At 40.2% G+C, this 101,522-nt stretch overlaps 1 protein-coding gene across 3 annotated transcripts; it reads right to left on the reverse strand.

The window, feature by feature from the left end:
* Positions 1-1,930: 1,930 nt before the first annotated feature.
* Positions 1,931-95,239, reverse strand: CPM (carboxypeptidase M). 3 transcript variants are annotated; one of them, XM_036865839.1, is made up of 9 exons: positions 94,232-94,259; positions 93,766-93,928; positions 52,098-52,195; positions 41,634-41,806; positions 40,061-40,245; positions 39,194-39,364; positions 35,575-35,727; positions 8,482-8,630; positions 1,931-6,202 (listed from the first exon to the last, which is right to left on the reverse strand). In XM_036865839.1, the coding sequence occupies exons 2-9, from the start codon at positions 93,923-93,925 to the stop codon at positions 5,960-5,962; spliced, it is 1,332 nt and encodes a 443-aa protein (XP_036721734.1). In that variant the 5' UTR covers positions 93,926-93,928; positions 94,232-94,259; the 3' UTR covers positions 1,931-5,959. The 3 variants fall into 3 exon arrangements, with proteins under 3 accessions (XP_036721734.1, XP_036721735.1, XP_036721736.1); XM_036865840.1 differs by lacking the exon at positions 94,232-94,259 and adding an exon at positions 94,523-95,239 and having other exon boundaries at positions 4,636-6,202; XM_036865841.1 differs by having other exon boundaries at positions 4,636-6,202; positions 94,250-94,269.
* Between the last annotated feature and the right edge of the window lie 6,283 nt (positions 95,240-101,522).

Raw genomic sequence — 101,522 nt, forward strand, 5'->3', positions numbered from 1 at the left:
ACAGTTGTAAGAATCATCCTGAAAAAATATTGTCCATGCAATAAATTACTTAAATAGCAAAAGAGAGACATTCTAAGGAAACAGTGGTCTTTAAAAGTTGATATGGTATCAGACTTGTAATAGAATTGGGAAAGCTTTTCTTAAAAACAGAACATCCCTCTGTATTAAAAAAATACTTTTTTTCACCTTTTCTCACAATCGTTCATTTTTCTTTTTTAAGAGGCATGTGAGAAGACCAGGTCTCTGTAGTTAAGCACTTTAACCACCAGGTGGAAGCACCGCATTGGGAGTTCCCGGAAGGCAACCGCCAGCTCCTAACTACTGGTAGGTAGACTCCTAACAGTAAGTACAGAATACTCCTGGAAGACAGATTGCTGGGCTAGAAAGCAAAGAAATAATGGGAGTTGTTACACATTTTGGTCCTGAAATCCTTCACTATTCACCCTTCAGGGCTTCATGAGACAAACACTGTGTAAAAATACTATGTGTTAGTGTTGAAGAACATGTTCTTGATCAATTAGGGAAAAGTTTAATTAACTGAGCTAAGTTAATAAACTGTTATTTTAAGATCTGGAAATTTCAATGAATATTTAAGAAGGTGTAGCAATTGTGTACGCTGGTGCTTCTGAAATTTGAGGTTCCATTTTTTAAATCAGTTGCTTTTCTTTCATTCTAAAAGTAGTTAGTAGAAAATTTCAAAAATGAAGTAGGAAAAAATGAAAACATACTACCAACCCAAAAGTTGACTAATCCTTTTAACAGTTTATCTTCTTTTACTTTTTTTCCCCTCTATGTCTAATAGTTTAAAATTTAGTTCATTTGTGCTTTGCTTTGGATGGTGGCGTAGGGAGTAATAAATGCTATAAGAAGCTGCAAAGTTAAGTATCAACGTCTAGGGACTTCCCTGGCGGTCCAGTGGTTAAGACTCCGCGCTTCCACTGCAGGGGGTGTGAATTCGATCCCTGGCTGGGGAACTAAGATCCCATATGCCGCGTGGTACGGCCAAAAAAATTTTTTAAAAAAGTATCAAAGTCTAGCTAAGATATACCAGGAAACTCCTGCTAAAGGCGGTCCTATATAATGAATTCTCTTTTGAAAATAGAAAAACTGGCCCCAGTTCATTTTCAAAATTGAGACATTTGTCACTTTTTAGAAATTGGTACCTGTAAATTAGTCAGTTCCTACTCAGTCTTGTCTTATTTAAACGATTATTTGTTTAGCATGTTTCAGGGGGCAGACATACACTTGAGCCCAACCTCTCCGTCCTATGACTAGAAATTCGATGTTAAGAGGTTGCATCGATGAAGGGATGAGGGTTAGGGCTGTTAGTTATCCAACTCCTAGAAGAGGCAAATTATTTATTATTCTGTGTTTCAAAAGCACTTTGAAATCAATAAAATATTATTCAAGACAAAAGACCCCTCCCTATACCAGCATTTCCCCAAATTTCTAGATATATAAGTTCAAAGAGATGGTACTAGGCTAAATTATTTAAGAAAATGGTTCCATGGCTGAGCCTGTTTGGGGAATCCATTTCCTTCCTGCTTGATTTCTCAGACCCTTTACAGTGTGCGCTGGGAATTTTCCAAAGATTGTGTGTGTGTGTGTGTGTGTGTGTTTGTGGTATGTGTTTTTTGTGTGATTTTTTGTGTGTTTTTTGGTTTTTGTGCCAGTAGGCACACTTTTCATCCATTATCTCCCCCATGGCACAAAGTAATTCGGATGGGTATATATCATATAAACTGTTGTGGAAGGACTCTCTGGGCTTTGAAGAATTATTACAATATTATTGCCTCATAAAAGGTCATTAGATTTGGTCTTTATTTGATGGCAATCAGTTCTCTCTGGTATGTGGACTTTGTACACTGGTGTAAGTATTTGTTTTCAAAGTAATGTAATGGAAAGAAACAGCATTTGTTGTTTACAGAAATATTAATTCTTTATTGACAATCAGAAATATTTTGATTTTACTGAATTCAGAGGTAGTCTTGGCCCCTGCCCAATAACACTTTTTAGTCTTAGACAATTTGTACATTTTAAGTTTTTAATTATAGTACAAAAGAAAGTCACTGAGAAAACTTATAAAATCAGCTTATGCAACATCTATAAAAGGCTATGGAGTAGTTCATATGCTGAAGTATGATAAAATAGTTTGTGAGCAATACAGTACAATATCTGCTTATCAGTGATACAATGTAAAGTCTGTAATGAAGTTAGACTGTTTCCCCAAATTTCTACTTTAGGTGCTGTGAACTTTTTTTCACTTTAACCATCATAATTTTCTCCCCTTCCCCCAAATCTAAATCTGTCATGACATAGGCATCAACTGTATTGTCACCGTGTAGAATAAGAACCAAATTTCTCAATAAGCAACTTCCCCTGTCACAGTGAGACAGTATGCTATGCTCATTTTTCTAGATTCCCTAGGAAAAGATATTTTTAATCCAGTGCCAGATATTTTTACTTTCTAAAGGTAGAGCTAGCCTCTCATACCATTTTAAGAAATATTACAAAATGCAAATTGCTTCTAGAACAAAAATGTTTGATTTCTTAGACTTTCAGAATATTGAGGCTTTTTAACATTCCTGATACATCCAACAGCTCAAGTCTGTGACAATTAAGCACCAAAATCAACACTGATAGTACCTGCAGAGACTTAACATTTCTCTAAAATGCTCCCCACCATTTAAATTCATCATGTAACATTATTTATAATTTGAGGAGGTACACGGTTAAAGCTGTGTTACTTCATGAACATTTCCTTAAAATTATTAAGTGTCATTCTAGCTAGCCAATATTTCAGGTTTCAGACCAATTCTGTTATTGGTCTCTAATAGTTATTACTGCCTCAAAATATTTATGCCTCTTGAGTGTTAATTATCCTTCCTCCACCTGGGCAGGTACCCAAAACTGGCACCAGCGTGTGGCATCTTACACCGCTGCTACTGATAGTCATAGAATCACAGTCAAGCAGAGACTTCATTTTACAGGTAAGGAAACTGAACTGTGGTGGGTTGAATCACAGGGCTCCTGCCTCCTAATTATCATTTTATTATACATGCTATCTTCTTTTTGCCTATCTTGAAAATCTTTTACTATGTTGGTTTCTCTATAAAAGGAATTACACCTGAACTTAGAACCCGGGGAGCATAATCAACAGCCTAAGAGGGCGGAGAACAGTAGGAAAGGTGTTGGGGATCTGGTCTCACTGTAGTCAGAATTCCATGGTCGTTTTTTCTCTTGAACACGTCACTTGATGAGTGGAGGGTGTAGCTGGGATTCTACCATACTAAATCCTTGCAGCAAACTTCACTTTCAAGCACAGAGCTGTCGCTGCAAAATATACCCCAAACCTGCTCTGAACTAAATTCAGGTTTGGTTTATATTTGGTTTGGAAATTTTCTAAATTGTTTTGCTTGTCTCTAAATGGTTTTAAGTTTGATTCTGATAAAATTTCTGATTTTAAAAGCATTATTTCCTTCAGAAATTTACATTAAGGCTCATGAACCAAATCAGATTTTGGTTCATGTCCCTTCAGAATTGCTATCTTAGAAAATTTAGAACTCAGAATGCCTGACTGAAAATTGTTTAGGACTTGATGGTAAATCAAGTTGAGTTTTGTATACTTTTATGTGTAATATTACCAAAATCATTTTCTGCAATATTATATTAATATATACTTTCAAGTATATAATAAATTACCACTTATTTAAATAAAAATGATCAAGATATTTAGGCTATTACCAGATTTAAAAGAGGTCTACAAATATTGCTGATATTAACATGTATGATTTTGTGCATGTAGAATAAACTTGCATGGGAATAGCTCCTAAATGCCCATGTATCTCCCTTTCATTTGTGGGTCTCAAGCAGGTACCAAGCCCAGTATAGTTTCTGTTTCCAGACCCTACAGGACTTTCAATTTAAAATAAGAGCCAAGGCAACTCACTTTCATGAGCGATACACAGCACTCAGAAACCTGCTCCCCAGAGTTGCTGGTCTGCTGTTTGGTACCCCCACCTCCCCTAATTCTTGCACATAATGTTTTAAGAGCAGCAGTTTGCTGGAGCACTTGGTTCCTTCATTCAGGTGTCACCATGTGATAGGATTTAGAATAAGTTTTTCAAACAAATTAAATAGACCCTGGTCTCAGAGACCTCACACTCTGCCAGAGAAAATCACTCATGGATATAGAAGAGCAGAGTGCAGTGCTATAAATCCCACAACAGAGGTAACCTGTTTAATTTGCAGAGCAAAGAGGGCCCCCAGGTTGGCTGGGAGGGGGTAAAGCTGAGTGGAATGGGACAATGGTCAGCAAAGGTTTCCCAGAGGAGTTGATACCTGAACTGAGGTTTTTCTTGTTTTTTTTTTTTTTTAAGGGAATCATCATTGATCTTTATATTTTACTTGTTTACTCTTTAACAGACTAGTCTTTGTTTCTGTTGGAGTTTCACGTAAGTAAGACATGTAATTTACACAGCATGTATGCCTTGGAGCCTTCACTTTGCAGAGTACATTATTACGAAGCACCTAATGAAGCATTATTTTAATATTTAATAGTCACTATCCTCTTTTTTTTATTGTGGTATAATATACATAACAACATAAAATTTACCATTTTAACCAGTTTTGAGTATACAATTCAGTGGCATTAAATACTTCACAATGTTGTACAACCATCATCACTATCTATTTCCAGAACTTTCTAATCATGACAAACAGAAACTCTGTACCCATTAAACAACCTGAACTGGGTTTTAAAGGAGGAGTGGGAAAGAAAATGTAGTGGGTCAGAATGGCATTGCAGACACAGGGGACACACAGCGTGTTATGTGTGTAGGAACTACAAGCAGTTGATTGCCGATTTTTGTTTTAAATAGACCCCTTTCTCCAGTGCTGTGTGGAGGTTGGATGTGAAGAGGAGAAAGCTGGAAGCAAGAGACCAGTAGAGCTGTTGCCGTGGTACAGGTGAGCTATGATGGCGTAAACCTGGTGGTGTTAGTAGCCATGAAGAGAGGGTAGAATCAATCAACTCATACAAATAACATCAATCTTTAGTGACTGAATAGATGGGATGGAGGAGGAGGAGGAGGTATCAAGGGTGGCTCCCAGGTTTCTAGTTTGGTGCTATCAGTAACTGAGACAGAGAATGCAGGAGGAAGAGCAGCTCTGGGGAGAGAAGTATGTTCGATTTTTCAACATGATGAGTTTGAGGTATCTATGGGTCACATCCAGGTAGATGTGTCCAGTGGGCAGTCATACCTGAGTCTGAAGCGCAGGCATTTGGGGGTCATCAGCATAACCGAAGACTGTGGCATCTGGTTGCAGAAAGGCAGGGACCCTTACCTTAATTGACCTATTATTTTGGGGCTCTGTAGACAAATTTGTCATCCCATCAGGTCCATATTTTCTTGGGCCACTGAGACGTGGTTGCCTATTTTCTCTCATATTTCCTTAGAACGTTGGCAAAACTTAATATTCCCAGTGCTATCATCATTTTTCCCTGCACTGAAAATTATATATGGCACTATCTCTTCACATATAGTACACATGGCAAGGTCTTGTATATAGTAGGTGATCAATAAATGTTCATCTTCATTGCTTATATTCAAATGGCTCTCTGTATACAAAATTACCTCCTTTTTTTTCTTGCAGGAACTTCTTTCATGCTTCTCAAGTTTAACTTCTTACAAATTTCTAAGACTACTTCAAGATTAAGTGTAAGTGAGCAGTACTTGATGGGTAGGTGTCTTCCATCATTAAGACTAAATCATTCCTTTCATTATCACCATACATTGCTTGTTGCAGGATTTGGAAACAAACAAACATTCCTCTTCTTAGGGAAGGACCGTGGAGTTTATCCAGTCAAGGTCCCACAGAGGGAGTTAGAGTTGCAGTAACCTGGCACGAGTAAGCCCTGATTCAAGGTGGTGATGGGGGTTGAGTTTCACATTTTGCTTTATTTGAACAATATGTGAAAAAGAGTCACTAAAAACAAGAACAGACTGGGCTTTGTTACAGCTGAGTGGCCTTGCAAATCTCCGTAAAGAGGAATCATTGGACATAAAGGATCTGATTCTGGGATATGATCCAACTGCGCTCTGAATGGAAGTAAAATATCCTTTTTAAGAGCACTGAAGTTCTGGGATTTTTGGGGAATAGTCACCTTTGTGAGATGTGGATTGTGTCCAGGGACTGTAACCTGAGAGGAAACAAGAAAGTTATCTGAGTGATTTCAGATGTTTTGTGGTGCCAACAGTGAAAAACACTGATATCCACCACTAAAATGCAGCCTTTATGAAACACATGTAACAACCTGCCAGGTCTCCCCGGTCTAGAAACAGCTTCAGTCCTGCTCGGTGAATGAGTTACCAAGTGCCTACTGATATGGACCACAGTTGTTAATGCTGTTGCTGAGAATTACAAAGTGAAATAAAGACAGTTCCTTTATCTGGAGATGTAAGTCAGAAGCAATAGACTGATTTCTGTCCCCATCGTTTTCATGGAGCGCAAAGGTAAAGAGTTGACTGTTTCTCTTTGTCTCAAGTCTGTACTTAATATCCTGATTCTGTGCCAATATTATTTATAAGTGGAATTTTTTTCTCAATTTATTCCATTTTCCTTGCAGCTGATCTAAGTGTATATATAAGTTATTGCTTCTTTAAAAAGCTTTGATTTTACCTGGTTTTGTCCATGAGTCTGAATCTTCAGCTAGATTTATCTTTTTGGTGGAGGAAATGATCAGGAAAATAATGACAAATGCTAAACTAACTATAGACTATTGCTACTGAGAAATGCTTTTATTATATATGGTAGAGAGGGAAAAGAATAGGGAATAACATTTACATAACCACTAATTGGCATGTATTTTAGCCATTCATTTCAGCTTCCAGAGTCTTACCTTCCGCTTTTGTCCTAGAGCTAGTAACTAAAGCCAACTTGTGCTGTGTTAGTCTAACTGGAAATGAACAATTCATAACTTTATTCTATAAATATGTGGCTTATTTTTTAAATTTTTTATTGGAGTATAGTTAATTTACAAATTGTTAGTTTCAGGTGTATAGCAAAGTGAATCTGTTATACATATACATATATCCAAGATGTGGCTTATTTATGGGATTGCATAAAAACAGTTTATTGATAGATTCACTACAAGGAAAACCCTTTTTTTCCACAGAATGAAAATGTCACAGTAAATAACAGGAAAATAAAGGGCCTTTTTAGGCAAAGATTCATAGTGAGTTGAGGTTTTTCCAGCTCTATTCATGTCCTCAGTAGGAGGAAAGATAAGCATGAGCCCCTCACTCAAAGTGCTGGGTACTTTGGCGATAACCTATGGAGCAGGGGTTTTTAATCCTACAGAGTTTTATGAACTGAAAACCATGCCCTTTATTATGTCCTGAAGATGAAACAACTACAAAGCCAGTTTTTACTACAGAATAGATGACTACCTTCTCTCAGGAGTAGCTCTATACAGAATGACTACTATGGCTGGCATTAGACCCACTAAGCAAACTAGATGAATCTTGACATTCTTAGATAAAGTCACATCACAGAGGAAGAGTCATAATCTGGCCAAATAAATCAGATACTTATTCATTTAGTTCATTCACATAAACCCACTCAGCCTCAAACTAGTCCATGCGTCCTTAGAGGAAGAAAAGCCTTAGAAACATGCATCTGAATAAAATTAAAATCTGGAATTTTACTTGCATTGATTGGAAAACTCACCATCGTTTGCTTATGAGCAGGCTGCAAAATATGTATCACTTAATATAGTGGTAAACTTTGTGGATCAAATTTTATTTGTAGTGAATTCTAAGGAACTTGTGTCACAATCAATTTTTTAATAGTAGAAGTTATGGTTCACGGAACAGATGTTAAACTGGTATTCCATGAAGCTTGGAAGAACTGTGGCTACATTTTTTTTTGTTTTTGTTTTTAAATTTTTATTGGAGTATAGTTGCTTTACAATGTTGTGTTAGTTTCTGCTGTACAACAAAATGAATCAGCTCTATGTATATAGCCCCTCCTTTTTGGATTTCCTTCCCATTTAGGACACCACAGAGCATTGAGTAGAGTTCCCTGTGCTATACAGTAGGTTCTCATTAGTTATCTATGTTATACATAGTAGTGTATATATGTTAATCCCAATCTCCCAATTCATCCCACCACCCCACATTGTTTATTTATTCTTCTTATTAATAAGGTTTGTTCCATTTTTTAATCATAAAAGGTACCACCCGAAATGGGATTTGGCTTCTATTTAAAAAATTGCCAGTTGGGGAAAAAACATGATTTTCTGAGTTTGTTCCTATTATTGCCACCCACTCACTCCCCGCTAAATGCAAGTTGGCCTTTTATTCTGTCCTGATGTATCTACTTTTGGACTTTCCAGACTTATTTTAGATTCTTTCTAGGTAAGTAAGTATTGTGAGTTCTATAATATTTTAATAACAATAGTTAGCATTGTATACTTACCTCTATTACATAGAACCCAGGCAAGAGAAGGAGGTAATACTCTCCAAATTTGTTGGTTCTATAGGGGCAGACATGTTTTCTGTCTTGGATTTCTACAGTTACATTGGGTAATGGAGTCCCATTCTGATCAAAAATTTGACCCTTTACACCTGCAAGACAAAAAAGAATTAAATGTTAATACCATATTTTATGGCATATGAAAAAAAATTCTTGTAATTATTTAAGAAAAATATGCCCAATATTTATTAGCTGTTTTGAGTTAATCGAGTATTTGAGAAGGGATGGTAAACTTTAAAAAAAATTGAGATATAATAAAAATATAACATATTAGTTTCAGGTGTACAACATAATGATTTAATATATGTATTGTGAAACAGTCACCACAATATGCCCAGTTAACATACACATTTTTTTTCTTGTGATGAAAACTTTTAAGATTTACTCTTAGCTAATTTCAAATATACAATACAGTATTTAACTATATTTACCATGCTGTACATTACATCCCCAGGACTTATTTATTTTATAACTGGAAGTTCGTACTTTTTGACTTCCTTCACCTATTTTTCCCCACCCCCTGCCTCTGGCAACTACCAATCTATTCTCTGTATCATGAGTTGGTTTTTTTTTTTTTTTTAAAGATTCCACATAATAGTGACATCATATTTGTCTTTCTCTGATTTATTGATGTTTCACTTAGTATAATGCCCTCAGTGTCTGTCCATATTGTCACAAATGGCAAGATTTCTTCTTATGGCAGAATAGTATTCCATTGTATAAATATACCCCATTTTCTTTATTCATCCATCCAATTAAGTTGCTTCTGTGTCTCGGCTATTATAAATAATGCTGCAGTGAACATGGAGGGTGCAGATATCTTTTCAAGTTAGTTTTTTCATTTCTTTTGGATAAATACCCAGAAGTAGAATTACTGGATCATATGGTAGTTCTATTTTTAATTTTTCTTAGAATCTCCATACTGTTTTCCATAGTGCTGCACCAATTTACATTCCCATCAGCAGTGCACAAGGGTTCCCTTTTCTCCACATCCTTGCCAACACTTGTTGCTTCTTGTCTTTTTTGACAATAGCCTTTCTAACAGGGGTAAGGTGATATCTCTACTTGTCTTTAACTCTTGATACTTTAATTACAATGTGTCTTAATGTGGGTCTCTTTTGGTTCATCTTATTTGGAACTCTCCAGGCTTCCTGGATCTGGATGTCTACTTCCTTCCCCAGGTTAGGGAACTTTTCAGCCATTTTTCCTTCAAATAAGTTTTATATCCCTTTTTCTCTCTCTCCTCCTTCTGGGACCCCTACAATGCAAATGTTTGTCTGTTGATGTTGTCCCATAAGTTCTTTAAGCCATCTTCACTCTTTTTCATTCTTTTTCTTTTTGCTGCTCTGATTGATTGGATGAATTCCATTGTCCTGTCTTCAGGTTCACTTATCCTTTCTTCTGCCTCATCTAGTCTGCTGTTGAACTCCTATACTGTATTTTTCAGCTCCATGACTTTTATTTGGTACTCCCTTATATTTTCTTTCTCTTTGTTGAAATTCTTACTTTGTTCATGCATAGTTCTACTGAGCTCAGTGAGCATCTTTATGACCGTTATTTTGAACTCTTTATCAGGTAAATCACCTACCTCTATTTCATTAAGCTCTTTTCTGGGGTTTTATCTTGTTCTTTCATTTGGAACATATTCCTCTGTGCTGACTCTCTGTGTTGGTTTCTATGCATTATATAAAACAACCATCTCTTCCAGTCTTGAAGGAGTGGCTTTGTGTAAGAGGTGAACTTACTGTTCAACCCTGCCCCAGCTCTGGGTTTTCTCTCAAACTTTTATGATTATCCCAGCAGCTTACTTTAGTCTTAATGGCTCCAGTAGTTGAGGGTGTGCCAAGACCTGTCAGTGTCCCAAAGGGGAGTATCTCAGTCAGCACAAAGGTTCAGGCAGATCGGAAGCCAAACCCACAGCTTCGAAAGTATACAAATATACCTCTTTCGGGGGAAGACTGGGAGATGGGTGTTTCTGTCTACTCCCTCTGCACTGAGCCCTGGGGTGACTGACAGCCAATTAAGAGCCATTTTTTTGTTTGCTTTGCTCATCTCTTTGAACTCATGAACACAAGCCCTGTTGGCCAACAGAGCCAGGCTATCAAGGGTTATGTTCTCTGGGCAGTAGCCAAAAAAGCCAAGGGGCCAGATGGGTACACAGGCTCCTTTCTTGGAGACACTGGTGATCTGGGGTAGGGCATAGGTTGAGAGTGAAGATGGTGCCCAGTGGCCTCTGATGAATGATTGTAGTCAGCCGCTAGATGTGTATTTAATTAGAATCCTGCTCCTTAGGCCATAACTATGAAGATAAACTAATAGTCTTCTTTCACAGAAAGACTGGGTTTTCAGTCTGCTGCCTCTCCACTGTGCCCTGAGTGTAGCTGGTTAAGAACTCCTTCTCTGTTTGTTTCAGTTCTGTGGGATTTATGAACACAAGACCTGCTGGCCAACAGAACCAGGAGATCAAGGGGTAGCCCCTGGGTGGCAACTGCAGAAAACAGTGCACCAGACAAGTGCACAAACTCTTCTCCAGGAGATACCAGGATCCTGGAGGGAGGTGAAGGGACAGGGCAAAGATGGCAGCCACAAGCATCCATCTTTGGAGAGTATTTCAGTTGGCTCCTAGATGTATGTTAAATTAGATGACTGCCCCTCAGACTGAAACTTTCAGACAAGCAGATACGCCTCTTTCACAGAAAGACTGGGCACTTTTCAGTCAGCTGCCTTAGCGCTGGGTCCTGGGGGGTAGCCAGGTAAGTCTTTAAGAACTTTCTCAGTTTTCTATAGCCTTGTGGGTCTCATGGATGTGAGCCCCATCATTTTCAAAGCTAGATGTTTTGAGAGCCTCCAGAAGGAACCAGCCCTGCCAACACCTGGACTTTAGCCCAGTGATACTGGTTTTGAACTTCTAACCTCCAGAACTGTACATTTAAATTCACTGTTGAGAGGAGACAAGATGGCAGAGTAGAAGGTGAGCTCACCACTTCTTATGGAAACACCAAAATCACAACTAGCTGCTGTACAACCATTGACCAAAAATGCTGAAACCTACCAAAAAAGATACCCTACATCCAGAGACAAAGAAGAAGCCACAACAAAACAGTAGGAGGGGGTGCAATCGCAATAAAATCAAATCCCATACATGCCACGTGGGTGACCCAAAAACTGGAAACAGAAGTTCTCCCATAGGAGTGAAAGTTCTGAGCCCTGTGTCAGGCTCCCCAGCCTGGGAGTCTGGCAATGGGAGGAGGAGCCCACAGAGAATCTGGCTTTGAAGGCCAGTGGGTTTTGGTCACAGGGATTCCACAGGACTGGGGGAAACAGAAACTCCATCCTTGGAGGGCACACACAGGGTCTTGTATGCACCAGGACCCAGGGGAAAAAAGCAGTGACCTCATAATAGACTGGGCCAGACTTACCTGCTAGTATTGCAGGGTCTCCTGCAGAAGCAGGGGGTGGGGGCAGCTGTGGCTCACTGTAGGGACAAGGACACTGGTGGTGGTGGTGTGGTAGTTCTGGGGAGTACTCATTGGCATGAGCCCTCTTGGAGGCTGCCGTTTTCTCACCGAGTCCTGGCCCCACTCAACAGCCTGTAGGCTCCAGTGCTGGGACGCCTCAGGCCAGATAACCAACAGGGTAGGAACACAGCCCCACCCATCAGCAGACGGGCTGCTTAATGTCTTCCTGAGCACACAGCTGCCTGATAAACACACCCCCTGACACGGCCTTGCCCACCAGAGGGACAAGACCCAGCTCCACCCACCCATGGGCAGGAACCAGTCCCTCCCACCAGGAAGCCTGCACAAGCCTCTTAAACAGTCTCATCCACTGGGGGGTGGGGGGTGACAGCAGAAGCAAGAAGAACTACAATCCTGCAGCCTGCAGAATGGAAACTGCAATCACAGAAAGTTAGACAAATTGAGATGGCAGAGAAATATGTCCCAGATGAAGGAACAAGATAAAACCCCAGAACAACAACTAAGTGAAGGGGAGACAGGCAATCTACCTGAAAAATAATTCAGAGTAATGATAGTAAAGATGATCTGAGATCTCAGAAAAAGAATGGAGGCACAGATCGAGAAGATACAAGAAATGTTTAACAAAGACCTAGAAGAACTAAAGAACAAGCAGAGATGAACAATACAATAAATGTAATGAAAAGTACACTAGAAGGAATCAATAGCAGAGTAACAGGCAGAAGAATGGATGAGTGACCTGGAAGAGAGAATGGTGGAATTCACTGCAGTGGGACAAAGAAAAAAGAAAGAAGAGAAATGAGGCCAGTCTAAGAGACCTCTGGGACAACATTAAATGCATGAACATTCTCATTATAGGGGTCCTAGAAGGAGAAGAGAGAGATAAAGGACCTGAGAAAATATCTGAAAAGATAACAGCTGAAAACTTCCTTAACATGGGAAAGGAAACAGTCGCCCAAGTCCAGGAAGCAGAGAGAGTCCCAAGCAGGATAAACCCAAGGAGGAACACACCAAGACACACAGTAATCAAACTGACAAAAAATTAAAGACAAAGAAAAAATATTAAAAGCAACAAGTGAAAAGCAACAAATAACATACAAGGGAATTCCCATAAGGTTAGCAGCTGATTTCTCAGCAGAAACTCTGCAGGCCAGAAGGGAGTGGCATGATATATTTAATGTGATGAAAGGGAATAACCTACAACCAAGAATACCCAGCAAGGCTCTCATTCAGATTCAACAGAGAAATCAAAAGCTTTACAGACAAACAAAAGCTAAGAGAATTCATCACCAACAGACCAGCTTTGCAACAAATACTAAAGGAACTTCTCTATGGTCAAAAGAAAAGGCCACAACTAGAAACAAAAAAATTACGAATGGAAAAACTCGCTGGTAAAGGCAAACATACAGTAAAGGTAGGAAATCATAGGCACAGAAATATGATATCAAACCCAGCAATTGTGAGAAGAAGAGAGCAAAATGCAGGATACAGGAAATGCATTTGAAATTAAAAGACTGGCAACTTAAAACAATCTTGTTTATATATAGACTGCTATAGCAAAACCTCATGGTAACCACAAACTGAAAATCTACAACAGAGACACACACAAAAAAGGAAAAGTCATTCAAACACAATGCTAAACTTAGTCATCAAATCACAAGAGAACAAAAGAGGAAGGGAAGAAAAAAGACCTACAAAAACAAATCCAAAACAATTAACAAAATGGCAATAAGAACATACATATCAATAATAACCTTAAACATAAACAGATCAAATGCTCCAACCAAAAGACATAGACTGGCTGAATGGATACAAAAACAAGGCCCATATATATGCTGTCTACAAGAGCACTTCAGACCTAGGGACACATTTAGACTGAAAGTGAGGGGATGTAAAAAGGCATTCCATGCAAATGGAAATCAAAAGAAAGCTCGAGTAGCAATACTCATATCAGACAAAATAGACTTTAAAATAAAGACTATTACAAGAGACAAAGAAGGACACTACATAATGATCAAGGGAGCAATCCAAGAAGAAGATATGACAATTGTAAATATATATGCACCCAACATAGGAGCACCTCAATATATAAGGCAAATACTAAAAGCCATAGAAGCAGAAATTGACAGTAACACAGTAATAGTAGGGGACTTTAACACCCCACTTTCATCAATGGACAGATCATCCAGACAGAAAATCAATAAGGAAACACAGGCCTTAAATGACACATTAGACCAGATGGACTTAATTGATGTTTATAGAGCATTCCATCCAAAAGGAGCAGAATACACATTCCTCTCAAGTGCACAAGGAACATTCTCCAGGATTGATCACATGCTGGGCCACAAAGCGAGCCTTGATAAATTTGAGAAAACTGAAATCATATCAAGCATCTTTTCCAACCACAACGTATGAGATTAGAAATCAACTAAAAAAAAAAAAAAAAAAACTGTAAAATACACGTGGGGGATATAGCCTGAACCAAGATAGCAGAGTAGAAGGACTAGCTCTCACTCCCTATTGTGAGAACACGAGAATCACAACTAGTTGCTGGACAATCATCGACAGGAAGACACTGGAACTCACCAAAAAAGATACCCCACATCCAAAGACAAAGGAGAAGCCACAATGAGACAGTAGGAGGGGTGCAATCACAGTAAAATCAAATCCCATAACTGCTGGGTGGGTGACTCACAAACTGGAGAACACTTATACCATAGAAGTCCACCCACTGGAGTGAAAGTTCTGAGCCCCACATCAGGCTTCCCAACCTGGGGGTCCGGCAACAGGAGGAGGAATTCCTAGAGAATCAGACTTTGAAGGCTAGTGGGATTTGATTGCAGGACTTCAACAGGACTGGGGGAAACAGAGACTCCACTCTTGGAGGGCACACACAAAGTAGTGTGTGCATCAGGACCCAGGGGAAGGAGCAGTGACCCCAGGGGAGACTGAACCAGACCTGCTAGTGTTGGAGGGTCTCCTGCAGAGGCAGGGGGTGGCTGTGGCTCACCGTGGGGACAGGACACTGGCAGCAGAAGTTCTGGGAAGTACTCCTTGGCGTGAGCCTTCCCAGAGTCCAGCATTAGCCCCACCAAAGAGCCCAGGTAGTCTCCAGTGTTGGGTTGCTTCAGACCAAACAACCAAGAGGGAGGGAACCCAGCCCCACCCATCAGCAATCAAGAGGATTAAAGTTTTACTGAGCTCTGCCCACCAGAGCAACAGTCAGCTCTACCCACCACCAGTCCCTCCCATCAGGAAGCTTGCACAAGCCTCTTAGATAGCCTCATCCACCAGAGGGCAGACAGCAGAAGCAAGAAGAACTACAATCCTGCAGCCTGTGGAACAAAAAACCACATTCACAGAAAGATAGACAAGATGAAAAGGCAGAGGGCCATGTACCAGATGAAGGAACAAGATAAAACCCCAGAAAAACAACTAAATGAAGTGGAGATAGGCAACCTTCCAGAAAAAGAATCCAGAATAATGAGAGTGAAGATGATCCAGGACCTCAGAAAAAAGAATGGAGGCAAAGATCGAGAGGATGCAAGAAATGTTTAACAAAGACCTAGAAGAATTAAAGAACAAACAAAAAGATGAACAATACAATAACTGAAATGGAAACTACACTAGAAGGAATCAATAGCAGAACAACTGAGGCAGAAGAACGGATAAGTGACCTGGAAGACAGAATGGTAGAATTCACTGCTGTGGAACAGACTAAAGAAAAAAGGATGAAAAGAAATGAAGACAGCCTAAGAGACCTCTGGGACAACATTAAATGCAACAACATTCGCATTATAGGGGTCCCAGAAAGAGGAGAGAGAGAGAAATGACCAGAGAAAATATTTGAAGAGATTAGAGTCGAAAACTTCCCTAACATGGGAAAGGAAATAGCCACCCAAGTCCAGGAAGTGCAGAGAGTCCCATACCCGATAAACCCAAGCAGAAACACACTGAGACACACAGTAATCAAATTGGCAAAAATTAAAGACAAAGAAAAATTATTGAAAGCAGCAAGAGAAAAACGACAAATAACATACAAGGGAACTCCCATAAGGTTAACAGTTGATTTCTCAGCAGAAACTCTACAACCCAGAAGGGAGTGGCATGATATACTTCAAGTGATGAAAGGGAAGAACCTACAACCAAGATTACTCTACCCAGCAAGGATCTCATTTAGATTTGATGGAGAAATCAAAAGCTTTACAGACAAGCAAAAGCTAAGAGAATTCAGCACCACCAAACCACCTCTACAACAAATGCTAAAGGAACTTCTCTAAGTGGGAAACACAAGAGAAGAAAAGGACCTACAAAAACAAACCCAAAACAATTAAGAAAATGGTCATAGGAACATACGTCTCGATAATTACCTTAAACGTGAATGGATTAAATGCTCCAACCAAAAGACACAGGCTTGCTGAATGGATACAAAAACAAGACCCATATATATGCTGTCTACAAGAGACCCACTTCAGACCTAGGGACACATACAGACTGAAAGTGAGGGGATGGAAAAAGATATTCCATGCAAATGGAAATCAAAAGAAAGCTGGAGTAGCAATACTCATATCAGATAAAATAGACTTTAACATAAAGAATGTTACTAGAGACAAGGAAGGACACTACATAATGATCAAGGGATCAATCCAAGAAGAAGATATAACAATTATAAATATATATGCACCCAACATAGGAGCACCTCAATACATAAGGCAACTGCTAACAGCTATAAAAGAGGAAATCGACAGTAACACAATAATAGTGGGGGACCTTAACACTTCACTTACACCAATGGACAGATCATCCAAAATGAAAATAAATAAGGAAACAGAAGCTTTAAATGACACAATAGACCAGATAGATTTAATTGATATTTATAGGACATTCCATCCAAAAACAGCAGATTACACTTTCTTCTCAAGTGCGCATGAAACATTCTCCAGGATAGATCACATCTTGGGTCACAAATCAAGCCTCAGTAAATTTAAGAAAATTGAAATCATATCCAGCATCTTTTCTGACCACAATGCTATGAGTTTAGAAATGAATTACAGGGAAAAAAACGTAAAAAACACAAACACATGGAGGCTAAACAACACGTTACTAAATAACCAAGAGATCACTGAAGAAATCAAAGAGGAAATCAAAATATACCTAGAGACAAATGAAAATGAAAACACGACGATCCAAAACCTATGGGATGCAGCAAAAGCAGTTCTAAGAGGGAAGTTTACAGCCATACAAGCCTACCTCAAGAAACAGGAAAATTCTCAAATAAACAATCTAACCTTACACCTAAAGGAACTAGAGAAAGAAGAACAAACAAAACCCAAAGTTAGCAGAAGGAAAGAAATCATCAAGATCAGAGCAGAAATAAATGAAACAGAAACAAAGAAAACAATAGCAAAGATCAATAAAACTAAAAGCTGGTTCTTTGAGAAGATAAACAAAATTGATAAACCATTAGCCAGACTCATCAAGAAAAAGAGGGAGAGGACTCAAATCAATAAAATTAGAAATGAAAAAGGAGAAGTTACGACAGACACAGCAGAAATACAAAGCATCTCTTGTATGTAGCAAGAGATTGCTACAAGAAACTCTATGCCAATAAAATGGACAACCTGGAAGAAATGGACAAATTTTTAGAAAGGTATAACCTTCCAAGACTGAAGCAGGAAGAAACAGAAAATATGAACAGACCAATCACAAGTAATGAAGTTGAAACTGTGATTAAAAATCTTCCAACAGGGGACTTCCCTGGTGGCACAGTGGTTAAGAATCCACCTGCCAATGCAGGGGACACGTGTTCGAGCCCTGGTCTGGGAAGATCCCACATGCCTCGGAGTAGCTAGGCCCATGTGCCACAACTACTGAGCCTGTGCTCTAGAGCCCACGAGCCACAGCTACTGAAGCCTGCACGCCTAGAGCCTGTGCTCTGCAACAAAAGAAGCCATCGCAATGAGAAGCCTGCACACCACAACGAAGAGTAGTCCCCCTGTTCACCGCAACTAGAGAAAGCCTGCACACAGCAATGAAGACACAAAGCAGCCAAAAATAAATAAATAAGTTAAAAAATCTTCCAACAAACCAAAGTCCAGCACCAGATGGCTTCACAGGTGAATTCTATCAAACATTTAGAGAAGAGCTAACACCCATCCTTCTCAAACTCTTCCAAAAATTGCAGAGGAAGGAACACTCCCAAACTCATTCTATGAGGCCACCATCACCCTGATACCAAAACCAGACAAAGATACTACAAAAAAGCAAATTACAGACCAATATCACTGATGAATATAGATGCAAAAATCCTCAACAAAATACTAGCAAACAGAATCCAACAACACATTAAAAGGATCATACACCATGATCAAGTGGGATTTATCCCAGGGATGCAAGGATTCTTCAATATACACAGATCAATCAATGTGATACAGCATATTAACAAATAGAAGAATAAAAACCATATGATCATCTCAATAGATGCAGAAAAAGCTTTTGACAAAATTCAACACCCATTTATGATAAAAACTCTCCAGAAAGTGGGCGTAGAGGGAACCTACCTCAACATAATAAAGGCCATATGTGACAAACCCACAACAAACATCATTCTCAATGGTGAAAAACTGAAAGCATTTCCTCTAAGATCAGGAACAAGACAAGATGTCCACTCTCACCACTATTATTCAACATAGTTTTGGAAGTCCTAGCCAGGGCAATCAGAGAAGAAAAAGAAATAAAAGGAATACAAATTGGAAAAGAAGAAGTAAAACTGTCACTGTTTGCAGATGACATGATACTATACATAGAGAATCCTAAAGATGCCACCAGAAAACTACTAGAACTAATCAATAAATTTGGTAAAGTTGCAGGATACAAAATTAATGCAAAGAAATTTGCATTCATATACACTAATGATGAAAAATCTGAAAGAGAAATTAAGGAAACACTCCCATTTACCATTGCAACAAAAAGAATAAAATACCTAGGAATAAACCTACCTAGGGAGACAAAAGACCTGTATGCAGAAAACTATAAGACACTGATGAAAGAAATTAAAGATGATACCAACAAATGGAGAGATATACCATGTTCTTGGAATGGAAGAATCAACATTGTGAAAATGACTATACTACCCAAAGCAATCTACAGATTCAATGCAATCCCTATCAAACTACCAATGGCATTTTTTTACAGAACTACAACAAAAAATCTTAAAATTTGTATGGAGACAAAAAAGACCCCGAATAGCCAAAGCAGTCTTGAGGGAAAAAACCAGAGCTGGAGGAATCAGTCTCCCTGACTTCAGACTATACTACAAAGCTACAGTAATCTACACAATATGGTACTGGCACAAAAAGAGAAACATAGATCAATGGAACAAGATAGAAAGCCCAGAGATAAACCCACATATGGTCAACTAATCTATGACAAAGGAGGCAAGGATATACAATGGAGAAAAGACAGTCTCCTCAATAAGTGGTGCTGGGAAAACTGGACAGCTACATGTAAAAGAATGAAATTAGAACACTCCCTAACACCATACACAAAAATAAACTCAAAATGGATTGGAGACCTAAATGTAAGACCAGACACTATAAAACTCTCAGAGGAAAACATAGGAAGAACACTCTTTGACATAAATCACAGCAAGATCTGTTTTGATCCACCTCCTAGAGTAATGGAAATAAACACAAAAATAAACAAATGGGACCTAATGAAACTTAAAAGCTTTTGCACAGCAAAGGAAACCATAAACAAGACGAAAAGACAACCCCCAGAATGGGAGAAAATATTTGCAAACGATCATCGGACAAAGGATTAATCTCCAAAATATATAAACAGCTCATGCAGCTCAATATTACAAAAACAAACAACCCAATCCAAAAATGGGCAGAAGAACTAAATAGACATTTCTCCAAAGAAGACATCCAGATGGCCAAGAAGGACATGAAAAGCTGCTCAACATCACTAATTATTAGAGAAATGCAAATCAAAACTACCATGAGGTATCACCTCACACCAGTTAGAATGGGCATCATCAGAAAATCTACAAACCACAAATGCTGGAGAGGGTGTGGAGGAAAGGGAACCCTCTTGCACTGTTGGTGGGAATGTAAATTGATACAGGCACTATGGAGAACAGTATGGAGGTTCCTTAAAAAACTAAAAATAGAATTACCATATGGTCCAGCAATCCCACTACTGGGCATATACCCAGAGAAAACCATAATTCAAAAAGACACATGCACCCCAATGTTCATTGCAGCACTATTTACAATAGCCAGGTCATGGAAGCAACCTAAATGCTCTTCGACAGACGAATGGATAAAGATGTGGTACGTATATACAATGGAATATTACTCAGCCGTAAAAAGGAACAAAATTGGTCATTTGTTGAGACGTGGATGGATCTAGAGACTGTCATACAGAGTGAAGTAAGTCAGAAAAACAAATATCGTATATTAACACATATATGTGGAACCTAGAAAAATGGTACAGATGAACCAGTTTGCAGGGCAGAAATTGAGACACAGATGTAGAGAACAAACGTATGTACACCAAGGGGGGAAAGTGGCGGGGGGGGGGGGGTGGCGGTGTGATGAATTGGGCGATTGGGATTGACATGTATACACTGATGTGTATAAAATTGATGACTAATAAAAAAAACAAACGATATATATGGTTTTTATACAATTTAAATAAAAACTCTGGTTTGTAAAGGAAGATTATACAGCTTTTGAGGACATGGGTTGGAATACTTTTTAAATGTAATTAATCTAAATAAGCCAGGCAGAGGAAGACAAATACTGCATAGAATCACTTATATGTGAAATCTTAAAAAAAAAAAAAGTCAAGGCTAGAAACAGAGCCGAAAAGTGGTTGCCAGGGTGGGGGGTGGGGGAAATAAGGTTGGTAACAGGGTACAGAGTTTCAGTTATAAGATGAATAAGGTCTGAGGATCTAATGAAAAACGGTGACTGTAGTGATAACACTGTATAATTGAAATTTGCTGAAAGAGTAAACTTAAATGTTCTTACCTCCCCCCAAAAGGATAAATACGTGAGGTGATGGATGTTAATGAGATGAGTGTACATTTCACAATATACACATACATCAAATCACCATGATGTACATTTTAAACGTCTTGTAATTTTATGTCAATTATACCTCAATAAAGCTGAAATAATAGGTCTAAACATGTTTTATTCATATTGTTTATACTTTTGGATTTACTTAAATTACTTGAAGCTCTCAAAACAGTCTAAGAGTTGGACCTGAAAGAACAGGTCTCCATCAGAGACCAGAAAAAATAGAACTCCTCTCAGCCATTTAGCATTTATCACCACCAGTACCTATATAGTCTTTGGTTCATTTGTTGTCTAAAGCTATGTTGCCATGGAACTACTCTTGAATATTTCTTTTGGCCTGTCAAACACACGCTATAGTTTCAGTGAAACCACGGATTCCTGCCCACCTTCCCCCTCCACTTTCAAGGAACCAAGTAGTTATTTTGGTATGAAGGTCTAAAAATCATGTTATTATGGTAGTTAAGGGTGACAAATTGGAACAATAATAGAGAAGATTAAACAACCAGAGAGTTAAAGTGAATTCAAGCAAAAATTTTTTGTCTGTGCTATTTGGATTGGGTAAATTAAAAAACCACAGGACAGTTTTTGACGTTATTATGACTGAAAGCTTGAATAGCTTTCCAGTTTTTTTACTTGTAGCTGGAATATGGTTAAGACTGAAACATACTTATTAAAATGACAGAGCAAATGGTATGGTTGTTTTAATATGTGGCTAGATAATCAACATTATGAAAGAGTTCTATTTGGCATATATTCCAAATTTCTTTTAAAAATCAACATTCAGGAGAGCTTGGAGAAAATTCTCACCTATTGTTATAGAATGGTGAGCTGCAGTACTCCTTCCTATGCTGTAAAGAAATTTAGAGCATATGAGATGGAAGAGACCTACTAGGAGCTATTCATTCTGTTAGTTGTTTTGAGGTTTTTAAATTAAATATTGAGTAGCTATAAAAGAAAGCTTATGAAGCTTACAGAAGATATAAAGAACATTACTGTTACCTCTGTTATTTCTTATGTGCCTCTCCTGATCCTTTAACTTCTTTTCCCTTTGAGAGAGCACCATCCTGGATTTTGTCATTTTATCATATGTGTTTAATCATTTTGCATGTTTTAGACTTAATCCTATGGAATTTTATTACATCTTCTTTCATGGCTTTTTTTCAATATTATATTCCAGTGATTCACCCGTGTTATTGCTTGTAGAGTATTTCATTGATTTTCATTGCTGAATATATTCCATTATGTTAATATGCTATAATTTTCTAGTATCTGTTTACTGTTGATTAGGCATTTGGGCTGTTTCATTATTATTATTAGCAGTGCTGCTGTGAACACTTTGTTTGCTGCTCGTTTATAGAAATTTACTTTTGATTTGATTTGCTAAACATCTTAAGGAATGTCTCAATCATGTATTTGACCTGTAATTTTCCCCTATTTTGCAATGACATTTTTAGATTTTGCTATCAAGGTTATTCTTGCTTTGGAAAGGAGTTAGAGAGTGTTCCTACGTTCTTTTCCCTTTTATATAATCTGGAATAGTTTGTTTAAGACTGGAATTACTAGTGTATTTTTCCATTTGGTAGAGCTTGCCCTGTAAGACTTAATTTAGTGTTCTTTTTGAAGGAGGATTTTAAACTGACAGATTTTTAAATTGTTATAGGATTATTCAGTTTTTCTGTTTCTTCGTCTGTTTTAGTAAGTTACAGTTTTCTAGAAATGTATCCGTTTATGATTTTAAAAAATTAGTGGCATAAAGTTATGTATAATATCCTCTTGTTTTTAAAGAATATACTCACAGTGCCCCTGTTACTCTCTGTAGATCTGTACTTGTTCCTTCCTATTCCTCATGTTGTTTATTTGTACCTCCTCTCTTTTTGTCTTGTTCAGTCTCACTAGAAGTTTGTCAATTTTGTCAGCTTTTTCAAAAAACCAAAATTGGACTTTGCAGATTATTGTGTATCTGTTTTCTATTTTGTTAATTTATGATGTTGTCATTTAAAATTGCCTTTTTTTCTGTTTCCTTGGACTTATTTTGCTAGAGTTTTTTTCTCACCTCTACAATGAATAGGTGCTCAGCTCATTGTGATTGTTTTAAAATGCTTTGACACCCTTTCCTTAAAAAAAAAAAAAAAGGGACCTGATTTTCCTCCTCTTGTGAACAAGACTTAGTGACTCACTTCTCACAAATAGAATGTGGCAAAAATGATGGTATGTGGCTTCCAAGAATAGGTCACAAAAAGAATAGCTTCTGCCTGGCTTTTTCTCTTTTGGATCACCCACTTGGGAGAACCTAGCCACCATCTAGTGAGAACACACAAGCAGCGCTCTGTGAAGGGCCACATGGAGAGAAACTGAGGCCTCCCTGCCAACAGCCAGCACCAGCTTGCCAGCTAATAACCTTGGAAGTGGATGCTTCTGTTTCATTCAAGCCTTCAGATGATGTAACTGCAACCTCACGAGACACCTCAAGCCAGAACCACGTAGCCATGCTTTTGAAATCCTGACCCACAAAAACTATGAAAGAGGATAGATATTTATTGTTGTTCTACACCATTAGCTTTTGGTGTAATTCGTCTTGCAACAGTAGAAACTATTATAATATTCATTAATCACCAGCCCTTCTACACTGACATAAGCATTTAAATGCTATAAATTTCCCTCTACACATTGTTTTAACAAAATCCCACAAATTTGGATAGGCAGTATTTTTCATTATCATTAAGATTTAAATATTTTCTGATTTCCATTATTTCTTCTTCTTTGACTTATGAGTTACTTAGAATTATGTTTCATAATTTCCAAATATATATTGTATATTTGTTATTGATTTCTAGTTTAACTGCATTTTGAACAGAAAATACAGTCTATATGATATAATCCTTAAAAAAAAAAAACACGTGGGGGCTAAACAAATGCTACTAAACAACCAATGGGGCACTGAAGAAATCAAAGGAAATAAAAAAATACCTAGAGACAAATGAAAATGAAAACATGACAATCCAAAACCTACGAGACACAGCAAAAGCAGTTCTAAGAGGGAAGTTTATAGCAATACAATCTTAGGAAACAAGAAAAATCTCAAACAACCTAACCTTACACCTGAAGCAAACAGAGAAAGAAGAACAAACAAAACCCAAACTTAGAAGGAAAGAAATCATAAAGATCAGAGCAGAAATAAATGAAATAGAGACAAAGAAAACAAGAGAAAAGATCAATGAAACTAAAAGCTGGTTCTTTGAAAAGATAAACAAGATTGACAAACCTTTAGCCAGACTCATCAAGGAAAAAGAGAGGGCTCAAATCAATAAAATTAGAGATGAAAAAAGTTACAGTGGACACCACAGAAATACAAAGGATCATAAGAGACTACTACAAGCAACCATATGCCAATAAAATGGATAACCTAGAAGAAATGGACAAATTCTTAGAAAGGTGCAATCTCCCAAGACTGAACTAGGAAGAATTAGAAAATATGAACAGACCAATCACAAGTACTGGAATTAAAACTGTGATTAAAAAACTCCCAACAAACAAAAAAGTCCAGGACCAGATGGCTTCACAGGTGAATTCTATCAAACATTTAGAGAAGAGTTAACACCTATCCTTCTGAAACTATTCCAAAAAATTGCAGAGGAAGGAACACTTCCCAACTCATTCTATGAGGCCACCATCACCCTGATACCAAAACCAGATAAAGATGCCACAAAAAAGAAAATTACAGGCCAATATCACGGATGAACAAGGACGCAGAAATCCTCAACAAAATACTAGCAAACTGAATCTGACAATACACGAAAAGGATCATAAACCATGATCAAGTGGGATTTATCACAGGGATGCAAGGATTTTTCAGTATCTACAAATCAATCTGTGATACACCACATCAACAAATTGAAGAATAAAAACCATATGATCATCTCAATAGACGTAGAAAAGCTTCTGACAAAATTCAAACACCCATTTAGGATAAAACTCTCAGAAAGTGTGCATAGAGGGAATCTACCTCAACATAATAAGGGCCATATGTGACAAGCCTACAGCTAACATCATACTCAACGGTGAAAAGCTGAAAGCATTTTCTATAAGATCAGGAACAAGACAAGGATGTCCACTCTTGCCACTTTCATTCAACATAGTTTTGGAAGTCCTAGCCATGGCAGTCAGAGAAGAAAAAGAAGTAAAAGGAATCCAAACTGAGAAAGAAGAAGTAAAACTGTCACTGTTTGCAGATGACATGATACTATACATAGAGAATCCTAAAGATGCTACCAGAAAACTACTAGAGCTCATCAATGAATTCGGTAAAGTTGAAGGATACAAAATAAATACACAGAAGTCTGTTGCATTTCTATACACTAATAATGAAAGATCAAAAAGAGAAATTAAAGAAACAATCCCATTTACCATCACATCAAAAGGAATAAAATACCCAGGAATAAACCTACCTAAGGAGGCAAAAGATCTGTACTCAGAAAACTATAAGATGCTGATGAAAGAAACTGAAGATGACACAAACAGATGGAAAGATATACCATGTTCTTGGATTGGAAGAAATATTGTCAAAATTGTCAAAATGTCAAAATTGTCAAAATATTATCATATTGTCAAAATGACTATACTGCCCAAGGCAATCTACAAATGCAATCCCTATCAAATTACCAACGGCATTTTTCATAGAATTAGAACAAAAAAATCTTAAAATTTGTATGGAGACACAAAAGACCCTGAATAGCCAAAGCAATCTTGAGAAAGAAAAATGGAGCTGGAGGAATCAGGCTCCCTGACTTCAGACTATACTACAAAGCTACAGTCATCAGAACAGTATGGTACTGGCACAAAAACAGAAATATAGATCAATGGAATAGGATAGAAAGCCCAGAAATAGACCCACACACCTATGGTCAATTAATCTACAACAAAGGAGTCAAGACTATACAATGGAGAAAAGACAGTCTCTTCAGTAAATGGTGCTGGGAAAACTGGACAGCTACATGTAAAAAAATGAAATTAGAACATTCTTTAACACCATACATAAAAATAAACTCAAAATGATTATGGACCTAAATGTAAGATCAGATACTAGAACACTCTTAGAGGAAAACAGGCAGAGAACACTCTTTGGTATAAATTGCAAGCAACATCTTTTTGCATCCGTCTCCTAGAGTAATGGAAATAAACACAAAAATAAACAAATGGGACCTAATGAAACTCAGAAGCCTTTGCACAGCAAAGGAATCCATAAACAAAACAAAAAGACAACCCACAGAATGGGAGAAAATATTTGCAAACAATGCGACTGACAAGGAGTTAATCTCCAAATTTTACAAACAGCTCATGGGCTCAATATCAAAAAAACAACCCAGTCAAAAAAAGGGGCAGAAGACCTAAATAGACGTTTCTCCAAAAAGACATACAGATGGACAAGAGGCACATGAAAAGATGCTCAATGTCACTAAAAATTAGAGAAATGCAAATCAAAACTACAATAAGGTATCACCTCACACCAGTCAGAATGGCCATCATCAAGAAGTCTACAAACAATAAATGCTGGAGAGGGTGTGGAGAGAAGGGAACCCTCCTACACTGTTGGTGGGAATGTAAATTGGTACAGCCACTATGGAGAACCATATGGAGGTTCCTTAAGAAACTAAAAATAGAATTACCATATGATCCAACAATCCCACTCCTGGGCATATATCCAGAGAAAAACATGGTTCATAAGGATACATGCACCCCAATGTTCATTGCAGCACTGTTGACAATAGCCAACAGTTGTATGTATGGAAGCAACCTAAATGCCCATCAACAGAGGAATGGATAAAGAAGATGTGGTACATATATACAATGGAATATTACTCAGCCATTAAAAAAGAATGAAATAATGCCATTTGTAGCAACATGGATGGACCTAGAGATTATCACAGTAAGTGAAGTAAGTCAGACAAAGAGAAATATATGATATCGCTTATATGCGGAATCCAAAAAATAATGATACAAGTGAACTTATTTACGAAACAGAAACACACACAAACTTAGAGAACAAACTTATGGTTACTGGGGGGAAGGGTGGAGGGGAGGGATAGATTGGGAGTTTGGGATTGACCTGTACACACTGCTATATTTAAAATAGATAACCAACAAGGACCTACTGTATAGCACAGGGAACTCTGCTCAGTACTCTGTGATAACCAAAATGGGAACAGAATTTGAAAAAGAATAGATACATGTATATGTAGAACTGAATCACTCTGCTGTACACCTGAAACTAACAACATTGTTAATCAACTATACTCTAGTATAAATAAAAAATTTAAAAAGTTAATAAAAGATTTAGCATGAAAAATAATTCAGTGTTATTTTAAAACCTAAAAACCCCAAAGCTAGATGTTTTGTGGGATTATCTCCTGGGTGCACGTCTTAAAAGTTGGGGTACCAGATGTGTAGTTCAAACCATTTACTCCTCAGGGAGAAGCTTAGAGTTGTGAGTTCCTTCCTGATTTTGGGTTGCTGTGCTGGAGATGGGTTTATGGCAAGGTTATGTCTCAGACTCTCCCACCCATTTCCATGTGGGTTTTTTCTTGTGTAGAAGTCGCTCAGGTAGTTTTTAGGTTTCCTTCAGAGAAAACTGTTCCATATGCAATTGTGGATTTGGTGTGTCCATGGGAGGAGGTGAGTTCAGGATCCTCCTATGTCACCATCTTGAATCAGAACTTGGTAAACTTTTTTTAACTTTTTATTTTATATTGGAGTATAGCCAATCAACAATGTTGTGATAGTTTCAGGTGCACAGCAAAGCGACTCAGCCATACATATAAATGTATCCATTCTCCCCTAAACTCCCTTATCATCCAGGTTGCCACAAAACATTAAGCAGAGTTCCCTGTGCTATACAGTAGATCCTTGTTGGTTATCCATTTTAAACATAGCAGTGTGTATATGTCAACCCAAAACTCCCTAACTATCCCTTCCCACCCTTCCCCCCTGGTAACCATAAGTTCATTCTCTAAGTCTGTGAGTCTGTTTGTTTTGTAAATAAGTTCACTTGTATCATTTATTTTTAGAATCCACATATAAGCGATACCATACGATATTTCTCTTTCTCTTTCTGACTTACTTCACTCAGTATAACAATCTCTAGGTCCATCCATGTTGCTGCAAATGATATTATTTCATTCTCTTTAATGGCTGAGTAATATTCCATAGTATATATGTATCACATCTTCTTTATCCATTCCTCTGTCGATGGACATTTAGGTTGCTTCCATGTCTTGGCTATTGTAAACAGTGCTGCAATGAACATTATTTTCGATATAACTTAAAATACAGTCAAACTACCAATCTGATTTATAGGTTAAATTTGTTTGTTTGTTGTTGTTGTTGAATATTCCATTTATAGCATATTATCAAAATAAGAGAACATAGATAACAGTCTAAATCTACTCCTACCATTTCCAAGATGTTCACTCAGTCACCAAACTGTACTGCCTGAGTTCCATAAAATCCTAAATAAAGGTCAAAAATGCCAATTTACAATAAGATACTTATCTGTGTAAGGGACTCAATGGTTTTGTCTCATGGTCAGGCAAACTACTTGGGAAACAGTTATAATCACAGCATTGCTTGGAAGCATGGAATCGATTGAAGGAGTCTTATTATTACTAATAATGGGAGCCAACATTTACAGAGCAGTTAGTATAGTTCAGGCTCTATGCTAAGTGCTTAATGTGCATTTTCTCACTGCATCATCACATCCACTCTATGAGGTAGGCAATGTTATTATCACAATTTTACTGATGAGGAAACTAAGGCTTTGGATTATTAAATAACCTTTTCAAGCTCATATAACCAACAAAGCAGCACAGCCTGGCTGTAAATCCATGCTAGTCTTCAGAGCCCACACTGAACCCGATGCCATACCCCTCACCTTGAAATTTCAAGAATACAGTTAATAAAAGACCATTTATATTTTAAGATTCCTCTCATTTTAAACCCTATTTTCCTATTCCAGTTTGTTCACTTCAGTGACAAGTCATGTTATCGTAATGACATAAATGAGAAAGAAGAGGCCACAATGAAAAAAGTTCCCTGAAATGTCCCCAAACAGTAATACTTAGTAATTATTTACCAGGACAGGAAAAATATGAGGCACACATTAAATAGTTTCCTTCAGAAAAGGTTAAAATGAAATGTAAAAGTTTTGACATTTACCAACAACATTTTTACCTCGAACATTAAGTTCTATCTGACCCAAGTTGCCTTTAACTTTTTCCTGATTCTTGACTCTTCATTATTTTCCTCAAGAGAAGGAATGATTAAATTCCACATTTCCTTCTCACTTTTTCTATTTAGGTCAACTATGTAAACCTCCATTTTAATTTGTTCCTCTTTTGCCTTTTAAAAAAATAGGTTCTATTTATATTTATTCCTACCACACTTGACCTTTGAACAATGCAAGGTTAGGGACGTCGACCCTCCACACAGTTGAAAATCCACATATAGCTTTACGGTTGGCCCTCTCTGCACTGGCAGATTCAATCAACCATGGACTGTGAAGTACTGTAGTACATATTTAGTGAAAAAACAAAACAAAACAAAAACCAATTCCCTTGCTCCCCCCCAACACACACATATAAGTGTATCCACACAGTTCAAACTCATGTTGTTCAAGGGTCATATGTATCCTTTTGATCTTCAGGGAGTACCCAACCATAATCAGTCATAATTTAGTAAACTGATTCTGCATTTATTCATTGAATTTCAATGGCATTCTTTTTTGAAGAGAGATTTCCATTATGGCCTTCTTAGGAAGTCCTGTGATACATTAGAATCCCAGCTCCCAAGTCACTAAACATTCCCAAGCCTCAATTTCATCACCTATAATATGGGGATAATATGTATATCTTCCAGGATTGTCGTGAAGATCAAACACAAGTAACAGAACAGGAGGCTCAACAAATATTAATCCTTTCTTAATCCTTCTCTTTCTTCTTATTTGGATAAGAAAAATGATACAAAGGAAAAGAAAGACTAGCCATATAAGTTTGAAGTTGACACAGAAATACTGGATAAGTTGCTGGGATCTCAGCTCAACTTTGTTCCGCAAGAGCAAGAATATGTGAAGGAGGAAGCTATGCTTATTTCTTCCTTCCTTAGGTCTCTGAACTAGCTTATAGTCTTCCTGCCACTTTGAAAGTCTGTGCATTTGAGCAAGATAGCTTGTAGTACTGGCAGTATGTGTGTTGGCATCTTTTGTATTTTTCATTGTCTTCTTCAAAACCAACCAAACCAAACAAAACGAACCCAAACTCATAATAAATTAAGCTATCTTTGAAATTGACTTTACACCTAAGATTCAGGATGCTAAGGCAGAAGACACCAAGAAAAAAAATGTCACGGTGCCTTAAAAAAAATTTAGCAAACAGTAATCAAAACAGCATGGTACTGGCACAAAAACGGACATATGGATCAATGGAACAGAATAGAGAGCCCAGAAATAAACCCACACACCTATGGTCAATTAATCTTTGACAGAGGAGGCAAGAATATACAAAGGACAAAAGACAGTCTCTTCAGCAAGTGGTATTGGGAAAGCTGGGCTGCTGCACGTAAACCAATGAAGTTAGAATACACTGTTATACCATACACAAAAATAAGCTCAAAATGGCTTAAAGACTTAAATATAAGACACGATACCATAAAACTCCTAGAAGAGAACATAGGCAAAACATTCTCTGACATAAATCGAAGCAATGTTTTCATAGGTCAGTCTCCCAAGGCAACAAATAAAAACAAAAATAAACAAACAGGACCTAATCAAATTTATAAGCTTTTGCACAGCAAAGGAAACCATAAGCAAAATGAAAAGACAACCTACGGACTGAGATAAAATATTTACAAACTATGCGACTGACAAGGGATTAATCTCCAAAATATACAAACAGCTCATACAATTCAATTAAAAGAAAAAAACCCCCAATTGAAAACTGGGCAGACAACCTAAATATACAGTTCTCCAAAGAAAACATACAGGTGGCCAACAGGCACATGAAAAGATACTCAACATCGCTAATTATTAGAGAAATGCAAATCAAAACTACAATGAGGTATTATCTCACACTAGTCAGAATGGCCATCATTAAAAAGTCCACAAATAACAAATGCTGGAGAGGGTGTGGAGAAAATGGAACCCTCCTACACTGTTGGTGGGAATGTAAGTTGGTGCAGCCACTATCGAAAACACTATGGAGGTCCCTCAAAAAACTAAAAATAGAATTACCATATTATCCAGCAATCCCACTCTGGGGCATATATCCAGACAAAACTATAATTCAAAAAGATCCATGCACCCCTATGTTCATAGCAGCACTGTTCACAAAGGCCAAGACATGGAAACAACCTAAAACATCCATTGACAGATGAATGGATAAAGAAGATGTGGTACATACATACAATGGAATACTACTCAGCCATAAAAAAGAATGAAATAATGCCATTTGCAGCAACGTGGATGGACCTTGAGATTATCATATTAAGTGAAGTCAGAAAGAGAAAGACAAATACCATATGATATCACTATATGTAGAATCTAAAATATGCCACAAATGAACTTATCTACGAAACAGAAACAGACTCACAGACATAGAAAACAGACTGTGGTTGCCAAGGGGGAGGGGGTGGGAGAGGGATGGATTGGGGGTTTGGGATTAGCAGATGCAAACTATTATGTATAGAATGGATAAACAACAAGGTCCTGCTGTATAGCGCAGGGAACTATATTCAATATCCTGTGATAAACCATAATGGAAAAGAACATGAAAAAGAATATACATATATATTCAGCTATATATATATATAGCTGTACAGCAGAAATTAAGACAACTTGTAACTCAACTATACTTCAAATTAAAAAAATTTGCGAATTCCTTCTTGGCTGGAATTGGTTGTTACACTTTAACAGAACAGATTTGAATTTTTTTGACAAGTCTATGAGCAGCGTTTTTAGATGGCCTTAGGTACCCACACAACACCCCTATATCACGTGTCAAACTAAACAAAGGTTTCCAGGGACCGGTAGTCTGACTATCCTCAAACATGGGAAAAGGAAGAGTAACTTGGATTCAGGTCGATTGCCAAAAGTCTTCATATTCCAGTTTTCACTCTCATTCAATGTCCTCTAAAGATTAAAAGATTCATTTCTGTATGACCTTTAGCCAAACCTAGAGACAGTTGTTCAAGCTGGGAATATCTGAATATCACTCCGTTATTGAACAAACACAGACCATGCTTAAATACAGAATTTCTATTAGAGGATAACCCTGTAGCACCAGCCAAATATAAGCTGTCTTTGGATCTTATATGTCTTTTCAATATTCTGTCCAGGCACCACCAAACTTTTCACTTAGAAGGAAGTGATTGTTTTACCAGAAGAGATTATTTATTTCTATATGCTGAAATCAAAAATTGAAAAAAGACCAGTAGATCCAAAGAGATGCAGAGACAGCCAGCACTATGACATCAGGAGAACAAAAAGCAAAATTTTGAAAAAAGCTCCGATAATAAGCAAAGGAGAATAAAATCTGAGACTTAAATTTTGTGGCCACATCTGGAAATGAGGGGGAGAAATGTAAAGCTCTCCTTCCCTTGTGGATGTATCAAGCTCCGTGGATGAAAAGCCCCTGCTGGGCAAGGACTGGCTACAGCGCAGAGTCTGAGCCGGTGGTACTCGGGAGACTGTTCACTCCCATGTCCCCACCTAATGATTATAGCTGCCACTGACTTTGGATCTGATAACAGATGCGTATCTGTGTCTCACGGGCTTCTGGAACTCAACACATACCAGATTCTCTCAGGTCCAGGTTGCTTAGGTTTCTGGATGCTGTGGGCCATCCCCCAAACCTCTGGGTTCAGATCTGCTCTGAGGAGTTCAAGGGAGAGAACAGCAGCAGGTAATATCACGTCTTGCTCATCTTTGCTTCTCCCCAGAGAGGGAACAAGCAGGACATTCCAGGTTCCTAGAATTCACACTCACCTTAACGTCTGCCTTACCCTCATCCCAACAGGAGCCTAGTCAACCCTCTAAGCATGACAACACAGCACCAAAGGGCCTGAGTTTAGATTGAGGTTGGCAGTGAGATTTAATTGAAAGAATGACCCCATCGGAGACTTAGACCAAGCTGGGGTGAGACAAGGCATATGCTATTACTCTTAGCTATCAGTTGACTAAAACCAGTTGAGACAAGTGGCTTGCAAAGTTTCACACAGGGGCAGATGACAGAACAGCTTAGGCCTTACCCAGGCTCCTGCCGTCTAGGCCTGGTCCTTCCATTAGAGCAGGAGGCCTTTCCTTCCCAGACAAGGTAGGCCAGAGACTTTGACCCATCTGGAAATCTCAGAGACCATCTTAGCAAGTGGTGACACTGAGCCAGTGAATGTGATGCAGCTTGACAAACATCAGTAATTTTCTTAAACCAGAGCAATAGTGGTAAAAAGATGTTTGCTTCCATTATTCACAATCAAAGATACTCTTTGGCTTCCTATTGGGCACCAATAAGGAGAGAACCTCTCTATCAAGTAACAGTAACCACACTGTATCAGTGTTTTGAAATAGAGTTTCATTATTAAACTAGAAAGCAAAAACAAAAGAAAACAAAAAAAACCCTGTCTTAAACCACAGGGGGCAGGGTTGATGTGTTAATATATACATATGTTTTTTTAAGTAAGCTGTGCACATCTGATTATAGGGACAGGTAGATGTATGAATATTCTTTATAAAACCTAGTTAAATGGACTTGTAAGCACTTTAAATTAATAAATAACAATGGTTAGGCTGTAACTTGTATGTTATTTAACAGTTTACAAAGCTCCTTCACTGGCAATGTTATTTCAGCAGGATACTTCAGAGCCCACCTTAATTCAGGGCTCAGTAAATAACCTTTCCAGCTAGACTGAAATTCCGAAGATAGCAGTGCAGTTCGTGGAGTGTATTTCGTGTTTAGTTGCACTCCCATGCTGATGCTTCTGAAGGAGGAATTTTAGAAAAGGACAGAGTACACACTAAAAGATTGACATAGGTAGAAATACAGTAAAAGTAGAAATGTGCCTCATGAGAAAAGTCAAGTAGAGACATACCAGAATACAAAGTCTAGTGACATAATGAAAAAGGAGAAAGACCCAATAATAAGCTTAATAAAAATTATTAAGATGCTGGTGAAAAAGAAAGATGACATTTCGTAATCTCCCCCATCAACCTACCCCATAAATGTCTCAGCCAGTTAGATGCAGCCCTGCCAATTCAAAAATAATCTTTGTGTACTTGTGTCATGGGGGTGAAGAGGTTGGGGGTCAAGTATGAAAGGGGGAAGGAGTAGCCATGTTAGGGATGTGTGGCCAAGGGAAGCTCCTAATTGTCCTTGCACTCAGCCCTGTACCCCTCTGCTTCTGACTTTTCCCTGCCTCAACCGTCTCCATCTCTTTTCAGCAGGTGGGAAGCTTTGGTGGGAAGCATGCAGAAAATCCAGGAATTATGCAATTATGCAGCAGGCCCATGATGCAAACCTCTTCACAAACACACATCCTCCACTTTGGCTTGATGCGGTAGCATAACTGTCACCCTAATTCCTGATACCTTTCTCCCCGCAAGCCGTTCTGAATGGAGAAAAATAACTAACCCGGGCAATGCAGAAGAGCCTTCCACACCCTGCCCAGGATTCCATCATCATCACAAGCAATGTGTTGCTCTAGTACAATGGTTTCCGAAGAGTAGTCCCTGGGCCGGCAGCGTCAGCATCACCAGGGAAGATGTTAATCATTCCAGACCCACTAAATCAGCAACTCTGGGGGTGGGGCCTGGCAATCGCATTTTAACAAACCCTCCTGGTGAGTCTGCTGCACATGTTTGAGAAGGACCACTCCTGTCACATTAAGTCTGCTCATCTGTGATAAAGGCCAGACAGCCATCAAAAAACAGGCTGCAAAGACTCCCAATGCCAGGTCATTTGGCAGAGTTGAGGGGTGGGAGGGGTTGAAGCTAATGGTGCTAGGTTACCACCCCAGTTCTAGAAAAAATGCAAAATGGCATGTCCAACGTTCTCTGGTCTGTGATATTATATGGCAAGTGACAAGCAAACTTGGCTTCTTTCTAAATGGGTGATGATGTAACAGAGTAACAGCCTGTTTTCCTGATCTTTTGCCAGATTTCCAGGTCATTCAACTTGTAAAATTAGAAGTACCCTGGATTTTACACCCCCATATTAAAGTAACACACCATGCTTTCTCTTATATGAACTGATGGGTGCTGCATTTCTCACAGGCTGCAGATGTTCACGCAGAGAGAATTCTGAACCACTGTTCTGGTACTAAAAATGAGGCTATACCTAGAAAACATAAATAGGGGCTTGCATTTTCTCAACCCAGAGGGTTTGCCAGATGCTATATTTTGTGTTAACAGGAATTAATAAGAAAATCTTACAAACCTATGTGCACCTGTTTTATATAGTCAATCAGCGAGTCTTTGTTATCGTTCCAGAAGCTTGGAAGCTTCTCCTTGCGAGGATATTTACAGCATGACAGCTCCAACGTAATTTCAAAACACTGGGCCCAGATGTAGTTGTAATCTTGCATTCCACCTAAACACAAGCATATTTAATTTTTTTTAAGGTCTGAAATTGGAGTGAAGCCAAGTATCACGTACCTTGGGGACAGGTGAATCAGACGGTTGTAATGAAAGTACACGTAAACAGGAAAAGATGAATTTGACATATTAGCAAGTACAATTAGAGCTTGACATTTTATTATCCAGGCATGACAAAGCAATCCTAAATATTCCCATATGGGTAACTGAATCAGAGCTGACTGATGTTCAGCTGTGCATCAAAATTAAGTGAGGGATAGAGGAAGGGTCCTTTTTTAAAATCACAATTACAAAAAGGATTCTTCAAGGGCTTCCCTGGTGGCGCAGTGGTTAAGAATCCACCTGCCAATGCAGGGGACACAGGTTCAATCCCTGGTCTGGGAAGATCCCACATGCCACGGAGCAACTAAGCCCGTGTGCCACAACTACTGAGCCTGCGCTCTAGGGCCCGCGAGCCACAACTACTGAAGCCCGTGCGCCTAGAGCCCGTGCTCCACAACAAGAGAAGCCACCTCAATGAGAAGCCCGCGCACCACAACGAAGACCCAACGCAGCCAAAAATAAATAAATAAATTTATTTAAAAAAAAAAAAAAAAGGATTCTTCAAGTTACATTTCTTCCTAAATTACATTTTAAACAGATATAAACTAGAGTGAGATTTCTTTTAAAATATTTCTACAAACCATTCATAAACACATTTGTTCTGTGAAGCTAAGTATATGAATTTGGAGGAATAATAATGGCCAGTGTTTACTGAGTGTTCGCTCTTGCTAGGTACTGTTTGAAGAGCTTCACCATCCACTCATTTAATCCTCACAGTAATTATCACTCGTATTTTACAGATGAGGAAGCTTAATCACAAATGGTAGTTCATGTGCCCAGGGATTCTTGCCAGTGAATGGCTGAGACTGGAGCACAAGCCACCTTCCTAGCGCCCCCATGCTCTCAGCCATCACACCACACTGTGTTTGGGAATGAGAGGGAAGGTGCCATGCTGATTCTCAGGGAGCAGGGGAAGACGCAGGCCCCTGGTACTTCTGGGGTTACCACTGCCCATGCTCACTTTCTAGTTCTTACCTCTCAACACCCTATTTTCAAAGGGTTATAACTGTATTTTATACTTTCTAAGATGAAAAACTTTTCATATTTTAAAATCTCTGAATTGGGAAGTATCTTAAATTTGATGGCTGAATAACATCATTGGGTTATTAGTTTGGCTGGAAACTTTTTTCTTTCTTGGTGGGACATGTTTTACAATCAGTGGCATGTTGGATTTGAAGAAATATGGTAACTTTGAAGGCAGTAGTCTCTGCCAGATTTTAATTAGCTATACTTGATATCTGCCCAGTGAAATATATATTCTCAATTTCATCAGGGTATTTGGGAAGTAATGAAGTAAAAAAAAGTTATGCTCAGAAAATGGTCAAAATATTATGTAAACATCGAGTAATATCTATGTACGTACAGATTTTAGCCAGGAAGAATTACTCTATCCTTTCTTTTCCTTTACTTACAAGTTTTGTATTTCTCTCTGACCTCATTTTCACCAAGAAATAGAAGAAGGAAAAAAGGAAGAGAGAAATGAGACAAAACAAAAGCCCTTGGCTGGATGGCTGTGTCTCAGGTAGAAAGAAGTTAAATGGCAAAACAGGTGTGCACAACAGGTGTGCAAAGCGCGCTGGATGGAGAATACCAAGTGTGGAGAGTGTGTGCCGCTCCAGATAATGCCAGTCAGGCCTGGCTACAAAAACCTCCAGACTGAGCCAGAATGCTCTGTTCTAAGCTCCTCAAAGTTTCTGGCTCTGGCCTCTTTTTTTCTCACAGAGATACACAGCTGACACACAGGCACACTTGGGAACAACTCCCAACAGCAAAATTAGGTTTCTAGTTAATCTCCCACACATCTGGATCTGTCTTGAAAGTTACAGACAACGCACATGAAGGACAGCACTGCTACTGGGCAGGAGGGGGCCCTTTCCTCCCTGTGGAGAGTAGTGAGCGGGGACTCAGCCCTGTGGTGGGAGTGGGGAGGCTCTCTCTCGGACAGCGGAGAGAAGTTTGGGATGTTGTGGTATCTGGCTGGTCCTGGTTCCTCTCACTTGTGGTCTATACTTATTTATATTATCTGGGAAGCTGGCAGAGACCCGCCCAGACACAAAAGTCCCAGCTTGTGCAAGACTACTTGATAGCCTGTGCATCCAAAGTGACGACTGAGGAAGTAGCCTGTATGCGGAAATGCAGGCTGGGGGTTGCTGTTGGTAGGATCAGCTGACCAGTCTGGAAGGGGGCACTTTCCACTGAGGCAGTGGAAACCCGGTTCCAGCCCACTGTCTCCCCTCTCACCCTTCTGTCCTAGGTCCCTCCTATTCTCTGTCAATTTCCAGACTAGGACTCTGACACCCCTGGGCTTCTGCTTATATTATTCATTCTGACAAGAACACCCCTCCACCATGTTCCCTACATGGCCAGCTCCTCACTCCCTCCCTCACCTGGCCATCCTGTTCCAAGGGAGAAAAACTAGAGGGCTCTTTTGTTTAGCCTGCAAAGTGGTTTTAAAATCAGGAGACTTCATGGAAATATCCAGCTTGCTTCACAAACTGGAAGATCTGGCAATACTGCCCCCCACTGCTGCATGGCAATAATTGCCTTGTTCTAAGTAGCAGCTGTCCCCACTGGATGAGACATAAGCATTACATTTCTCTAAGGCCTTCACTACTCCCTGATGTATTTTGGCTTTACACCTCTGTGGTACACTGTACCTTTTCTAAATCTATACTTTTTAAAAAATTTTATTTTATTTTTTGGCTGCGTTGGGTCTTCCTTGCTGCACGCAGGCTTTCTTTAGTTGCAGCGAGCGGGGGCTACTCTTCGATGTGGTGGCGGGCTTCTCATTACAGTGGCTCTCCATGTTGCAGAGCACGGGCTCTAGGCACGCGGGCTCAGTAGTTGTGGATTGCGGGCTCTAGAGTGCAGGCTGAGTAGTTGTGGTGCACGGGCTTAGTTGCTCTGTGCAACTAAGATGTGAGATCTTCCCGGACCAGGGCTCAAACCCGTGTCCCCTGCATTGGCAGGCAGATTCTTAACCACTGCGCCACCAAGGGAAGCCCTAAATCTCTACTTTTATTCACATTACATGCCATCACAATTATTTATTTGTATGTTGCTCTTCTCTCTTAAACTTGGGCTTAATATCTGTGTCCTGTTCATCTTTCTTGGCACAGTTCCCAGCTCCAAGGTAAATGCTGAACCAGTGTCTGAACTCAGGAGGCTTTGGCAGTGGGGAGCATGCCTGAGCATCTCTCAAATGATCAGTTCCCCTCACTGCTCTGTGATATTAGCTGACAGAGACACGACTGAAGGGACTGCACTGTGCCTAACTTTTGGCAACTGCTAGGGTGAAGGCCAGCTGGCACCTCTGGGTGAAGGCAGTAAGGAGAATAGCAGAACGAAGAGAAACTCACCTTTGAGTGGATACCAAAAGTATCCATTTACAATTCCACCAGGAAACTCTATTTTAGTTCTACATGGATTTCTTTTCCTCATGTCAGGATTTCTTGAAGCATAGGTACGTGCAAGATATTGAAAAACATCATCATCAGGGGTTAAGCTCCGAGAGTATAATGTCCCAGTGGCTGTACGTGAAAGACAGACCAAGACCTTTTAGTTGAAGTTATAGTCGGAGGAAGCACACACCATATTAGCACATGCATCATCACATCACACACAAAGGCTCTAATTTCCTAGTGAGATCCTCTACCCACTTCCACGAATACTCCCTTTAGTCCTCTTCCTAGTTTTTAATGGACATACAGAAGGCAATATCACACAAAATAACCATGTACATGTCTAAACTCCTTCTCAGTCAGCTTAAAAGTTAAATACCCTCTTAGTCACTCTTGCTGATTTCTGGAGGTCAGTAAACTTTCCTTAGGTACTGTAGGGGTTAAATGAAGCCACTCGAATACTTTAAGTCCTTGGTACGTACCTTATCCCACAGTTTTAAGAGGAATCAGGAGTTATTACTTACATGATTAGTTTTATTTATTTATTTATTTAGCCGTGTTGCCTCTTGTGGGCTAATTTAAATCCCAATTTTACCGTTTCACTGATGAATGTCAAGTAATCCCGTGTTATCAGTTCAGCCACTTTGCCCATCTACCGTTTATAAATTGTAGGAAGGATAGCTGAGGGTCAAGAGAATGGGGCTCTTTCTATCCCTGCCAGAGAAGTTAAGTGAGGAGAGGAAGAGTGTATCCCCATTCAGAGGCAGAGAGTTTGCAGTTTCACTCTGGACTTAGAAAGCAAGAGCTGGGCCCAAGTTTGCTTACCTGGAACACCATTATCAAATGGGTAACTGGCCACCAGGGCACCACCGTGGAGGTTTGCAGAAAGGACAAATGTCTCTGTATTCAGCCACTTCATGACTGCCACAGTTTCAGGCTGCCTTGGTACATTATTAAATTCAAAAGCATCTGGGAAATTTCTATTCAGGTCATAGAAGTTACTATTTTCCCTTTAAAAGAAAGAATTTTTTAGGGTTTACTATTGCTGTCTGAGGGAGCAGATTCGTGCAGTGTGTAGACCTTTGCTTTGGGCTCCAGGTGTTTTTCCAAATATGAATACAGAGGTGGTAGATGGTTGCCTGGGCAGCCTCCAATGAATCACAGCTGGCATTCACACAATATGTTGTCCCCTCCCGTGAGGCCTGTTCTTGCCAGTGGGACAGTAGTGATTCGGATGTAAGGGGAGGTCTGATAAGTGTTTGCATTTCGGGGCTTTTGCTCTTGACACTCCCACTTGGAGCCCTGAGACCCCAATGCTGTCCACATCAAGGGTCCATGTGCAAGAATGAGGAACCCAGGTGACAGCCAGCACTGAGACTCTAGAGATACGGTCCCAGCCAGACCCCAGCTGAGGCCCCTGACATCATGGCATAGAGATTAGCCAACCCTGCTCTGCCCTGCCCAAATGCCTAACTTACACAGTGGAGAGTAAATAAAGAGGTGGTTGTTTTAAGTCCCTCAATTTGGGGGCAGTTTGTTCCATAGCAATTGGTAACAGAAACAACAGGAATGTGCTATTTTATACAAATGTATTTCTGAAAAGTGGACTGGCCATGTTTAAATATGCTAAAAAACTTAAACGTGGAAGGGAATCAAGTGGTGATTTATTAATCTTTGGTAAAAACAAATTTTTAATTGCACAAATATCAATGTTTATCAGACATTTGAGAAGTTCCAAACTTCCTGAGGCTGCTTGAAACACAATAAACTTTAAATCAGAAATACTACAAGACTCACTCTTCTTTGTGATTAGTTCGTGTGCTGGCTTAATAAATCAACCTGTTTATTGAGGGTCCAGGTACTACCCTAGGCCCTGGGATTTAACAGGGATGAACACAACAGGCAGCATTCCTGCCCTCAGGTAGACATTAAACAAGAAATGAGACATTAAAGATTGTGCTATGAGGGTAAAGTGCCAGGTGATGTGAGTATAATTGGGGATCTAATATCTGATAGGTTAGGGAAAGAGGCTTTGAGGAAATGCTGTTGAAGCAGGGTATGGGGGGAGGGGTGGGAAATGCCAGGGGTGCGAAGGCAGCTGGTGGTTGCAGGAGATGAAGGGAGGTCTGAGCGGCTGCAGCAGGGTGAGTGCGGGGGAAGAGGCGATGAAGCCGGAGCAGTGAGGCAGGTGCAGGGGTAAAGCAGCCTTGCTCAGGATTTTACTTCTCAAGGTCAAAGCAGTGGGCAGCCCTGAAAAGTTTCCAGCACAGCAGTGACACGACACAGGTTATGAGATGGTTCACTAACTTCTCTTTACAGGGCGAAGGGGTCTGATCTGATGGGGGCCTTTTTATGGTTTTGTTGTGTTTTAAATAAAGATAGACTAGCCTGTGCTTACCTTCCCTTACTGTAAAAACAGTCAGGCTTTACAACAGCTTCGAATCCGTCTGGGTTCATTGAAGGCATGATGTGTATCCGGGTACTATTAATTAGATTTGTGATTTCAGGGTCTCTTCCATCGCTGGTTACGAGATATTCAATTAAATGGAGCAGCAGTTCCCGCCCTACAGTCTATAGGTGTTAAAGAGAGAAGAGGATATTGTTAGGTGAGAGGAAAACAAGGAAAACAGTCCCCAAAGCACAAATTCCCCAACAAGAAACACTACACATGATATGTGAGACCAAAACCAGGTGTCAGACCACCGTTTCTCAGGTATACTGATACTCTGGCATGTGGCAATCCATCACTGGTGTGCTGCAAAACCTTTGTGAGTAAAAGGTTTTTGTTTTTTGGGTTTAAGTTAATTTAAAAAGAAGTACCTATCCGTAAATAATTTACTAAAAATGAATTAGAGTGGAGTAAAGGTTATTCTTATTATCCTATTTCCAGTTTGTCTGTCTTCCAAATACTTCCTGGAGTGGTGGCGAGAGGGGGAGCTAGAGATCAGGCAGGGAGTTGTGCATCTCCACAGGCATGCCTGGCACACGGGAGAGCCGTGGTGCGTGTCTCGGTGGGTGATACGTGGAGAACCACTGCAGTAGACATGTAGATTTTAATAGAGAAAAATCTGAATTTGTAATATGCATAATTTAAGTAGGTTAATTTAAATAGGTCTGATTTTCATATTCCCCTGTTTCCAAGTTCTTTTATCTCCAAATTCCCCTCTTGCACATTTGTGCAATTTTTGCCGTACCTCTGTATTTCTGATTTCCACATCCTCACGTTTCATTGGCACAACATCCTCACAGTTTTTTGCCATATCTGCATATTATCTATACTATTATTTAGTTTGCATTTTCTTTAAATTGGCTCACTTTTTACTTACATTAAAAATAAGAAACTTTGTATAATTACCATTTTGCTAGATATGTTTCTAATTGTATAGTAAAATAAAAGCATGACTATGAAAACAAACATGGTCACATTCACCTAAAATTACCTTATGTACCAACAATGACGGGGAAACTGAAGGCCTGTGAAAGAGCTTACTTTATAATCCCCAAGGGAGAGATTTCCTTTTTTTTTTTTTTTTAAAGGAATTCACATATTCAACCTTATTCTAGAAAGATTTGATTAGGCTATATTACTTTTCCCCTGTAATCCTGAGTTCAAAGATTCTGCTTCTAAGTAAGGAATATTTACCTCTTACATGCGATCAGATGTTGTAGAGGAGTTAGTATATGGGAAATCAGGGCAGCAGGTGGTTAAATAAGGACAGTGCTTCTGGTGCATTAATGAAGGCCGTGGACAGGAAAAGAATTTTCATTTATGACTGCTCTGTAGCAATTCATTGTTGGGACAAAGGATGAGCAATTCCATATTTTATGCCCCTCGCTGGCAAGCAAAGAGATCACATTTTATGAACTTATTATCCTAATGAACACAGAATAATTAAAATGGAACTAAGAAAATTTTAAATATGTAAATTACATATTTATAGGTAGCCATAAAATTCAGAGTGGAAGTAAATTCCATTCTGACTGCAATTTTTTTCCTACTCATGTCTATCTTCTTCCACCACTGTGATTTTTGTTTTTACAGTCAAAATTGTCACTTGAAAAAGGTCCTTACAAACCTTACAAAAGGTCCTTAATAACCAAAAAAGTCAAGTGAGTCACACACTGGGTTTCCAATTCGGTGTTTTGGAAGATCACGCACATTTGGACACTCCTTACTGGCTTCCCTGAAACCAGTGGAGGAGGGGCTGGCAATTTTAAGCTGTGAAAGGTGGCTTTAAAGGTGGGCAGTGTGGTTGGTTGAAGGGGCTTTTCTGGCCAGGGTTTGGGGAAGAGAAAAGGTCAAGGAAAGAGAGAAGGAAGAGAGATTTCTAAATGCTGGTTGGAGACTGTAGGATGGTTCCATTAGAGGGACGTACCAGGAAAAACCTGAGGCCCCTCTGAGTCCCAGGTCAAGTACCAAGTGAGATATATTGGAATCCCCACATGGTTCTAAATGTGAATTTCCTCTTAACTATCTGAATCCTACATTGTCATGCACACCTAAACTCAACACAGGAGTTGGCAGTTAAATTCATCCACCCACAAGAAAATAAAAACAAAGAGTAAGAAGCTGTGATTAAGCTATAGAACTAAATTAAGCAACTGTGGTGGTGTGGGTATAGGATAGAAGGTAAAAGTTAAGGTTTATAGCTAACGGCAAGGGTGGGTGCCGGGGGAGAGGAAAGGAGAGGACAGAAGACTTTTCAAAGTGCTAATTCCTTCACTTTTCCCAGCAATGGGTCATAGGATATTATCCAAAGTTTAAAAATATATATATTTCAAATCATTATAATTTCAGTTTTTCCTAATTTTTTGACTTTAGAAGAATCTTCCGATAATTTCTTATTTTGAGAAAATACCAAGTTCACCAATTATTTTCATTTCACTTCAGTTCTATTCTGTTAAATTCAAGTAAAGTTAAACCTCATACTTCTTATTTAAAGATAACACGTATAATATGACACACATTTCATTTTATATCCTTTTGATTCCTCTCATTCTATTGCTGTAGAAATACATAGATGTCTAGAATAGCATCTGGCAAATACTAATGATGGTGATTTCTGAGCGACAGTATTCCAAAGTTTTTATTTCCTCTTATTTTTCTAGTATTGCTTTTTAAATTAAAGAAAACCTATGTTATTTTTACAAAAACGATAAAATCATGATTCTTTCAAGGTAATGAATGTGTGACCGAGGTATTTTCTGTTTGTCTCCATATTCCAAAACAAACCACAAGTTCGTAACTGCAGAGGATGAAAGAAAAATCTTGGAAGTATGATAAAGAACCAATTAAGAGTCAGATAATTAAAAAAATGGTGAGGTAAACAGACGAAATTTCAGAGGGAGTTAAACAAAGTCCTCTTGTTTTCTTGGACCACATTTTCCTGTCTCTGTAACAGCAAATTTATGCCAAATATTATTGAAGTTAATTCTTCTCAACCTTAATATAAATGTCTCAAACACTCATTCATGTTTTATGTATAGATCTCCCTTCGTTTAAAATTAAGTCTTTGAATATGAAACCTTAGAGAGACTAAAATTTTAAAAAAGAATGTGGTCAAAACTGTTTCCGTTAGCTTAACCAGCCTTTCATTTAGCTCCTTTTGTGAGAGTGTGGACTTAATGAAAGAATCCCTAATGAAGAGCCTGAAAGTCTGGGTGAGCACATCAGCTTCTAGAGTCTTTCTCTGATAATTCATCTGGTCATTAAGATGGCAGGAACCCAGGATGGACCTAGAGATTGTCATACTGAGTGAAGTAAGTCAGAAAGAGAAATATTGTATAATATTGCTTATATGCAGAATCTAAAAAAAAATGATACAAATGAACTTATTACAAAACAGAAACAGACTCACAGACTTAGAGAAGGAACTTATGGTTACCGGGGGGAGGGTGGGGGGGAAGGAACAGTCAGGGAGTTTGGGATTGACATGTACACATGTCTACATTTAAAATAGGTAACCAACAAGGACCTACTGTACAGCACAGGGAATGCTGCTCAATATTATGTAACAACCTAAATGGGAAAAGAATTTGAAGAAGAATAGATACATGTATATGTATATGAATCATTTTGCTGCATACCTAAAACTAACACAATATTGTTAATCAACTATACTCCAGTATAAAATAAAAAGTAAAAAAAAAAAAAAGATGGGGCTTCCCTGGTGGTGCAGTGGTTAAGAATCTGCCTGCCAATGCAGGGGACACAGGTTCGAGGCCTGGTCCGGGAAGATCCCACATGCCGTGAAGCAACTGAGCCTGCGTGCCACAACTACTGAAGCCCGCGCACCTAGAGCCCGTGCTCCGCAACAAGAGAAGCCACCGCAATGAGAAGCCCGTGCACCGCAGTGAAGAGTAGCCCCTGCTCGCCGCAACTAGAGAAAGACCACGTGCAGCAATGAAGACCCAATGCAGCCAAAAATAAATACATAAAATAATTAAAAAAAAAAAAAAAAAAAGATGGCAAGAACCCAGAAAGCAGAAAATAAATTCTCTATCAGTTTTTCTTCAATTCAGTCAAGTGGGAATTTGTTAGATAGATAAAAACGAGTGTTCTAGCACTTCTAAGAACAATTGGAAAAAAATTTTGAAGCAACAGTCCACAACTGGGTAGTGTATTGTGTGAGAGTGAATTAGAGGGTAGTGCCAACACTTCAGCTCTCCTATGGTGGAGTCCATTCTTGAAATGCTACACTGTAATGCAGCTTCTGGGGGAAAATAAGCCTGTCAGTTCTGGGGCTCCACATGGTGTGGTACAGACTTAATTCATTTGTCTGATTGCCTAGCTAAATCCTTCATCTTCAAGTATTAGCCTAAATATTACATTATCTAGCACACTTTTCCGTGGCCTCCCCAAGTCCAGGTTCCATGACCTGCCTAGGTGGTCCTTTAACTCTCCTCACCTGTGCTCTCCTGATAGGGCTCACACATATTACAATGGCCTGACCGACCCTGACTGACCCCCCTACCCCCCCGCAACTCCACCATCCAAGGTCTGACGGCAGGGATCCTAACCAGCTTCCTGTGTAGCCCTGGTATCTCGCCCAGCTCCTGGTATATCACGTGCTCAATAAATGATTGTTGGTTACTGTTGCCAAATCCATTACAAAGTCATGACTATTCTGAGGAGGAACTTTCTGAAAACATGAGGATTTAAGGTTCTCAGTGAGAGGGGAGATACAAATGATCAAGTTAGTTCATCGAAAGGACATTCAATACTGAACACACTTCACAGGGCTGGGGGCCAGCAATTCTGATCATGCCAAGGACTCGACACCCTGGCCCCCCGGCCCACCCTCACCAAAAGGAGATGGAGAGAAAGAGGATAATTATATGAGGGATTTAATACATGCTTAAAAGGAATTAGACACTTCGCCTGGAATAAGGATTAGTTTGGTCTAAATGCAAAAGGAAATAATTATCCAAAGCCATGCTGTGTAACTGAGGACATTTTGTCATCATCTGGGATAGTGGTGGAAAAAAGGGCTTGAGAAGTGGCAAGCTTTGTTTTGTCTTGTTTTAGTAAGTTTGGAACCTCTATTGCATGTTGACTACACAGCCCAAGATTTTCCAGGATAGGCACAATTTTGGATATTATGTCCTGTTGTTCATGTAGAACATTAAAATACCCTCTAAATATAGACATTTAGACATACAAACTACTGTCTAAATGTCTCTTATACCTAGAAGGTGTGCAAAAAACCATTTAGCCTTTATTTTTAGGTTGAAAACTATGATCACTATTATCCATATTTTTGCAATGTTTTTCCTTTCCACTATGTGTCTGGAATCCAATAAACTATAAATTAATGCCACCAAATGTGAAATTCTAAGTGTGATGTGGGTATTTCAGAACTCTATACCCAAATAAACCATCATAGGAAAAATAATTCATTGATGTTTAAGAAACTGAAGCTTAAAAAAAAAAAAACTCTAGAAAATAAAAAGAATCAGAATTGGCAATTCAGTTATGCTTAACAGACGTAGACTGAATACCTCCCCCCATACTTAAAGACCATGGGCCCTGCAGTCAAGGGAACCTGTGGACCCAACCTCTCACCTGCACTTTGCCTGCTCCTGGATTAGCTTAAAATTCCAGGCACCCAACTTTTTAAACACATAGTCATGCCTCAAATATCCTAATGGATATTTCCATTAGACAGGGATTAGAGATGTCTTAACAATCTAGAGATTGCCCAGGTATAAGATTTTCTTTCCTGCAAAAATTTTAAAACATGGGATGGCAGAGAGGCACAAAACATAGAACAGGGAGGGCTCGAGGAAGGAGCAAGGAGTGATTTTCCAGGCTTCTCTCCTGCACCCACATTTAGGCTGAGGGTACTAGATGTTTCCATTTCCAGTATGATGGTCCCAGCGTTCATTAAAGCTCTGATTTTAGATTATAGGTAATAGTTTACTACAAAGCCAGCCAGTAGCAGAATGAGGTGTCAGGGGAGGGCGAGGGGGACAAAGACCCCACTCCCAAACGATGTGAATGTTTGTGGAGCAGGAGAATGGCAGAGAGCCCCGCCCAGGGACCTCTGGTCTCATCCCTCCCAATGAATAACAAGGATTGGACGTCAGGTGTGTGCACACTGCCGATTAGGAGCCTGTGTGAATGACATCTGGGACTGGGGCTTCTACAATTCCACACGCTGATGTGTGTACAGACAAGAACCTGGATAAACCAGGAAAACACCTGCTAGTCTTACTAAAATGAGAAAAGTTAGAAGCTCAGAAATGTCTCCCTCACTCTGAAAAAGCATGAACAGCAGGTGACAAAGGTTTATCAAGGGCGGCAGGTGCTCTTTCCGTCGGCTCCCCCGTGTGACTCCCCGGCAATCAGGCAGGGGAGGCGGGCAGCAGGCATGAGACAGGGACAGAGAAAAGTGACATGGAGATGCTCACTCCAGTCTTACTCTAAGAGTTTGCTACGCTTTCACATGGTGAATGATCCCAAATCTTCTAATCAAACGGGGCTGGAACAACTGGGAATCCATCCAAACAAAAATTAATTTGAGATAGATCATAGGTCTATATGTAAAAAGGAAAACACTAAAAAAAGAGCGTTCCAAAGGCAGTGGAGGGGGTCAAGGAGGCAGAGCCGTAGCTGGGAAAGGCTCACTGCTCAGGCTCTGATGTAGGCCCAGAGGACCAACAGAAAGAAACCTGCATTCCCTTCCTGGTCAACACACTAACAAACATGCCTTCTGCAGGAGTGAGCAAAAGAAAGGCCGCCTACAAAGCACTTAGCGTAGTCCATGCGCAGTAAATGTTGGCTACTGTTACTCTTTTCTTGTCGACGAGTGCTGTATGGAGGGGAACTTGCCAGCCTGATCGATGCAGCATCGTGAGGACACGAGCTCATGACAAGGTGATTGAGAACAAGAGGAATATCATACAAAACCAGAGGAGGTTTGACTTCACTCTTTTGTAACAATTCTCACCTGAAAATGGGCCGTTTTAAGTAGATTTTGCTCCCCTCAGCGTGCTTCATGCATTCCGGATGTAGCCAGGCTAATTAGCCTGAACTCACGATTCCGAAGATACACAGTAGCCAAAAATGTTTCACCTGAATCCCACAGACCTTTAGATTTAACTTCCAGTTTGAAGTAAATAGGGGGATGAGAGGCACAAAATCGATGATATTATAAGGAAGGAAACAATCCAAAATGTGGGACGTTCTGCAGGACACACAATGGATCAACGTTCACGCTCAAGTCTAGCATCATGAAAAGATTCTTTACGTGCTAGATGAAAAGAGATTCAAGGGATACGTCAACCACATATGATGCATAATCTTGGACAGAATTGTGAATGGACACTTTGGGGGACATTTTGAGGACAACTGGAGAAACTAGAACATGGAATATAAGGTAAAGATAGGATAAACATTTACTGACATGAAAGGGTAGCTTGTATTAACTGAAAAATGTTACAAAGAGCAAATTAGCATTGCTCATTTGGTGAAACTGCACACACAAAAATATCTGGAAGGATAAATGATAAGGAATCGACAGTCCTAATTTGTAGAAGGTCAGTATACAATGTTTTCTTTCTTCTAAGATGTACGTATGTTGATTTTGTAATAATAACAGGTTATTTTTAATTTAATAAAGACCCGATTCTAAAAGAAGGCATCACGAAGTAGGTGAAGATTCTCGGGGGAAAATGGTGTGTGTGCTCAACATGACTGGGTCTTCCTGATGGTGCTGACGCTCACTGTTGCCTGGCCATGGGGTTAAGTGTGGGCAACACACACACACACGCACACACTGAGGTGGGGTCCAGGGAAAAGAGGAAACATTTAAAAAATACCGTGGTCAATTCTGTCCACCACACTACTCGGTACACATATGACCCCTGCTGGGCTTCTCCACGTGAGATCCACAAACTCCTAGAAGATCCATGGACCCTGAGATCAGCATTCAAAGTTTGTGCCAGAATAGCAAGGAATCCAACTAAAGAAGGTTAAGAATTACTGCCCCCAAATATTATCTATGTTGCTTTTTAAGAGTGGGTTCTTGAAAATGCTCTTTCAATTCCAAAAGGTCTAAGAGAAGAAGGATGAGTAAGGTGATTAAACCTTCTAATCCAAGTGACCCTTTTGCTCCTGGGTTACGCCATCACTTTCCCCAGCTCCTAGTGGCTCCAGGAGGACAGAACATACAAGATCTAAATTCAGGATAATAAGTTTCTCAATGGCCCCCAGAGCCGCCAGACACTGCTACCAGCTGGGACACATAGGGGATAGCAGGACTTCAGGTTCCCACACACAAAACACACTGGGACTTTTCCCTCTGAGTCATCTCAGTCCTTAGCATTCCTCAAAGAACAACAGTGAACGAGAGAGCCCTGATTTGATGGGATACATTAACTACCTGGAGGGCAAGATGTCAGAAATTTGGGAAAGTACAAGTGAATTCAGGGGTGAGTGAGAGGAAGGACTCTTGCTTTTCTTTGGAAGTTTCAACTGAGAGGATTAACTTCTGAGCGTCAGGCTGCAACCTCTGAAATGCCAGGAATTCAATAAATAAGCTACTGGAGTCAATGTCTCTTATTAAAAATGGATCCCACGGGACCTCGATCAATTGACTAGATAGCAAAAGAGAAAGGAAGTCTGGGCTGCTGTCTGTCATGAATAGTTGTTTTGTTAAAAACAGCTTTGGTCAGACTCCCAGCAATATCAAGCCTTTTCCAGCAAAGCCCATTATGCTTAAAAAAGTAACTTCCAACCACCCCCAAATCAGGTTCAAAGACCAACCACTCTCTCAAAGGCAAGTGTTTGCATCTGAGCTCCAGTGACAAGAAGTCCCCTGGCTCGGCAGGACCAGGACGGGTTGAGCAGCGTGCCTGGGAAGGGCAGAATGTGTGTGTGTCATGCGGGGTGGCGCCCCGGGGTTGGGGAGGGTTAAGCCAGGACAGGAAGCCCAGCATTCGAGCAGCGTGTGCCACCCACGCTACTGCAGACCTGGAAGTGTCGTAACAAGTCAGCAGGTTATACTTATAGGAATATTCCTGTTCTTTGACATTCCTTAAAGTTAAGTGCGTTTGATATTCCTACGTCAATTTTCTTTACTGTCAAGACTGGGCACTATCTTTCCCTCCCACTGGATTGCCCAGTTGTGTGGGGTTCTGGGGAACAGAAGATCCTGCAGTTGTCATATTCTCAAAATACTCTGAGGAAGGAAGGTGAGAAATGGAGAGGAGCACCTTCAAATACCTGGCAAGAATGGCTGGGCAGGCAGGCGTGGTAAAGGGTATTTTGCAAAATGTAAAATAAATAACATAAAACAAAACAAAGCAAAATAAAAAGAGAGTGGATCCCTGATAAGCTGGAAAAGAGGCGAGACATCATGATGGAATTTAAGGGTTTGCTGAATGATGGGGATGACAGAGCCCTAAGCTTGACGGTCTAAACCAGGGGTCCCCCAACCCTGGGCCGAGGACTGGCACCGGTCCGCAAGCTGTTATGAACCGGGCCGCACAGCAGGAGGTGAGCGGCGGGCACGCGAGCAAAGCTTCATCTGTATTTACAGCTGCTTCCCATCGCTCGCATTACCGCCTGAGCTCCACCTCCTGTCAGCATTATGGCAAGCTGTGTAATTATTTCATTATATATAACAATGTAATAATAATAGAAATAAAGTGCCTGAGCTCCACCTCCTGTCAGCATTATGGCGAGCTCCACCTCCTGTCAGCATTATGGCGAGCTGTGTAATTATTTCATTATATATAACAATGTAATAATAATAGAAATAAAGTGCACAATAAATGTAATGTGCTTGAATCATCTCGAAACCATTCCCCGCCTCCTCCCGGTCTGTGGAATAATTGTCTTCCATGAAACCGGTCCCTGGTGCCGGAAAGGTTGGGGACCGCTGCTCTAAACTTAAGCGTTGAAAACGCCAAGTGTTAGATTAAGAGAAAGTGACAAAAGCATTCAAAAAGCCAGCTCCTAGGAGTTTGGATAGCTAGTTGGGATCTGATTGTTTTAGTTCAAATAGAATATTGCTCCTCTGCTGGGTCACCTCGATGCTGAGCAGGAGACGGGGAAAACCAACACAGGCAGGAGTTCGGGGACTTGCTGGCAGTCCAGAGCTGGGGCACTGTCATTCTTCCAGACCCCAAACAAAAAACGTTCCAGTTACCTGCACAGGGCACTGGGTAAACAACCAGATGGCTGTGCTGGTTTTTGGAACCTGGTTCCTTCAATCCTCGCAGAAGGCCTCACCGGAAGACCTTTCCAGATTCTTTGCTACAGTGTCTGCTGCTTCCTTTGCATTTAGACAGAGCACAAGAGACCCGAGGGGAAGCTTCTCTGGTGACATGTCAGATATTCAAGCCATACACATACCTCATCTCCATGCATATTTGCCACGTATTTGAATTCTGGAATCCCGATTCTGTGTTCCTTTGGAAAGCGTCCCACAGTAAGAACCCACAGGTTTCTGCCTTTACAGGGAAGAAGAGTATAGAAAAATAAGTTGTCTTTTGAAATGACGAATGAACTCTGGGAGAATGAGAACCGTGAACAAATGATGCTGCTTCTCCCACCTGATGGATGTTTCACAACCACCTCAGTTCATGTGACTAATGCTGCCTTGCTTAAAACACTTTTAGTTTCCAAAACCCTTTCAATTTAGCACAAATATTTAAGTTCTTATTCTAGAATGTGACTTTTTAAAATCGAAGACTTATTAGGCTATGTAGATCTTATTTTTCCAAAATGTTTATATAGTTTGCTCTGAGTTTCTGGTGCTTTATAGAAGCGATCTTGCTAATTCACAGTTACACAAAATTATTACTGATAGTTGATACGGAGGGTGCCATAACTCTCAGTGCAAGGAACATGAAGAAAGCAACAGCAAGAAAATATGTAACTCAGAAGGGAGATTGTTTTTACAGTAAATCCTGAGTCCTGTCATATTCAAATGCTCATGTAACACAGCCTCTCAGCAATGAGTGTCCTTGATGGGCATGAGTCCTGCCATGTAAGCCGGGAAGCACAAGCCATCCTAACAATGCCTCAAGGGAAACTTCTAAGTCCTGACTCTGCCATAAATGGTGTGATTTGGGCAAAGGAGGACAGAGACTCAAGATTGTTGAACATCTGCTCTGGGCAGATGTTACCATTGCATCTCTGGTTCACGTTACCTGAGGCAATCCCTTGTCCTGACCCAGGGAAATGGATTTTTAACCGGACTTTACAAATGAAAACACTGACCTTCAAAAAATATTAAATAAACTGCTTATGATCACACAGCCAGTAAAAGGCTGTGATTTGAGCCGCAGAGCCAAGACCTGAATCCTGGCCTATGTGACTCAACTCTAGGGTTCCTGCCACTAACGAAAACTGCCTGTCTCTCAAGAAGGTTGGTGTCCTAATCTGTAAAATGAAGAGGTTTCTTTCGATTCTAAAATCATCTGGCTCTTTTAATACAAACACTTTAAAATTAGAGATTGGGGAAATATTTGATATCCAGCACCTAGATACAAAGTTCACATATCTGTGACAGCTAAGCCTTCTGTGGAATTCAAGAACCCAGGAAAGGAGTTTAACAGCAGCTCGTGGGCTAACGTTGAGCGGATTTCTGCAGAATTTCGGGTGTAGTTCCTTCAATCTGGGGGTCCAATGGGCTGGGGAATACCCAGTTGCCATAAGGAATCCAGGGAGAAGCAGATACTGGACTTGTCTTTTTCACCATTTATTGTATTTTTAGAAAGGTTTTTTTAAAAAAATAAATTTATTTTATTTATTTTATTTTTGGCTGTGTTGGGTTTTTGCTGCTGTGCGCAGGCTTTTCCCCAGCTGCGGCGTGTGGGCCTCTCACTGCAGTGGCCCCTCCCGCTGCAGAGCACGGGCTCTAGGCACACAGGCCTCAGCAGTTGTGGCACGCGGGCTCAGTAGTTGTGGTGCACGGGCTTAGTTGCTCTGCGGCATGTGGGATCTTCCTGGACCAGGGCTCGAACCTGTGTCCCCTGCATTGGCAGGTGGATTCTCAACCACTGCGTCACCAGGGAAGCCCTCACCATTCATTCTTAATTTATTCTAACAATTATAGGGAAATTCGTCTTGACAGGGTGATGCTTTATATTTAGTAACTGCAGAAATTGTCAGAAAACACCCCCAAAAGGCAGTCTATCTGATTGGTGTCACCTGTTCAGTGCAGCACACCCACATCATTCATTTACACATCCATTTATTTAGTACCACTATATCCAGGCATTTAACCAGGTGATTAGACCCTACAAATAAGTCACACTCTCTATGCCCAGTGAGTTTCTGGTCTAGTGGAGAACAGCAGCGTGCAAACATCATTACACTAGACTGTGACATACACGACCTTAGTGTGTATAAGGTACTGCTGTGGCTGTAGAATAAACGAGGAACTTTTTCCAAGGAGTGGGATCACATAAAGCTTTACAGATGTAGGGGTTTTAGAGCTGACTTCTAAACAGAGTTCTGAAGAATGACTCCGAGTTAGTCATGTGGACAAGTACAATCCATCCAGTGATTTCCCGCCAGAACCGCTTCATCAACCAGATCCTTTCATCCCCCAGATCCTTTCATCCCCCAATAGTACCAATTCTCAGGTCATCTAGGGCTTCAAATCTACCAAGTTAATATTTTCACGTGAAGCAAGGGAGAGGTTTTTCTGAGCTTTTTTTCTATTAATCTTGGCTCTTTAGGTTTCCTTCTGGGGAATTCTTTTCTGTAGCTATTAATGCTTTTAAACCTAGAATAACCACAGATTTATACAGAATCTGGCCTAGTTCCCTCACAGACAAGGGAAAAAATTCAGTATCATCTCAACATAATGTTTACTAGTTGTTATATTTCTAACTCTGCATTTGCAACAGCTGACCTGTAATATAAAGGATAGTGTAAGACAAGAAAAACCTGACTTGACATGGGTATCCAATATTATTTGGTTTAAGGAAGGAGGGAAATCAAACCAATAAAACCTAAGTGAAGAAGTAGCTGGGTGGTAACTCAATCTCAATTTTGGCTCGAATGGCCCCTAAGTGAACCGCAAGATGAGAAACTTACCTTGAATAACCTCCATGGCACAAAGTCTGAGAATGAAAACCTGGAGATATTCACCAGGAATGACAAGCCTCTTAAAGTTTTTTAACCAGCCTCTCCAACGAACACTGGTTATCTCTGGCTTAGACCAGAGTAAATGCACGAAGGACAAACTATTGACTTTTCACAGCTTGATTGCCAAGGTGAGGGTAATTTAAATAAGATTTTTTTTCTGCCAAGGTTGGACAGGCTGCCTTTATTCCTCAAAGGTCCTGCTAATACCAGGTGTGCTCAAGAGTTCTGAAATGCTCGGCCACTTTCTCTTCACTGCAAAGTAAACAAAACCTGGATTCCAGGATTTCAGTATCTATATCCAGGAGCCCACTCAGAGCTTGACACAAAGCCCAGGGATGTGACATGGTGCCCAGCTGAGTTTGCTTGTAGGACCAGGAAAAGTCTTACAATTCAGAAGGCTTCACAAAGATCCACAAGGCAAGGAAACAGAACGCTCTAGGCGTTCAGGAGAAAGCAGAAGGAGAAGCTTGGAAAATGAAGTACAGCTTCAACAGGTAGAAATGGGAGTGTCATTCCCACATCAGAATCACCTGGATCCTTGGAAAAACACCAATCCCTGAGCCCCATCTCCTAAATCAAATTCTAGGGGGAGGGCCCCAAACCTGCACTTAACAGGCTCCCTTGGTGATTCTGAGGCCTATTAAAGTTTGAAAGCTGCTGAGATTGAGGCAGTGAATATCCAGATAGATTTGGGAGGCAGTGGATCTTGAGGTAAAATCATCTCATTTTCCATATAATCATGAACATGTTTCTATATTAACAAATATTCTTTGACTACATCTTTTTAAATGGCTGCTTAGTATTTTATTACACAAATGCAGTACCATTTATTCAACCAATGCTCCATCATTAGGTGTCCAACTCTAAGTAATTTTATGTAAATTACAGCATGTCCACTCAAATTACGTACAGAATTTATAATGTAAAAATATTTTATCATGTGAAAGAAATCAGAATGCAAAATTATTTAACTACAACCATATAAAACAGACTGTTCATTAAAAAAATACCATGGAAGAAAACAGATCCAAAGCATATAAAGCTTTAAATGAAATAATGGGTGAGTCCCTACAAGAATTGAAAACTGCACATTGTCAGTAATAAGGGGCTAAGTGATAGGATGATAAAACCAAGTACTTTTTTTTTTTTTTCACTTTTCCGTCTTTCCAGTTTTTAAAAAATAAAATACCGAATCTTATCATTTATTAAGTTCAGAGACTGTGCCGGGCACTATGCTGTGCACTTTATAATACTTGATCTTTACAACACCTCTGTGTGGTGGGTGATATCCACAATTCATTGACATAAGTGGAAGAACCAAGGTTCAAACCCAGGTCTGTCTGATTCCAATATCTATGTTCTTCTGATGACGCCAGGCTGCCTCAATCTCCCTGAAAGTACTAGGTAGGCCAGGGCCAACCCCACCCTGGGGGGAAAGTTCCCTGGCAGTTCCTTCAGCAAGGCGCTGCCATAATTTGCGCCTGGAGCAAGTTCCAGGCTACTACCTGGCTTTGACGATTGAGCCAGAGCAAGACACCCAAATCAAGGGCTACCCTACAGGGACAGCCCATACTGAGTGTTGGCATAACGACCCCATCAGACCCTCTCTACTCCCAGAGTTTCAGTGGGACATGCCCAGAGAGAAGCGGAGACGCTGCGTGGGTGGCCGGGTCCCAGGAGCAGAGCTGCAGTGTCGATGAGGCTGGTTGTATTCATGGTCCCACCCACCAGGCTCCGATCTCCAGGGTGATGGATCAGTTGTTTCCTAGACTTCCATATTTCTCTTTGTGTCCTGACAATTACCCTTGGACCTAAGTCAAACCTTGGGGGAGCTTTCTCAAGGCATGAGTTTGTGACCTCGTACATAGTGGGAATAACAACTCCATTGGCAAGGCTGATGTAAGGCTGGCGAGTCCCTCCTGCCTTCCCTAAAAAGAAGCCAACGATCTGACACCAAAACTTCGGTCTCACGTAGGTATGTTCCCATTACCACATACACAAAGAGCCGAACACAGCACGCAAAGCCCTATTTCAAATAATGTCCCAGAAGAGCTGAAAAATTGCAATGACTGCAGTCAAGTTAAACACTCAGTCTCCAAAGTCATGTGTCCTTGGGCTTGAAAGTGGAGGAAGAGGTTCCTGCTAAGTGGCTCATGACAAAAACAAAACAGACGCAAACAAAACAGGGACAAAAGTCTCCAGATTGGCTGTGTTTGCACAGTAGTATGACTCACAGCTCAGAGCATTTTACATTTATTCACTTAGCCCTGAAACCACAAGTGGTAGGCACAAAGATTATCCTTTCACACAGGTGGATGCCATCTTAGGGAAGCTCATAAGGCCATGGTTCTCAACATGTGGTCCCAGGACCAGCATCATCAGTGTCACCTGGGAACTTGTTAGAAATGCACATTCTCAGGCTCCACCCCTAGGTGCTGAGTCAGAGACTCTCAGGGGGAGAACCGGCAGTTTGTGTCTTAACAAGCTCTCTGGGGGATCTTCACACATGCTAAAGTTTGAGAATCGAACTAACAAGGGATGGTGCAGGATAGTCTATTCAGAGCCTGCTCTGTTCTTAACCACTATGTAGCACTGCTTCAGTCACCTAAGAGATGGAAAATATCAGAGAAATGTGAACCTGTGCCCCAAGCTTGCCATGTCCCATTTCTGGTGTTGAGATTTTTTCTGTCTCCCCTTGGGAGAATTGGACATGGGAGGAGGAGGTTGAGAGGATCCTATGAGGAAGGTTTGAGAAGTTAAAGCTATCATCTGCTCCCTTTGGTATGCAAATCTCAAATTGGTTTGCCAACTGATGTACCAGTTTGTCCCCAAACTGCTCTCTATTCAAAGACTACAGGCGAGGCAGTCCCTCCCATCAGGAAGCTTACACAAGCCTCTTAGATAGCCTCATCCACCAGAGGGCAGACAGCAGAAGCAAGAAGAACTACAATCCTGCAGCCTGTGGAACAAAAACCACATTCACAGAAAGATAGACAGGATGAAAAGGCAGAGGGCCATGTACCAGATGAAGGAACAAGATAAAACCCCGGAAAAACAACTAAATTAAGTGGAGATAGGCAACCTTCCAGAAAAAGAATTCAGAATAATGATAGTGAAGATGATCCAGGACCTCAGAAAAAAGAATGGAGGCAAAGATCGAGAAGATGCAAGAAATGTTTAACAAAGACCTAGAAGAATTAAAGAACAAACAAAAAGATGAACAATACAATAACTGAAATGAAAACTACACTAGAAGGAATCAATAGCAGAATAACTGAAGCTGAAGAACGGATAAGTGACCTGGAAGACAGAATGGTGGAATTCACTGCTGCGGAACAGAATAAAGAAAAAAGAATGAAAAGAAATGAGGACAGCCTAAGAGACCTCTGGGACAACATTAAACGCAACAACATTCACGTTATAGGGGTCCCAGAAGGAGAAGAGAGAGAGAAAGGACCAGAGAAAATATTTGAAGAGATTATAGTCGAAAACTTCCCTAACATGGGGAAAGGAAATAGCCACCCAAGTCCAGGAAGTGCAGAGAGTCCCATACAGGATAAACCCAAGGAGAAGCATGCCGAGACACATAGCAATCAAACTGGCAAAAATTAAAGACAAAGAAAAATTATTGAAAGCAGCAAGGGAAAGATGACAAATAACATACAAGGGAACTCCCATAAGGTTAACAGCTGATTTCTCAGCAGAAACTCTACAACCCAGAAGGGAGTGGCATGATATACTTAAAGTGATGAAAGGGAAGAACCTACAACCAAGATTACTCTACCCAGCAAGGATCTCATTCAGATTCAATGCAGAAATCAAAAGCTTTACAGACAAGCAAAAGCTAAGAGAATTCAGCACCACCAAACCAGCTCTACAGCAAATGCTAAAGGAACTTCTCTAAGTGGGAAACACAAGAGAAGAAAAGGACCTACAAAAACAAACCCAAAACAATTAAGAAAATGGTCATAGGAACATACGTATTGATAATTACCTTAAACGTGAATGGATTAAATGCTCCAACCAAAAGACACAGGCTTGCTGAATGGATACAAAAACAAGACCCAACTATATGCTGTCTACAAGAGACCCACTTCAGACCTAGGGACACATACAGACTGAAAGGGAGGGGATGGAAAAAGATATTCCATGCAAATGGAAATCAAAGGAAAGCTGCAGTAGCAATACTCATATCAGATAAAATAGACTTTAAAATAAAGAATGTTACAAGAGACAAGGAAGGACACTACATAATGATCAAGGGATCAACAATCTAACATATAAATATATATGCAATTTAAATTGCATAAATATAACAATTTAAATATATATGCACCCAACATATGAGCACCTCAATACATAAGGCAACTGCTAACAGTTATAAAAGAGGAACTCAACAGCAACACAGTAATAGTGGGGGACTTTAACACCTCACTTACACCAATGGACAGATCATCCAAACAGAAAATTAATAAGGAAACACAAGCTTTAAATGACACAATAGACAAGATAGATTTAATTGATATTTACAGGACATTCCATCCAAAAACAGCAGATTATACTTTCTTCTTAAATGTGCACAGAACATTCTCCAGGATAGACCATATCTTGGGTCACAAAACAAGCCTCAGTAAAGTTAAGAAAATTGAAATCATATCCAGCATCTTTTCTGACCACAACGCTATGAGATTAGACATGAATTACAGGGAAAAAACATGTAAAAAACACAAACACATGGAGGCTAAACAATACGTTACTAAATAACCAAGAGATCACTGAAGAAATCAAAGAGGAAATCAAAAAATACCTAGAGACAAATGACAATGAAAACACGACGATCCAAAACCTATGGGATGCAGCAAAAGCAGTTCTAAGAGGGAAGTTTACAGCTATACAAGCCTACCTCAAGAAACAAGAAGAATCTCAAATAAACAATCTAAAGTTACACCTAAAGGAACTAGAGAAAGAAGAACAAACAAAACCCAAAGTTAGCAGAAGGAAAGATCATTAAGATCAGAGCAGAAATAAATGAAATAGAATCAAAGAAAACAATAGCAAAGATCAATAAAACTAAAAGCTGGTTCTTTGAGAAGATAAACAAAATTGATAAACCATTAGCCAGACTCATCAAGAAAAAGAGGGAGAGGACTCAAATCAATAAAATTAGAAATGAAAAAGGAGAAGTTACAACAGACACTGCAGAAATACAAAGCATCCTAAGAGACTACTACAAGCAACTCTATGCCAATTAAATGGACAACCTGGAAGAAATGGACAAATTCTTAGAAAGGTATAACCTTCCAAGACTGAACCAGGAAGAAAGAGAAAACATGAGCAGACCAATCACAAACAATGAAATTGAAACTGTGATTAAAAATCTTCCAACAAACAAAAGTCCAGCACCAGATGGCTTCACAGGTGAATTCTATCAAACATTTAGAGAAGAGCTAACACCCATCCTTCTCAACCTCTTCCAAAAAATTGCAGAGGAAGGAACATTCCCAAACTCATTCTATGAGGCCACCATCACCCTGATACCAAAACCAGACAAAGATACTACAAAAAAAGAAAACTACAAACCAATATCACTGATGAATATAGATGCAAAAATCTTCAACAAAATACTAGCAAACAGAATCCAACAACACATTAAAATGATCATACACCATGATCAAGTGGGGTTTATCCCAGGGATGCAAGGATTCTTCTATATACGCAAATCAATCAATGTGATACAGCATATTAACAAATTGAAGAATAAAAACCATATGATCATCTGAATAGATGCAGAAAAAGCTCTTGACAAAATTCAACACCCATTTATGATAAAAAACTCTCCAGAAAGTGGGCATAGAGGGAACCTACCTCAACATAATAAAGGCCATATACGACAAACCCACAGCCAACATCATTCTCAATGGTGAAAAACTGAAAACATTTCCTCTAAGATCAGGAACAAGACAAGGATGTCCACTCTCACCACTAGTATTCAACATAGTTTTGGAAGTCCTAGCCATGGCAATCAGAGAAGAAAAAGAAATAAAAGGAATCCAAATTGGAAAAGAAGAAGTAAAACTGTCACTGTTTGCAGATGACATGATACTATACATAGAGAATCCTAAAGATGCCACCAGAAAACTACTTGAGCTAATCAATGAATTTGGTAAAGTTGCAGGATACAAAATTAATGCACAGAAATCTCTTGAATTCCTATACACTAATGATGAAAAATCTGAAAGAGAAATTAAGGAAACACTCCCATTTACCACTACAACAAAAAGAATAAAATACCTAGGAATAAACCTACCTAGGGAGACAAAAGACCTGTATGCAGAAAACTATAAGACACTGATGAAATAAATTAAAGATGATACCAGCAGATGGAGAGATATACCATGTTCTTGGATTGGAAGAATCAATATTGTGAAAATGGCTATACTACCCAAAGCAATCTACAGATTCAATGCAATCCCTATCAAATTACCAGTGCCATTTTCTACAGAACTAGAATAAAAAAATCTTAAAATTTGTCTGGAGACACAAAAGACCCCGAATAGCCAAAGCAGTCTTGAGGGAAAAAACCAGAGCTGGAGGAATCAGACTCCCTGACTTCAGACTATACTACAAAGCTACAGTAATCTACACAATATGGTACTGGGACAAAAACAGAAATATAGCTCAATGGAACAGGATAGAAAGCCCAGAGATAAACCCACACACCTATGGTCAACTAATCTATGACAAAGGAGACAAGGATATACAATGGAGAAGACAGTCTCTTCAATAAGTGGTGCTGGGAAAACTGGACAGCTACATGTAAAAGAATGAAATTAGAACACTCCCTAACACCATACACAAAAATAAACTCAAAATGGATTAGAGACCTAAATGTAAGACCAGACACTACAAAACTCTTAGAAGAAAACACAGGAAGAACACTCTTTGACATAAATCACAGCAATATCTTTTTTGATCCACCTCCTAGAGTAATGGAAATAAAAACAAAATAAACAAATGGGACCTAATGAACCTTCAAAGCTTTTGCACAGCAAAGGAAACTACAAACAAGACGAAAAGACAACTCTCAGAATGGGAGAAAATATTTGCAAACGAATCAATGGACAAAGGATTAATCTCCAAAATATATAAACAGCTCATGCAGCTCAATATTACAAAAACAAACAACCCAATCCAAAAATGGGCAGAAGACCTAAATAGACATTTCTCCAAAGAAGACATACAGATGGCCAAGAAGCACTTGAAAAGCTGCTCAACATCACTAATTATTAGAGAAATGCAAATCAAGACTACAGTGAGGTATCACCTCACACTGGTTAGAATGGGCATCATCAGAAAATCTACAAACAACAAATGCTGGAGAGGGTGTGGAGAAAAGGGAACCCTCTTGCACTGTTGGTGGGAATGTAAATTGATACAGCCACTGTGGAGAACAGTATGGAGGTTCCTTAAAAAACTAAAAATAGAATTACCATATGACCCAGCAATTCCACTTCTGGGCATATACCCAGAGAAAACCATAATTCAAAAAGACACATACACCCCAATGTTCATTGCAGCACTATTTACAATAGCCAGGTCATGGAAGTAACCTAAATGCCCATCGACAGACGAATGGATAAAAAAAGATGTGGTACATATATACAATAGAATATTACTCAGCCATAAAAAGTAATGAAATTGGGTCACTTGTAGTGACGTGGATGGACCTAGAGACTGTCATATGGAGTGAAGTAAGTCAGAAAGAGAAAAAAAAATATCATATATTAACGCATATATGTGGAACCTAGAAAATGGTACAGATGAACCAGTTTGCAGAGCAGAAATTGAGACATAGAAGTAGAGAAAAAACATATAGACACCAACCGGGGAAAGGAGCAGGGTGGTGGTGGTGGTGGTGTGATGAATTGGGAAATTGGGATTGACATGTACACGCTGATGTGTATAAAATGGATGACTAATAAGAACCTGCTGTATAAAAAGATAAATTAAATTAAATTTAAAAAATATGGAAAAATAGGTCAATTAAAAACAAAAAAAACACAAAGACTACAGGCAAGCCTTAGTGGCTTTGCCCCAAAGTTGTGGAATCTGGAGATGGCTGTAGTTCAGAGATCTGTCTGCTAAGTTGACTAGGCTGAAAAAGTAGTGTGGGTGGAACAGCAACAGAGAGACATGGACGAAACCCATCTGCTCTCCACAGACCCTGTCTCTGGGGCCCAAGATTCACACACATGCCCTGCCGTCACGGCAAATTGTCCAGCATTCACTGTGGCTTCTGCACTGAGTTGAGCGGTCTGGCCAGCCCACATGAAGGTCTAGTCTGTCTGATTCTGTACTTGCAAAGCTGCGAACCCACTTGGACAGATGCAATGATTCCACCCCCGCCAGAAGTCAGCCACATGACCCCAAGAAGCTTCGCTGCCATTTCCTGTGTAGTGGGCTAGGAATTCCTGAGCTTGTTCATGAATGGAGGAACTTGTCAAGAAGGGGTTCAGGGGTGCAGAAAGGAATTGGGCATCCCGGGGGTCCTGCAGCTACGGTGACGAGAGCAAGTGCTCTGCTCTGCCTGGAAGCAGCCGTGGGACGGGGCTGACTCTTCCAAATTCCAGCTGAGGCCCTGAGTTTCGGGGCCCAGTTGGATATGGAGAGGAGTGGGGCACAGGAGCCATCCCAGGACCGATAGGCAGGTGTTTAATGCCGAAGTCTGCCGCACTAGAACTTCCCACTGCAGAGATCTTGGTGTGGGGTCCAAAGTGCGGCCACCTGCTGTGTGAGAGTGAGCCGGGCCCTGCAGGAGGCTGTGAGACTCAGCGGTCCCCAGGGCCTGTGCACAGGTGTCAAGCCTGCGTGCCTTAGACCCGGGAAACATGTCCATCTGCACTTTTCCAATGGGCCCACCAGCAGTAGATCCCAATGGCCAGCTCCTTTAGACCCAGCATTCCTGACTTCTTACACTGATGGGCCAGGCCTGGACAAGGAAGCTTCGATCAGCGGAGGGTGCGAATCCTGCTATCGTTGGGGGGAAGGGCTGGCTGTTACCGAGGACCACCTCGCTTGCACCAGCCTCCACCAGTGACTTGTCATCCTCCCCACTCCACCCCCTGGCTGCACCACCACCGTCACCAGACATACCCTGGTCATGCCCTAATACTGTGGAACTTTTCTTCATGCATTTTTCACTCTTTGAGATTGTAAGCTTAATCATTTACTTGTGTAATGGCCACCTCAACTAGAACGTAACACATGAGCACTGCCGGTGTGTTTGCCATTTTGTTGGGTTTGCCTGTTTTATTCACTGCTATATTCTTGGCACCTAAAGGTGCCTCGTGTGTAGTAGGTGTTCAATAAAGATCTACTGTAGCGTTTCCAAAGATACGGGTGCATCACAGGACTACTTCTTCTTGGTAAATACTGGCACATCTGACCCAAATCCCTCCCCCTGGGGTTCAGGGTCCTCCACCCCCGACCTCCACCCGTATGGCCCACCTTCTGCTAACACAAGTGCTCCCACCAGCATCAGGCTCAGCCTCATCTTTACTTGTGTCATCCTTAGCCTAAAATGCATCACTGAATTTTCTGCCTTTTCAAATCCAATGCATTCAGTTCCAGGAAGTTTCCCCAGGCTACTCTGGCTCACCCTGATTTCTCCTTTTGTAGGATATTTCTATAAAATGGCATCACAAGCTTTGCCACTGAAAACACTATGGTCGACTATTTCTCAATAAAATAACCAAACAAACAACAGTCTGCCTTTCAGTTAGTTTTCTAAGGGTTTCATGTGGAAGAGTCTTGTTTGTAAATCCTTGTAGGAGCTAAAATCAGGTACACCTTCATTATATTAGCTACCATCCTGTACAAAGGCTTAACCCTTCACTTTCTCATTTATTCATTCAACAAATATGCCCTGAATGCCAATCCTGAGCCTCGCATTAAGTCAGCTGAAACAAATGTAAATCACTAACTGATTAGATTGCCCTGAAAAACACGAACTTTTTGCTTTCTGACATCACTTTCAGCATTTGAAAAAACAAAGTCCAAAAGAAAAACAACGTTTGGTAAACTCTCCATTATTTGGTGGGTCCGGGTGGTCATGGTAATCAAATGTCAATCAGATTGCATGGCTTCACTGCTTATCCTGTATGGACCGGTCCTTTTTTCTCCCATGACATCAAGGTAGAACCCAAGCCCCTCAGCATGGCACCCCAGCCTCTCATGGACTATCCCCTTGCTGCCTCTAGCCTTCCACCAAAATCCCATACACCTAGGCATGCTTAATCATGTGTGATTCCAAAAGGCCTCGACCCTTATAAATACACGCTCTTTCTCCTGCATGGATAGTCCTCTGTCTACCTTACCTGATCTAAGTAGCCAACTTCCACTTGCCTTTCCGAGGCTCAACCAAACGCCCCCTCCCATCCATCACCTTTCTTACCCTTCTCCTTCCTTGATCCTATATTTTACCAGCCTGAGTTGCTGTTTCTTTTCAACTTCTCCCACAGTGCTTCTGCAATCCCTCTCCTAACATTGAAACCACAGGTTTTCCTGTAGGCAAGGTATTGTGCACCTCTGTGCTTGCAGCATCTAGTGTAGTGCCCGGCACATACACAGTAGATGGTCAATAAATGCTTGCAAAAGGAATATATGGCTGGATAAACGACCAAATAAGGGAGTCCAGTTGGAGCCAGGGTCACCCCTGGTCCAGTACTGAAGGAAAAGTCTGCAGCTAGTCTATCAAGAGCTATCTGGGGTGGGCTCTGAAAAAGATCCAGATTTCTAGATCAATTCCAGGGTATGCAGACCTTCTTGGGGATATTTCCATACAAGAGAGTGCTAAGATCCAAAGAAAATATCTGGCTTCAGGTTAGACTCTTCTGTCATCACGGGGAGATGGGATTTCATTTGCTTACACACGTGTCCCCGTGGCACTAATGTTGTGAAATGATACCTGAGAAATGGAGATGTCAGTTCCATTTTATTGCTTCCTGAACAGCTCAGTGGGAGGTTTGGGGGTTTCAATTTCTAAATCAGGGATTCTTCTGATTGCTTGGGGACATGACCTTTTTCAATTGAAAAGAGAAAAGGAAAAATCTGAAGATGAACTGAGTTGGAGGACATTTTCCTTTCTTCTTCTTTTTGATTTCAAGACTAGTCGTGACTCCTAGAGAAGCAGAGCGCTTGTCTCATTAATCACCAACCGTCAACCCAAACAAGAACACGGCAGGCAATTCCTCTGCCTCCGTCCTCCTTCCAACACCACCTCCTCTGTTCCTCCCACTCTACGCCCAGGTCAGAAGCCGATACATCTGCTCCACTTCCTCTAAAAAATTTTAATTTTTAACCTATAAAATTAAAAGAAGATTTTAGAAAATTGAGTTTTAAAAACTAGCCATAATTCACATGTTCCAACCACCCTAATTTCTTTATGTTCCCTTCTAGTCTTTCATACAGAGACAGGAAACTCATTTTTAAATCCCCAAAGTGAAAATCTCTAGAGGCCTCATACTATAAAAAGCTGAGAACTTCCGTTTTTTCTTTTTTTTTAATAAATTTATTTGTTTATTTATGGCTGCATTGGGTCTTTGTTGCTGCGCACAGGCTTTCTCTAGTTGCGGCGAGCAGGGGCTACTCTTGTTGCGGAGCACAGGCTCTAGGTGTGCAGGCTTCAGTAGTTGTGGCACGCAGGCCCAGTACTTGTGGCTCGCGGGCTCTAGACCGCAGGCTCAGTAGTTGTGGCGCACGGGCTTAGTTGCTCAGCGGCATGTGGGGTCTTCCCAGACCAGGGCTCGAACCCATGTCCCCTGCATTGGCAGGAGGATTCTTTTATTTTTTTAGTCTCCTTTTTAAAATTTAATTTATTTACTTTTTATACAGCAGGTTCTTATTAGCTATCTATTTTATACATATTAGTGTATACATGTCAATCCCAATACCCCAATTCATCCCAGCACCCACCCCCCACTGCTCCACCACTTTCCCCCCTTGGTGTCCATACATTTGTTCTCTACATCTGTGTCTCTATTTAGCAGGGGGATTCTTAACCACGGCACCACCAGGGAAGTCCTGAGAACTTCTGTTTTTGGTCCCTTAGGGGAGAGGTCAAACAAAGTCAGATCCTCTTTTTGAAAAGTGGTTCAGTAATAACAGCCAAGCTGAATGTCATCTTAAAGTACAAACAAGTACTTGAGACTTTTAAAAAATGCTTGATTTTGAAAGATCAATAATTACAGTTGGCACTATATGTGTACTGTCCGTTGGTGAGTTCTCTCTTATGGTTTGCAGGGGCATTCTGGTTCAGTGTTGGTGTTTTGGTTCTTTCTCCCCAGCTGGTGTTTTTATTTCTTATAAGTTCCTGTAGGTGTCACATAGCTGTGTTTCACAATGAGGTCAATTCAGATTCATTTGAAGCCCCCCAACCCAACCCCCGCTGCCCAAAAAACCTCAGTTTGTTGAAGGCCTGCTTATCCTCATTGCCTATTTATTGCTACCATAAGAACTCATCTTTTAGTGGCAGGGAATAATGGCAATTAATTTACTAGTTTCCTCATAAGCTACTTAGGAGAATAAAGACCTTTTCTCTCAGCCATCCTACTTGCTGAGTTTGTACCTAAAAGGCTTTCATTTGAAAGTGAAGGAAGCCAGGGTCCAGACAGAAGGATGCTGAACTCCTGACAATGGGAGAAGCCCCGAAGTTGCCAAGATGAGGTTCCTTCAAGGTCTAAACTTGACCTAAAAGTAGCACATTTGAGGGGGCTTCCCTGGTGGCGCAGTGGTTGAGAATCTGCCTGCCAATGCAGGGGACACATGTTCGAGCCCTGGTCTGGGAAGATCCCGCATGCCGTGGAGCAACTAGGCCCGTGAGCCACAACTACTGAGCCTGCGCGTCTGGAGCCTGTGCTCCCAACAAGAGAGGCCGCGATAGTGAGAGGCCCGCGCACCGCGATTTAGGGTGGCCCCTGCTCGCCGCAACTGGAGAAAGCCCTTGCACAGAAACGAAGACCCAACACAGCCAAAAATAAAATAATAAATTAATTTTTTAAAAAAAGCGCACATTTGATGCATTTGTGCGATTAACAAAGGTGGACTTCTCATTGGTTTTACCATTCTGAGATTTGTCTCACAAACGGGTCAACAGTTTGGTAAGCACATCTAAACCAGAATTTCAGCACAACAGAGGCCTCCAAACAGCATATGAGAGTTCCTGAAGGTTACACAGTGTCCCTTTAGTGGCACCTTATGTAACAATGCCGTGTGCAGGTTTTTGAATCAAATTGCCAGTGTTTAAACCCCAGCTCTGCCCCTTACTACCCATATGGTGTTGGGTAAATTGCTTAATCTCATTGAGTGAATCAGTTTTCTCATCTGTTGTAGGACTGATGGTACCCACACCTCATGGGGTTTCTATTTCATTTAATCCTCACGAGTTTTATAAACAGTGCCAGAAACATGGTAAGCACATGTTTGTTTGAGGGCCTTGAGTGCACAGAACCGGCTGATGATGTTATTGGCCCTATAGGCCCTAGGAGATGATGCAGCATCAGAGCAATTAAAGACAAATTTCAAATGTAAACAGTGTCCCTAACATATTGACAGAAACCTCAAGCCAAAAAAATGTGTCTTTCAGAAGATCTGCAGATCAGTTCAGGTAGACCAAAATCAACTAAAATTTTTAAAAAATTGAACTGTGGATTCACAGAGCAGAATGGGCTGTCTTGAGAGAACATGTCCTTCAAAATCGATGATGACAGCGTAAAAATTGTCACGAACCTTCACACCACCAGAGGACTGAACCTCATTCAGAACTCCCAGAGCAAAATGCCTGAGGCTGGTGCTGAGTCTGGAAGCAGTGAGCACACGTTGCCACGAGGGCAGGGAGGAAGCAGGTCGCCTCAGCCTATTGTGCTGGATCATAAACACGTCTTCCTCAACATGTTCTTACGTGGTCTATTGCCAAAGTGATTGAAGCCATCACTCAGATTTTAACCATCTCCAGGTGAATGAGGCTGGAAATCATGTTAAGATTTCCAGTCTGGTCCTGCTGTGGAGAGATTCCAACTCATCACTGTAGGTGGGCAACCCCAGAGTTTGTTGAAAAGGAACTGGTTCGTTAGGAATCAGTTAGTGACATAAAACTCGTCCAACAGGAGGTGGTCAATGTCAACAAAAGGCAGGGGGACTGTGCCAGATTATGAGACTAAAGAGATAGAACACTATAGACAATGTGTTTCCAATTTTTGATTGGATTCTAAGAGGAAAAAAAGGAGTTATAAGAGGCATTCTTGGAACCATTGGAGAACTTTGAAAATGGAGCATATTGTTCATTGAGTATTTATTATTTTCTTAATTTAATAATGGTGTGCTGTGGTTAGGAAGAAGTTATCTTTAGATGGTACATGCTTAAGTGTTTGTACGTAAGCTTGCTATTTACCATTTCTAATAATTCAGCAAAACCTACAGATAGAGCTCATGAGAGAAAGCAAATGTGGCAAAATATTAACAGCTGTGGATATATAAATGAAGACTGAGTATTTAATATTTTTGCAATTTTTCTATAGATTTGAAAAATTTCAAAATAAAAAGCTGGGGAGCAAAGATTTTTTAAAGGTAAAGGTAAAAAAAGATCATGGCCTGATTCACTGGTTTCTGTAGTCTGTAAGGTGAGATGCAGGGTCAAGATGTTCACCTGAAAGGTGAAGCCATGGCAGGTGGGGAATGGAGGCCCCAAGGTGAGAAATTCACAGGCTGCCTCTTCCTGATGAAAACACAGAACTATACTAGAAAAGGGGTTAAGAAGTTACTATGGGGGACTTCCCTGGTGGTACAGCGGTTAAGAATCCACCTGCCAATGCAGGGGACATGGGTTCGAGCCCTGGGGTCCGGGAAGATCCCACATGTTGTGGAGCAACTAAGCCCGTGCGCCACAACTACTGAGCCTGCGCTCTAGAGCCTGCGAGCCACAACTACTGAAGCCCATGTGCCACAACTACTGAAGCCCACATGCCTAGAGCCCATGCTCTGCAACAAGAGAAGCCATCGCAATGAGAAGCCTGCGCACCGCAATGAAGAGCAGCCCCTGCTTGCCGCGACTAGAGAAAGCCCGTGCGCAGCAACGAAGACCCAATGCAGCCAAAAAAAAAGAAGTTACTATGGGACTTCCCTGGTGGCGCAGTGGTTAAGAATCTGCCTGCCAGTGCAGGGGACACGGGTTCAACCCCTGGTTCAGGAAGATCCCACGCGCTGTGGAGCAACCAAGCCCGTGTGCCACAACTACTGAGCCTGTGCACCACAACTACTGAAGCCCACGCGCCTAGAGCCCGTGCTCTGCAACAAGAGAAGCCACTGCAATGAGAAGCCCATGCACCACAATGAAGAGTAGCCCCCGCTCACCGCAACTAGAGAAAGCCCTCGCATAGCAATGAAAACCCAATGCAGCCAAAAAAAAAAAAGTTACTATGCAAAACCAGGGCACAATAGCTTATTAAATCTCCACATATATTAAGAAAGAAAAGTCATTTCGATGCAAATGTGAATGTTAACTACAGGATATTTAAAACTTCTATTACAACCAGAAAAATATTACAGAAATATTTTTAAATCACATGATTTACGTGATCATTGAGTTTTCTGGTCACAACATTAACTAAGTCATTAACTTAGCAAAGGCAAAGTGATTAACATAGGATAAGAATAAGGGATCAGTAAAGCTTGGATGGTGGGCAGTTTTAATTGTGACTTTCGTGTCTTCCTCCAGATTGGGCTTTGGATCAGGGAAAAAAGGATGTAAATGGTTGGAACTGTTCCCTCTGCCTGCATTTGGTCACCACTCCCCTCTGGGCTTTGGGTAGAACAGAGCGGTAAGACCCCTACGGGGAGGAATGGGAGGGGAGGCAGGGGCAGGCCGTGGCTGCTGAGAAGGAGAGGATGAAAAAGTGCCTGTGAACGTGGACTCAGAGTTTGTGGCTTTCAAGGGTCCTTTCAATTTACCCCTTAACAAAATCACAGCATATGTTTGTTGTCAACAACCTTAACAAGCTACATGATAATCACTTAACCTCTTTCAAAGGAGTGGTGAGTATGAGATTTATTTACATTTCTGCTTCTGTTTATTTTTAATATGGCCAAGAAGAATATGAGCATATTTAACACTATGGTTCTAGATCATTTAAGCCACAAGCTGGTGTCAACTTCTGTAACAAGGTAACATGTTAAGTTCATTGCAAAGTCAATACAAATATAAATATTTACTTCAAAAACAAAAACAAAACCACAAGAATCAGTGCTTTGGCAGTCACATCATTGCAAAACCCAACCTTCAGAAATTATCAACGGATTTCTCAAGCTTACAAGAGAGTCAGCAATGATGCTCTCAGCAGACCCATCAACAACTGTCACTCACTGAGGGGCATTATAGGGTGAGCTGCTTTAGTAGGAATTTCTATTGATTTGGGGCTTTTCCAGTGTTGCACTGAGAATTGGATTACTAGGATTACAGAGGGGGTAGCATATTTAAATGATGTCATAGTCATGGAATCTGAGGAAGAACTCAAAGATTTCAGGAAACCATATCTACTTAAAATCCTGATATTTTACATAATTTCCAAAGTGTTTCACACACTTTCACTCTTCATCTTACCATTTAATCCTCAACAGAAACCCCACGAGATAGGTAAGGCAATTAGTATTATCCTCATTTTACAGTTGAGGGAATGGGCTCTGACAGCCTGGGGTCAAACTGGCTTTTTGTTTTACTCTAAGATTGTTTGTTTGTTCCACATTGCTCCTTCAATGTAAAGTGGAACTTCCTGTTACCGTCTTAGATGCAATAAATGTTTATCTTTCTCAGGACAAAGAACTTGAGGCAGCTAACTCCTAAATCCATGAAGCATCTGACGCCTAAAACAAAGCCAGAGCTTCCTCTCCCATGTCCCTCTCCCCGCCCAATAAAAGCAACCCTTAATAAGTCACTTCTCCATCGGTGGCATTAGACTCATCAATAAGAAGCTTTTGGAAAGTCATTTGTTCTCCTTTTGTGTCTAGAAGAGCTTTTTTTTTTTTTTTTTTAAAGAGGTGGGGGGAGCTCTTTGGTGTCTCTTCTTTTTTTTAAAAAAAAATTTTATTTATTTATTTTTGGCTGTGTTGGGTCTTCGTTTCTGTGTGAGGGCTTTCTCTAGTTGCGGCGAGCGGGGGCCACTCTTCATCGCCGTGCACTGGCCTCTCACTGTCGTGGCCTCTCCCGTTGCGGAGTACAGGCTCAGTAGGTGTGGCTCACGGGCCCAGTTGCTCCGCGGCATGTGGGATCTTCCCAGTCCAGGGCTCGAACCCGTGTCCCCTGCATTGGCAGGCAGATTCTCAACCACTGCGCCACCAGGGAAGCCCCCCTCAAGAAGAGCTTTGAGACACTAACTCCTTACCACTCAAAGTCAATGTTATCTGCAAAGTAGACCTATGTCCACATGGACAAAGAAATCATTTATTTTGGAAGTTGCTAAGTTTCCCAACTGTTTCTCTGGCTGTGTATGTCCAACTGACTGATCCTAAGTCTTCCTAAACTGAAGATCATAGCTTTAATAGTGCCATCTTGTACCTATAACTGCAGCTTTGGCTTAGTGTGTCCAAGGGAGCAGCACTGAATGTTCAGGCTCTGAGCTGTCTGCCAGAGCAGACCCGATATTTCACATGGGCCACTGCGACTGAACGTTTCAAGGTCAGAAAATCTTCCAGATCCAATTTTTCCACTTCAAACCATATAATTAGCTTGCATCTCAGATCAGCTCCTACCTTAAAATGTGGGTTGAGAAATGCCCGTTTCTAAAGAAGCGTGAGGAAATGCAGCTGCTAACCAGCCACCAGAGTTTACTCACCCACTAAAGCACATCTTATCTCGATCTTTGCTTATATATATTTAATTAACGATTTATGCCCTTCCAATTTCACAAGGATACGAGGCAGCCTGTTCACAAAGCACATGGCCCACTGGCAAACTATTCTGAAGGCAGAGTGGGCCAGATGCCATGTCCAAAGGCCTACGATCAATTTTATGCACATCAACATACGATGCAAGTCAGGCCTCTTGAAAGGCACCTTCTTTTCCAGGGGTTGTGACACAGGCACCTTTAGTGAAAAGTCCAAATAGTTATAAGGAGCCATTCCAGAGACCCTTTTTGACTATATTAGACACTTTCCTACAATGAGTCAATGTAGCCCTGGATCATTTCACATCTGCTGCAACAGAGGCAGGTCTGCACTTCTCATTTGCCACACATGGTGGCCCGCCTTTATCCTCTCGGACAGTGTGCCTCTGTTTACCTCAACTGAGTTTCAGACATGCGTATACAGGCACCTTATTCAAGCTGTCACATATTTCACCTCACCACACTCAATCAAATGGTTGGGATATACAGATGAGGCAGATTCTAAAGAAAGGCTGGGCAACGAGATTTGCTAGGGTTTCTCATTGTTCAACAAGCTAGCAACGCTGGGCCACAGAATTACTATTAGGGCAAGACCCTGAGATGTGCCCAACCATTCCTCAGAATCAGGTGCCAGTGATAATGTGCTGTTCAAACCGCCCTCCCCACTTAACATATGTGTAAGTGGGCATGAAATGGTATGACAGAGGCCCAACCGGGGAAGCTGGGGGGAGCAGTTGTAACCATGGCACTTGCATTTGGGTGGAAGGGGAAGAAGAGACAGTGGAGGACGTGAACGACGATAGTCATGTACAGATGACTTCTATCTAATGGAGATAAACTTGAGTAGAATAGAGCCAGGCCTGGAGTTTATGCTCTTTTCATTAAAATGCGGGAAGATTTTTAAATATCTCTCATGCAGGCATGAGAAGGATTCAGAAAAATCTTGTTGCACGCATTTTATACAGTGTTTCCGCATTTTTGTGGATCTTTAAAATCATATAAGATATATCTCTCGAATAATCATTCTCAAATAATTCTTTTCCTCAGCTTACGTAGTCCTGTTGCTGGCCAGGGTTAAGCAGGTCAACAGCAGACTGTGTTTCTTACAAGCAGGTCTCTGGGCTACCTGCAGCAGAATTATCTGGGGTGTTTGTTAAAACTGCAAACTCGTGGTCCCCTAGATGTGAGTTCAGGCGTTTGCATTTTTCCCAATACCTCAGCTGACTACGATATATACCATTAAAAACAACAACAAAAACCTCTTTAGTGAAATACAATATTCACACAGAAAACTACACCTTGCACAGCTCACTGTGGATTGTATAAACTGAACACACAGTTGCCCATCCAGTAACTAGAGGCACCCTTGGGCCTGCTCCCCGGTGCTATCAATCCCCTACTGGGGATTCACTCATATTGCCGTGTGTAAATGGAACTCCTTCTCAGGAGCGTGTAGTATTCCATCCTGGGATGCAAACCAAATGGAGAACCACTGTCTTCCAGAATGTAGCAGACTAGCCCTGCATGGATGTGCCACATGTTATATCTACAGGCACTCTTCTCAGTTTTTACCACAAGGCTAAACTTTGCCAGGAACTACGGAACTCACGTTGGAACTGAAGTCAGAGGGCTGGTCTGGAGGGCAGATGGGCCAGTTGTCTTTCTGCTTTTTTTTTTTCCAATAAATTTATTTATTTATCTTTGGCTGTGTTGGGTCTTCGTTGCTGCACGCGGGCTTTCTCTAGTTGCGGCGAGCAGGGGCTACTCCTCGTTGCGGTGAGTGGGCTTCTCATTGCGGTGGCTTCTCTTGTTGCGGAGCATGGGCTCTAGGCGTATGGGTTTCAGTAGTTGTGGCTCGCGGGCTCTAGAGCGCAGGCTCAGTAGTTGTGGTACACGGGCTTAGTTGCTCCACAGCATGTGGGAGCTTCCCGGACCAGGGCTCGAACCCGTGTCCCCTGCATTGGCAGACGGATTCTTAACCACTGCGCCACCAGGGAAGTCCTGTCTTTCTACTTTAAAGAAGCTCCTTCCTGGGTGATCTGATAACCATAGAGGCATTACAACTATCTTTTCCTGATACTTGTTTTTCAGTTCTGCCTCATGAGGGCTCAGAGTATAGTAATTCTTTCCTGACCGCTGCATTTGCTGAAATCGCCAATGTGGAGGCAGCATTTGCATAGTGGTTATGTTTACCTGGAGCCACACCACCTCGGTCCAGGCTGTGATTCTGCTACTTCTTGTGTGATGCTGGGCCCCTGTTTAACTCTGGAGCCTCAGTTTCCTCATGTAAAATAAGGCTTATATCTGTGCCTCATGGGGTTGTTATGAGGAGTAAGTGAGCTAACATTTGAAAAGCACTTAAACAGAGCCTGGCACGAAGCAAGCAAACACGTGTTTGATAAGTGGATTGGTATTTTTAAACTCATCAGCGTAACACTCAGCTTAACACATCAGCGTAACACTCAGACACTAAAGGATCATACGGATCTAATGCCAAAGGAAGAAGGGTACCGAGGTGGTTTTGAGTGGCTTAGCCCAGACTAGATCCCACTCCACCCCCCTTTAAAGAATTATCTACCAGAGTTTCATTCATTTGTTACCCTTATTTCTGCCACACAACATTTGTTTTCTTATATCTAAAAAAGTGTTCATCAATATGCCACTTATTATTAACCGCTGGTAGCCAGAACTAATGGGAATAAAGTCCATCATTAATGCAGGGCTGGATTATTTTTAAATAGGGAATTATCCCAAACTCATTTTTGTCCCAGATGATGAATTAACAAATTCTATTACATTACTACTAGAAATACCAGAGAATCTAATCTCTGATGCATTCTGGCTTGTTTTCTCATTCTTGTATTCTGAAGTTGACATTTTGTTTATTTGAGATGTTTCATGTATTCCCTGAGTTGCTGTAGCTCCCAGGACACGAGGTTAGCCAGGGCCTCTCTTTCTGTCTCTGTCCCCATCTGGATCCATTATGACCCAAATCCACTCCACAGGCCAGAGGCTTCTTTTCCCACCACTTTACCTTTTCTCCTCTGGACATCCACTCCCTAAGTATCTTTTCAAAATCGTCATCACTCTTGCTGCTTACGAAAATCATACATACTTTTTAAAAATTTGAGCATTTAAAAATATATACTGTAGGATGTGAAATCCATCCACAGACCACTCCATTCACTAAAATAGATTCCAGATGGATTCAGGTGCTAGATGTAAAAACTATAACTATAAAAATATTGAAAAAAGTATAGGATACATTTATGACCTTGGGGGTAAAGAAGGCCTTTTAAAATGAGACATAAAACATAAAAGCATAAAGAAAAAGATTGATGAATATGATCTCATAGAAATTTAAAACTTCTGTAAGGCAAAAGATGTTGAAAACAACGTTTAAAGACAAGCCACAGAACGGGTGAAAATATTTGCCACGTATATAACAAAGACTATCCTGAATATCTAAGAAGGCCTACACGCAAGTAGAAAAATAGGCAAAAGGCATGAGGAAATAAAAATGGCCAGTGAACTTTGAATGTAAATTCCACGGGGCAGGAATTTGTGTTGGTTCACTGCTGTCTCCAGCATCTAGAGCAGTACCTTGATGTTTTTTTAATGTGAAGTAAAATGTGAAAACATGCTCATTCTAAGTTTCAATCATGAAAATGCAATTTTAAATGGAGACATATTTTACACATTGGATTGGAAAAAAATTTCAGCGTTGGTTAAGATGTGGGGAAATGTACACACTCGTGTGGTGTTGGGAGTGTAAATATACATCCTACTGAAGGGCAATTTGTGAGTATCTACCAAGTACAAGAATGCACGTGCCTTTTGACTTAGCAATGCCTACACCTCGGGAAATTAGTGAGGGTATCAATCACAGCATTGTTTGAGGGTATCAATCACAGCATTGTTTGAGAAAATTGCAAGTTGTAAATGACCTAAATACTCATCAACATGGAAATGACTGAATAAGCTATGGTAAACTCAAACCATGACTAGTATGGGGCAGTTTAAAACAATGAGGTATGCCTACAGGTACCAACCCCCAACACACATAAGTGAAAAAGACAAGCTGCATAACAATACTAGCTAAGCAATACCCATAAAACTGTAGACATGTGCATATGTTTTCTATGTAAATGCACAGAAAAAAGTTTGGATATGAAATTTTTTCCTTCACATATATTCTGGAATCTTCCCGTGTCAAAAGAAAAATCTAACTGTTCTTTTATAAAGGTTGTGGAGTGTTTCATTGACTGGGTATAGCATAACCTAGTCAATTCCCTATTGATGAATGTATGGTTATTCCTGGACAGTTTTATTGAGATGTAATTCACATACTACACAATTCACAATTCACCCACTTAAAGTGTACAAGTCAATAGTTTTGGTATATTACATTATTAATTTTTAAAAACTGTGATAAAATATAACATAAAATGTGTCATTTTAACCATTTTAAGTGTACAGTTCAATGGCATCAATTAGATGACTGTATCATTATCGTTTTTACTATTATAAATAAATGCTGTAAATCTACATCCTCATACATACTTTGTGCAAATGTGCTTCTCTATAGGACAGAAAGCTCTCATCTACTGAGGGCCAGAGATAAAGAGTGATAAAGAGAAATATGGGTGGGTTTTTTCCTAAGATTACTACATTACTGTTAATGTGAATTTAAACCTCTCAAAGAGATAGGGGATTTTCCAAAGCAAATGCAAAAGTGGAAAAACAAAAACTCCTCATTTACCTATGTTCATTTAAGTTGTCAAGTACATAAAAACCAGTTAAAGCAAAGGATGATCTGTCACGCAGTATCCGAGCATGCATATGCTAGATCCCAATGGAATCCGTTACCTGGTATCTGACAACTTATCCTGAGTCTTTTTTGTCAAACATACCACAAGCAATTGGACCCTACATAGAGAGACACAGGCTTAATATTAGATCTGGTTTCCTAATCTGAACTTCTCAGTCTAACTAGAGGGTGACCGATGGCAATTCACTTAATCCAATGGACTAATACCCCTGCTTTGTAAAATGGAGGGTCTAGCCCGGATGCTAGAACTTGTGTGGGCCAGGTCACAAGGTGTGCTGGCGGGAATGAGGTCAGCCTAAAACCGAAGATATGCCGGAGGCAAGCTCTATAGTCTGGGAGCTCTGGTCTGAATGTGCCAGCGACTTGTTTTGCGGCCCCAGGCAAGTTACTAAACCGCTGACAAGTCAGTCTCTAAAGCTGTCAATTGGTATTTACCTTATAGGGTGTTGTGATGGTTCAATGAGACAAAGCACGCATACTGCCTCTCTTGTGCCTGACACCAAAGATGCCCTCAATAAAGGGTAGCTTCAAGTGTTTTAAACACCAAAGCATGTGTCAGTGCCATTCATCTAAGTTGCCAAATATCCCAACTTATATAACAGCAATAGTAGCTTATACTTCTGTAGCATTTGTTATGTGCCAATCACATCCTGAGTGCTTAACATCTATGAACTTATTTAACCCTCTGGTCATCCTATGAGATGGATACTATTACTTCCATGTTACAAAAGAAGAAATAGGCACAGAGGGTAAGAAACTCATTCAAGATCACAATTACTGAATAGCATAACCAGGCTTTGAACCCAGGCAATCTGTACTCTACAGAGTCTGTGTTCTTAGGCACTATTAAATGCAAATATCTGTGTATTTACAGGTGTGGACATAAATGTTGTATTTCCCCCTATTCTGATAGCTCTCCAGTTTCAATACCTGGTATCAACATCCCTTCCTTACCAAGATGTAAAATATTAAGATTGCTTCAATAAAACACTCAAATTTCACCCTACCACCTAATTTTAAAACCTATTTTTTAAATGACAGCCAAATGAGAACTTGTTTTAAAGGCAGCTATAAAAAGAATGAATATAAGCGAGGACATTATTAAACTTCTCATTGGTCACTCTAAGATTACACTGTGATTCCTATGAGCCTAAGGTGTTTTGAAACTCAAATGCTTGAAGAGTTACCTTCTCATATTGAACAGTATTCTGTCTCATTAGCTTACTCTATTTCCCAAGAGTTTCCACCTGAAAACTGAACAGTTTCTCACTAGATCACATGTGCTTTTAACATCAGCTCATAATATGTCCTTCAGAGGAAACAGGCTTTGGACTGCTCATGGAGCAAACCTCAGTGTTTAGCAGCTGGGATTCTGTTAATTTACCCCATGTAAAAGGTTACTTTTGTTTTCCTCCCTTAATTCACTTCTATCTCCATCTCTAGCATACAGGGGAAAGCTTTCCCCCTCTAGCAAGTAGGACCCCAGTGGTGAGGAATGACACAGTTACTTGTCTGACCCAACCTTCTGGTTCCCGGGCACAGGAGGAGTTTAGGCAGGTCAGGGCAGCTCAAGCATCCCTATGCTACACCAGCAACTTCTCCTCCCAGACATCAAGGATGCTGAGTACACTCTGTCCTACCCATCGGGTGGCAGGGGTCCTGCAGCCTTAGCATCTAAGGTATCTTACTCTGTGCTCATTGGAAAATCCAGAGTTCTTGATGGCCAGATTCTGCTCTCTACCACCTCGTCCATCAGTGGAGTCTGTATAAGTCTAAATCTCAGTTGTCAGGACAGAGCTCCTGGGCCCAGACAAATCAGTAGAGGTGGTCAGAGTGTTTCTGAGCATTCTGCGATATTTAGATAGACTATGTCTGCCCGGAGTACAGCAAGGACGTAGGCATGGGAAGGCTCAAGAGTGAGATCTTTTGTCTAATCCAACACATAGGTGATCAGCCAAGATACTCTTATTTATACAAGCTTCTAGCATTTGGCTTGATAGAGTATATTCAATGTTTTCTAACAGATACAATCTTGTTTTGATCAGTTTCAGAGGGCTCTGAACCTTTGTAAAGCATCACATATATATGTCCCACTAAAAAAGAACATTCCAAAGGGCAGAAATTAATACCCTTCAGCACCCGCCAGAGAGTCTGGCATATTGCCTTGTTTATGGCACTTCCTCAGTCTATTCTTGCAAAGATTCCATAGTCAGTGCAGTAGTTTTCATGTTACCTGCCCCTGGGTCATGGAACCTTTATTCCAATAGATTCTTGTGTGAAGATCCAATGTAAGAAGTTAAAGCTAAGCTGCTCTGGTTTAAAGAAGGGGGACCCAAGCTGCTGACTGTCTCCTTACTCACTAAAGTATCTCAAGTCATCTTGACGGAAGCCTCCAGGTTCTAGAGACCATTTGAAAACTGGAAGAACTGGTACTTTGAATCCTGGGTTTGAGTTCCCAGCTCTGCCCCTTACCAGCTAAGTTGCCTTGGGCAAGTCACCTTTTCCCCAAGCCTCAGTTTCCCATCTGTGAAACAGGGATAACACTACTTAATTCCCAGATTGATGGCAGGATTTAAAATAAGGCATGGAAGTAGTTAGTACATAACAAGCATTTAATAAAGTGTACAACTTTATTACTAATGGTCAAATACCCCCTTTTATTACTCTTTAAACATATTTTCCCAAGGACAGAGAACAGAATGTCCTATGGAACCATAGTCCCCTGGGGGCTACAAAGAATGCAGTTTTAGTGAAGAGTTTACGTGAGTCAAAATATTTCCCTATTTATCACTGTCCTTTGAACAATCTGCTTACAAAAAACCAAACCCAAACCAAACCCATAATGACAAAATCCTTCTAAAACTTTGTATTTTCCAGTGAGCACAAACTAAGATACCCTAGATGCTAAGACACATTAGAAATCACCGTCAGCTCTTTATCCTTGACCGCGTACAGGGGCAGCATTCAGTGCCCCAGCTGCTGCTGGAAGCAAAATCTCACCCTGCCTCTTAGCTCCAGTCTGTTTTCCCATTCACTTTACCGGGAATTCCTACCCCCTCACCTATCTGCCTGGGAACAGTCAAAGCTTTGTTCAATTATCAGCTTCCCTGATAAGCCTTTCTCGACTTTCCCAAGCACCCTGGAGGCCAGGCCTTTGAACTTTCATGGCCCTGTTACAGTGCTTTTCCCCTTAAGGTGATTGGGTGTAAGGCCCCATCCCTAGTTCCTAAAGAGAAAGGTCCAGGTTCTTTGTATCCACCTGCCCAGGTTCTGGTAGACAACAGCAGGGCAATACATCGTTGTTGAACGAATATGTAAATGAATTACTGAAAGACACATTTGGATTACTAACCCAAATTTATCAGTTACCAAGACATAATTTTGGATCATCAATTTCTTCATCTATGAAGTTTCTTTGTTCTCAGCTCTAAAACGTGAACGTAAATAACTTAAAGTTTTCATATAGCTTAAGTGAGGAAAGATTGTAAAGGGCCTAGCACGGTGCCTGGCACATGACAGGTACTCAGTAAAGAGCAGCTGCATTTCTTTCATTTTCCCATCCTTGCTGCTCCTATTCAATAGCTTACCTAGAAAATGAGCCCAAGATTATGTCCCCTCTCAGTGCTGCTACGTATCACCTGAAAAGTTCAAGTGGCTGTACAGTTGACCCTTAAACAGTGAGAGGGGTCAGGAGTGCCAAGCCTCTGAGCAGTCAAAGTCTGTGTATAACTTAGCTGGTCCTTGGTATCTGTAGATCCTCAGTGGAGGATTCAACTAACCACGGATCATGTAGCTTGGTTGTATTTACTATTGAAAAAAAATCTGCATGTAAGTGGACCGGCGCAGTTCAAGCTCATGTTGTTCAAGGGTCAACTGTACTTCATAATAAAAATATTCCAATATTGCTTTAGAATAGAAGGTAATCTGTTTCTATTTTGTGCACTGTTGGCAGGAATGTAAATTGGTACAGCTACTATAAAAAAATTAAAACCGTAACTACCATGTGATCCAGCAATCCCACTTCTGGGTATTTATCTGAAGGAAATGAAATCAGTATGTCCAAGAGGTATCTGCATCCCCACGTTCAATGCAGTATTATTCACAATAGCCAAAACATAGAAACAACCTAAATGTCTGCAGATGGATGAACGGTTAAAGAAAATGTGATATGTACATACAGTGGAATATTATTCAGCCGTGAAAAAGAAGGAAATCCTGCCATTTGCGACAGCATGGAGGAAATGAGGGCATTATGCTAGGTGAACTAAGACAGAGCTATGATCTCACTTATATGTGGAATCTAAAAATGCTGAACTCATAGAAACAGAGTGGATTGGTGATTGCCAGGCACTGGGGAGCAAGGGAAATAGGGAGATGTTGATCAAGGGGTACAAACTGCCAGCTCTAAGTTCTGAGGATTTAATATACAGCACAGTGACTACAGATAACAATACGGTATTATATAAAGTTGCTGAACGATTAGACTTAAATGTTTGCACCACCACCACAACAAAATAGTAATTGTGTGAGGAGAAGGATGTGTTAACTAATCTTTTTATGGTAATCCTTTTACAATACATGGGTTATCAAATCATCACGTCACACACTTTAAACTTACACAATGTCGTACGCCAATATTATATCTCAATACTGTTGGGAAAAAATTTTAAGTGTCTGTTCCTAGGTACTCTGACATTTCTCTTTGAATTCTAGATTTAAGTAATATTTATCACTTTCTGTATAAGTCTGGCATAACCAGAATTTGTCTCCAAAATGGCTGATAAAAAAATCATTTCTTTTTGTCTGATCTGGGCTCTGTGAGGGCAAAAAGACACTACGTGCAATGCATCATTGAAATGTTTCTGGTAAGCTGTATGATAAAGATAAGTGATCTTTAAGGTTTAAGTGAATAATCCGATCCAATTATGCTATTTAAATCAGAACTCTTCACACTGACAGCTCTTAGGAACTGTTATTATTTTTCACAGATTTCTTATTACGTTTTGTTGGTGCTCTCGTTTATTCACCCTGGCATGTTTGTATTTTCTCACTGATTTCTTATTCCAGACATGGCTGTTTCACCTTATTTCTTAAAGGGAATCTTTATTGTAATGCTAAATGAATTGTAAAATGATCAGGAATTTTCCAATCAAGAAAACAAAGCTGTCACTTTCCTATCAGGCAGGAATCCCTAGGATGATGTGATTCCCTCTGGAAGAAGCAAGAAGTCTTTCACAAGGTGGGCAAGGCCTTCCGCCATCTGCCCGTCTTGCCTCCTCTCGTCCCCTCATGCTCTCCTCTCCAGCCACACTCAACTTCTTTTGCTCCACAAGGCCCACATGCTCCTTAACCCACCAGGCCTTTGAACAGGCTATTTATGGCCTTGACTTCCCCCTTTCACCTGGCTGACTTCTGTCCTTCCCGTCCCCTGCCATCTACTCCCCTAGGGTGAATCTCATCTGCATTTACTAGGATGTCTCTTCCTTCCCACTCACCCCTCAGATCATCAGCTCCATCAGGACAGGGACCATGTGTGACTTCTTTACCTCTATATTTTTATATATAGTTTGTGGCCAGCACACGCCACAAACTATACTAGGCATTCGATACATGTTTGCTGCATAAATTGAATGAATCTGTCTAGAGATAAATAGATTTAACTAAGGCTACTTTGGGATCTGTCAGTTAACTTTACGGCTCTCAGTCTTCACTTATAACTGCATCCAACATGGTTGACCACGACCTCAGTGAGGAAAGAGTTAACACAGCTGGTCTGCTTTATTCACTTCTTGCTTATCTCTGGAACACCTGCACTCGTTGTAATGACTCTTAACCAAACTCTGAGCACTAAACTCCTTCAGTGTTCACTAATTAATGATGCAAGGCAGAGGGTCAGCGTGTACCAGGCCGAAAGCGTTGTTTAAAGTAAACATGAAGATTCATGATGGGCACCTGGGACCTAGTGTGGATCTGCGCCCTGTGGGTCACAATAGTCATGTGACCAGCTCCTGTGAAGAACTCTAGGCCTCCAAGACTCGAGTGGGCTTCCCTGAGTGCACAGCTGGAGAGAGGCATGCATCTGTGGGATCCTCACTGAGGGAGAACAGGCAAGCCCATGCTGACTTCTCTAGTCTTTGCCTACATGTATCATTATTCTGCTGTGCCTGCACTGTGTCCTTTGCTTCATACATCTTGGCTGCGAGCATGACTTTGTTGAGTCACGAGTCCTTCAAGCAATTCACTAGTGGGTGGTCATGGGACCCGGAGACAGCCTCCTTTTTGAACTGCTGCCCTTCCTTCATGTCTGTGATATCACTCTTCATCTTTCTCCCACTTCCTTGTTGAATTTTTTTTTTCCATCTCCTTTTTTGGCTTCTATCTCTACCAGACTCAAAATATAACAGTATCCTCTGGCTCTATTCTGGCCCTCTTTTATCTCTACTATCTTGTTAGATTATTTTATAATCCCATAGGTTTCAATGCCATCTACATGTTGATGACTCTCAAACTTATTTCTACAGCCAAAACTTTCCTCCAAACCCCACCTACACACCTGCCTACTGGACATTCCAAGCGGATGTCTATTAAGGATTTCAAATTTTTAAAAATGGTCTAAATCAGAGGTCTTGATTTCAACCCAAACTTGTCCTCTTCTAGTATTTCCTATCTTGGTAAATAATACCTCAGGTGCTCAGCTGTCCAAGCTGAAAACCTACAGGTCATCCTGGATCTTTCATTTTTCCCTGATCTCTGCCCACCCCCTTCCAATCCATTAAGGAAGTATTGTTGGTTTTATTTCCAAAGTAAATCTCTAATCCCTCCACTTCTCTCCATTTCTAATACAGCATCTTCATCCAAATCACCATCATCAACAGTTGCCTGGATTATTACAACTGGATTAGTCTCCCTGCTTCTATACTTGCCCCTTTCTAATTAATTCTCTATTCAGGGCTTCCCTGGTGGTACAGTGGTTGAGAATCTGTCTGCCAATGCAGGGGACACGGGTTCGAGCCCTGGTCTGGGAAGGTCCCACATGCCGCTCTTGCGGAGCAACTAAGCCCGTGAGCCACAACTACTGAGCCTGCGCGTCTGGAGCCTGTGCTCCGCAACAAGAGAGGCCGCGATAGTGAGAGGCCCGCGCACCGCGATGAAGAGTGGCCCCCCGCTCACCGCAACTGGAGAAAGCCCTCGCATAGAAACGAAGACCCAACACAGCCAAAAATAAATAAATAAATAAATAAATAAATTTATTAAAAAAAAAAAATTTCTCTATTCAGCAGCCAATGTTATAATTTTTCCAAACCTATATCAGATGACATCGTTCTGATTAAAACCCTTCAATGGTTTCCCATTATTCTTAGAACAGAATTCAAACTCTCCCAGTTTGAATTAGCATACCAGGCACTCTGTGAACTGTCCCCTGCGCGCCTCTCCAGCTTTACCCAGTCCCACTCTCTGCATGCTCACTGTGCCCCAGCACCACCGGCCTCATTTCTGTTCTTGGAATACAGCACAATCCTTTCCACCTCAAAGCCTCTGGACTCTCTGCCCACCCCTACACTGCAAGCTAGAGTGCCGCTGAGACTGAAGACACATTTTGTGCATTTTGAAGTATACGTCATTAAAACTCACACGATCCCCAGGCGCAGCTACATGTTTAGTAAGGCTAGAATGTGGTACTTCCCAATTTGTCTTTCTGTTTTTTCATAAATAGAAAGGAACTTACCGGTAACAAATGATAATCCCACTAGGCTTATCTCTAGGTTATCTCTAGTAGAGAGAGATTATTCATCTCAGTCTCTAAGAGCAATAGAAAAAAAATAAAATGTGTTCCTTAATTGAGGAAACTGCATCTCAAATTTAACCCCACCTGCATTTGGTATGATTACTAAGGTGTAATAAATCTAATTTTAAAATAATGGGAAAACTCCTGTGGAATTGCCCCATGTTAAAATGATCTGTTCTCCCCATGTGTCCACACTTACACAAGAGTGAACAGCCCTCTTTAAAAGAATTTTAATGGATGGGCTTGACTGAGTTACCAACAATGGGCAAGGGAATGGATACTTAACAGGGACTAAAAATTAAAGTTAAGATACTTTCAACCTTCAGTCTGTCTACCTGTGTATTTCCAAAACCTGAACATCTTAAACCTGTAAAGCATTCCTGAGTATGGAGGGGAAAAAAGACCCTTAAAAATCGAGGGATTCCAAGTATCTGCTTAACTTTTCTGGTGGGGGGGGGAGGGGGGAGGCTTCATCACATGGTCCTTTTCGCTTTTTCACATTCTCTAGATAGACACTTGAACTATTTTTGCACTGTTCAAATAAAACCAGGGATATTTACTTAACCCCTTCTTAATGGAGGGGGTCTGTGTGTGTGTGTGTGTGTGTCTCCTCTATTTACTCTCTCTTCTCTTAATACATGTTTGGTTAGTGTTTGGGGGCTGAGGGAGCCAGAACCCCTCTAGGTGTGTCAGTGAATGATTCAGTTATGCCCTTGACTGCCTGAAGGCCACTAACCTCCCTGTTGCCCTCCTACGCACCAGCGTGAGCTATGTCACAATGAGGTCCTCCTATACTACTTCTCCAAGGTATCATGCTACTTCCCATAACATTGTTTTCTTGCAGTATAACCTGTTTTTGCTAAAACTATTTCATTTTCCTGAGAAACTGAAGTATTTACTACATACAACATATGTATAACTATATAACGTTGCATATATAAAGTTACATATAGTATGTGTAACTGTATAAATGTATATAAAAGTATATATATAAAAATATACATCCTATATACTTATACATAATAGCATACTATATACTATACTGTATAAAAGTGTATAAAAGCATATTTACATTAATGTTTCCTTTACTATGCATGGAAAAACTCTTCAGCTGTGACCCTCACTGTGCCTGTCACATATAATCAGCACATAACTGGGCCTAAGATATGAAGACGAATGAAGCCTGGTCCCTGCCCTCCAGGTACAACATAGACAGAGCTCCTGGAAGATGCTCTGGAAGAGGGGCGCAAGGAGGTTCTAACTCTGCCCACGTGACTAGAAAAAGGCTTCCAGGAGGAGGTGACATTTTGAACCAAGCCTCAATCAACTGAATAAATGATCAAGCGGTCTCTAACATCCATTCCTGCTCTAAAAATGTGACGTTGTGCTCCATTTCACCTGACTGTATTCACAGTATACCCGTGCACTTTGTCAGAAAGGAGGCTGAGTTATGTATTTGGATAACTGTCAGTTCAGGTGACTTTGGCTGTGCTCCTTAAGTGTGGTTCTAGTTTCCTCAGAGAGATTCCTATCAGAGAAATTTTAAAAACTGAGTAAACAACTAACTGAAAGTTCTTTGTTTATACAAACGGAGGGTTTGCTTTCTTCTTCTAGACTCTGCGACAGTGCTTGCATATTTGAAGGGTTTACCCTGTCATGAATGCCTTTATACCCCACCATGAAGGCTGCTATCTTCAGCTCTGAGGAAGTTCGGGATATGTCTGTGAAGCCAGTTTGAAGGCAACTTGTTTGAAGTTGGCGGCATTTTGTGATGCCAAGGAGAGTAAACCTCCAGCTGAGCTTTTGACAAAACTATGTACATGAAGGGTCACAGACCAGAAAATGTACACTTTTTAAACATCTGACATGTAGCAGTCCTTGTAAAACAGGGTTGAGAAAACATTTTTAACGTGCAACTTATGTCTGTTTTATTTATTTTATGTCTGTTTATTTGCACACAAACTCAAATTAGGATTTCCTAACCTCTCAGCAAACCACTACCCTATATTACAGTGAATGGCTACGGAGCTAGGAAGAATACCAATTCTTTTCAATCACTAGATAGGAAGTTCCGATTTAATCTTCTTCCCCTAACCCAAATGCATGTTGGTATTTGATATAATCTTCAAAATTTTACCTTTTTTTGGGTAATAAACTCTAAGGGAAAAGAATCTGCAAAAGAAATCTATATATAACTGAATCACTCTGCTGTACACCTGAAACTAACAACATTGTAAATCAATTATATTTCAATAAAAAACATTTTTTTTTTACTTTAAGATTCTTCTTATCTTACTTTCTGACTTTGCACTCTTCGAGAAAGGGGCATTCTAAATTCACAAACCAAAGGAAGGAAACAGGGCGAATGGCAGTTATCTCTCAACTCTAGATACTATTCGTCACCGTCACCGCAGTGTTACCTCTAGGCACTCGTGTTTTGATTAAGAACGGAAACCAAACACCTTCTGGATGTTGGCTACATAAATCTGAAGTGGGTTTTATCAGCTCTCTGCATCTGTGGTTTTAGACCAACAGTCCCTAACCCTATCAGTTGATGCCTCTTTTTTCACATCCAAGATTTTGCAGCTCCTCCTTCACCATGCTGGCATGAAATCCACAGAAAATAATATTTGCATACATAATTTCAGAAAGATTGATAAAATGTTCAAACTTCACATAAAAAGAAAGCAACTTATAATAAGAAAAAGCTGCTTATATCAATTCTTGAGATTCACGGTGAAGGCATTTATTACAAACGCAGACTGATGCAGCTGTGTGGTCACTGATGCCAGGATTTTAAGAACGTGAAATATCTCGGAATCAAGTTCAGAGAAAAATATAATTGAATTTTCCCTCAATTTACCTACAGGTACATTCCTGGAAAGTTTGGTACATATTAAAATTGTGGGGAAAAAGTATTTTGTGTTTGTACATAAATCGGAATTGGTTTTAGGCTCAGATAATTGTAAGCTGGTCTTGCACCTATGGAAGACATTAGAAAATGTGGAGGATGATTTTTCACTAGGCACGACTATTCTGTGTGTTGCTAACAAGATCAGGAGGATGCATCAGCGAGGTCCCCCCTCCGAAGACTTAAAAGTTATGGCCTAAACCTCCCCTCAACTTCCAAAATATATGTAAAGTGCCAGGCAAAGAGTAAAATTCACTTAATGTTGGCTGCAATTATTATTTTTTTAACTTTCAAATGCCCCTAGAGTATTGGTGGTTGGATATATTTGAGATCTGGAACAAAAATGGTTCCTAGATATAAGAAGCAGAGTAACATCTGTGTTACTTTTTGGATATTCTGTCTCTTCCTCTTAAAATCTCATACCACAAATAGAGTGGAACTCTAAATCATTTCCTTGTAAGAAAAAAAGGCAGTGTCTTTAAGAAACTTAATGGTTATAAAACAAGGCTGATGTTCCTAAGGTGTTTCAGAAAAGGACTTTACATTTCAAGTTAAAGAAGGGGAAAGGCTTGCTACCCCAATGTAACTTTAAATCACAAGTATGTATATTACAGCTGAAATTCTCAGACTTTAGTGGCTGTCTTGATATTTAGTCCTCAATATGTCAATATTTACATCACAGAAAGCATTTTATACAGGATCTCAAGCAAACCGGCTTGCCGATCACACTTGAGAAATGAACAGGGTGACAGAAAATCGAATGCTGTGGCAAAATCTTGTATCAGGCGTCCTTTTCAGAGGGTAAATCGCCAGCCAGAATCTACCCAGGCAAGGGGAGTAGGCAATGAGAGGTCTGTGTTCATGAGCACAGTACATGTCTCTTTGGGGCAGGAGTCTAAGCCAATTCTAGCGAGATTTTTGAGTATCTGTGATGTTATGACGACTCCTGGCAGAGGAATTCAATAAATATTTGTTGAATGCATATGTGAAGGTGAGAATTCTTGGGGGAAAACGCAGGAGAAATAAATTCTCCTTTATACTTTAAACACAACAATGAAAACTTTATGCTACAGTAATCTTTCATCATCATCATCACTGTAACACTTAGCATAACATCTACCGTCATAGCAAATTTTAAAGTAAACAATATTGTTAATTATAAGCACTGTGCTGTGCAGTAGATCTCTAGGACGTATTCATCCTGGATGACCAAAACTTCGTACCCTTTGACAAATACTACAGTAATCTTTCAAACCAGGAATGCCTGATTTACGACTGGTATAAGAGTTAGAAGAGGTAAGCATACATTTCTTGAGATTATCAATCAATACTCCTTTTGGAAATCAATTTGGTTACATGTATCAAATACATAGAACTGCTTTAAGACCTGGTAATTTCCTTTTTGGAAATGTATCCCCAATAGCAGGTAATGTATCCTTAACAGCAACTCTTATGTAGTACTTATTATGTGCCAGGAATTACTCTAACCACCGAGTGTCACACTGCTACAACATAGAGGATCTAGAATTTGAACTTGGGCCTTGTAGTTCCAAAGCCTGTGCGCGCTCTGACAACTTTTGCTGTCTTAGCTACAAAGATGTCCACTATGGCACTTTTTTTTTTTTTTTTTATAACAGGAAAATTTAGAAACAAACTAAATGTTTGTCAGTGGGGTGTAAGTTAAAAAAACAATAGTATATCCATTGATAGAACACAAAGCAGGCATTAAAACTCAGGTTTTAGAAATAACGTGTTTGCAGGGGCAAGCAAGATATTTGGCTCAGTGGGAGGGGAGAAAGGCACAAAACAGGGCATATAGTCTTTCAGGTCTACTAAGTGTTTCCTTTGGGTGGTGAGATTTTAATTTTCTCCTTGGTGCTTTGTTGTATCTTCCCAATTTTCTGAATGAACTTGAGTTCCCTTTGTACTCAGAAAAAGAAAATTGCTAATAACAAATTTCTGTCTAGATCAGCACAGCCCAATCAAAATACAATGCAAGTCATATATGTAATTTAAAATGTTTTAGAAACCACAACCATATTAACAAAAGTAAAAAGAAACAGGTGAAGTTTTTAAAAACATATTTCTTATTTAGCCTTTATATCTAAAATATTACTTCAACATGGAATCAATATAAAAATATTAATGGACTATTTTACTTTTGTGTATGAAATCTTCAAAGTCACTTTTAGCACACCTTAATTTGGTCTAGTCACATTTCAGCTGCTCACTAAACAAGTGGCTACTGGCTACTGTGTTGGATCCTTGGTAGAAGCTTTACTTTCAGATCCAATGTGCCCAAAACATGACTCTGAAACCCTCCAGTAACTACCTCAATCTTCGTGTGACCAGCCACACCTGTGTCAAACCGCTTCCTTAATGAGAAAGAGATGTGCTTCAGAGAAGGTGGATCTGAGTTTGAAGCCTCCCTCTAACACTGATCAGCTGTGTGATCTTCAGCAAGTTAATTAACTTCTCTGTGCCTCATTGGATCCTTTCTGTAAATGAGTATAAGGCCTACTTTGAGTTGTTGAGATTGAAATAATGTATTACAACACCGAATACATGGAAAGCACTTTATAACAGATTTTATTATCTAACCCTTGCCCTTTGCAACCTTCCTTATTCAGATCAAGGTTAGACTTAGCAGGAGGAAAGACAAGATTCTTAGAAAAGAGATGTAGGAAATCTCATTTAAAGTGGTCCTAGAACTAATTTGGGGGGATGTGGAGAGAATAGCTGGGGAATCTGTAATAAATACATTTGTATTTTAAAGGGGGCTACCTGATAGCAGGGCACAAATGGCACAACTTTTTGCTTGCTTCACATGGCTTTCCCTCAGCAAATAGTCAAGCCACTAAACAAACAGAAAAAAATCACTGAATACGTGCCAGGAACATGCTAGACAAAGGGGCTTAGGAGTAATTACAAAAAAAAAAAAAAAAAGGATAGGAGAGGTGCTCCCTTAACTGAATGAAGGAATGAATCAATGAACATTGTACATTTTCTGATTTTTCTCAACTCAGCTGTCTGTTCTTTTTGTTTTTTAGTTGCCTCTGTTGTTTTACCTAAGATTTTCTTTACTCTGATATTAGGTAGTGGGATTTCCTCTAGAATGCTCAACTGAAATATGATCTGTCTACAGTGGCTGAATCTAGGTGAAGTGTATATATGTACTCAGCTTTTGTGTAGGTTTCAAACATTTCAAAATTAAAAACTGGAAAAAAATCAATTATAATAGAAGGCCATTAATCATGATGTGTATCAATGGTTTTTTAAGCATCACTGTTTATAACAGAGGCCGCAAAGAGGTGAATGACTAAGAAATTCACATAATCAAGGATAAAATACTATATAGCAATCAATTCACACCTGCAGACCTTTCAATTCATGGAAATACGTAATGAAATAATGTGAACTGGGGGAAAAAAAGCAGAAGAGAACCCCTGATTACAGTAATGAAAATACACGTGATATGCATTTACAAAAACTAAAAATGTATTTGGCGAGGTAGGAATATTACTTTCCCTTCTAGATATGTTGCCCACATTCACAATAACAAAGAAAAATAAATAACACATATGGTAAATCTTGTTTGCTAAGCAAACTTATCTTACATCAGAGGGCAGGATGGCCAGGGAAAACTGTGCATCTAGTGAAAAGAGTACCAACAAATATCCTTGGCAACCGACTTCCAGGTACTAGCGTGCAGTTTAACCTACTACTCAGAACCTAATAGCAGATTTGGGATTTTTCTTAATCGGAGTAATTATTCAGAACATACTCAGTACAAATATTTGACCTAAACTAGTGTCAGATTTTATTTTTTACATGGTAATTCCTCAGTCCTTTAACCACAATAGTGCACACAAGGTAAAAACAATTAAGCCTGCTGCCTTTCATTATTAGCGTGGTCTGATAGCACGCAGGGTAGATCAAAATAGCTGGTTGACATTGAGAGTCCCCAGTCACAAGCACTTTGTGCTTGAAGAAAATAAAAACCAAATCATTTAGTACTTAAAATTAACAACATTGGCATCACCTTGTGGGTTAAATGACTGAACAATAACTCAAGTTAGCTGTGTTCTATATTTCCTTTATTAATATAATTAGTATTCTTAGATCTTTTAAAATTGCTCTTCTCTAGCCCTAGGGGAAAATGATTTCAAAAGGCTGAATACATATGCTGATTCAAGATACGCTTTCTCATACATCCAACCTCTATAAGTTTGGATGATAGAGCAATATAGAGTAATTCTGGCACCAACTCCTTAGCAATGTTGTTTAAAAACAAAAATGCCATTACACACATAAGCCAAGGATTTTTATGTTGCATTGCACATAAGCAAATTTATGTAATACTTTTAAAATATAAAAACCATGGCCTTAATTTTTTGGAAAACGATTACTTAAGAATATGGTAATTAAGAGACTCACAAATTGGTTGAAAAACTCAGAGCTAAAATTCACATGGGGTTGAAATACACCTTATAAAGAGCTGACATCCAAATTACATACACTTGACAAAACTTATAATTTAAACATTAAGTTATTTGCTAATCTCTTTGGGGAGGTAACAATATAATAAAAGATTGAGAAATAATAATATCTGGTAAAATTATTTGCCTTGTCCCAAAATGGCTAAGCCTTAAAGTAGAATGATCTGAGGGCCAATCCTGGTTATAAAACTCACTCAAGATCTGAGTGTTCTTGGGCAAAATACTTAATTTCACTATGATTCAATTTTCCTATCTACTAAAATTAGAATTGCTTAATATATAGTTGTATATTTATACTTAATATATGGTTTCTAAATTAAAACAATAAAGTAATTAAATAATGAACGCGAAAATACTAAGAGCAATACCAATCACTGCTATGGTACACTTATTATCCAGCAATTGTCTCATTCAAATGGATACCTTTTAAAATAGCCTTTTAAGCAGTACCAGAGCCACTTTTTTGCATAACTTTAAGCCATAGGGCTAATTATACGTGACACTGAAATCTCACCAACAGAACTGCCCTATTTTAGTTTAAAAGAGACTTGAAGACACGATCCTAACAGTCCGAGTCATGTTTAAAGAAGCCATCAAAAAGGGAAACAAACCTGAGATGGGTAAACAGACCTCCTCGGCAGAAGTTCATGTAGAAAACTAAAACCTAAAGTACTCATCCCAGGAAATCAATGTCTGCAAGATCCCAAAACAGAACGCCATTAACGCAAAGCACTCGACACCAAGTGACAGCGGAGACGTTTAGTAAAATTCAGGTCTTAACTACTCCCCTGACAAAAAGCAACACAACACACAAAAGCAGAAACAACCAACACGCAAGTCAGGGACGGATCCGCTCGAGCCCCTCTGAGTCGCTTCATGGAGAGGGAACAGGAGGCTTAAGGCATATTTAATGAATGAAACCGAGGACTAGGGGTTTGCGAAAGTACACGAGACGGACCCTACCTTCCACAGATTTCCCAATACTGTGTAAGTGAGTGATAGAACTGTAGTTTTGGGTAATACTCTTCAGGAACCGTTCCATCTCTGGCTGGTGGTGGTAGCTGAAGTCCAGCGCAGCTACCACAGGCAGCAACAGCCCTAGCCAGAGGCGGGCGCAGTCCATGTTCTAGAGATGAATAAAAACAATAATAAAGCTGAGCAGGTGAGGAAGGGGGTGGTGGGGAGTGTGCACGTTACTCGCTTCGGCTCCGCTGTCTAGTCTCAGACCTCCCGGCACTAACACTCCCAGCTTCCGAAGGAGGTAAAAGTTGGAAGCAACATCTTCGGGAGTTTGCGCACCCGGAGCACGGGCAGCCCCTGGTGCCCTCCATCCAGCCTCCCACCCTCTCCTCCCCCCCACGTCTCCGCCGCTCTCCGCCGCCCAACAGCTGCAGCAGCTGCGCCCGACCCCGCGCGAACCCCTCCTCACCCCAGCCCAGGCGCTCACCGCAGCCCGGCGGCTGCCACCGGCCGGGACCCGGTATTAATAGCCCGGCCAGGGTCCCACCCCCGACGCCTGACTGACGTCTCTCCGGCCCACTCAGGCGCCGCGCGGAGCACTCCGGGGCGGGGCCGAGCCGGGCGGTCCGGGCTCCTCTGCCTCTTTCTAGCTCCCCGGTCGTGGCGGCCTGTGCTGGGGCGCGGCTGACAGCTTCCCGAAACCGAGTTACCTCGCGCGGCCCCAGTTTTTGCCGGCGCCCCAGGTCGGCAGTGCGCTCACCTCGGCCACGACTCCGTCCGCTGAAGGGGTCCGGGGCGCTCCACCAAAGGCGCACGAGGTGTCTCCAGCTGCAGCGAGTTTGGAGACGCTAAAGGCTCGGACGGCTTCTCGAGTTGGGCGGTGAGGGCCGCCGCGCCCCGGGCTCACCTGGAGCCCCACGAGGCGCCGCGAGTTCCGGGCGCCCGCAGCCCCGCGCGGGCTCCTTTGCTCTTCGGCGCCGACCCGAGTCGCCAGGGCCGCGCTCCCAGCTGCGCCAGGCGGCCCAACCCTGCTCTGCAGTCGCGTGGCATTTCAGAACGTGCGTGTAGAAGTTTTAAATGCCGTCGTGTGGAGTCCAGGCAATTTTCCGACAAATATTTATAGTGTATGAGATTTGACTAAATCAGAGTTACATTGAAGACTGGCAATCTGGAAACCACATGGAGGAAGGAAGCAGAGGCATCATTGTAAAGTCAACGCTGCCGCCACTAACACTGCCTAGGCCAGTTTCAGTTATCTCTACCTAAAATGCTTCTTTCTGGAAGGATAGGGTGATCTGTGTTTGCACTAGAGATAACAAGGACTTCGCCGAAACCCAGAGGGTGTGCGGGACGGGCAAAGACCGCGCACACCTGTCACACATTACCTATCAGAGTAACGGGAGATTTGTGCCACGGGTCCAGTGAATGTAAAACGTTTGAAAAGCACTGATTTGGGATAACATTCCCCTTTAATAGATTAAAAACAGTAGTGCCAGGGCCCCACCCCAGACGGGCTGAACAAAATTTCCGAGGCCCGGGAGTGTGAGTGGAATGTGCCCTCAAGAGCTGAGAGCCTCTAGTGACTGCCTGTCTCTTTTTTTGTTGTTGTTGTTAAATAATTTATTGTGTTTTTTTTACACAACTTTTAAAGGTTACTTTTCATCCTGCCTCTTCTCTGTTTGTGATACAGATACTACTGTAGAATTGAGCGGTTCGGAACCTGAGGCCCCCTGTGATTCCCGGGTAGCAGAGTAAAGAAGTTTGAGCTATGATTATAGGATCACATGATATGGGTCCCTGTCTTTGCTCTGACACTCAATGGTTGTGTCAACTCTCTGTGCCTTAGTTTCCTAGTCGGTAAGATGGAAATGATAATTGTACTTAACCTAAATAAGGTTGGCAGGCATATTGTGAGAACTCTGGGAAATATCTATTAAGTAAATAACCTAGTTTATTTCATAAATCTTTAAGCAGAATTTCCTAAGAGTTGGAAAATCTTAATACGATGTTGTTGGGTTTTTGAGTGGATTAAAAGAAAAAGTATGCAGCAGTTACTATGCTAACTGTGATTTTTACCAGGTGGTTTGAAGAAGTTCTTTCATTGTCGTTTATTGACTGGAGGCCTGAAAGGAGGTGGAATAGGGTCGAGGAGATTAAATTTAGGCAGAGTTACTCTAAGGAATGGGAAAGGGAACTGTCAAGGAACAAAGTGACGGATTTCTGATGTGACTTTAGAAATCAAACATTTGTTACAGAAGCAAGTGGCAGTTTTGAGATTTCCTTTAGTGACGCTGTGGCTGGAGCCTGGAGAAGATGGTGGCTTGGTCAATACTGGGATGGAAGTCGCCAGGGTTCTTATTCCAGATAAACAAAGGGGTGAGGTATAGTTGAAATTACTGCCCTTGGGGTTCACACTAGGTAAGGAATGGAAGCAAATTCAGGAGAGAGCCAATCAGAGAATGGAGGTAGGGAGTACAGGGGTTTGAGGGCTGAAGGTCCAGAACCTAGCCACTCAAAGTGTGGTCCAGGAACAGCATTGACATCACCTGGGAGCTTGCTGGAAATGCAGAGTCCCTTGTCTCACTCCAAACCTACTGAATCAGAACACGCATTTTAATAAGATTTCCAGTCCTATGTACGTTCAAATTTTCTAGAGGTCAAAAAAAAGTTTAGTGTTAGAGTGTGAAAGACATGGAGGAATAAAATGTTGGCCCAATAGACTAAAACACTAAAGTTTAAGACTTCAGAGGTGATCTTTCTAAGCACGACACCACTAAAGGTAAAAACATAATAAAAAGGCAGATAATTTAACATCATAAAAATGTATACCTTCTATAAGGAAAACTCAGCATAAAGGTTACCCAAAAAATTGCAAACTGGAAGAATTAATAGCTCTTACAAAATCAAGAATGGGCAAGGCCATTAATAGGTGGTTCATAAAAGCAGTAATACAAATGGTCAATAAACAGTAAAAGTTACTGACCTGGTTAGCAATCAAAGAATTACACATTAAAAGGACAAAATAATATTTTGTTTTGCTTACCACCAAGAAAGATTAAAAAGATTGATAATACCTAGAAATGGACAAGATCTGGGGAAATGACATTTCTGTTATTTTAATGGTATTATAAATTGATACACCTTTCTGTAGGAAATCTGGGGAATAGACATCAAAATTTAAAATACGCTCTTTCTTGCTAAAAACTTAAGCTATAGACGTAATTTGGAGAAGTGCTGAATTTATATGTTAGGATCTTGATAAGCACCACTGTTTTTAATTGTGACAAAGCAGATAAACAAACAATAGCAGGTTGATTATATCAGTGGTTCTCAACTGGGCATTAACATTGCCCAGAGAAGACATTTGGCAATAGGTGGGAATATTTTTGATTGTCATGACTGGTGTGTAGGGGTGGGGGGCAGGTAGGACAGTGCTACTGGCATCTAGTGGGTAGAGGGCAGGGAGGACAGTGCTACTGGCATCTAGTGGGTAGAGGGCAGGGAGGACAGTGCTACTGGCATCTAGTGGGTAGAGGGCAGGGATGCTGCTAAACATCCTCCAATGACAACACAGCCTCCCACAGCAAAGAATTATCCAGCCCCAAATTTTGGTGCTGAGGTTGAGACACCTTGGGTCAGATAAAGAATATTATAGCCATACAATAAAATATTTTCAGCCATATTAATGATAATATAGGTCTGTATTTATTGGCTTGAAAAAATAAGTCATTGAGTGGCAAAAAGCAGATTGTAAAAGTAAAATGAATAGTAAATTCCCATTTCGAAAAGCCAACAAACAAACAAACTATTCCTAGCAAAAAGTTTTAAGGGTTACAGAATGCTGAGTGGTCAGCTCTAAGTTGCCAGGTTTTGATTTTTCTTTTTTAAATCTTTCTGTATTTTCTGAAAAAATTTGCAGTTAAACATGTGTTACTTTTAATCGGAAGAACAATGAAGGCATTTTCATCTAAAAGCAAAACAGAGTGAAAAGCACAGAAGTGTCAGAGGTAAACAGTCCTAAATGAAGACGGGATCTACAATTTCTTTGGAGTGAATTACAGAAGTGAAGAAGGTCATTGGAAATGAGATATTAAGGAATTTGAAAAGCTAGGGTGGGCAAATGATTCTGTCCAAGGACAGAACTCTGAAGTTCCCTGAGATAGTGGTAGGAATTGGAGCAGAGGGGGAGACTACGGTCAGGGGCTAAATACCTCAATAGATGTCAACAAAAATGGGAAGACCAATGAAACTAGACTTTGTGACCTTCCAGCTTGCTTTTTCCTTCTTCTAAAAGTGTCACAAGAAAATATGAACAAGGTAAAAGAAATTTTTAAAATCTACAAATTCTATTTACCCAGAAACAACCATTCTTAAAACAAATTTAGGTATTAATTAGTCCCCTAATGTTGTACATTTGTTTCTGGTATTTCACTGTTATACACAGTAAATAGTCTTAGAGCTAAATTTTTGAGTACATACTTATTTCCTTAGGATCAATTCTTAGACATGCAATTTAAAGTATTTGGCCAAGCTGTATTCCTATAAAATGTCAAAAGTATAATTTCAAAATGTTTGAAAAAGTTCTCAAACAAATACAGAGTAAATGTAAGTCAAGTTTTTATTTTAACTTATTATTAAGGAAGCCAGCAGGAAACAAAACTGGTTCCAAGAAAGATATGGGAAATAATGTTTTATATATATCAGTGTAAGAAAAAAAGAATACTGAAATCATTCTAAATTATTGATAAATTAGATATAAATCTGATTAATGTCCTGCAGAGCAGTAAACTATAACCTTTGGTGTTATCTTCTCTACAGAGCAGAAATCATTTTCATCTGTAAAGGACAAAAGTTATTTGTATCTCTATTAGACAAAAATATTAGCATCTTACCAATTTTCTACAAGTTAACATTTAAATTTCTTTTTTTTAAAGACAAAATTTGACCTATATCTATTAAAGAAATTGATCAATAACTAATAACCTTCTAAAAACAGAAAATGCCAGGCCCAGATGGGTCACTGGTGAATTCTACCAAACATTTAAGGAAGAAATTTTACTAATTCTCTACAGTGTCTTTTAGAGTATAAAAGCAGAGGGAATACTTCCTAACTCATCTGTGATGCCAGCATTATTCTTATACTAAAATCAGAAAAATATATTACAAGAAAAGAAAACTACAGATCAGTATCTCTCACGAACATAGATGCAAAAATCATCAACCAAATATTAGCAGATTGAATCCAAAAAAGTATAAAAAGAATTATACATAATGACCCAATTAGATTTATGCCAGGTATATAAGGCTGGTTAAACATTTGAAAATCAAATAATATAACCTATCATTTCAACAGACTAAAAAAAGAAATACCACGTGATCATATCAATAGATGCAGAAAAAAGCATTTGACAGAATCCAACACTCATTCTCGATAAAAACTCTCAGTAAACTAGGAGTAGAGGAGAACTTTCTCAAATTGATAAAGACTACAAAGCTGATTCACTTCATTGTACAGCAGAAACTTACACAACATTGCAAAGCAATTGTATTCCAATAAAAAATAAATGCTATTTACATTAGCACCCCCTGAAAAGAAATACTTAGGTATAAATCTAACAAAATATGTACAAGATCTATATGACGAAAACTATAAAACTCAAAGAACTAAATAAATGGAGAGAGATTCTGTGTTCATGTATAGGAAGATTCAATATTGTCAAGATGTCAGTTCTTCCCAACTAGATCTGTAGATTCAATGCTATACCAGTTAAAGTCCCAGCAAGTTATTTTGTCAATATCAACACACTGAGTCTACAGTTTATTTGAAGAGGCAAAAGACCCAGAATAGCCAACACAATTAATTAAAGGAGAAGAACAAAGTTGGACTGACATGATCCAACTTCGAGACTTACTATAAAGCTACAATAATCAAGACAGTGAGGTACTGGTGAAAGAGTAAACAAATAGATCAATGTCAGTAATCTCCTGTAACTGACTCTGCACCGTCAACATTCTCTTTTGTCTTATCTGAGGATGGTATTTAAGGTGAGGCTTCAGCCATTTTGGCAAGTTGCTCAGTTTTCCTTGTCTCTCCCTTGTATACACATTATTAAACTTTGGTTTGATTTTCTCCTGTTAATCTGTCTCATGTCAATTTAATTCTTAGACCAACCAGAACAATCTAGAAGGGTAGAGGAAAATTTCTTCCTCCCTGACACAAATGAACATGAATCATGAAAAGAATAATTGATAAGCTGAACTTCATTAAAATTTAAAACTTCTGCAGAATGACAATATCAAGAGAATTAGGAGACAAGCCACAGACTGGGAAAAATTATTTGCAAAAGACACATCTGATAAAGGATTGTTATACGAAATATACAAAGAACTCTTAAAACTCAACAATAAGAAAACAAACAACCTGATTTAAAAATGGGCCAAAGATCTTAACAGACTCTTCACAAAAGAAGAGATATAGACGGCATATAAGCATATTAAAAGATGCTCCACATCATAAGTCAACACGGAAATGTAAATTAAGACAACAATGAGATTTAATTACACACCTATCAGAGTGGGCAAAATTGGGATCACTGATAACACCAAATGCCGATGAGGATGTGGAACTCTCATACATTGCTGGTGGGAGTGCAAAATAGTACAGCCACTTTAGAAGACAGTTTGGTGTTTTCTTACAAAACAAAACATATTCTTACCATACAATTCAGCAATCTCGTTCCTTGGTATTTACCCAAATGAGTTGAAAACTTATGGCTACACAAAAAAACTGCACAAAGATGTTTATAGCTGCTTTATTTATAACTGTCAAAACTTGGAAGCAAACAAGATGTCCTTCAGTAAGTGAATGGATAGACTGTCATGCATTCAGACAGTGGAATGTTATTCAGTGCAGAAAAGAAATGAGCTACACAGACGTAGAGAACAAACGTATGGATACCAAGGGGGAAGGAGGTGGTGGGATGAATTGGGAGATTGGGATTGATATATATATACTACTGATACTATGTATAAAATAGATAACTAATGAGAACCTACTGTATAGCATAGGGAGCTCTACTCAATGCTCTGTGGTGACCTAAGTGGGAAGGAAATCCAAAAAAGAGGGGATATGTGTATATATATATATGGCTGATTCACTTTGCTGTAGAGTAGAAACTAACACAACATTGTAAAGCAAGTATACTCCAATAAAAATTAAAAAAAAAAAGAAATGAGCTATCTAGCTATAAAAAGACATGGATGAACTTTAAATGCATATCACTAAGAGAAAGAAGCCAATCTGAAAAGGCTACATAGTATATGATTCCAACTACAGTAAGTCCCCTATATATGAACGAGTTCCCTTTCGAGAGTGTGTTCGTAAGTCCAGTTTGTTTGTAAGTCCAACAAAGTTAGCCTAGGTACCCAGCTAACACAATTGGCTATATAGTACTGTACTATAATAGGTTTATAATACTTTTCACACAAATAATACATAAAAAACACAAAAAATAAAGAAAACACTTTTAATCTTACAGTACACTACCTTGAAAAGTACAACAGCTCTCCCATCTTTTCACCTCACTCCACTCTCTCAATTATTTTCACTTTTGTTTCCATCGTTATCGTTTGGCGCCTCTTAGCAGTGCCAGCTACATCACCACTGCTTTTACGCTTGTTTCCGTACATGCTGGGCTTGAAATAAAGATACTGTCCTACTGTACTCTATACAGTACCGTATAGTAAAGTACACAAAAGCA

This window comes from Balaenoptera musculus, chromosome 10, assembly GCF_009873245.2.
Source record: "Balaenoptera musculus isolate JJ_BM4_2016_0621 chromosome 10, mBalMus1.pri.v3, whole genome shotgun sequence".
NCBI lineage: Eukaryota > Metazoa > Chordata > Mammalia > Artiodactyla > Balaenopteridae > Balaenoptera > Balaenoptera musculus.

Excerpts from the sequence above, each read along its gene's own strand:
- CPM (XM_036865839.1), bottom strand. The coding sequence starts at position 93,925 with ATGGACTGCGCCCGCCTCTGGCTAGGGCTGTTGCTGCCTGTGGTAGCT. Across the intron at positions 41,807-52,097 it reads CAAATATGCATGGAGATGAG|ACTGTAGGGCGGGAACTGCT; the intron begins GTATGTGTATGG and ends TAACACCTATAG. Across the intron at positions 39,365-40,060 it reads ATTTGATAATGGTGTTCCAG|CCACTGGGACATTATACTCT; the intron begins GTAAGCAAACTT and ends TTTCACGTACAG.